At 49.1% G+C, this 132,735-nt stretch overlaps 2 protein-coding genes across 3 annotated transcripts; one reads left to right on the forward strand and one right to left on the reverse strand.

The window, feature by feature from the left end:
• The first annotated feature begins 13,255 nt into the window (after positions 1–13,255).
• MUC6 (mucin 6, oligomeric mucus/gel-forming) lies at positions 13,256–43,472 on the forward strand. The gene is made up of 33 exons (XM_084802855.1): positions 13,256–13,376; positions 17,413–17,466; positions 17,631–17,871; positions 17,942–18,068; positions 18,549–18,639; positions 18,724–18,833; positions 19,015–19,222; positions 19,351–19,473; positions 19,810–19,930; positions 20,037–20,175; positions 20,251–20,355; positions 20,456–20,528; positions 20,625–20,762; positions 21,021–21,182; positions 21,278–21,372; positions 21,463–21,595; positions 21,802–22,051; positions 22,151–22,203; positions 22,292–22,401; positions 22,831–22,982; positions 23,163–23,304; positions 23,389–23,499; positions 24,038–24,223; positions 24,332–24,571; positions 25,262–25,418; positions 25,655–25,798; positions 26,748–26,810; positions 27,236–27,271; positions 27,632–27,811; positions 28,349–28,570; positions 28,744–28,796; positions 38,674–38,810; positions 40,699–43,472. Exons 1-33 carry the CDS (start codon positions 13,307–13,309, stop codon positions 40,787–40,789), a joined length of 4,317 nt encoding a protein of 1,438 aa, XP_084658981.1. The 5' UTR covers positions 13,256–13,306; the 3' UTR covers positions 40,790–43,472.
• Positions 43,473–43,692: 220 nt separating this feature from the next.
• AP2A2 (adaptor related protein complex 2 subunit alpha 2) lies at positions 43,693–113,502 on the reverse strand. 2 transcript variants are annotated; one of them, XM_084771849.1, is made up of 22 exons: positions 113,275–113,502; positions 88,007–88,075; positions 79,272–79,414; positions 77,924–78,117; positions 74,093–74,222; positions 71,623–71,724; positions 66,284–66,392; positions 64,463–64,610; positions 62,418–62,586; positions 61,056–61,193; positions 55,546–55,728; positions 54,961–55,058; positions 54,510–54,741; positions 54,244–54,417; positions 51,629–51,792; positions 49,095–49,177; positions 47,251–47,342; positions 46,045–46,166; positions 45,189–45,305; positions 45,018–45,087; positions 44,805–44,939; positions 43,693–44,058 (listed from the first exon to the last, which is right to left on the reverse strand). In XM_084771849.1, the coding sequence occupies exons 1-22, from the start codon at positions 113,339–113,341 to the stop codon at positions 43,981–43,983; spliced, it is 2,817 nt and encodes a 938-aa protein (XP_084627975.1). In that variant the 5' UTR covers positions 113,342–113,502; the 3' UTR covers positions 43,693–43,980. The 2 variants fall into 2 exon arrangements, with proteins under 2 accessions (XP_084627975.1, XP_084627974.1); XM_084771848.1 differs by having other exon boundaries at positions 64,463–64,613.
• Between the last annotated feature and the right edge of the window lie 19,233 nt (positions 113,503–132,735).

The following is a 132,735-nucleotide window of genomic DNA, read 5'->3' on the forward strand; positions in this document are numbered from 1 at the left end:
CTCCATTATGCGCTGTCAGGGTATCTCTGGGAGAGGCACTGTGGCCTCGTCCACATGTGCTGGGCTGTTAAGGTGTAGGCACTAAACTTTAGGCAACAGCTATAATTATAATAACAGCAAGGAGTGATAAGCTAGGTGTGGTGGTGCACATCTGGACTCCCAGCACTTAAGAGAGAGAGCCCAGAGGCTTGGCTCTATAGCGAGTCTGGGGACACCCTGATCTACATGAGACCCTCACCTTTAAAAAAAAAAAAAAGCAAGCAAAGCTGGGTGGTGGTGGTGCATGCCTTTAATCCCAACACTCTGGGAGGCAGAGGCACAAAGATTTCTGAGTTTGAAGCTACCCTGGTCTACAAAGCTAGTGCTAGGACAGCCAGAAGTACGCAGAGAAACCCTGTCTTGAAAAACCAAAAGGAAGGCTGGTTTGAGGGCTCAGTGGTTAAGGACACTGGCTGCTCTTCCAAAGGTCCTGAGTTCAATTCCCAGAAACCACACTGTAGCTTCTCTATCACCTATAAAGGGATCTGGTGCCCTCTTCTGGTATGTAGGTGTATGTGCAGACAGAGCGCATTTAAAAAAAAACAAACAAACAAAAACAAGCCAGACACTCAGAGGAAGGGGAAGCAGGGTAACAGATGAGACCTGAGAGGCTGTGATCATATGGTGGGGAAGGAGGTCCCCTTCTGTCACAGGTCTAGGGGAGGGGAATAGAGTGAAAGAGGGAAGGAGGGAAGGAGAATGGGAAGACACATGTGAGGGGATAACAATCGGGATGTAATCTGAATTTTTTTTTTTTTAAATCCAAGCCAGGGAGTGTTGGTGCGCACACCTTTCTCAGAAAATTGGGAATAGTGCTACCTCAAGACCCAACTATATGGCCAGGCATGGTGGCGCACACCTTTTAATCCCAGCACTCAGGAGGCAGAGGCAGATGGATCTTTGTGAGTTCAAGGCCAGCCTGGTCTACAAAGAGTCCAGGACAGCCAAGGCTACACAGAGAGACCCTGTCTCTAAAAACCAAAAAAAAAAAAAAAAAAAAGAAAGAAAGAAAGAAAGAAAAGAAAAAAGGGGGGGGGGGACACAGCTATACCATTCCTGGGCATATACCGACATATGTTCCACCATATAGCAAGGACATTTGCTCAACCTTGTTCATAGCAGCTTTATTCATAACAGCCAGAATCTGGAAACAATCTAGATGCCCCTCAACTAAAGAATGGATAAAGAAACTATGGTACATTTACACAATGGAATACTATTAAAAACAAGGAAATCTTAATCCCAGCACTAGGGAGGCAGAGGCAGGTGGATCTTTGTGAGTTCGAGGCCAGCCTGGTCTACAAAGTGAGTCCAGGACAGCCAAGGCTACACAGAGAAACCCTGTCTCAGGAAACAAAAAATAAAACAAACGAACCTGGCCTGGCAAGAAAATCTTTTTAAAAATAGCTATTAGATAAGTGATCTGACTGAAGACCCACTCCAGGAGACGGAGCCCATGCCCCATATTGCTTGAGTTACCTAGAACCTAAAAGTAGATAGCCCAGGGACCTAGGGAAAAATCAAATAATACTGATTTAAAAAAAAAAAAAAAAGAGCCGGATGGTGGTGGTGCATGCCTTTAATCCCAGAACTTGGAAGGCACTAGGGAGGCAGAGGCAGGAGGATTGCTGTGAGTTCGAGGCCAGCCTAGTCTACAAAATGAGGCCAGGATAGACAAGGCTACGGAGAAACCCTGTCTCGAAAAAAACGAACGAACGAAAGAAAGAAAGAAAGAAAGAAAGAAAGAAAGAAAGAAAGAAAGAAAGAAAGAGATGTAGTAATTACTCGTGATTCCTGACACTCTGCTGTACTCATAGATCAGCGCCTTGTTCAGCCGTCGTCACAGAAGCTTCCTCCCGCAGGAGACGGGAACAAACGCGAAGACCCACAGCCAGAGCGTGCAGAGTAAGAGGCCTTGGAACACTCGGCCCTAAACAGATGTCTCCATCAAATCCCTCCCCTCCGAGCTCAGGGAACCTCTTGGAAGAAGAGGAGGAAAGAGTGTAAGAGCCAGAGACGATGGAGGACACCAAGGATCGGAGGCCCCCTAAATCAGCAGGAGCCAAGCTCACGGGACCGCGCAGAGACTGAAGCAGCACGCGCTGGGCCTGCAGGGGTCTGTGCCAGGTCCTCTGTGTTTGCATTGCGGCTTCCAGCTCACTGTTTGTATGGGATTCCTGAGTACGCGAACAGCTGAGTCTCCATTCTTGTGCCTTCTCCTAGGCTCTTGCCCTTCGGTTTGTCTTATCCAACTTTGGCATGACAGTTTTTGTTTTATCTTATTATATTTTATTTCATTATATTTACAAATGAACAACGAATGAATGAACGAATGAATGGATGAATGAATGAATGAATGAAAACCTAGTCCCTAGGGTGGATTAATAACTGAACTGTTGTTTTATACCTAATAAAAGAGGGAAAAACAGTTTTCTCCAATGGAACGATATTGGGTATATCAAACATTCTAGGCCAGAGCTCATGTTCAGGAGTTGACCAAGAAATAATGGACTCCACAGGTTTTTGTTGTTGTTGTTGTTTTTGTTTTTGTTTTTTGTCTTGTTTTGTTCTGTTTTTGAGTGTTAGGGGGACGGTCTTGTGCACTGTGTATTCGGATGCTGATTTCTGAGCCCCGAGATCTGGTCGCAGTCAGGACATGGGCATTGTCATTTCTGTAAAGAATCTCCTGTCTCAATGTTGTGTTAAAAAAAAAAAATGTCCTCCATCATCTCTGATTGGTTAATAAAGAGCTGATCAGCCTATAACTGCGCAAGAGAGGACAGGAGGCGGGACTTCTGATCCCAGTCGTACAGATCGTAGAGAACGTAAAGGAGAAGGGGAGGTCCCGGGAGCCATTAGGGGGTTGCAATGTGGAGTTCGTCATGAGGACAGACAGAAGGAGCAGAAGCAGCCAGGGCAAGACTAAGATGGCAAGTCACATGGAGCACTAGCTGGGAAGTCGCCAGGCTAGGACAGTATCTGCCCAGCTTAGTGCTTTAAACTTTATTCATGAATCTAAAAATATAATAATAATGCAACCAGTGTTGGTACACACCTTTGTTTTGTTTTTGCTTTTGTTTTTGTTTTTGTTTTTTTCGAGACAAGGTTTCTCTGTGTAGCCTTGGCTGTCCTGGACTCCCTTTGTAAGACCAGGCTGGCCTTGAATTCACAAATATCCGCCTGCCTCTGCCTCCCTAGTGCTGGGATTAAAGGCGTGCGCCACCACACCCAGCTTGGTACACACCTTTAATCCCAGCACTCGTGAGGCAAAAGCAGGTGGATCTCTGAGTTCAAAGGCAGTTCTGGCGTACAGAGTGAATTCCAGCACAGCCAGAGTCACACAGAGATCAGCACCTGTGAGCACTGACTGCTTTTCCAGAGGACTCAGGCTCAGTTCCCAGCATCCAAGACCCAACAGCCTCACAGACATACATGCAGACAAAATACCATTGCACATAAAAATAAAAATAAAGAGAAAAAAGAAAGAAGGAAATACACATTAGAAAAGAAGGCAGAAGAGACAAAAAGGCACAATGCCCGGACTCCAGTCCTCACTGCACACTCATATTTTTTTAAACATACATTTTATTTTAATTTTTTACATATACATTTATATTATTACACATATATAATTAACTACATACAAGAAGAACCACAAAACAATTATGAATTATATATATACATATATATGTATGTATATATATATATATTTCATAGTGTTTTAGCTATTTGTATTTGGTAGCCTTGAAGAAAACATCTTTCCTATTTTGGTAAGTCTAAAATTCTGAATGTTAATCAATATCTATCATATCTCATCTCTATTAACTTAAAACGTCTATCTAGACCTAAAAACATCTTAACCCCTAAACAACTAAGCTTAGTTGTAAAACTAAATTATCTGACCAAGAAGAGACTTGATACCCTATGGAGCATATACAGGGGGAGGAGGTCCCCCTCAGTCATGGTCATAGGGGAGGGGAGTAAGGGGAAGATGGGAGGGAGGGAGGAATGGGAGGATACAAGGGAGGGGATAACCATTGAGATGTAATATGAATAAATTAATAAAATAAAATTAAAAGAAAAAAACAAACAAACAAACAAAACACCCTAAAGTATCTGGTCTTCAACCCCATCAGAGACTCGAGAAGGAATAAAATTAATTGCCTGAGTAAGCAGGAAGTACAGGTTAGTGGCTTCCAAAGTTAAAAAAAAAAATGACAGTTTGCTGCCTGAACAGTCACCCAAAACTGTCTATAACGTTCAGCCTTCTGGCCCATTATATCTGACAGTCATATTTGTGAGGCAGGAATCATTAAGTTTAATTTTGATACATTTGGTATAAAATTAAAAATTAATATTATTCTTCACACACATTCTATATGTGTGTATTCTACTCTAACGTGGGGTACTGTACCCTCACAACTCTAGTAGAATACAAGGCTTATTCCCAGTACTCTGAAAGTGCTATTGCAGGCTGCTCTGGATAAGTAAGTTATACAAGTTAATTGTTAGTTGATCAAATCACGGTCTTGTCAATTACTAGTCCATTTATATCACAAGAATATACACCCTAGGTTTAATAGCTAGATATGATTCTATAGATAGAAAAGGTAAAATAGCTAGCTAAGGTCTTCAAAAACCTCAGAGACCTATAGAATATGGCATTTAAAGATGTTTTTATTATTTTAAGGATTCATTCACACTTGTATTTTTGCTCAGTACCACAGTGGAGGAAGGATGGGAGGGACAGAACATGAACAGCAGGTGGCAGACTTTGGCCTAGCCACATCGATAGCATGCCAGTCACCTAAGCGCACTATAGCAGCCAAGCACGATGGTGCAGGTCTGGAATCTCAGTGCCATGGAGGCTGAGACAGGAAGATGGTACGTGCAAAGCCAGACTAGGCTCTACTGCCAGACCCTCTCTCTCAAAAAAAAAAAATCATTATAAAGGACATATAAAGTATCTAAAGGATAGAAAAGGATCTGCCCTGCTGATGGGAGGGGCAGAGTTCAAGGTTATCCCAGACTCAGCCTTGGATCACCTGCCCCACCTGGGCTGCTTGAGATCCTTCCTCAAACCCACTGTTGGAACAGAAAAGCTAGTGATGCTCTTTCTTCTAGAAGAAAGTGTGCCAATATCAACATCAGACAAAACAGGCTTTTGAGCAGTGACGTAACCATGAGCCGAGAAGGCTACTTAATAATGACAGGACTGCCAAAGATGTGTGGCCCCCAGAGAATTCTTAGTTTCCAACATTGGGTGCATGGTGTTAAACCAGACTGTCTAACTGAAGGACAACTGCTCTGTGAAAGACATAGCACAGTAAAGAGACGCCGCAACCTCACTAACAAAGGGCTTGGAGGACTGGGGACATAGCTCAGGTGGCAGAGTGCTTGTCTGGGATGCATGAGGCTTGAGTCCAATGCCCAGCACACACACACACACACACACACACACACACACACACACACACACACACACCTGAAGCAACTAGTTCAGAAAAAAAAATTGAGAAAATGGTAGACAGGGGAAGCCTACTGAGAGCTGCCTTTACACAGCACTGCACACAGTGGCCACTGTGGACTGCCGTTCTGTAGCACCGCACACAGTGGCCACTGTGGACTGCCGTTCTGTAGCACCGCACACAGTGGCCACTGTGGACTGCCGTTCTGTAGCACCGCACACAGTGGCCACTGTGGACTGCTGTTCTGTAGCACCGCACACAGTGGCCACTGTGGTCTGCCATTCTGTAGCACCGCACACAGTGGCCACTGTGGACTGCTGTTCTGTAGCACCGCACACAGTGGCTACTGTGGTCTGCCACATGGTATCACTGACCACATCCCTAGGGAGATATGAAGGACCTAGAAGTCTCTCATTCCCCAATGGGACACAGTCCAAAGCCATCAGCTACGTGGCCATGGTAAACTAGATCATAGCAAAGTATAAGCATCTGAGACTCTACACACTCACGGTCCCAACAGCCCACTTAAGGTTAACTCATGCTGGAAACAGGCCACGTAACCAGCAAAGGAGGTGAGCCTGTGCCTGGCTCCAAAGGTGAGTTGGGACACAGGCACATGGATACTACATTTATTTTCTTTTTCTTTGTTTTATATTTACATTTTACTTATTATTATTATTGAATGGAAGGGCAGACAAGCTACCGCATTCATGTGGAGGTCAGAATAGGTCTTTTGGGAGTCTGTGCTTTCCTTGCACCATGCATTCTAGGACTCAGGCTCAGCTGCCAGGCTTGTAAAAGCACTTTTATCTGCTGAGTCACTTTGCTGGCCCTGGACATCATGTTTCCTTCCTTCCCTGGTGCTGAGAACTGAGCCCACGGCTTTATGCATACTAGACAGGTGATGTACCACTCCACTATATTCCCAGGCCTAGGCCTTTCATTTCTAAGGCCAGTCTCAGCCTTGCTCAATCTGACACCGGACAGAAAATCCACCTGTTCCCACAGAGCCTCTGCTTGACCCAGCCCTCCTCAAGTTATAAACCACCTACTACCAATGTCTACAGCCCTTCTGTGCCCAGACCTTCACAGGCCACACCCACCTTCCCCTTCCCACTGCCAGGGATCGTCCTTGAGTCCCTGAGGACGGCATTATTCTGACTGTGATGCCCATGCTTCTCAGGGAAGAGGCCACAACTTTCTAAAAATTCCATGTAGGATCTGTGGCCTTGGGGCTGCGGCCTCTGTGCATGTCTGTTTACCACGGTGCTGGCAGAGCCAACACATTGTCCCCAAACTCCACTGGGACACTTTACCTAGACCCCGTGTAAGCACACTCTGTCCTCTTTACTCCCGTGGCTAGTTCAAAGCCCCTCACCACGGCCAACCCTCAGGCTGAGTTACCCATTTCTCCCAGCTGATTCTATGTCCAGGACACTTGAGCACCTGCTGCTGGCCACACCTGGCCTTCATAGTCATGGCTCTGCCCCAGATGGTCTGGCACCCTCCTGTAACTCTGGGCTTCTCTTGTCCTGCTCTGAAATGTACCCGGCTTCAGAGGCCACCTGGCTTGTATTTCTGGGACCCTGCTGGGTCCCTAACATCATCCATCTATGATAGCGACTAAAGATGCCTGAGGAGAAGTGGCTCCGTGCCCCTCCAGCTCAACACTTGACCTCTAGTCTCCGAAGTCACCCACACACAGTCTAGGACCCTTCTGCACTTCCCAATTACCCCTCTACAGCTCCCAGCAGTGGGCAAGTCTGCACTACCTCTATCTATCCCACATGGGCTTGCAGGGCAGAAGGCAGCCCAGGAAATCACAGCCTGATGGGTATTGGTCCACAGTGGCACCTGGGGCAGCCCAGGGGGTTGAGCCTTGTATCCAAGCCAACCCTATCTGTTTTTTCACTCAACATCCGTTGATCAGCACTGGAGGGCATGAAGGCAGCTTGGGCAGGGCTCTCTGGCAAGCCTACATTGCTCTCTGCTTGCCAGGCTGAGGGCACCCTTACATGTGGCCTGGAAGTTGGAATTGTGTTAACATGAGCCATGGTTGGATGCAGCCCATCCTTAGGGATCCTGAACTCTCCCCAGAGTTAGGTTTGGCGGTGCCTGTGTGATTTTAGCTTATTGCTCTGAGCAGGATGGGGATCCCCATCCTGGAAGGCTTGTTGAGGCACCCAGACAATGGGAAAAGCCTCCCCATTGGCCTCTTTCTGATGGTCAGTGAGGGTCAGGGCTCCCCACCCTCCCAAGGGTGGGAGGAAGTCCAGCACAAGACTCACGGGTGCAGTGTCTCCCGTGACAGAAGGGACAGATGACGCAGAGTCCCTCCTGTCAAAAGGTGGGCACCTCAGACTGGGGGTACAGCACAGTAGGTAGAACGCTCACCTAGCATGTTCAGAACCTTGAGTTTGCTCCTCAGCACCTCATAAATTAAGTATGGTGGCTCACACTAGTAATCTTAGCCCCTGGGAGGTGGAGAACGGAGGAGCAGAAGTTCTGGTTAGCCTTAGCTACACGGCAAGTCAACACTAGTCTGGACTAAATAAGACCAGATCTCAAGAGGAAAAAAGAAAGAAGAGGGAGGAGGAAGAGGAGGAGGAGGAAGAAAAGAGAGAAAGGAGGAGGGTGCCCAGCTGCAGCCATCGTCACCCCAGGCTAAGACCTATCCAGGTCCACCTTGTACCCCTTTTCTGATGTCAGCCCTATTATCTGTGGTCCCTCTGGTAGGCACCAATACAGAACACCCAGGAACAAAAAGGAATAAGGTCCCCAGGCAGGGAGCATGGTAGTGAGCTCCCCACCCATTTCAGAACACAGCTCCACCCCACCCAGGCAGGACCTACCTCAGGCAGTCACTTCCCTGCCAAGGCTGGAGGCCAGGGCCCATGTCCAGAGGGAGGAGCTGATCACAACCAATCTCAGCCCAGGGGCCAAGGCCTGAACACGCAAGTGGTGGAATCTAGGCACTCTGCCAGGTAGAAACTGAGGAGCAGGCTCTGGAGGGGCTGTGGAGGTCACATACAGCCTCTAGCTCTGGGCCCCTGGCCATAGCACAAGATTTGCTGCCTTCATCTGAGCTCAGGGTAAATTCTCAAGAGCCAGAGAAACAAGAGTTGGCTACAGTAGCGGACTGGAGACCAGGAGTTAAGTAGGATCTTGGACATTCTGTAGAGGTAGTAAGGGCATAGCCCAGCATGGCTCCAGGTAGGGGTACCAGCCAGTAGGACTCTACTGCAGGGGTTGCAGGTCCCTGAAGAAGATGGACCAGGCATATTTTGTCTCCTATGTGCCCCCCAAAGCAACTCCTTTGTGCTCCCAAAGCCAGGGCACATGAGAATTAGAAGAGGGGTCACCAGCGGTACTTGGGGGCAGAAGGAGAGGAGGGCATAGCTCCTTCTGGGACTGCTAACGAAGTCCAGGCCCCACAGAACCACAGAGCCCAATGCTGACTGCCACCTACTACACACAGGGCATGGAAGGCATGGCTCCGGCCCCAGGGCTTGAAGCCCCTCAGCCACTTGGCTCAAGGGTCACCAGTTCTCATCCTCTCCCCGAGCAGTAGGTGGCCTTGAACCAGCCCTGACGCTCGCTGGCCACCGAAGGTACAGACAGCCCGCTCAAAGCCTTCAAGAAACATCAAGCCCAAAAGCCTCACACTTTATACCCAGTCCTTGGGAACTGAGAGCTACATCCTCCAGTGAGTCCACACTGGCTGGTCAGCCCTGGCTCACCCTGGCCACAGCTGGGTCCCCCTCCTAGAGCATGGCTGGATCACAAGGGAGAATTCCTACTTCTGGTGTGGACATCTTTCCCAAACTCTCTCTAATTTTCATCGGATGATGTGCAGCTGCCGAGCCAAAGGGTCTAGGAAGACACCAGTTCTTCCCCCTGGGAATGTCACACCTGACCCAAATGGGCCCAGCAGTCAGGGACAGGTGGTCCGGATGGGCTGACTAATATGTTCACTCCTGTTCCTCTATGAATGAGACCTAGGAAACGTGTGGCAGGAGTGAGGACCCAAACAGGAGGAAGAGCTTTGGATGCACCCGCTAAGGACAAATGCCTTCAACCCTACACGAAATCCTACTTTTAGCTGTGTAGGATCCTAGACCACCTCTCTAGGCCAATATTTCTCAACCTGTGGGCCTCAACCCCTTTAGGGGGGGTCACACAACTTTTTCACAGGGGCCACCTGTGAAGAGGCCATCAGAAAATATGTATATTTATATTACGATCTGTAAGAGCAGCAAAATTACAGTTACGAGGTAACAACGAAAAAAATGTTAGGGGTCACCACAACCTGAGGAACTGTTCTAAAGGGTTACAGCCTTGGGAAGGTTGAGAACCCCTTCTCTAGACACTGGGTTGTAGGACTAGAGATAGACTTGAGACCCACCCACCCCCCCAACTTCATAGCCAAGCCTAGGTCCAAGGAGCCCGCTGTGCAGAGCTTGGCCACACTGATGGATGTGGAGGGCAAGGGTCTGAGCTGGACGCGAGAGTGGACAATCGTACACTTGTCCAGCTGTAGGTTCCGCTTTCCTGGCCCGCCAGCGGGACCCGAAGCTTATCGCCGTGATTGCTGACGGAACAATGGCGCACACACACACACACTTATCTCCCAGTCAGAGCTATCTCAGCCCGGCAGAGCTGTTTGCTCAGTGCATTCGCTCTCCCAAGTCAGAGGACAAAAACGCTATTGAGCTGTGATTTCCCGCTAACCCAGTGTGTTGTGGAAGGTAGGCCCTGATGCCCTCCTGTGGCCCCTCCTCACCAGGATGGAGCCATCGACCCAGAAAATGGCAATGCCGCTCCCTAGAGCAACCTTTCTGGCACAGGTGCGCGCAGCCCAAAACAGCCCAGAAGGTCCTGGAAGGCAGGGCTCTGAGCCACTAATAAGTCTGCACACGCACACACCCTGAAGACTGTTAGACAAGCATAGCCAAGCAGCCAAGCAGATGGAGGGCTCCTAGCCACGCAGGGTCATAAGCCCCTTCTGCGTGACCACCCTGTGTGAGGGCCCACCCCGAGTCCCTCCTCACCTGCCCAAGCCCAGCTGGAAACTGCACTCAGAGCTAGAACAAGCTCCATTTGTGTCACTCTGGGCGACAGCATCACTCTGTTCCTCGGTTTCTCAACTGAGTGAGTGCTGGTGAGTTCTAAGAAACTGCTAAAAGGGCTGGTGAGGTGGCTCAGTGGTCAGGAGCACTTACTATTCTTCCAAAAGACGAGAGTTTGATTCCCAGCACCCACCCGCATTGAGCAGCTCAACATCGCCCATAACTTGAACTCCAGCTCCAACTCTGGTTCCTGTTGAGTTCGAGGCCAGCCTGGTCTACACAGAGAGTTCCAGGACAGCCAAAGCTACACAGAGAAACCCTGTCTTCAAAAACAAAAAAACAAAAAACAAAAAAAACACAAAAGAAAGAAAGAGAGAAAACTAAAAGAGAGAGAAAAACCACTTTCACTAAGAGAGGGTAGAGAAACAGCTTGGCCATTAAGAGCCCTTGTTGTTGTTTCAGTGGTTAAGACCACTGGATTCCAAAGAAGCAAGCTTCAGTTCCTAGTACCCACTCCAGATAATTCTAGTCCCAGAGAATTTGATACCCTCCCTGGCCTCTGCGGGTACCATGTGCACACGCATGGTACACAGACACACATGCAGGCAAAACACTCATACACATACAATAAAAATAAATAAAGCTTCTTCTAATAAAAGGAGTGCTTGTTGCTTTTGTTCATAACCCAAGTTTAGTTTCCCCGCACCCACATGACAGCCCACTGCTGCCCGTAACTCACTCAGGTTCCAACCCTTGTCTAGCCTCTGCAGACCCCTGCATGCACATGGTGTGCACGCGCATGTGTGTGTGTGCGCGCACACACACACACACACACACACACACACATTAAACAAGGTAAATAAATATATTAGAAAAAAGGAAGATGGAAGAAAGAAAGGAAGGAAGGGGGAAGGAGGCAAGGAAAAAGGGAGGGAGGAAAGGGGATGGGATGGTGGCACATTCCTTTAAACCCAGCAGAGGCGGGCAGATTGCTGTGAGTTCAAGGCCAGCCAAGGCTACACAGAGAAATCCTATCTTGAAAAAAAAAACAAAACAAAACAAAAGGAAGGAGGGAGGAAGGACGGGAGAGAGGGAGGGAGGGAGGGAGGGAGGAAGGGAGGGAGGGAGGGAGGACAAGAGCAGTAAGAAGAGGCCACCCAGAAACACACATGCATCAGAAGAGCACTCTTCCCACTGAGGCTGAACTCACAGGGTTCCTGGAAAGATCATCTTTTTTTCTATTTGGTTTGGTTTGGTTTGGTTTGGTGGAAATGGGTTGTTGGGGTTTTGGCGTGGGTGTTGCTAAGGTCAAACCTAGGGGCTCAAATATGCCAGACACATGCCATGCCACAGTGCCACAGCTTTAACAGGAAGCACAAACCATCGTGTTGAAGCTGAGGTTTATTTACAGAAATCAGCATCCGCTGCTTTGTCACAGGATCGGCTGCATTTGCTCTGAGCCGACTGAGCACAGCATCTGCGAGCTCCCAGCGTGCAAGATGGGGGACCAGAGGCGACAACCCGGGTCCAGGCTAGGGAGCTTGACGTAGCTTGGCTGTGAGACACAGGCCCATGTGAGGACCCAGAGCTAGGCAAGGCTAGAGCCAATGCCAAACCTTCAGTGAACACTGGTGTGAGGCTGGTCCTGAGCTCCCACAGGGCTTCAAGGAGCACCATTCAGCACTCACCAGCCCAGGAGTGGCCAAAACCATCACCGGGAGATCCTTGGGCCTCACTCCAGGCTCCCAGAGGGACTGGACAGATACACTGGCTCATCTCATCTCCTGGCTGAGAGACCGTCTCAAGGAAGACCCTGTCCTTTTCTGACCACAACCTAAGCCCTGACTCCTGCCTTCAGCCTGACCTTTGTCCAAGCCCTAGCATTAGCTTCTTAAGAGGCTGGCATGCATGCCACCTTTGGCCCCTGCCTCTCATATTCCCAGGAGCCCATAACCCAAGTAGGTTTAGCCAGTTGTTTAAGGGGACCCACAGCTCACTCGACCCACGGAGATGCTGCAAAAGTGAGTAAGTTCACCCACACCCACAGAACAAGAGTTCAGAGCACAGCAAATAGTGCCAGGGAACCTCCCCAGCAACTGCTTCCTAGGTGGTCTTTTACTGGAGGGAAAACTCACAATAAACTGAGTAGGCCCAGAAAATAAGTGTCTCTGCTCGGGTACCCGGATCCAGGGTGGAGCCTCGATTACCTGACAGAATCAGGAGGAGGCCCAGCCTCTTCTGATATCCCCCTGGACCAGGCCCCCCACTTCATCCCACCCCTCACCCAGGGGACCCAGGTGCATGGCCGATGGTGTCCACAGTGATCTGTCACTTAAGGCAGGCTGTGACGAGACCCACCCTGGCTGCCCAGAATAGCCAGGTGCAGGAGGTGCCTGTGGGCCCCTGGAGCGCATGTGTCAGCCCCCCACTGGGTGTGGGAAGATAATGGGGCCACAACAACCATTTCAGAATTTTCCAAAGTAGTCTGAGTCCTGATAAAGCAGAACCCCATATCCTGTTTGGCCACCGCAGTGCCCGGCAGGCGGTGGTGATCACAGGACGGGAGTATGGGGCACAAGTAGGTGCGGCCAGGGAAGGGCACACCAACCCTATAAAAGGTTTAGAGAGCTAGACACTCGAGTCGCAGCACAGGCAGCAGCAAGACTGCCTGAACGCCCAGCAGTAGAAGACCAGGGCTGGTGGCCACCTCTCTGCTCCAGGAGTGCCACCATGCTCAGGATTCAGCTGCTGCCGCTGCTGCTGCTATCGCTGTCCTTCAGGGGACCCCTAATCAATGCTGGTGAGTGGGCATCTGCCAGGCTGTGCCCCGTGGGCGGGGTGGAGTACCCAGTGCCCTCCATAGGTCCCTGTGCACGGGGGAAAGTCCTCAGGGCTTCTCGCCCTGTTGACTCTGCCTGAGGCAGGCTAGCCACATGTACGCTGATGGATGGGAGGCAGGAGGGGCCCCAGCAAACTGCTCAAACCCGTTCACCTCCTGAGAGCTGGGTGTGGTGGCTCATCTGAATTGGGGGACAGGACTCCCTCTTGCACAGTCTCAGCAGTTTTGGTGGCAGCAGAGTACAACGGCTAGCAACAGGACAGACCTGGTACTCTTTCTCTCTCCCCTTGGCTCTGGCCCTGAGAGGTCTTTGAGATGCCCAAGGCATGTAGGGACAGGGGCAAGCCCTTTGGCTCCTTTGTGGAGCCAAAATCCCAGGCAGAATTCAGGCTCCGCTACATGTCACCTCGCCCCACTCACTAACAGAACTATATTGTTGGCTCCAGGTTTCAACTTCCCTTCTGTATATGTGGGAAGACATCTTGTGCCGCCCCAGCCCACAGCTCTGTATGCCAAACACAGCTATCAGGAGCTTCCCCTTGGGGGAGGGGGGGGTTAGGTAGGCCATAGAGAGCCCACTCTCAGATTACACCCAGCCTGGGGGCAAAAGTTAGGTGGGTCTCAGACTTGAAATAATGTAATGATTTCCCACCCCCCAACAGGCTATTCCACCCCTCTCTCCAGAAATTTCCTCCCCACTAAATAGGACCAACTGTCCATACCAACAGTAGCTATGAAAGCGATAGAGCAATGCCTATAGGTCCTACAAGGTCACTTAGGGACCCTGCCTTGCCCCTTACCCAGCATGCCTGGCAGAAAGAGGAGGGGTAGCTGACTGGAACCAGGTTCCTTGGGCCCATAGCCAAAGACAGGAAAATAAGCCACAGGAGGGACTAATGGGAGAGGCATAGAGGAGGATGAAGGCCGAGGCTCTAAAGAGTGTTGGACTACAGGAGGATGAAAGGATGGAGCTGCCTCAGAGCAACAGACAGCGTGTTCAAGTATCACCTCTGTGGACACTAGTGGGAGGGCAGAGGTCAGACAGGCCAGATGGGACCTGAGGCTACGGAAGCTAGGAAGGAGATGCCTGAGGCAGTGGGATTAATTCAGGACAGGTGAGGCGCCAAACAAGCCCAGAGTCCCCATGGGCCACGGTTGAGGAGTCAGTTAACAAGAAGTGCAGGTGGTCCCAGTGGGAGGGACAATGATGCTAGCCATCTCCGGAACAGTTTCAAAGGGGTCTCCAGTTAGAGGCCAGCTCAAAGTAAAGCAAGGCAGCCAGAGAGTTAGGCTGAGACCTGGGAGAAGGGAGCCGTGGGGCAGGAGCCTCTTAGGAGCACAGTGGACAGAATAATGAGGCAACAGAGCCAGACCCAGGTCTTGGATCAAGAAGGGCAAGTCGCTGAGCCTGGGATATTCATACCTCATAGAATAGGCTGGACCCCAGAATCCCAGTGCTGTCTGGAAGACAGAGAAATCCGCGCTAAAGACGGTGTTACTCAGAGAGCCTGCCCCATTCTCCATACTCGAAGGAGTCACTGGGCAGGGGCAGGTGCTAGTGACTCTGGACTTTAGGTCTTCGCTTTGCTTGCTGGCTCCTGAGGAGGAAAAGAGTGATGTGTGGGCATGCACCGGGTTGGGGCTCGGTGTGAGTCCCACCCCTGCTTCTGCCAGGTCCTCACTGGATTGCCAGAGGGAGTTCATGAGCTAGAGCCTAAGTCCCAAGGAGCACCCGCCACCACAAGCCACATGAGCCCTCAGCTGGCCCATCTCTGCTCTTGGTGTCATTCAGAGGTGCACATACCCTGGAAGAGACTGACAGCAGTGAGGGAGAGAGAGCGTCTTGTCCAAAGCTCTTGAGATGATGTGAGGGTTATCTGTCTGTGGGCATGTATCACCCCGCTAATGGCAAAGGTGATTCCTGCCTGATCTGGCTGGCTAGGCAAGCCTCGTTGAAGCTACGCTTGGGGGGTGGGGGGTTGGAGAGACGGTTCAGTGGTTAAGAGCACTGGCTGCTCTTCCAGAGGTCCTGGGTTTAATTCCCAGCACCCACATGGCAGCTCACAATTACCTGTCACTCCAGTTCCAGGGGACCAGGCACCCCCACACAGACATACATGCAGGCAAAACATAATGCACGTGAAATAAAAATAAATAATGTTTTTAAGTTGCACTTAGTTCAGGAGGAAGGCCTTCTTCAATACAGAGGACTAGCCTTTGATCAAGGTTATGTATATGAGCAGCTGTGCTCCCCAGGCAGAAACAAACACCCCAAACTGAGGAGAGCTCAGGGTGAGGCTCAGTAGAGAACTGTATCCCAAAGGATGCAGTGTCTGGTCCAGCTTGTCAGCAGGGCAAAAGTGTGTCAGGTAAGACACTAGCAGAGGGGTCAGGACATCATAGTCCATGAGAAGTCTGGAGAAGTCCTCCCTCACACAGCTATCTTGTGGCTCCCTGGCCCTGCCTGGCGGTCACCGTGACAGATGCTATTTGGCCTACCATGGCTATCTTGGAGGTTGCCAAGGAGGAAAAGGAGAAGAAAATTGCATGCATGGCCCTAGATGGGAAAGTAGGCAGCCTCTGAGTAGGTTAAATAATAGACCCACAGGGAGACTGGGCAGCCAGATCAGGAACACAAAGGGGGTGTGGCCAGGAAGAGGGGACTGCCAAAATCTGTCTCAGCCCTCTGTCCTCTCCTAGATTGCTGCCTCTCAGCACACCCCAAGGCCGCTCTCTCACAGCCTTACTAAGAGCTTCATGAAGATGAGCCGTGCACAGAGCAGGTCCCCTAAGATCCTGTTCCTGCGTTTAGATTCTCTGTCTGCTGAGCCCTGCAGCCTGGCTCAACTGAGCAGTGACTAGGGAGCATTGCTGGCAGACAAGCATCAATGCCCAGGACACTCCTAGCCCCACATGGCACTCGCGCCCCAGGGATGCCCGGCTAGCTCTACTCCACTCCCTGCATGTCCCTCCAGCGTGCCCTAGACTAGAAGTGCCCCTAGGCCCTTTTCCAATGCTACTTCCTCAGAGAAGCTGCCCTCCCGTTCCAGCATGCACAGCAGCATCTGACTGCTCTTCCTTGCTCCATGCGCTCATCACTGGAGGTCACTCCTGCAAGCATGTGTGCCGTGTGAGTGAGTGCCACATTTGGGGCCTTGCAGGAACAAGCCCTGGGCGATGGACCTGCAGCACCGGGCATGATGACAGGCACCAAGCAGCCAGGCTAAGGCAAAGATGGAATATATGAATGAATGAATGAATGAACGAACGAACAAACGAACAAACCAGGAAGTAATGAGAATGGGAGAGGTGTCACAGCTGGGGAAAGATGAGCTGAGATGCCAGGGTTTGGGCTGGACTCCACCCTTTGTCCTCCTTCAGAACGTGCTGCCTACTACTCAGTTGAGCGTATTGCAGACAAGTGTGCGCTGCTGCAGAGCAGGGCACTGCCTACAAATGATGGGCAAATGAGGGTGTGTGTACTTGAGCAGCTTCGGGTAGAAGTCAAAGATGGCAGTGGGGTGGAACAGGTTGAGATAACAGTCCCAACAGTAAACATGGGCCCCGCCATGCAGGTTTGGACGTCACTTCCTTTGCCGGCCCAAGCCCCTGACAGCTGAAGAACATTCCAAAGACAAGCGAGAGCCATCGGAAACCACACCACTGTCGCCCAGAGTACCAGAGGCCCAGTGGTCCAGTGTGCAGGAAGGAGGAAGCCACACCTCAAAACACACACACACACACACACACACACACACACACACACACACACACACAGCATGCAGGCCCTGGGGTACTGTGGTTTGAGGTCTCCACAGGAAGGATCCAGCAATGAAAGAAAGTAACAGTTTACACTTCCACCAAGAGTTTTCATCCTAGGCACTAGCTGAGGGCTGCGTATTCGGGACCTGCGATGTCTATGCCTATTCCTGCCCTGACTAGAGGGGCTATAGGAACTGTGCTAGGGCATGCTGAGCTGAAGCTTCCTGCCTTACAGGTGCCTGGACCAGAGATGCTACAGATGATGACACCGAGGATAACCTGCAGTCCTGTAAGGCCTAGACAGAAGGCAGAGCCCAGGCTAGAGCTGGGTGGCCATGTGGGGTTGGGACTATAGTGGGCTCTCTAGGGCCACAGCTTCTGGGCCAGGCTGTCCCAGATGTGCCCTGCCTGGACATAGGAAACAAGACTGAGACTGTATCATTTTCTTTGCAGCCCCAGAAAAGGGCTGGTGCTCCACATGGGGCGTTGGCCACTTTTCCACCTTTGACGGCCATGAGTATATGTTCAAAGGGATGTGTAATTATATCTTTACGGCCACCTGCGGGGATGCCTTCCCCACCTTCAGCATCCAGCTACGGAGAGATAGCGATGGGAACATCGCCCGGATCATCATGGAACTGGGGGCCTCAGTGGTTACTGTGAACAAAGAAACCATCTCTGTCAGGGACATCGGGTAAGGTGGCCAGGGCAACCGGGGTCGGGGAGAGGCGGAAGGAGCGGCAGCTAACTTGTCTTATCCACAGGGTTGTTAGCCTGCCCTACACCAGCAATGGCCTCCAGATCACGCCATATGGCCAGAGCGTGCGCCTGGTGGCCAGGCAGCTGGAGCTGGAGTTAGTCGTCATCTGGGGTCCAGACGCCCATCTTATGGTGAGAGCCATGAGCTGACAAACAGCATCCAGGAAGGGCCCTCCTCAGACTGAGTCCCAGGAGCCCTGAATGGCAGGACAGCACTGGATGCTGGCCAGCAACCCAAGAGGACCTGTGAGCTTAGACGGCAGCTCAGTTTCCCCATTTGAAAAGGAGGAGGGAGCTAACAGTTAAGATGTAATATGAATAAATTAACAAAATATTAAAAAAAAAAAAAAGAAAGAAAAGAAAAAGAAAAAAGAAAAGGAGGAGGATCTAGCTGGGAAAGGAAACACACACAGACAGAGAGAGAGAGGGAGGGAGGGAGAGAGAAAGGAGGAGGGAGGGAAGGAGGGAGGGGGAGGGGGAGAGAGAGAGGGAGGAAGGGCCAAGGAGAGGTGGGGTCACCTGGAACCTTGAAGCAAGGGTCCGAGAGATCTCCAGCCTGCGTGGGGAGCTTCTCGGCGCATCCCCACAGTTACCAACATTGCCGCCCAACAGGTCCTGGTAGAGAAGAAGTACACGGGCAAGCTGTGTGGGCTCTGTGGGAACTTCGATGGGAAGTCAGACAATGAATTTCTGAGCGAGGATGGTAAGGCGGGTCAGGGGTGGGTGGCCAGGGCCCAAGCCGCTATGTAGTCACTTCCCCATGCTGACCTCTGTCCTGTGCCCCAAGGCAAACTTCTGGAACCCCACAAGTATGCTACACTCCAGAAGCTAGATGACCCAAATGAAATCTGTGCCCATGAGGCCATCCCCAGCCCCACCATCCTGAAGACCAGCTATGTATGTGAGGTGGCCCGGAACAAGGGCCAGAATGTGGCTGCCACACGGCGGGGGGGGGGGCTGTATAAGGGTCTTGGGGGCCAATTCGACCCCCCTACACACACACTTCTGGCCTCCCAAGCCCTGGGTATGATACAGGATATGGCTTTACCCATATGACTTTGAACGGCTCTCTATTCAGGCCGGGATCTGCAACCAGCTACTGACCCTGGTGTCCCCTGGGTGTGATGTGCCTAAGGAGGCACTGGTGCTGAGCTGCCAGGCAGACATGGCTGAGTGTGCCCAGCCAGGCCAGCAGAACTGCAGCTGCGCCACACTATCTGAGTACTCCCGTCGATGCAGCATGGCCGGCCAGCCTGTCCACAACTGGAGGACCCCCGGATTATGCCGTGAGTCCCAGGCGGGGTGAAAGGAAAAAGCCACTTCCGGAAGGGGAAAAAGGCTAAGCAGAAACAAAGTGGGAACTCAGGAAGTCAGGCAGGATCTTCTTACCAGACCCCATGTCTGCTGCCTGCAGCCATGAGCCAGTGCCCAGCCAACCAGGTGTACCAGGAGTGCGGTGAGGTCTGCGTCAAGACGTGCTCCAACCCACAACACAGCTGCTCCAGCTTCTGTACTTCCGGCTGCTTCTGCCCCCATGGTGAGGACGAATACTAGCATCCACTCTGCCCAGAACTCACTTGCACCATGCCCCCAGCCTGGCCTAGACAATCTACCTCTGAGTCCCAGGGCTAGGCCTTATATCCCCACCCCAAAACTTCCAGTCAGCGCAGGACTCCATGCAGAGTGAGGTGTAGGGAGGAGGGATCCAGAAGTACTGAGGAGAGGTGGGCTTTCAGTTGCGCAAGGCCCCTTCCCCGAGGCTGGCAGCAGGAGGGAGGGGCAGAGCCTGGGACTGACTGACTGGGGAGGAGTCCCCACGGTGATACATAGGCTGCCCAAGGGACATCCGTGCCACCTGCGCCCATGCCCTCAGGTACACTGCTTGACGACATATCCAGAAACCACTCATGTGTGCCAGTCAGCCAGTGCCCCTGCATGCTCAATGGTGTGCTCTATGGGCCTGGGGAGATCACAAGGACAGCCTGCCAAAGCTGGTGAGTGCAGAGGACAGGAAGTTCTCCTGGCATGGGACCTGGGGAAGGGTGCTATTTACCTTGGGCCTCACAACCCACCGGGGACTGCCCCAATGCCCACCTGCAGCCAGTGTACCATGGGCCGCTGGACGTGCACAAAGCAGCCGTGTCCTGGCCACTGCTCCCTAGAAGGCGGCTCCTTTATCACCACATTCGACGCCAGACCCTACCGCTTCCATGGCACCTGCACCTACACTCTTCTCCAGGTAGGAGGCGCCCTAGGGCTGGGGGAAAGGGAACAACCAGTCCGTCCATGTCTGACCTACTCCTCACTTCCCCAGAGCCCACAGCTTCCCAACGAAGGCACCCTCATGGCTGTGTATGACAAGTCAGGTTACTCACACTCAGAGACCACCCTAGTGTCCTTCATCTACCTGTCCAAGAAGGTAAGGCCACCTGCCCTGAATCAAGCCCAGGCTGTGGCCTATTTCCTGCAGGCCCAGCATGTGGCTCCTGCTTCTCTTCCTACTCCCTCTGTCCCTCCAGGACAAAATTGTCATCTCAGAGGATGAAGTGGTCACCAACAACGGGGACACCAAGTTGCTGCCCTACAAGACACGTAAGTCCTTCTGGGGCCTGGCCCCGGGAACTTAGTGTTGCCACGCCTTTGGGACACGGCAGCAGGGACGGCCTTCTTAGCCCTGGAACCTTGCAGGCAACATCACCATCTTCAGGCAGTCGTCCACCCACCTCCAGATGGTGACCACCTTTGGGCTGGAACTTGTGGTCCAGCTGCAGCCTGTCTTCCAGGTGTACATCACAGTCGGGCCCCAGTTCAAAGGCCAGACTAGAGGTGAGCCGCTGTCCCGCTGGTCACTCCCAGAGTCAGCCTGGCTGTCCTCTCTCCACTGCAGCTAAAAGGAGAGAGGACTCAGGAGTGCCTTATACTGGCTCTCCACACCAAGGGAACCTGTGGTTGTGGTCCCAGCCTCTTGAGGCCAGAAATGATTAATCAAAGGGGCACAGCTGGGGAAAGGAGAGCTCCTGGATGTGGGGAGGAACCGGATGGGAGGGGCCAGGCGTCATTGCTCACAAACCCCTGCCCACACAGGGCTCTGCGGTAATTTCAATGGGGACACGACGGATGATTTCACAACCAGCATGGGCATCGATGAAGGCACTGCCTCGCTCTTTGTGGACTCCTGGCGTGCAGGGAACTGTCCGGCTGCCCTAGAGCGGGAGACCGACCCCTGCTCCATGAGCCAGCTCAACAGTGAGTTTCCTGCATCCCTACCCTCAGCCACCTGAACCTGTTGGGGTGGGTAGGGAGGGAACGGGACAACCCACAACCCCACCTGTTGTCTCCAGAGGTGTGTGCCGAGACCCACTGTTCCATGCTGGTGAGGAAGGGCAGTGTGTTTGAGAAGTGCCACACTGCAGTGAACCCCCAGCCTTTCTACAAGGTGGGTCTAATGGGCATTGGTGGAGGAGGTGAGGGGAAATGGTAGCAGCGGAAGCAATCCCTAGACACGTGGGTCCCGCCCTTCCCACAGAGATGTGTGTACCAGGCCTGCAACTATGAGGAGACCTTCCCTCACATCTGTTCTGCACTGGGGGCCTATGCCCATGCCTGTGCCTCCCGAGGCATCCTGCTCCGGGGCTGGAGAAGCAGTGTGGACAATTGCAGTGAGTGCTGACTGTAATGACAGGGGGCGGGGTTGTGGTCATAGGTGTAATGGGAGCCTGAACAACAGCAGGGCCCCTGTGGTCGGCTAGGGGTCCTAGGTCCTTAACCTCTCTCAGCCATTCCTCTACGTACTAGTCATCCTATCCCCAAGGCCCGGGCCCTCCCCACACACAGCTTCCTGTCCTGAGGACCCCTTTCCCCACAGCTGTCCCTTGCACCGGCAACCGCACATTCAGCTATGATAGCAAAGCCTGTGACCGTACCTGCCTGTCTCTGTCGGACCGTGAGACCGAGTGCCATGCGAGTGCTGTGCCAGTGGACGGCTGCAACTGTCCTGAGGGCACCTACTTGAACCACAAGGCAGAGTGCGTGCAGAAGGCCCAGTGTCCCTGCCTGCTGGACAGCAACAAGTTTGTCCAGGCTGACCAGTCAACCATGATCAATGGAGTCATATGGTAGGAAGGGCAGGGCTGGCCAAGGCCCGGTGAGGTGTGGGGGGGTGGGGGGCGGCTGAACTCCTGTGAGCTCATGTGCCCCTGCCCCTTTTCTGACAGCTACTGCACCAACGGGCGCCTGAGCTGCCCACGGCAAGCAGAGATGTTCTTGGGTAAGCGCATACCAGGGGGTGGCCATGAGCCCCTGCGCCACCTGGGTGTCCTCCAGTCCACCTGACCTGTCCTCTTCATCCCCTGCAGCATCCTGCCCAGAACCCAAGACCCTTCAGTCCTGCAGCCAGTCATCAGAGGACAAGTTTGGAGCTGCATGTGCCCCGACATGCCAGATGCTGGCCACAGGCATTGCCTGTGTAAGGAGCATTGTAGGGCAGGGCCGCGCTGAGCCCATGGTGTCCCTCTAACTGTGTCTCTGTCTTCATAGCTAGTGCTGGGTATCGAGTCAGTAGCTGAGTGGCAGCTAGGTAGCTAGAGGACAGGATGCTCATCTGTGCAATTCTGTAAGGACACTGTCTGGCTCCCAGCTTGAGAATTATGGCCACCTGTTCCTGTTCATGTGGCAGCCATTCTGATACACACACACACACACACACACACACACACACACACACACACACACACACACACACACACACCACAAGAACATTACTGAAAGGGTAGCTCCTCTAGGAGCAAAACCCAGCTGCCTACAGAGACCTTAGAGATGGCTGGAGAAAAGGAAAAACAGGGGGAGTCTTGGGAGGGGGGGGCGGCTGGAGCTACTAACCCTGTCTCCCCACCAGGTGCCCACCAAGTGCGAACCCGGATGCGTCTGTCCTAAGGGACTCTATGAGAACAGCGACGGGCAGTGTGTGCCTGCAGAGGAATGCCCATGTGACTTTGCAGGGGTGTCCTATCCTGGTGGTGCTGAGCTCCATACTGACTGTAAGACCTGGTAAGACGTGCCTTACCCTGAACACCGAGACTCCTGGGGCCATTTGGGTAAAAGTAAGTTGTCCCAGTGTGAGGCTCCCAGAGATGGGGTGTCCTAGGGCCACAGGCCAGGTCCCCAGCCCACCTCCTTGTATGGAAAGATTGCCTCTAGCCAGCCCCTCCTTCCCTCCCATCTCCCCAGCACTTGCTCACAGGGAAGGTGGACCTGCCAGCTTAGCACACAATGCCCGTCCACCTGCGTCCTCTATGGCGAAGGCCACATCATAACTTTTGACGGACAGCGCTTTGTGTTTGACGGCAACTGCGAGTACACTCTGGCTACGGTAACCACTGGGCCCAGTGCCAAGGGCTGAAAGGGGCCAGGGTGAGGACCGTGGGAGCTTCTCTTCAACATCCTTTCCCTGCAGGATGACTGTGGTGGCAACAGCTCACAGCCTACCTTCAAGGTCCTGACAGAGAACGTCATCTGTGGGAAGTCAGGGGTCACCTGCTCCCGAGCCATCAAGATCTCCCTGGGTGTGAGTGGCTGGGCCCCACAGGGTGGGTGAAGGCTGGCTGTATTTTGATCATCAGCTCCCAGGTCTCCTCAGCTTCCACCTCCATTGAACAATCCTCCCGCCATTCCCCTCTCATTTGTATGACAGAAAGGCGTGGACAGAGATCGGTGACCAACTGGGTAGTGGCACACTCAGAGTGAGTGGCCACGTGGTCTCCTCCAAGTTTCCCAGGGCTGTTATAGTATTTCGTGGGCAGAAAGAAGGCTGCTTTCCAGGAAGATGAATCTGTTTCCCACACATCTAGAACCTTCTGTCCAGAACTGTCTCCCAGTGTTACTCCTATACCTATCTTTGACTGCTGTTTTGAGACAGTGTCTCGGTGTAGCCTGGCCTGGTCTCAAGTTTACTGTGCATGTTAGGCTGGCTTTGAACTGATCCTCACAATTATGTTAATTTACACCTCTCCCTTCCAAACAGTCAAGTCACAGGCTGACCTGGGTATTCGGGTGGGCAGGACAAAAAAAAAAAAAAGCAAGTGGTGACAGCCCTCCCCCCACAGGGGCTATCCATAACAATGGCAGACAGAAACTACACAGTCAGCGGTGAAGATCCCCTGGTGCACCTTCAGGTGAAACCCAGCCCCCTTAATCTCATCCTGGACATAGACATCCCTGGAAGGCTCAACCTGACACTCGTGTGGGACAGGCACATGAGCGTCTCTATCAAGATCCGCCGTACCACCCAGGTACTCACCACACCCCTGCCAGTGAACCACGGTCCCGGCTGGTCTCAGGGTGAGGGGGGTGGCCCACCATAAAGCCTGCATGGCTCCCCAGCAATTGTTCCCCCATAGGATGCCCTCTGTGGCTTGTGTGGCAACTCGAACGGGAACATGAAGGATGACTTCGAGACTCGCAGCAAGTACGTGGCGTCCAGTGAACTGGAGTTTGTGAACTCATGGAAAGAAAGTCCACTGTGTGGCGATGCGAGCTACGTGGTGGATCCCTGCAGCCTGAATACTTTCCGGCGCTCCTGGGCTGAGCGCAAATGCAACATTATCAACAGCCAGACCTTTGCCGCCTGCCACAGCAAGGTGGGCCCTGTCCTCCGAGATGGGGGCATCAGACACAAGTCCTCCTGCCATGGGGCTCCAGGTTGGCTGGAGGGATCAGGTGTAGAGAAGGGAGTGCCTACAGCCTGAGGCCAGGCCCATGCACAGGCAAGAGATGGCTGGCAGTGTCAGACCTCTGCCCACTAGACCATAGCAGATAAGACAGTGAGTGAGTAAAGTGCTGGCTGCTCTGAAATACATAACCCACAGATGAGCTCTTCAGTTGTAAGTGACCCAGCCATGGGCAAGGATGGCTTTTTGGACACAGAGCATTTAGTACGGCCCATGATCCTTGGTGCTCAGTAAGAATGACAGGAGGCTACCCCCGTGTGGTGCAAAGTCCCTGTAGCCAAGGGCAATCTGAGGTGTCTAGGGAGACTGGAGAAGGGAGTAGAGACTCTGAGAGGGTCGGGCATGCAAGCAAGAGACACCTAGGCTTGGTGTGCCACACCCTGGCAACAGAGACCACAGGTCAGGGTTCACTGAGCACCAACGGCACTCACCTCTGGAAGGTGGTAGTCACTGAAAGCTGCAGCTTATACTAGAAGAAGCTCTCTCAGGGTGCCAGGGCACCCCCCTCCCAGTGCCTATGCCCCAAGGCAGCAAAGTCTAAACTCCACCTTGCCACCACCGCAGCAGTCAAACGCTGACGTGGCACCCCCCGCTCCACAGGTATACCACTTGCCCTACTATGAAGCCTGCGTGCGTGACACCTGTGGGTGCGACATGGGCGGAGACTGCGAGTGTCTGTGCGATGCAGTGGCTGCCTATGCTAAGGCCTGTCTGGACAAGGGCGTGTGTGTGGACTGGAGAACCCCAGACTTCTGCCGTGAGTGTCTCACCCCATCCCAAACCTGCTCCACTCAAGGGCCTACCCCAGAAGCCTTCTCTCCAGAGAAGTGCCAGGATGTACCCCTGCAGGGCAGCCTTTGGTCACTCATTGTTCCCCAGACTCTCCCTTCCCAGACCCACCTGGAGCCTGGAGACAGGCTCCAACAGTATCCAAGCCCTTCATGCTGGCACTTTGGCCTTGATGCCACCTGATGCATATACCCTTCCTCTCAGCCGTCTACTGTGACTTCTACAACATCCACACACTGGTGGGCGAGAATGAATACCAGTATGCTCAGGAGGCCAACTGCACATGGCACTACCAGCCCTGTCTCTGCCCTGGCAGCTTGGGAAGCTTCCCGGACACAAACATTGAAGGTATCGGGCACTGGGATGCACAGATCACGCATGTGGCTTTTGTTCACTCAGTGATTCATGGGTCCATCCATCCATCCACCCATCCATCCATCCATCCATCCATCCTTTCAGGTGCACATCTATTCATAACGCATTCATCCATTGGCACACAGATCCACTCTCATGCATTCACCACCTGCACATTTACCCCTACACATACTCACTCCCTCACTCCCTCCCTCCCTCACTCCCTCCCTCACTCCCTCACTCCCTCCCTCACTCACTCCCTCCCTCACTCACTCCCTCCCTCCCTCACTCACTCACTCCCTCCCTCACTCCCTCCCTCACTCCCTCCCTCACTCCCTCACTCAGCAAATGTGTACTGAATTCCAGGCCCTGTTCTTGATTGGGGACCAGGCCTCACACGACTAGCGCTGCTCTCTGGCCTGAGAAAGATCCTTTAAAAACAAAAAACAAAATTAGGAATTAAAGAATTGTCAGATGCCACACCTGCCACACCAGCAGGTGCCATAGGAACACCACAACTAGATGGAGTGCTTCAGCTCCAGAGAGTCTCTGACAGGGTGAGGGGATCTCCACATCAAAAAGAGCAATTAAGCCAGGCGTTAGGCCTTTAGTCCCAGCACGCAGGAGCCAGATCTCTGTAAGTTCAAAGCCAGTTTGGGCTACACATCGAGTTCCAGGTCAGCTGGAGCTACATAAGTGAGATGTGTCAAAAACAAAACAAAACAAAACAAAAACAAAAACAAAAAACCATAAAAAGGCAGTTAAGACACAGGGGCCAAGAGCCAAAGCAAGGACACATGGGACAGAGTCTAGGGCCCAACAGATAACTTCAGAAGCTGGTGTGAAGTGAGAGGAAGAAGGTGGCAGCAGGAGAGGTCCCTGCAGGCACGCGGGGCTGATGGGTACGCAAAGGAGTGCTGAGCCTAACCCTTTTCTGCCCCAGGCTGTTACAACTGCTCCCAGAATGAGTACTTCGACCACAGAGAAGGGATCTGTGTACCCTGTGGTAAGTCTAGTGGGTGCCCCCGACACCATGGAGCGCAGCCCTTGTGTGGGTGACGCGTGAATCACGCCTGTCCAGCCCCCTTCCTAGATTCTCTCCCTCAGGACACTGACTCACAGGCTCGAACAGTGTCAAAGTACACAGCAGAAACAAAATTGCAGTGCTGGTCCCCTTGGCCTCTGCTCTATTCCCCAGCTCAGCCATTGCTTAGCCACAATCCCCAGGCCAGCCAGGGAACTTAGGTACACAATGGGAATTTTCCTATGAACCCAACTTTAGACACGAACTCCCCTCCATGGCACTCTGGGTGGTCCCCTACTCTCCCTGCCAAGCTGACGAGAGAGGGAGGAAAAGAGGCAGGAGATGAGTGGAACAGTTCGGGGAGAAACTTTCTAGGTAGCAGTCCTGATGTCTGTCTTCTCTTGCAGCACCGCCCGCTACCACACTACCGCCAACCACTACAGGTGATTGCTTACCCACTTGGTACCACAGGATGAAGGCTTCCTGCCTAGGGCTCACCCCAGCTCTGCATCTGCCGGGTCCTGGGAGGGTGGGTAATATACATTGCAGTCCTAGGTCACAAGGGAAACAGCACACAAAGCTTAGCTCCTAGCCAGCCATTTTCTGGACACTTGACTCACTTGATCTATGACTGAGCAGGAAGCAGGGCCTCAACAGGTAAGTTTACCCGGGAGTCTACAATGCTTTTATAGGTCCATGAGTCACCCTGTCCCTCTGCCCCTCAGCAGGCAGGCCTGTCTCTTCCCAAAGGGGCGCCCAAGCCAGATCCGGCCCATCCATGGGAGCACATATGTCTCACACAGGTTCACAGCCAACCACAGCAACCCCCATCAACACTGAGTTCCCAAGTTCCAGCTCTACAGCCACACCTGTTGGCCCCTCCTACTTGCCAGGTCTTCCGACGCCACCACCTTCAGCCCCATCCTCCACTGAGGAAGTAACAGATTGGACCACCCCCAAGAAACCCACAGTCTCCTCAGGAGGTAAAAAAGGGGGTATGCAGCCCTAGGGCTTGGAGAGGGCACTTATTGTCTTCCCACTGAGACATGCCTGAAGGCAGTGCCTCAGCCCAGAACTCCCTGTGCATGAAAGGCAGGGTGGAGATTTTTCTGAAAACCTAGCTGGTCAGTCCATGCAGCCATTCCAGGCTGTCTGAAACGTCCACTAGAATACACATGGGAATTGCTGGGTCTCCACCCTGCAGCCCGGCCACTCTCACACAGCAGCAATCCCAGAGGCTGCTGGGGACACTGAGGAGAAAGGAACTTCAGTCTAAAGAGCTGAAGTGTGAGTAGGGAAATGATTAGTGGCCCATTAGAGCCTGCCACCGCCCTTGAGGTGAGCCCACTCCAGCCAGATCGACTCTTGCAGGCTGGGGGAAGGGACAAGACTGGTGATGATCAAATTATGAAGAGGCATCAGGAAGTTATCCTAAGGTCAGGAGAAAGAGCAGGGGACTCAGATATGCATCTGGGAAAGGCAGGTGGGCAAAGAGGTGTAGCCGTGACTTTCCTCTACAGAATCTCCTCCAACCACTGGGGCTACCACACCACTGACATCATCGCCTCTGCCTCCTACATCCGTACCGAAATCAACACCCACCAGGCTCCCAGCGACACAGGCCACAACCAAGCCCACAGCATCTTCCCTCAGCTCGTCCACAAAGACCACAGCTCAGTTCACAGAGAGTACCACAGTGACACTGCTAACCTCAGCAACGCCTGGGATGTCCACCAGCCAAGGTGAGTCAAGGCCCATGGGAAGCCAAGGCACTTAAGGCACATGTTCAACTCTCTGACCCTCAGTACAGAACACCCAACTCAGAAAGAGGGTCTGTGTACTCGAGGATGAGCGAGAAGGGGAGCCGACAGGGCACAGAGGCAGCGGGAGGAGAGGGAAACCTCCCGCCTCCCAGCCGCATCTCAGGCCATAGGAGAGGCGGGTACAGGAGAAAAAGGCTACATCAAGGTAAGTGCGCAAGAAGGAAGAGAGAGCTGCAGGAAAACGCCCCAAGGAAGACAGAGTATCTCAGTAAGCTGCGAGAGTAACAGGCAATCCACGCTGGCTAGAAAGCACAGAGAAGGTCCAAGTCTAGGAACACATCACAGTATATATAGAGAGAGAGAGGACTGTGAACATTAACTGAGTTTTGTTCACTGCCACGATCCACAGTGACATCAACCCAACAGGAAAGTCACCGTCCAGCCACAACAGCAAGCCGAGCAACTGAGAGCACAGAGCCCCATCTCTCAGCAAAGACTACCCTGACCACCCACCAAACAGACCAAAGCAATAGCCTCCCACCAGCTACTACTAGTACCTGGAACACAGTATCTCAAACTAAGCCCACGCTCGTGACATGGACCACCCGCCCTCAACCCACCACCTCTCTCCACAATACAGAACACTCCACAAGAGCTCCCCCAGAAGCATCTACCCAGACGACAACCCCATTAACCAGGACACAAAGCTCCCTAGCTTCTGTCAACCCAACATTTTCTACAGCAGCTGTGACCCAAACAGTGACCCAGACGACTTCACACATGGTCCCACCACCTACCATAGCAAACCCATCTACCACCATGTTTCAAACCACCACAGTCAAGCAATCAGAAATAACAAACACCTTAACCCAAGAGACTTACACGACCAACTACATAACCCAGACCCAAAACTCATTCCCTACAGAAACAAGCTCAGCTTCCTTAACACACCGTCCCTCCACAACCGAGCACCGGTCCACATCACTTCACTTCACTACAACATCCAATAGGCCCTCCATGGGGGTAACGGGCACCCCAGTGGCCCCCACCACCTCAGCAACACTTACCACTGCCCATACTCCACACATCACACACGCTCCATCCACAGTCGCTGTCTTCACCACGACATATGCCACAAGTCCCGCTTTGGGAACATCTTTGCAGACCACAGTTGCCTTCCCCACCCCATCAGGCCCTCAGACTTCTTTGGCGACACCACGGCCAGGACTTTCAACCTCCTCCATGACACCAACCCCAGAGATCCTTATGACAGAAACAAGCCCACAAAGCATCTCAACAGCATCCACATCAAAAATATTTAGCACAATTCTCCCTAAAACCACTGTGGAAGGCACAAGGCCCCCACACACAGCACCTCTCCTCACATCCATAACTAGTGCCACCACTCAGGCTCAAAGCTCAATCTCAACAAGAAGGACCTCTACTTCCCACCTTTCACACTCTTCCTCCATGACTGCCCCTCAATCCACACCAAGGCCAACAACCACCTTAACTAAGTCCACCATGGGTGTGACTGGTACCCCTGTGGTCCACACCACCTCAGGCACACTGAGCACCCCTCAGACTCCACACACCACATACCCTTCGCCCACTGTCTCCAGCACAATACACACCACAAGTCATCCCTCAGGAGCATCCATGAAGACCACCACCAACTTCCCAACAACATCAGGTCCATACACCTCTTTGTCCACACAACTGCCAGTATTTTCAACCACATCTGTGATGCCAACTTCATCTGAGATAGTTAACACTCCAACCAGCCCACACTCGGTATCATCGGCCTCTACCTCCAGGCCACTGACTGTCCTTCCCACCACCCTGCAAGGCACAACACCTCCTCATACACCAACACCTGCCATTTACACAACCAGTGCTACCACACAAACCAAAAGCTCATTTTCCACAGACAGGACCTCTACTGCACACCTCTCAGAAACCTCCTCAGGGACACCCACTCAACCGTCATCCACATCAGTTCTAGCTACTACCAACCCTATTCAGTCCACCATGGGGGTAACTGGCACCCCAGTGCTCCACACCACCTCAGGCACAGCCAACAGTGCCAAACCTCCACACACCACACACTCTTTAAACACAGAGGTTGTCTCCAGAACAACACATGCCACAGCTACTTCAGGAATTTCCCAGCAGACCACCATCACCTTCCCAACACCATCCCATCCTCAGACATCTTTGGCCACATCACCGTCATCATTATCAGCCTCCTCTGTGGCAACAACTTCTCGGACACTTAGCACCCCTGCCAGTCAACACACAGCATCATCAGCATCCACGTCTAGGCCACTGAGCACCATTCTGCAAACCACAATAGAGGGCACAGGAACTCCACACACACCAACACCTGTCACTGACTCAACTCAGGCTCAAAGCTCATTCTCCACAGGAAGGACCTCTACTTCCCACCTTTCACACCCTTCCTCCATGACTGCCCCTCAATCCACACCAAGGCCAACAACCACCTTAACTAAGTCCACCATGGGTGTGACTGGTACCCCTGTGGTCCACACCACCTCAGGCACACCGAGCACTCCTCAGACTCCACACACCACACACCCTTCGCCCACTGTCTCCAGCACAATACACACCACAAGTCACCACTCAGGAGCATCCATGAAGACCACCACCAACTTCCCAACAACATCAGGTCCTCAGACCTCTTTGTCCACACAACTGCCAGTATTTTCAACCACATCTGAGACAGTTAACACTCCCACCAGCCCACACTCAGTATCATTGGCCTCTACCTCCAGGCCACTGACCGTCCTTCCCACCACCACAGAAGGCACAACACCTCCTCATACACCAACACCTGCCATTTACACAACAGGTGCTACCACACAAACCTTAAGCTCACTCTCCACACACAGGACATCTACGTCCCACAATTCACACACTTCCTTGTTGACTCCCTTTCACTCAACATCAGTTCCTGCTACTGCCATCTTGACAACATCCACCGTGGGTGTGACTGGTACCCCTGTGGTCCACACCACCTCAGGCACACCGGGCACCCCTCAGACTCCACACACCACACACCCTTCACCCACTGTCTCCAGCACAATACACACCACAAGTCACCACTCAGGAGCATCCATGAAGACCACCACCAACTTCCCAACACCATCAGGTCCTCAGACCTCTTTGTCCACACAACTGCCAGTATTTTCAACCTCATCTGTGATGCCAACTTCATCTGAGATAGTTAACACTCCCACCAGCCCACACTCGGTATCATCGGCCTCTACCTCCAGGCCACTGACTGTCCTTCCCACCACCCTGCAAGGCACAACACCTCCTCATACACCAACACCTGCCATTTACACAACCAGTGCTACCACACAAACCAAAAGCTCATTTTCCACAGACAGGACCTCTACTGCACACCTCTCAGAAACCTCCTCAGGGACACCCACTCAACCGTCATCCACATCAGTTCTAGCTACTACCAGCCCTATTCAGTCCACCATGGGGGTAACTGGTACCCCAGTGCTCCACACCACCTCAGGCACAGCCAACAGTGCCAAACCTCCACACACCACACTCTCTTTAAACACAGAGGTTGTCTCCAGAACAACACATGCCACAGCTACTTCAGGAATTTCCCAGCAGACCACCATCACCTTCCCAACACCATCCCATCCTCAGACATCTTTGGCCACATCACCATCATCATTATCAACCTCCTCTGTGGCAACAACCTCTCGGACACTTAGCACCCCTGCCAGTCAACACCCAGCATCATCAGCATCCACATCTAGGCCACTGAGCACCATTCTGCAAACCACAATAGAGGGCACAGGAACTCCACACACACCAACACCTGTCACTTACTCAACTCAGGCTCAAAGCTCATTCTCAACAAGAAAGACCTCTACTTCCCACCTTTCACACTCTTCCTCCATGACTGCCCCTCAATCCACACCAGGACCAACAACCACCTTAACTAAGTCCACCATGGGTGTGACTGGTACCCCTGTGGTCCACACCACCTCAGTGACACCGAGTACTCCTCAGACTCCACACACCACACACCCTTCACCCACTGTCTCCAGCACAATACACACCACAAGTCACCCCTCAGGAGCATCCATGAAGACCACCACCAACTTCCCAACACCATCAGGTCCTCAGACCTCTTTGTCCACACAACTGCCAGTATTTTCAACCTCATCTGTGATGCCAACCTCATCTGAGATAGTTAACACTCCAACCAGCCCACACTCCGTATCATTGGCCTCTACCTCCAGGCCATTGGGGACCACTCATCCAACCACCACAGAAGGCACAACACCTCCTCATACACCAACACCTGCCATTTACACAACAGGTGCTATCACACAAACCTTAAGCTCACTCTCCACACACAGGACATCTACGTCCCACAATTCACAAACTTCCTTGTTGACTCCCTTTCATTCAACATCAGTTCCTGCTACTGCCATCTTGACAACATCCACCGTGGGTGTGACTGGTACCCCTGTGGTCCACACCACCTCAGGCACACCGAGCACACCTCAGACTCCACACACCACACACCCTTCACCCACTGTCTCCAGCACAATACACACCACAAGTCACCACTCAGGAGCATCCATGAAGACCACCACCAACTTCCCAACACCATCAGGTCCTCAGACCTCTTTGTCCACACAACTGCCAGTATTTTCAACCTCATCTGTGATGCCAACTTCATCTGAGATAGTTAACACTCCAACCAGCCCACACTCGGTATCATCGGCCTCTACCTCCAGGCCACTGACTGTCCTTCCCACCACCCTGCAAGGCACAACACCTCCTCATACACCAACACCTGCCATTTACACAACCAGTGCTACCACACAAACCAAAAGCTCATTTTCTACAGACAGGACCTCTACTGCACACCTCTCAGAAACCTCCTCAGGGACACCCACTCAACCGTCATCCACATCAGTTCTAGCTACTACCAACCCTATTCAGTCCACCATGGGGGTGACTGGCACCCCAGTGCTCCACACCACCTCAGGCACAGCCAACAGTGCCAAACCTCCACACACCACACACTCTTTAAACACGGAGGTTGTCTCCAGAACAACACATGCCACAGCTACTTCAGGAATTTCCCAGCAGACCACCATCACCTTCCCAACACCATCCCATCCTCAGACATCTTTGGCCACATCACCATCATCATTATCAACCTCCTCTGTGGCAACAACCTCTCGGACACTTAGCACCCCTGCCAGTCAACACACAGCATCATCAGCATCCACGTCTAGGCCACTGAGCACCATTCTGCAAACCACAATAGAGGGCACAGGAACTCCACACACACCAACACCTGTCACTTACTCAACTCAGGCTCAAAGCTCATTCTCCACAGGAAGGACCTCTACTTCCCACCTTTCACACCCTTCCTCCATGACTGCCCCTCAATCCACACCAAGGCCAACAACCACCTTAACTAAGTCCACCATGGGTGTGACTGGTACCCCTGTGGTCCACACCACCTCAGGCACACTGGGCACTCCTCAGACTCCACACACCACACACCCTTCACCCACTGTCTCCAGCACAATACACACCACAAGTCACCCCTCAGGAGCATCCATGAAGACCACCACCAACTTCCCAACACCATCAGGTCCTCAGACCTCTTTGTCCACACAACTGCCAGTATTTTCAACCTCATCTGTGATGCCAACCTCATCTGAGATAGTTAACACTCCAACCAGGCCACACTCAGTATCATTGGCCTCTACCTCCAGGCCACTGACTGTCCTTCCCACCACCACAGAAGGCACAACACCTCCTCATACACCAACACCTGCCATTTACACAACAGGTGCTACCACACAAACCTTAAGCTCACTCTCCACACACAGGACATCTACGTCCCACAATTCACACATTTCCTTGTTGACTCCCTTTCACTCAACATCAGTTCCTGCTACTGCCATTTTAACAACATCCACCGTGGGTGTGACTGGTACCCCTGTGGTCCACACCACCTCAGGCACACCGAGCACCCCTCAGACTCCACACACCACACACCCTTCACCCACTGTCTCCAGCACAATACACACCACAAGTCACCACTCAGGAGCATCCATGAAGACGACCACCAACTTCCCAACATCAACAGGTCCTCAGACCTCTTTGTCCACACAAATGCCAGTATTTTCAACCTCATTGGTGACACCAACTTCATCTGAGATAGTTAACACTCCAACCAGCCCACACTCCGTATCATTGGCCTCTACCTCCATGCCATTGGGGACCACTCATCCAACCACCACAGAAGGCACAACACCTCCTCGTACACCAACAACCAGTGCTATCACACAAACCTTAAGCTCACTCTCCACACACAGGACATCTACGTCCCACAATTCACAAACTTCCTTGTTGACTCCCTTTCACTCAACATCAGTTCCTGCTACTGCCATTTTAACAACATCCACCGTGGGTGTGACTGGTACCCCTGTGGTCCACACCACCTCAGGCACACCGAGCACACCTCAGACTCCACACACCACACACCCTTCACCCACTGTCTCCAGCACAATACACACCACAAGTCACTCCTCAGGAGCATCCATGAAGACCACCACCAACTTCCCAACATCATCAGGTCCTCAGACCTCTTTGTCCACACAACTGCCAGTATTTTCAACCTCATTGGTGACGCCAACCTCATCTGAGATAGTTAACACTCCAACCAGCCCACACTCGGTATCATCGGCCTCTACCTCCAGGCCACTGACTGTCCTTCCCACCACCCTGCAAGGCACAACACCTCCTCATACACCAACACCTGCCATTTACACAACCAGTGCTACCACACAAACCAAAAGCTCATTTTCCACAGACAGGACCTCTACTGCACACCTCTCAGAAATCTCCTCAGGGACACCCACTCAACCGTCATCCACATCAGTTCTAGCTACTACCAACCCTATTCAGTCCACCATGGGGGTGACTGGTACCCCAGTGCTCCACACCACCTCAGGCACAGCCAACAGTGCCAAACCTCCACACACCACACACTCTTTAAACACAGAGGTTGTCTCCAGAACAACACATGCCACAGCTACTTCAGGAATTTCCCAGCAGACCACCATCACCTTCCCAACACCATCCCATCCTCAGACATCTTTGGCCACATCACCATCATCATTATCAACCTCCTCTGTGGCAACAACCTCTCGGACACTTAGCACCCCTGCCAGTCAACACACAGCATCATCAGCATCCACGTCTAGGCCACTGAGCACCATTCTGCAAACCACAATAGAGGGCACAGGAACTCCACACACACCAACACCTGTCACTTACTCAACTCAGGCTCAAAGCTCATTCTCCACAGGAAGGACCTCTACTTCCCACCTTTCACACTCTTCCTCCATGACTGTCCATCAATCTACACCAGGACCAACAACTACCTTAACTAAGTCCACCATGGGTGTGACTGGTACCCCTGTGGTCCACACCACCTCAGGCACACCGGGCACCCCTCAGACTCCACACACCACACACCCTTCGCCCACTGTCTCCAGCACAATACACACCACAAGTCACTCCTCAGGAGCATCCATGGAGACCACCACCAACTTCCCAACACCATCAGGTCCTCAGACCTCTTTGTCCACAAGACTGCCAGTATTTTCAACCTCATCTGTGATGCCAACTTCATCTGAGATAGTTAACACTCCAACCAGCCCACACTCAGTATCATCGGCCTCTACCTCCAGGCCACTGACTGTCCTTCCCACCACCACAGAAGGCACAACACCTCCTCATACACCAACACCTGCCATTTACACAACCAGTGCTACCACACAAACCAAAAGCTCATTTTCCACAGACAGGACCTCTACTGCACACCTCTCAGAAACCTCCTCACGGACACCCACTCAACCATCATCCACATCAGTTCTAGCTACTACCAACCCTATTCAGTCCACCATGGGGGTGACTGGTACCCCTGTGCTCCACACCACCTCAGGCACACCAAGCAGTGCCAGTACTTTCCATACCACACACTATCCACCCACCATGTCTTTCTCCAGCACTACACACACCACAACTGACCACTTTGGAACGTCTGAGCAGCCCTCCACCATATCCACACCACCAGGTCCTCAGACTTCTTTAGTCACAACACTCCCATCACTTCCTGCTTCCTCTGTGACACCAACTTATGAGATACAGGTCACCTCAAGTATCCCACATACAGCAACATTGCTTTCCACACCCAGGCCAATGACCACCAGCCTACAAACCACAATAGAAGAAACAAGACCCCCAATGACATCCATACCTGTCACTTACTCAACCAGTGCCACCACTCAGGCTCAAAGCTCATTCTCCACAGAAAGAACCTCTACTTCCCACCTTTCACATCCTTCCTCCATGACTGCTCATCAATCCACACCAGGGCCAACAACCATCTTAACTAAGCCCACCATGGGTGTGACTGGTACCCCTGTGGTCCACACCACATCTACCACCTCTGGTCCACCTAGCAGTCCACATTCTATGCATTCCACACCCACCCCACCCACTGCTGTTGAATCCAGCACAACAGGCACCACAAGTACCCCCTTAGCAACATCTGTGAAGACCACTATTGCCTTCCCAACACCATCAGGTTCTCAGACCTCTTTGGCCACTATATTGTCATCATTATCAACTTCTTCTGTGACACCAACTTCCAAGATACTTAACACCCTAACTAGTCCACATGTAGTCTCATCAGCTTCCACGTCTAGGCCACTGAGCACCATTCTTCCAACTACAGTCAAAGGCACAGGGACACCACAAACCTCACCACCTGTCATTTACACAACCAGTGCCACCACCCAAGCTCAGAGCACATTCTCCACAGGACAGACCTCCACTTCCCACCTTTCTCAGCCTTCCTCCACGACTGTCCATCAATCCACATCAGTGCCAACTAAGTCCACCGTGGCTGTAACTGGTACAGTGGCAGAGCGTACCTCCTCAGGCGGTCTCCATACTACACACATCACAAACCCTTCATCTACTACTGCTGTCCCCAGCACAATATATGCCACAAGTCACCCCTCAGGAGCATCCATGCAGACCACCACCAACTTCCCGACACCATCAGGTCCTCACACCTCTTTGGTTACAGCTCTGCCAGTTTTTTCAACCTCCTCTGTGACACCCACTGCTGAGGTCCTTCATACCTCCACAAGTGACCACACAACATCACCATCTCCCACATCCATGCCATTGAGTACCATTCTTCTCACTTCCCCAATGAAGAATACAAGTTCTCCCCAAACACCACCACCCGTCCCTTTCACTACATCTGCCGTTACCCAAGCGTATTCTTCATTCACAACAGCAAACACGTCTCCCTCGGAGTGGAGCCCATCATCAGTTCCCCACAGCTCCACTGTGTCCCCTTCCTTTTCATCTCAGTCAACTGCCTTCTCTCTCCCAACAAGCCCTCCATCCACTTTGGTTTCTCTCACTAATATCCCACATTCTCCATTGGTGACATCACCCACCTCCTTCCCACCTACCTCTGGTCTCACTACATCTTTTCTTCACTCTTCAACATCTTTTCCATCTTCCTCTATGACATCCCCTCTCAAACCTGCTTCAAGTTCTGTAGGTTCTACTCTACAGTATACACCTACTTCCAGCTCAGTGTCCCATTCCTCACCATTTACTAAGCCCACCGTAGCACCATATCCTCCATCTGGTTCCACCTTTGTGTCTCCAACTTCTGCCTCTACACCTGTTCATTCCTCCACTTTGCCTCTTGTCACCTTATCTTTTTCTTCCTCTGCTCTCCCCACCATCCACATGACGCCCACTCCATCTAGTAGGCCAACCTCCAGTACTGGCCCTCTATCCACCTCCAAGACTACATCTCATGTGCCCACATTTTCTCCACTCTCCTCAAAGTCTACCACCTCCCATTTTACCTCCCTTACTACCCAAGCCTCTACGTCAGGGCTGTCGTCAACCATGGGCATGACAGCCTTCCCAAGTACTCCACACACCAACCACACCACTAGGCCTCCTGGTACCAGCCCGCTGCCCACATCTGTGTTCCTGAGCAGCCCTGCTACGGCCACTGGAAGCTCTTCACCTTCTACCCCAGTATCACCCTCCAGTCCAGATTCCTTCATCTCCTCGCCACCCACTCAAGCCGGTAAGTAGTATCAGTAGCTGGGTCCTTGGTCCCTAGGGTAGTTAGGTTCTATTTGTTTACTCCAGTCTGCTGTACAGTATTTTCCTCCCATTGCCTCATAGTGCCTCTAAGTAGGCCTGATCCTGGAGCTTCTTTTGGGTGTTTCTAGACCTAACTGCAACCTCCTTTCTCTTCAGTACTTCTCAGACGCCCTGTGTTCATTCAGACTGGCTGAATTAGGGACTTGATCCCCATACGTTTCAGGCCCATTTGACTTCTCTGGCCCTCTACTGTCTCCTGCAAGGGGCTCACTTGTGCCCCATGTGCCTCCTATAGCTTTGACTTACCTTGGTTCTAGTACGTCTAAGCCGCACTTGGAAAGCTAGCATGTGAGGTCTGGGTGGGCCCTCAAGTTTAGACATGCAACCTACCTCAGAGCTGTCCAGGCATGCAGCTCATCCCAGGTGACATGCAGGAGGCAAGGGCTGTGGGTTCAGATGGACCAGGCCTTATTATTACACTTCCTGCTGCCCATGGTTTCCACTAGATCTCCTACCCAACTATGACCAGGGCTTGCCACAGGACAGTAATTCCCTACAGTGTCAGCCTGTATAGCAGCATGATTCAACATATATTCTGAGGACACCCTTGATCAGAGTGTTCCTCTCAAGGTGCCCAACTTGGGGTCAGGCTCCCCACACATGCTCTAGGCCTCCCTCATGTAGAAAGTCCTCTCAGAGCCAGCAATCAGTTATCTGTGGTTATAGCTTGTCACTCTAAATTCAGGCTGTTTCTCGAGAAAATGGCCGCAGGAAGGAGAAAAAGCAGTAGTGTTGTAGGACAGGAACAGACCACCACCAGACCGTTCCCCAAACCTCTTGGAGAAGCAGGGCAGGAACAAACTTGGGCACAGGAGAGATGATATATGGGAATATCTGCCAATTATTATTATTATTATTATTATTATTATTATTATTATTATTATTATTATTATTATTATTATTATTATTAAAGACAAGGTTTCTCTGTGTAGCCTTGGCTGTCCTGGACTCACTCTGTAGGCCAGGCTGGCCTCGAACTCACAGCGATCCACCTGCCTCTGCTTCCCGAGTGCTGGGATTAAAGGCGTGCTCCACCATGCCCAGCTGTGCCCACAAATCCTTTTGTTTTTAAAGACAGGGTTTCTCTGTGTAGCCCTGGAACTCACTTTGTAGACCAGTTTGGCCTTGAACCCAGAGATCCACCTGCCTCTGCCTCCCAAGTGCTGGGATTATACAACTCACAGGAGCCAGTTCTTTCCATCATGTGGGTTCTAGGTACCAAAGGGTCATGAGGCTTGGCAGCTGGCTGCCTTTACCTGATGAGCCATCTTAACCTGCCCCAACTCTTAACTTTAACCCAAGTTGCATGTGGGCAGTATCTAACCCAGGCTCTTCTTGACTCAGGTTTTCCTACATACGCTTCCTGAGTGCTGAGTTTACAGGCGCGCACCATCACTCACTGCCCACTCTGGCGGTTCAGAGGTGCTACCTGCCTCCTGAGGCATCACTACCACCATTTGTCATGGCTTCTGAAACCTTTCCATAAGCCCAGAGGAAGAGGCTTTCTCTGCTGTCCCCCTTAACCCAAGTGGCACAATGCTTATTCTCAGATACTCTATGTCCTTTTGTGAGGGATATGGACATTCTCCTTTGACATCCTCCTTACCCCTAACATGCCCTACATCTAACAGACCTAAGACACCTTTACTGGGGACTACAGGTGACTGACTCAGATCTACCAGGGCGTGTCTCAATACCAGCTCCTTTAAGAAATTCTTGAATACTGGACAGATAAAGAGATAATAAAGGGATGAGCCAGGTGGGGATTGGGAAGTAACTGAGACCTGCTCTTGGGCCTCCATCCGCAGAGGCTTGCAGCGTGCAGGAAGAGCAGCAACAGATTATCTACCAGGGCTGCGTTGCAAATGTGACTCTAACTCGTTGCCAGGGTTTCTGTGACTCCTCTGTCAGGTGAGTTACTGGCAAATATCCTTTCCACTGGGGCCAGAACCCTCAGAGAAGCTGGGCTCTCAATGTCTCCCAAGCCTGCTCTGACCAGCAGAGGTCTAGGCAGGTCACTCTGGTCACACTTGCCTTGCCAATGAGCAGGTACTGGCTCCAGAGGCCCTGGCCTACAAATCGGCTAGTGTTTTTACCTAGGGGCAGGGTAGGTGGGTGGAGCAGCAGGGCAATCCTGAATCTGCTTGTCTCTTGCTTCTTGGCAGTTTCAATAAGGATACCCTGCAGTTGGAGACCCGCTGTGGCTGCTGCCAGCCCCTTAGTACCTACAAGAAGCAACTGTCACTGCCCTGCCCAGACCCCAACACACCAGGTCAGCAGCTCACGCTCACCGTCCAAGTGTTCAGCAGCTGCAAATGCAGCCCCCTGCAATGCAAGAACTGAAGAGCGGCAACTGGTTTCTGGGCACAAGGGGTCGTAGACAAAAAATGCCATTCCTGATACGCCGCCCCACCCCCAACAATCCCTTTACTAGCCACGGGCATGGCCTCAAAGAGATCTTGGATATGTCTCATCCTGAGGCAGCTGCAGAACAGCTGTCAATACAGGGTCTCCCACCACCTACCTCCTACAGACCTTAACCAAGGAAAAAAGGCCTTTAGTGGAAATGACATCCCTTTAACCTTGCAGCATTTGGAACTCCCTGTCCACCTGCATACCACCTCCCAGCCTCCAGCTGTATTAGCCCAAGAGATCAGAGAGCACCAGAAGCAGATGCAGAGAAGGATGGGCAGGGCATCTGGGGAGACATGGGGAGAAACAGGAGGAAGATGCAGGGGCATGAGCCTTAGTGAGGGCAAGCAGCAAGGTAAGCACCAGAGACACAAAACAAGGAGGTCTCCCTAGAGGCAGGGAGGAACAAAAGGCATTGGCACCCACTGGGCTGGCAGCCATCACCCAGCAGTGAGCAGATTCTAAATAAACTGGTCCTTTTCAAGGCAGATCCTGGTGTATACATGTTGCTGCTGTCTCCCAGAATCCTGAGCATGAAATTACTAATACCTTGCACAGGCCAGGCCACCAGGACCTGGAACTGTGGAGGCCCATGTGCTAGGTGGGGCTAGGACAGAAGACTACCAGTCTTGGTCTTGAGCCACTCAAACCCAGAATTTTGCCAAGTCTGTGGTGAAACCTACATCTTCCAGGCTCCCCAGGCAAGGCCCATCTCTCATGTGCAGCCCCAGCCTGGGCAGAGAAGAAAGTGCTGACCCATGGACCCTATGTGTTCAGACTGAAGCTTCCAGATACAGGACTTCAGATACAGGCAGCGTGTGGACCCAGGCTAGGTTCAATACACCCAGTATCACACAAAGCTAGGACAATCATTCCCTGAGGTACCCCTCAATTGAGAGGCAGAGAGCACTCCTGGGTCCTTGGCTGAGTTGTACTCAATTTCACAAGGCAGGCTAAGGCCTGTCCACAACACTCCCCACAAAGACCACACATATCCAGTTTCCTAGCATTTATTATTTTTTTTCTCTGAGAACAAGCACACTGTACTGATGGAGGCCCAGGAGTCACAGAGGGCAGGCCTGTGCCCCGGCAGCTTCCGTGTACTGGGGCATTACTGATCCAGACACCAACACTGGGCAGCACATGGTACATGAGCCACAACCACACAGGTTGAGCTATCCACATGGTCCATGCAATAGTGCATGGACTGCACGTAATGGACAGCCACACTGTCCAGCTACTAGAGCAAGGGAACTTGGGAGGCTCACTGTGGCCACAGCTAGATCATCCATCTGCAGGGCAAGCCTGTGCCTTGGCAGGTATGGGTCACAACACACAACAGGCAGACCAGGGGCTTCATGGAACATGAGGATCAGCTCAGCAGATGTTGCTTGTTCTGAAACTAACTGCCCGGGCTGTACAGTGTGGGGCTGCAGGAACTTGAGGAGGACAGAAGCCCTGCTGTAGTCCTCAAACCCACCATGGCAGGCTGGTAGCCTGAGGCTGAGGCAAAAAACCCTCGTGCATATGTGAGCATGCCTAGTTGCTCCAGTGAGCACGGGCACCGACACTGCTGTGTAAGTACAGATAAGCCTGTACAGCTGAGTGCACAGCAAATCTGGGCACCATCTCAAGACAGAGTGCAGGGTCCCAGCCCGGGATCCCAAGGCTTGTGATGTGGCCTACGTCTTCCCGATGGGCTGCATATACAGTCCAATGCCCACAAAAGGTTAACTAACCCATGAACCGCCAGTGCTCAAGAGAGGAAGTCCAAGGCATCCATCCTTTGCGCAGCACTGAACTACCATCCTCACCCTAGCCTCTCACTCCACTGCTGCACTTAGATTTCCCTTTTCCACCCAACCACGAGGGCTTCATGGCGGTGAAGATGCAACACTAGGGCACCAACCAAGACCCTCTGGAGAGAAGTACATCTTATGATTACTTCACCACCCACCCACTTAATCTTCAAGTCCCCAGAATGTACCATAGGGACAGTACATTTATTAAAGATGAAAGATGGACGATGTCCATGTCTTCAAAGTCAAGAGGAACCCCTCTGCCCACTGTGCTGCAAACCTAAGATCTCAAGTAAGTGGGAGAATGTTGAAACTGTCCCTTCAAGAACACTGGTATGCTAGGCACAAGATCCTGCCATGAGTGGGGCATAGAGTTTGCCAAAAGTCATACAGGAAGCACTTCGGCACCATCAGGCAGTGCTACAGCAAACTCGATAGACACTACCCAGCCCATGAGGTCACACACCTCTAAGCCAACATGGTCACACAGGCCTGTGTTAACCCTGTAAGCACATAGTGCTGTTTCTATATTACCCAAAAATCTGAGATTAAGCCAGTGGCATTTTAATAAAAGTTGAACAAAATTTCCACTTTCGTTCAAACTTCTAATTTCCCTTTAATTTGTAGGTTGACCCATAGGGCTGCCTTGATTTTCCAGGCCCAGGCACCCTTCTTTGATGGGGCAGGCCTGCTGCAGCCCTTCTCAAACTGTGTCCTGCATTTCCTCCACACCCAAGGGGCTGGCTGTAGGTGTAGGACTGGAAGTGCCTTGAGTGGCAGTTTTCAGACAAGGGGTGTTTATCTGCAGTGTGGTACAAAGACAAACAGTACAGACGAGAGAGACGCACAAACAAAAAGCCTGATCTTCTGGTCTGTGGATTAGAACTGTTCCGACAGCAATTCACATAGCCTCTGAGAGACGGTGTCTTTGCTGGTCCGCAGGGTGAGTCGGTACATCTGAAACAGACAGCAAGAGGGTGAGTGGGCACGAGCCCCTGGCTAATTTTAGCAGGTACATTTGTGACCCAGGCCTCACCATTCACAGCAGTCCCTTCCCAAAGTGCCACTGTCTCATCAGTAAAAATAGAAAAATCTAATAAAAGCCAATGTTTGGAGCATGGGGAGTGGCTGTTAATGGAGGCTGGAGTCAGTCAACCACTCTAGAAAGCTCTTTTGTTTTGTGTTTTGAGACAGTTTTACTGTGTAGTCCAGGCTGGCCTTGAACTGTTGTTCCTCCCACCTTCTCTTCCTGACTACTGAGATTACAGGCATGCACCAGCACACACAACCAACTTGGCAGCATCTCATCAAGTTCACTGTGTACCACCCTATGAGCTCCCCAACTGCCCAAGCCTTGTGAAAACAAGTATCCATACACAGACTGCAGTCTCTAGAGGAACACTGCTGAAGCAAGCAGCAACATGCATGTAGCACATTCAGAGAGGGATGCAGAACAAGACAACACCAGGAGAGCTGCTTCAAAACAGTTCAGGGGTAGGCTGCTGCACAGGCACTGCAGTGGCATGCCAGGCCTTCTGCGAGGAGACAGAACTACTATGTGCTCTGTTGGCCAGTCACTGTCTTAGTGTCTGCACTGTCACCATAACCAACAGCACTTAAGAGTCTGAGAATCTCTGTAAGAAAACTGCAATGAAATAAAAAAACAACACAACATATCCACTCTCCTGCTGTGGCAATCTCACCTGCGCTTGCAGATTTGGCTCCAGGCGCAGCAAGCAGCCGATCTGGGTGGTTTTGGTATGTATTATGCCAGCACCCACAAAATTTGCAGGGTTTGGATCAACCTCCTCAAGAAGTGCAGAACCAAATCCAATAATCTACAGAGAATGAAGAGGCAAGTCAGGACTCACTGGTCACAGCACCTACCTCAGGGACATCACCATACAACCCTTTACCTTTGCTTTAGTGATCTCTGTATCCATCGGATGCTTTGCTTTGAAGATATTCTGCACTTCTTGCTGTGGACTACAAAAAACCTGCATGTTAGTTCTAAAACCCATGCTGAGACCCATAAAGCATCCTGCCCAGGGAGAGGCCCCTCTCCCACTCCCCTCTGCACAGCTCACTTGCTCAACTGCTTCCAACGCTGAAAGAAATCCTGAGAAGCCATTTCTGTGGGCTGGAAAAATTTGTTGAGAGTAATGGGAAGCTTAACAGACACATTCTGGAAGGTTCCACCATACCTGTAATAATAGAGTCATGTTATGGAGAATGAACACCTGGCCAAAATGCTCTAGTTAGTGGGTTTTGGGGCCTTAGAAGGGCCATGTGGCTACCTACCATAATAATAGTCACAAAGACTGCATACCAGCAGTATTCCTTGAGGGGCTAAGCCACATCTTTCCTCCATTCCTCCATTCAGAGGTGAGCAAGGGACTAAGCCACTGCTTTGTGCCAAGTGTCAGAGGACCAGTTCCTTTCAGTCCTACTCCTTTGGCAAATGAAGACCCAGGACAGGCTCAAGTGGAACGCCTATCAAATCAATTAGCCTTGTAGCTCCCCAACAAGGGACCACTGATCCCATCCACTCTATACCGTTGTCATTAAAAAAGGAAAGAAGGCTACATGTTATGGTCCAGAAGTCTAGCTCCAAACCAGCTACCATCACTTCTCCGTAAACTGTCCTTTTTATCCAGCCTCATCAGGCAGCACAGAAAGCCTGGCTCTCTTCCTACTAGGGGGTAGGCCCTTCCATTTCTCACCACAAAATCTTCAGGGTCAGAAATAGCCCAGCCCACAGTCCACACAGAAGACTCAAACCCTGTGGGTACCATTTCATAATGACAGAAACCAGCTCCCTCTTCACTTGTTCCAATACTCTGGAACTCCAGGCCTGGCAGGACTGTGCACACAGCCACAGTGGTACAGGACTAACTAGTAGGCTCCCTTGAAGGAAGAACACAGGAAGCACATAGCACTCACCTGAACTGGATGTTGAGGACAGGAGCCTCTGTGAAATCAGATATACACTCAATGTTGACCACTTGTTGCACCTGAGCGCCCCCATCCACCGTTGGGTCCACAGGCTTGGTCTGCAGGTTCAGATGTGCGTGCATTAAGGAGTCCAGGCTGGCAAAGAGAGTGGGCCTGGCCCAGCCAGCCAACCACGGAAAGCAGCAGTGGCCCCCACACAGCACAGCACCTTGCCAACATCGTAAATCAAGGCCCAGAACTGTTGCCAGCCTGCCCTTCCACCATTCAGCATGTCCCACTGGCCCAGGCCACCCACAGCCATATGTACCTGGCTAGTCCCTTTCGCTAAAAGACCTTGGAATCTGTACACTAGCTATAGACTGGCCTTAGCACTGCAGAACTGAGCTCTGGGTCTATGTGATGACTCTCACTGTGCTCAGCAGAGGCCATGCCTGCTAACTCAAAGGCTTTACACCTTACAGCTTTACACCTCAGTGCAGCTCTGTACTATGCAACGCAGAGACTGCAACATTGCTAGAGATGGAACTAGGTTCTTGCTTATGCTGCAAATGTGTGTATTCTATCACTGAGCCACATCCCTGAACACCACACCAGGACTTCTGACTTGTTTCCAAATGGTTCTATGTTTAAACAGATCATGGCCAAATGAACACAGATCTATTACAAAGATGACACTCATCGCCCCACACACTGTGACCTGGGCCCAGGGCATGCATCCCTGGCTGTTGTGGATCTCCTCTGCATGATGCAGCAGACCCCAGGTGTCTCTCTTTCACAGCCCCTCAACTGAAGTAATCCAGCCTTCCTCACCATCCCTGGTGGGCCACACGGCTCCATCCTCTACCTGAGCAAAGGGCTGCTATCGCACACATCAGTGCAGAAGCCATAAGATGCTCTATACCAGCTATTCCCACAGGATCACTCTGCCTTTGTCCATAGCTCCTTTTGGGGGATTTCCTAGGGTAAAGGACTGATAGTAAAACAAGCAAAGAGAGTGGGTGACTCACAGAACCAGATGAAAGGGACCACGTGTGGGTGGTGTCTGATGCACTCTATCAGATCAACTCAGAGGGAAGGTCCCAGCTTTTACCTAGCCACTGGAAAACACTGCCAATATGAACAAAAGCATCACTCCTGGAAACTTCCTGTAACCCCACTGTTGGTCTTTCTGAAAGCCTGTAGACAAGCAAGGATATTAGCCTGAAGGTCGTCAGCACAGATTAGTGTTGGAGTGAAGTTTAGGAACTGTGTAGAGGTCTTGTTACCGTAAAATATGAACATCCGGCCTAGGAGGAAACAGAGGTAGTTTATTTTATACACTATGTCACAACTATCACGAACAGTCCATCAACAGCGGTGCCTGCAATTCCCAGCTGAATGTACTGACTGTGAGCTATGACTATTACAAAAATTAAAAACTTTTTTCTAAATTTTTGTTTAACCAAACAGCTGTTTGGTTTCACTATGTAGCTTACTCTGGCCTAGAACTCCCTATGTAGCCCTGAACTCGTGCCAATCCTCCCATCTCAGCCTTCCAAATGCTAGGATTACTCACATGAGCCATCAGACCAAGTTTCTAGTTTCAAAGTAGTGTGGTTGGCGGGCGCTGTACCAGCCACCTGTAATCCCAGCACATGAGAGCTAGGAGCAGGAAGATCAGGAGTTCAAGACCAGTCTCAGTTACACAGTACATTTGGGCTACATGAAAACTTGTTTCAAACACATACAAGTAAAAAATAGCATGGCAAGATTAGAAATGGGGATATGGGGCTATAGTCTCTTCTGCCTCTCAACCTGACCTAGAGCCTCCTTCTTATGTAGTTACTGAAGGGTGAAAGCAACACTTCTGCAAACCAGAACCAGAACCACAGACAACAGGTCAGCAGGTTCAGTGGCACGAACAGGTCATGAGGGACCAGAAGACCAGCCTGCCCTCTGCTGAAGCACCCAGACACATTCCCGCATCTCCATCTGTGTCAGCAGACTCATTAGCTGATACCAACAGCTGGGACTGTCTATCCTTCAAATGTGCCATGTCCCTATAGTGACCAGCCAGACCCTATACCAGCTGGCCAGATCCTATAGACACTTAAACATCCTTAAGGTTCAGAAAGGAAACCACATACCAAAAGCTCTGGAAAAAATAGAAGTTTAGCTTCCCTCCTCAACCAAACCTGGTGAAGTCACTATGGCAAGGGGTAAAAGACCAGGCACAGAGGGTCATATCAGCCCTGCCTCTCTCAGAGAAACACTACTGGTCCTCAGCATCCCCCAGCTCCTGCGTGGCAGGCATGCTGTTCTTAGTTTTCCACACTCCCACTCCTTTTTCATAGACTTAGAGGCCACCTGAGTAGCAACCCCAGCAGTTTGGTGGGCAAAATGTTTTGACACTCAAGAAAATGTTTTCCTTTTTTAATTGCGGTAAAGTACATATAACCTAAAATACATCAATTTAGCCATGCTAGGTGCACAAAGTAGTACACAGCCATCCCCACCACCTAACGTTCCATGGTACTTGTCAGTGTATGGATTACAAACATTTCTTATTACAAAATATCCCCCAATTCCTTTGGGGGTTTTTCTTTTCACGGTTATTTTTTGAGATAGGATCTTCCACTATTGCCAAGGCTGGCTAGGCTTTGTACAGAAGCACCACAGCTCGCTTTGTCTGTTTGTTTGTTTGTTTGTTTGTTTGTTTGTTGAGACAAGGCCTCTCTGTGTAACAGTTCTGGCTGTCCTGAAACTTACTATGTAGGCCAGGCTGGCCTCAAACTTACAGAGATCTGCCTGCCTCTGCTTCCTGGGGCCATAGCTGGCTTTAAAAAAAAGTTTTGTTTGTTTTGGGATTTTTCTTTTGGTTGGGGGAGGTCTCACTATGTTACTTAGGCTTGCCTGGAATGTGCTATTTAGCCCAGAGTGCCCTCAAAGTCCCAATTCTCCTGTCTCTGCCTCTACATGCTGGGATTACAAATGTGTGTCACCATGCCTAGCTATTTCCAATAATTTCTAAAGAAATTTTTATCAAATAAAACACATACCTAAATTTTGCCGAAATTCTGACTTAAGTCCAATTTGAAGCAGCTGGTTTTCAAACAATACACCATTGTTTTTACAAACAAACCTAGGAGAAAAGGAGAGGTGACTATCACTCAGAGCCGCCAACAGGAGGTGGAAGATTTGGTTTGTTTTTGTTTTTTTGAAGATTTGTTTTTAAAAGGGCTTAAAAAGTGTTCTGGGGCTAAAATACTTCAGTGGAGACAGAAAAGACAAAGTGGAAAAGGTTCAAGGGCTTTATCATGGTTTACTCTGTCTGGGCCTGCGGCAAGCCTCAGGTAGCCCTCAGAAGCAGACAGTGTCCTGTGACTGTCACCCTTGGAGGTCGGGGTTGAGGCTAGGAATGGGTGGAATGCAGACAGTACAGTTGACCTCCTCTGTGCCTGAGACAGCTGCACGCGGTAGCACACCTAAAAGCCGCAAAGGCTACCTGAGTAGACTCACGAGTCAAGATGAATAACCTTTGCCCTAGATCATACATCAATTAATTCAGTGAACTTTCTCACAGTTGTCACCGTAGGACATGTAAGAGCTGTATCCTTGCGGTGAAGCCACCATGCTGTCCCTGGCACTCAGGGCCCACTCTGCACAATCCCCACAGAGACCCCTGTGAACACACCAGAGGCCTAAGTGCCACCAGTTCTTCCAACAATCCAGGTCACAACCCAACATCTATCTGCCCAGCTCTGGCAAAGGTGAGACCTCCCAAAATTAAAGTCTATTCAGTGTACCAGACCATTTTCCCAACACTTCTGAGAACATGTAACAACACACGTGTAAGTGACTGCTACCTCATAGGATGTGGCTAGGCATTAGAGCCTGGCCTAAGGCTCCGAACACTAGCACAGGGTCCCCTCACCCCAGGCCAGCACTCGACGCAGGCAGAGCTTGGGTGCTACTTGACGAGCCTGAGCAGAGGCTATGGGGCTCACACACTTGTATCTGCTCATCAATCTATTACCCACATGTCAGAGAAGCCCCTGACATCTACGCGTGGCTGGCTAGCCGTTTCCAAAAGGTCACTTCCACTACATCTTAACCCAAGGGAACTCCTGGGAAACAGAGTTATGTTAGGCTTATGGAGGATGCAACCTCTCTCGTGCCTGCTGCACACTGCCCAAAGTAACAGGTCCTTCCACAGTGCACCAAGTAAACATCATGTGGTAGCCCTACTTGGCCACATCAAACCAAGACAGGGAAATCCCTGCACAAGCTAGTGTCCTGAAGAACGACCCTAGAACCCTAAGAGATTGTGTCAAGGAAGAGGCCAGCACGCCAGGATAAGGACAAAGTAAAGGCGTATGACCTCCTGGAGCTGGGGAGCATACACCGAAAGCTTACACCAACAGGGGAAGACTCAAGCCTGCAAAAATGACTACCACCACGTTCCCCACTCCCTTCTTTACCAGACGCCAGGGAGTAGCTGACCCAGGGTCTATGGCTGTCATGGAGAAATGACAACAGAGCAAGGCTAAGGTATTCCTGGATGCAGCCCCTGTCAAACTAGGTTACAAGGCTGGACCCCCACATTGCCTCTGCAATAAGAGCCTGGGAAGCCGGTTTGTTTGTTTGATTGGTTGGTTTTGTTTTCGAGACACAGGGGCTTCTCTGTGTAACAGCTCTAGCTGTCCTGGAACTCATTCTGTAGACCAGGCTGGCCTCGAACTCACAGAGATCCTCCTGCCTCTGCTTCCCAAGTGCTGGGATTAAAGGCGCGAATCACCACTACCACCTGGCTTGGGAAGCTGGGTTTTTCACAGCTCTTATATACCAAGCTTAGCAATTCTCAAGCCACCAGAGGTCTGCTCACAGCCCAGAGGCAGCCTACTCCAAACACACATTTCCTAACAGGAAGGAAGGATCACGTGCAAAATGAATACAAGGAAATGAAAACTCTAAAACCACAAGAACCCTGGTATCTCCAGGCAGGAACAAAGGCCATCCTACGATGCACTCTAATCTCCCCGGGACAGAATTCACTGCCACTGGAGGCACACAAGTAAGGAGCTTCCACACCACCTATGAACCATAACAAAAGCAGGGTAATGAGCAGCAAGGAAGCTGGCAAAGACAGCCAGCAAGAAGGAAGGAAAGTGATCCCAAGCCTTTATAAATAGAAAGCTAAACAAGGGGCATGTAAGCGGAAGACACCTATGGAGTCAGCAAGAAAGCCAGGCAAGCGCCTGGGACTGCGGTAGGAACAGAGCTGAAGGGGATTTCCTTAAAAAGGGTATATGCCAGAAGCAGACAAAACACCCTGACAGAGCTGAAAGCACAAGGAAGGTGAGGTGTGGGTGTGAAGGTAAATGGGAAAGAAGAAACAAGCTCAGAGTATTTATCAAATGCCCCAAGGAAAAGAACAGTAGAGGTACCATCAGACTCCAAAGCAAAGCCAGCCACCCACATGCCCTCTGTTTGTAGGAACACCAGACCCTCTCTAACAGTGTCCATTAAGTGCAAAGCCACCAATAAGGTGCAGCTCCCACATCTCCCAGGAAGCACCCCAAAACTGGGCTACCTGGCAAAGTTGTCTTCAGAGCCGGGCGCAAGAGGTGCAACTGCCGAAGCTGAGTCTGAGAACACGTCCACCAGTAGCCCACCGCCAGAGGAGGAGGGAGGGCCTGTGGAAGCAGGGGGAACGGCCCCCAGACCCAGCAGGTCTGCTGACGGAGAAGGCGTAGACTGGAAGAGAAAAAAAAAAAGGGAGCATCATCGTGGAGATACTTGGATGCTTAAGACCCTCACAGTCCTGTGTCCACTCACGGGGAGGGGTCAGTGAGAAGTCCAGAGACCGCAGACGAGCTAGAAAGGGCTGCTGGTCCCCAACAAAGCAAGCCTACCCTTGAGTCCAGATGAAGACATTCACCTCATACCATCATAATTTCACACAACTAAAAAATTGTCTGCATTTTCTCCACAAATGCCTGTTTGAACAAAAATAACAAAGTTCTTTAAAAAAAAGTTTTGCCATCTAAAAGTTTGAAATGCATAGCTTAAGAAATAAGTCCATGCACATGACCGTCAACTAGTAAAAAGATAAAGTTTGCACATGATGGAAGCAGGAGTTCGAGGTCATCCTCTGGTACATAGAAAGTTCTAGGCCTGCCTGGGCTACACAGTGAATCAGGCTACAATATGAATATTTGGTTTCAAACAAAAAACAGAAAAGTTTTAGTATGCGATCTACTGAATTTAACAAGGGCTGTCCGTTTATCCACGGTTTTGGAGCTATCTATTGGAGCCTGGTGGGTCCAGCAATGGATGCACAAAGGAAGACAGTGACTGCCTCTCCCAGAAGCTATCAACGCCTGAAAGTTCATCATTAAGGGTTAGAGTCCTGTCAGTCCTTCCCTCATCCACAAATGATTGTTGACAGGAATGAAAGAAAAACTGTGTAGGAAGCAAAGTAGGTAAAGGGGGTGGAAGGGAAGTAAGAGGGCGGGAAGAGCGTGGTTAGTGTGCATTATACACATGTATAAATTATCAAGGAAAAGGCTGGGCGTGGTGGCACACGCCTTTAATCCCAGCATTCGGGAGGCAGAGGCACGTGGATCGCTGTAAATTTGATGCCAGCCTGCTCTACAAAGTGAGTCCAGAACAGCCAAGGCTACACAGGGAAACCCTGTCTCGAAAACCAAAAACAAACAAACAAAAAATTATCAAGGAAAAAGGCCTTGAAGCCAGGCAGTGGTAGCGCAGGCCTTTAAGACCAGCACTTAGGAGGCAGAAGCCAGGCAATCTCTAGTTCAAGACTGGCCTGGTCTACAGAATAAGTTCCAGGACTGCCAGGGCTACACAGAGAAACCCTGTCTCAAAACAACAAGCAAGTGAAAGCCCTTGAAGTCACTACATCACACAGAACAAGGACACAGCTTGTCACCCCACATTCATTCCCCAGACCTAACTTACCCAAAGGTACCACTGCCACATCACAGTTGGTTCACACCCTTGTGTGTGCAGCCCACAGTACTCCCAGGCTACTCTATAATGTGGGCTGCTCCTGGCAGGAATGAGACCCTGCCTTCAGGAATCACTTTGAATGACTTTTGAACATCCTACTGGTCACTCACAGAGGCAAACATCATGAAACTAGATCCTGAATCCCTTCTAATACCGCATATCCTGTGCAGAGCAGGTGCTCAGTGGCTACACGCACCCTGCACACAGATAGCAATGGTCTGCCCCATCCACAGGAACTCCTTCAAACAGGACCAGGCCTCAAACTAAGCCTCAGCAAAGAATGCTGAGAGGGTGTGGAAATGTATTAGCAGGGAAGTCTAAATGTTTATCCTTTGAAATAGCTGTAATATGCTGTTTTTTGTAAATTCATGTGTAGGCATGTGACCATATGTATGAATATTACTTCAAATAAATGAGATGCTGAAAGTTTTCGTCATGCAAGGGGCACAGGTATGAGAGACAGCTACTCAGGTCAGGAGCAGGTCTAATTGTTGCTGCTGGCCAGCACAAAGAAAGGAATGGGATGCTGGGGACAGAGTGAGCTCCTAGGCCCCTTCATGTGGTTGCATAACTCTTTCAGAAGGGCCACCAAAGGCAGCAACACAGATGTCCTGTCACAGGTAGTCCCCCCAAATGGGACAAGGCCACAGAGGCTGGCCAGAGAAGAACCAGAAAAGGCCTAGGAGGACATCTGATGCTCCACTCTCCCAGGCCTGCTCTAGTTGGAGAAAGGCAGTAACGAAGCCCTCCAAAAGACATTTCCTACAATGAGTGTACTTCCATCCACAGGAATATTCTCATTCTGCCACATAGAGGGGAAGTTTGTCCTACTTCAGTCACTACAGGAAACCTCCAAGAGACAAAAAGGCAAGCCGTTCTAATTGATGGAGAACACACCAGCTTCCTACAGAACTGTGTCTCAGGTCTAAAAACAAATCACTACAGAGAACCACAGGTACTGGGCTGGTCCCAAGAAGCCATAACCTGGCTTCATAGAAAAGGCTGTCCCGGAGATCCTAGGCTCAGGTGCACACACAACCACATGTCCAGGGCTGGACCCTAGCAGACTCTCAGTACTTAAACATAGCTTTTCCATAGACACAAGCCTGTCTCATCCCAGCCCTGGGGCTATGGGACGCCATGGGCTCCAGGTACACAGTAGCAGGGACCCACCGCAGCACTGGTGCTGGCTGGAACAGGCTCAGGGCCCCCGTTCACATCGATGCTTCGCTCCCGCTTGGTCTCCTCCAGGTCAGTCACTGTGCTCGGGCCCTTCTTCTTCTTCAGCTTGGCCAAGATAGAGGACTCTCGCTCAGGGAAGGGTGGCATTTCTTCCAGGACAGTTGCCTGTTGAAGTACTAGAGGTTAGTGTGGCTATCCCAGCACCCAGCACCAGCCCAGTGGTCCCAGCACCAAACAGCCCAGCCAGGAGCCCGCACCAGGATGTCAGTGCTGGCAACAGTGCTCAGCCGCAGGTACTCCACAGCCCGCTGCTGCAGCTCCACGTCTGCGTTCTTCAGCTGGCTGTCACTGCGCAGCACGTCCTGAATGGTAGCCTTTACCTCTGGAAAGAGGTTCACGAACTTGATGTAGGTGGACAGCAGGAGTGCCCGGGTGGGGACGCTGCACAAGTGGAACTTGGAGTGGAGCAGGTTGAACTGGATCAGAGGGCTTGAGAGGGGCAGAGAGCACAGATGGGGAGTCACACTGTCTCACCTGTCCCATGTGCTGCCTTGTGCTCAGCCTGTACCTCTAGTGGGGATCCTATGCTAAAGCAGTGCCTCCTTGAGGGGGACACACTGCCAGCTCCCAGGGTAGGGGAATCCTCCTCCCTCAGGCTGTCAAAGCAGTGTAGGGAGTGGGGCAGTCCAGTTCCCTGGGGTCTTTTACCTGGATCGTGGGTCCCCAGCTATCAAGTTTCCAAACTCCCCCAGGATGTAGCCGCCCACTTTGACCAAGTTCTCATGACACGCTGGAGCCTGCAATGCCTGTGAAACGGGAACAGCAGGAGCTAGGCCACAGGAAAGGCAGCTGACATGAAGTGAAGCCACAGCTAAGACAGCTGGGACCTTTATCACAAGGCGTGTTTTTTATATCAAGGAAAGCCTCCCCTAAAGCCTTGGCAGACCCTGGCTGGCTTCCTACAGCTGGCTGTAGTGTCAGCAACAAAGAGGCCTACTAGCAGGGTACAAGGCCATCCCTAGAAACTCCCAAGATAAAGCAGACATATGATGCCCCTCATGCACAGAATAGCTAGTAGGCCACTCAACAACCCAAGTGGCTGAGCCCTACTATGATTATGGAGATTAAGGTGAGAGGACACTGGGGGGGGGGGGGGAGGCATCAGTGCAAGAAGGGCAGAACTGTAGATGGGAGCAGGACAGAAGAGAAGCAATACCCCTGAGACCCATCTCTGTTTCCTCAAGCTTAGGCACCACTGCCCCCAGTAAGGGTACCCACCCTTCCCCACCATACCTCAAACACCGTTTTGGCAGCATAGCCCTGTACATCGTCACGGTTGATGACAATCTGGATGACCCGGTACCACACCTCTTCGCTCACATAGTCCCCTGCAATGCGGATGAGGTTGAGGATGGTGTCCACATACCAAGTGTAGTCCACTGCATACTTCTCAGCCAGGATGGCCACCTTCAGCACCTGCAGAGAAGACAGGGCCCGCAGGCAGATGCTACCCAGGACACAAAGAATTGGCTGGCACACAAGCCCATCCCAGGATGCAGAAGGACCTAAAGCTTGGGGTGACCAGGCAGCTTTCGGATCAAAGGCCATAGCCCCTAGAGTGTAGAGAAGCTGGCTCAGGTGAGAAAAGCTCCAGGGACACAACAGTGCAACTGGGCACAAGAGCTACACTTGGAACAAGATACTAATACTCAAGATAATCTGCTGAGGTCAGCCATACTCCAACCCTGCATCAGTTTACCTCCCTGACTCCATAACACTTCCAGAGTGTAGTGGTCCGAATGAGCCTATATATGGTCTTTATGGTCTTAATGTTTGAATGCCTCATCTCCAGTTAGTAGAACTGTTTGGGGTGGGTGTGGCCTTGTTAGAAAAGGCGTACCACTGGGGGTGAGCTATGAGGTTGTAAAAGCCCATGCCAGGCCCAGTCTGCTTACAACTTGCAGGTCATATGAACTCTCAGTTACTGCTCCCCTGCCATGTCTTCCTGCCTGCCACCACAATCTCCACCATGGTGTTCATGGACTAACCCTCTGAAACTGTAGGTAAGCCCCCAATTAAAGGCATGGGGACTAAAACCAACAATTAATAAAAAGGCACCCCCCCCAAGCTTAAAAGCTTCTGTATGGCAAAGACACCACCATTCCTGCAAAGTAGCAGCCTATAGACTATAGAATGGGGAAAAGTCTTTGCCAATTACACATCTGATAGTATGTATGGAAACCAGATGAAGAACAAAGACAGGAGGCTAAAGAGATGGCTCAGTGGTTAAGAACACTGCTCTTCCAAAGGACCCAGGTTCAATTCCCAGCACCCACATGGCAGCTCACAACTGCCTGTAACTCCAAGATCTGACACCCTCATACCAACACACATAAATTAAAACTAAATATACTTTTTAAAAAAAGAACAAAGATAGAACCTTAGAAAAAACAAATAATCCAATTTAAAAATGAGATACAGAATGAAAGAGTTCTCAAAAGATGAAACATAAATGGTTGAAGAATCCTTGAATATTCAGCATCCTTAGCCATCTAGGAAGCGCAAACTAAAACTACCCCAGTCAGAATGTCCAAGATCAATAAAACAAATGACAGCTCACACTGGCAAAAGTTCAGGGAATGGAGAGTATTATTCACTGCTGGTAGGGGTACAAACTTATACTCCTACTAAGGAAATCAATGTAGCAGTTCCTCAGAACCTCAGGAAACTGGAAATAAATAGATCTACCTCCAGCTACGCAAGGCAGGCCTGGTGGTGCAAACCTTTGATCCCAGTACTTGGGAGGCACACAGGCTGATGTGTGAGTTAAAGGCTAGCCTGGTTTACACAGAGTTTCAGGACAGCCAGGGCTATGCAGAGAAGGCAGATCTCAAAAAACCAAAGAGAGCTAGCTATACACTCTTGGGTATATTCCCACAAGACTCTGCATCCGACTACTAGAGATACTTGTTCTTTCATGTTCACTGGGGCTCTATTCATAATAGCCAGAAACTGGAAACAGCCTAGATGTCTATCAATTGGTAAATGGATAATGAAAATGTACATTTACACAATGAAATATTATTCAGCTGTTAAAATGAAATTATGAAATTCACAGGGGAAGCTAGGGAAAAAAAAATAGTTCTGAGTGAGGTAACCTAGACCCCAAAAGACACATATGCTTTTACTTATATCCTGATGTTACAGTTTTTAGGCCTTCAATATGGAATCTATATTGCTACAATCTGATTAACACAGAAGTCAGGTCCTAGTAAGGTACTAGGCGTAGGATAGGACTTCCCAAGGAAGGGAAATAGAATATATGAAGAGATAAAGAAGAAATGAAAATAGTACAGTTAAATAGGGAGGAGGAAGTTGGGCCTGGTGGTGCGTGTCTGTAATCCCAGCGCTCGGGAGGCAGAGGCAGGTGGGTCTCTGTGAGTTCAAAGCCAGCCTGGTCTACAAAGTGAGTCCAGAACAGCCAAGGCTACACAGAAAAATCCTGTCTCAAAAAAACCAAAAGAAAAAAAAAAGGGAGGAAGGTGGAAGGAAGGGTAGAGAAGGGAACATGGGGACAACTGACACTAAAGGCCATCTGAAAAAGCATACTGAAACTTCCTGCTGTAAAAACTACCTAAAATACATGCATATAAAAGATATCTAAACGAAGCACCAAAGCAGCAGGGAACACAGTGTCCTAACTATACTTCTAAGCCACCAATGGGCTCCATCTTGCTGAGTTGTTAGCCAAAGGGGCCTGTGGGAAGGACTGTAAGCTTTATCACGGGTGAAAGCAGTCTTGGCGGGCTTTGTCCTTGGACACGCCACAGATACTCCCTGAGATTAACCTTGAGATAGACTGGGTGGAGCCATCCGGGGCCTGGAATTCAGGAAGCAAACCGAGGGACTGCACCTGGACTATTATTGTGTTTCTAATCAATCCTCGATGGGAGGCGGAGACCACCCCTTGCACGTGAGAGACAGGCAGGCGGAGAAGGGAGAGGAGCAGCAGGTTCAGACCAGGCTTGAGCACACATGGATGGGTAAATAGATCAGCGAACAGGCCGGACCAGCGCGCAGCCAGAGACATATAGGGACCCGTCCCATGGAACAGATACCGGAAGGTTCACTTTTGTTTCCCTTTAACCTTTTTCCCCTCTTGTGTAAGATAGTTGGGTTGTATAATAACGTTTAATTGTTAGGAAACAGAGCCAACAGGGGCCCCATGGAAGGCCTCAGACATCTACTGGTTGCTCTCCACAAACTGATGGTAAGGCCCCATTGCTGAAGACAGCACTCACATATCTCTTCAAACAGAGAAATCAAGCCGACGCCTAACTAGAAGCTTCACCCCTGCTGACCTGAAGAACACTACAGAAGAGGAAAAATCCTAAGAACCAGAAGATTGGGGGATTTTCTGTGAGACTGTGTTCGTAGTAACGTCAGAAGCTACATCCATAAAGTCTCACCAACACGACTGCTTAAATGTGCGCTGAACAAGGAGGACATCAATAGACCTGCCAAAGTGGACAAGGAAAAGCCCAGAAGGCCTCAACCCTACAGAAACAACTACAGGCAACTGAGGAAAACTGGAAGAGGGAGAGGTAGTATTCCCCAGGGAAAAGCACACTAATTGGCTGTCCAGTGCCAAAGGGCCAGCCCTGCAAACATACAAGTAGTATTATACGTACTTACAGGTCATATGTAGGAATAGACATGTATTTGCATACACATATACATGCAATAGCAATTAATGAAAAGAGGCCATGAATTTGAAGGACAGAGAAGAGTACATGGGCAGGTTGAAAAGGAAAAAGGGAAAATGTAATTATAATCTCAAAAATAAATAAATTAGCCAGCACTTGAGAGGCAGAGGCAGGTGGATCACTGTGAGCTCAAGGCCAGCCTGGTCTACAAAGCGAGTCCAGGACAAGACAAGGCTAACATGGAGAAAAACATAAATAAATAATAAATAAGTTAAGGAGAGAGAAAATAGAACATAAGGCTGGGTAGTTGAGAGGTGGGAAGGGTCCGGGAGGAATTAGAGGAAGAAAATATGAACAAAATACATTATATATAAAAAATATTGTTTTCAATAGAAAACAAAAAAGGGGGTAGAGGGCAAACCGACACAACTACACTGACGGATTCCACTGCCACCTCGCTGGAAACACCAAGAGCAATCTAATGAAGTGACTGAGAGCCTGGCCCACACAGACTATACCACTCAGGCCTGGCCAAAGCTAAAAGCCACATGTCCAGCCATATCCTGCCTAAGGCCAGCCCTTCTGCCCTTCTGCCCACCCACACTGCCTGCCACAGGAGGACCCTGAATGTCCTCCAATGTTCAAGTGTTAGAGGCTTGAACTCCAGGGCAGCACAGGAGGTGCTGGTGAGACTTTTAAGGATATCAGTGGAGAGCCTGCTGTTACCAGGAACTGGACCCTGGAGGGGGACTGTGGACTGCAGTCTGGTTTTGACTCTGCCTCCTGGCCACAGAGTGAGCCGTGTGCTCACCATTAGTTCCCAGCTACTGTCACATGCAGCGTGTTGAAGCATGTAGCTTGCCTACTGAGACCCAATGCTTTGAGTCTACCCAATCTTGGGCCAGAAACTCCAAAATTGGAATAGAAAATAAACATTTCTTTTACAATCATCTCAGGGAAACCAGCAAGATGGTTCAGCAGTGGACAGTGTTTACTGCCTCATCTTATGACCTGAGTTTAATCCCTGAAACCCACATAGACGAAGGAAAGAACCAACTCAACTCGTGACCTGCACACACATGCCAGAAGACATGCATGTGCACACAGATAAAACAGAAAACAAAACGACAACAACAAAAACCCTCCAGAGTTTCATTATAGTGGCAAAAACCAAGCCACAGACCCCAGACCCCAGCACCTCCTGCCTGGTGTGAGACAGTGGCTTCCAAGCCCACGTGGACCCTTCCCCTGTAGCACCTTGTTTCCTAGGCAACAGCTCAGCTAGAGGTGCTGCCTCCAAGAAGCCTTCTTGACCTCTACTCTCTCGAGCCCTTCCCGGGATCATGGCACAGTCAAGAAACAACTCAGTGTGAGCACCTAGCCCGCCTAGCCCTTCCTCGTCAGACTCTTGCTGCAGGGCCCTATGAGGCAATCCAGCTAGTGTCCACGTTGCCCCATCTCTCTACTGGTCCTCAAGGAAGTCTCACATTGCACTCTGCTTCCAGGAATGACACATGAGAAAATACTTTCCACAAGACAGAGCAGTAGAGAGGCTGTGCTCACAGCAATAGCTGCGGCCCCACTCTCACCCCGTGTGCTGTCACTATGGTACAGAGCAGCCATGGAGAGATAAGTGAGCGAGCCAGAGCCTCTCCTCTGTGGTCACACGTGCCTGTTTCTTCCCTAAGACACAGTGGTTTTTAAGTAAGCAGTCTGCTGGACTGTAACAATGGTCACATGTGCATGACCCTCTGGCTGACCACAGCTTAAACGTTAACCTCTAATATGCCAGGAGACACCAGGAAAACGAAAGCTGCAGTAACTCTATGTTCAAAGTATAAGAATATCTTGGAGAAATTTTCCCTTAAGAATCAGCTGGTGCTTGGCTGGCCCAGGCGACTACAACCTGTACTGTCAGATGTGTGCATTGAAAGGCTAGAGAAACACAAAGGCTGATATCAAGGAATCTTTTATCTAGTTTCTCACAGACACTCATGCAAGCCTGCCAGCCAATGGAAACCACACAGAAACCATCCACTGGAGCGCATGTCCACAGTAGGGAGCAGTTTTGGCAGCCCCTCAGGCTACAGGACTCACAATTTCCTCTCGGATGGAATAGTCAGCTGTCTCTAGGTAGCTCAGCATCTCAGCCACAATCTGCTGGGCATTGCTGCGGTCACACATGGCGTAGAGCAGATCCACCGCCCGCTGCCGCACACTCACGTCTCGTTCCGTCTGGGAGAAACAAGGCAAAATGAAAGCCCCTCCTACAAAGCTGCTGATCGTCAGTAGCTAACCACTGCTCTGTGTGAGTTCATGATAAGTCATGGCGACCCAGTTCTAGTTCTGTTCACTCTCTCACCACTTTGACCAGCTCTTCTGAGGACCACACTCAGGCCTAATGAACAAGTCACTAAGACCTCTCCATTGTGTAGGCACAGACCAAGACCTTCCGTGTTGCCTGGGAGCTGGTTCCGAGGCAGGTTCTTAAGCTCCTCTCCAGGTGGCACGAGAAAGAGACTCCAGAACCTTCCACACACGTGCTTGAGAAGCACAGTGCAGGTGTCGTAGCCCCCTCCCTGCAGTGCTGGAGAACAGTGTAGGGTGCCTGGTGCAGGACAGAGGGCACCTAACAAGTGTGAGAGAAGCCTGAGATGAGAAATGTCTTTATGACCCAAGGGCTTAACTAGAATAGACACTGAACCAGGACTAGACTAAATCTAAAATGCAACCTCATGGTCAAGAGAGACACCAAAATGCCTCTTGATTTATACAAAACTATAGACCAGGGTAAGATCTGCTTCACTATAGCTAAAGACCCATAAAGATGAAAGGTCTACATCTATGGTTCCCTAATGAACTAATCTGACACGCGGGTACAGTAGATAGCAAGTGCCATGCCAGAGCCAGAGGAGCACACTAATAATATCACCCTCACACTCAGAGACATGAGAGCAGGTAACCTCAGTCAGGTTCTTTAAATTCTGGGATTCTAGTCCTTAAAAAAATAAAATAAATACAAATTTAAAATCCTTGACAAGAAATTTTGGTTTGTAAAATGTGAACCTTGCTAGAAAGAAAAACAAAATATTTCATCTTTCTGTCAAAGAAAACTGTTTTTGTTTACTGAACTGTACTGTCTTGGACCCCAAGCAAGTGTCACATGAAATCCTACCATGGAACAGGACTGCTACAAGAGATACAAACTCCACTAACGGTCCTTGGCTAGAGCTCTGTTCCCAGGTGCTATGTCCTTGGGAATAGCAGGGCTTCACTGCAGGAAGATGGACAGCTTTCTTACCCAGGTGCCACATTCACCCCACAAGTCAGCAAGTGACAGGAGGCAGCAAGCACTCTAGGATCCAAACTAAACAGTTTGAAGGGGCTCCCACAGGAGGTACCTCCTAGTCTTCCGGCCTGCACATAAAGGCAGCTACACATGACCAACAAGAAGCACACCTTCAAGGCATTGATGACAGTCTCAATGTGAGTCTTGACAGCCTCATGAGAGAACTCAGAGCTGGCCAGCGTGCACATGCTCTCCAGAGCCAGGTAGCGCAGGTTTGTCTCTCGGTGCTGCAGGAACTGGCCCAGCTGGTTGCAGGCACGGACAAGCAAGTTTGGCTCACTGCAAGGAGCAGGGGACACAGTAATGAGGGGAAATACAGTCAGGGAGGACTGTGAGCTACAGACGAGTATAGAAAGGAAGGGATGCAGCCGGGCGTGGTGGCACACCCTTAATCCCAGCACTCGGGAGGCAGAGGCAGGAGGATCCCTGTGAGTTCAAGGCCAGCCTGGTCTACAAAGAGAGTCCAGGACAGCCAGGGCTATACAGAGAAACCCTGCCTCGAAAAACCAAAAAAGAAAAAGGAAAAAAAGAAAAAAAGGAGGGGATGTAGTGAGGAGGGCACAGTGAGGAGGCAGTGCAGGGAAGGAGGAGGAGAACGGGCACTAGATACAGCAGGGCTGGGGAGGATGCTGGAGCAGACAGTACAGTAAGGAGGGATACAGTAAGGACGAGGTGCAGTAAAGAATGGGCACAGTGAGACGGGGCTCAGTAAGGAGGCAGCAGAGTAAGAAGTGCAGTGAGAGGTGGCAGAGGAAGGAGTACAGTAAAAGAGAGGGGGTACAGTCAGTGAGGAGGAGCTGCAATGGAGAAGCGGTGACTTTCTTTTCTTTTTTGATTTTTTGAAACAGGGTTAATAGCCCTGGCTGTCCTGGAACTCTCTTTGTAGACCAGGCTAGCCTCAAACTCACAGAGATCCACCTGCCTCTGCCTCCCAAGTGCTGAGAGTAAAGGCGTGCACCACCATGCCTGGCTTTCTAATGAATCTCCCCTATTCCAGAATGGACTCTGGAAAGCTCTGGTAGGCCAAGGTTTCACTTTCTTCAAGTTGTGTCTAAAAAAGTGACTTGGACAGCAGCCAGCCTTGAGCAGGGCTGTGCAGGAAACCGGACTAGGTTAAGTAAGTGGTAAGGGCTATAAATGCAGAACACAGGCTAACCCATTTAAAAAAAAAAAAACTACTCTACTTAAGTTTCTTCAGGACCTTTTGTTTGGTTTGGTTTTTCAAGACAGGGTCTCTCTGTGTAGCCTTGGCTGTCCTGGACTCACTTTGTAGACCAGGCTGGTCTCTAACTCAGATCCGCCTGCCTCTGGCTCCCTGAGTGCTGAGATTACAGGCATGCACCGGCATATCTATCTGGCTTGCAAGTTTTGTTTATAATAGTTCATTCTCAACCCTGCTCCAGATTGACAGACTGTTTTTGTCACAGCAACATTTTTGTTTGTTGGTTGGTTGGTTGGTTTTTTGAGGCAAGGTTTCTCTATATTGGCTGTCCTGGAACTCTCTTTGTAGACCAGGCTAGCCTTGAACTCAGCGATCTGCCTGCCTCTGCCTCCTGAGCACTGGGATTAAAGGCATGCGTCATCCCCGCCCAGCCTGTCACAGCAACATTTATCTAAGTGACGTATCAAAAGCAGCTGGTTCAAAGCAGGCCAGAGCTCTGTCTGCTATGCCCGGCTCCTGAGCCGCATGCTTCTGGCAGTGCCACAGGCACACACAAAGACACACCACCACAGCTGAGCATAAAAGACCAGAATCAAGCTTGTACTGTGTAAAACAACCACCCTGTGGCCCACCCATGACCCTCTATGACAGCTGGGGGTTGTCACTATCATTGCCCCAGGAGACCCCACAATACTGGAGTATGCCTCCCTGAGCAGCAAAGCTAACAGCACACAGATGTCCCTTCCTTTCAGGGAAGCCACTTGGAATACTCAGAAGCAAGATGCAGCTCTAGAGATGATGACACAGGCAGAAACTTATCTAGCAGGGATGCCCTGGGGCCAGAAAGGGCACATGAGCTGGAGAAGAGGAGTAAGTGGTCTTATCCCACAGAGACTAAGACTAGAGGAGAGGTCACCTGTCAACATCTGCACAAACAACAGACCCTGAGCACCTGCTGTCTCCGAAAAGGATGTGCTGCTGATAATGGCTCACCTGTCATGGTGGATGATCAGGCTGATGGCCTCAAACAGCACAGCGTTCTTGGCATTTGAATGCTGGACCTTCTTGGACTTGGGTGGCTCCTGGGCCTTGTTCAGGATGGTCTCCAAGCACTCAGTCAGGCGGCCACGCACCGCAGGGTCTTCTGGGCAAGACAAAACTGTCAGCTGGGCTCCTGGGCACCCATCCTACTAGCCTAACCCACACTTAGGCAAGAGGCCTCCGATAGCTCTGCTGGTCCTGTGGGTGCCTTTGGTAGTTATTCCCAGCTGCAAATATGACTGGGAGCATTTGTAAATTGCTGTGGACAGCTCCCTGTTCCAGTGTCATAAACATGAGCCGCACCTGCTCCTAACTCAGATGGCACAAAGTACTTCCATGTAGACAGAGTGTGTTAGTCATAAAACCAAAGAATTATGGGCAAACACCTGAGGAGCTTCACAGACAAGGAGTTCCCCCCCTCTTTATCACCTCAGAAACAGACAAGGAGCCCCCCTCTTTATCACCTCAGAAACAGAGAAAATATGCAGCAACATTTTTTTAATGTTTTAATTTGGTTTGAAGCTTAACAAATAGACAATGAGCAACAACAACAAAACAAAACAAAACAAAACCTTAAAGCCAGTCACTGTAGTACATACCTGTTTCAAAGCACTTAGAAGGCAGTCCATCAAGATTATATAGTAAACTCAAGGCCAGACTGACTTACATAAGACCCTGTCTCATTAAGAACAAAACAAGGGGGGCTGGAGAGATGGCTCAGAGGTTACAAGCACCAACTGCTCTTCCAGAGGACCCAAGTTCAAATCCCAGCACCCACATGCCAGCTCACAAATGTCTATAACTCCAGTTGTAGGGGATATGACACCCTTCCATAGACATACATGTAGGCAAAACACCAATGTACATAAAATAAAAATAAATTATTTTGAGAAAAAAAAAAAAGAAGAATACAAGGGGCTAGAAAGATGGGCTAGCAGTTAAGCGCACTGGCTGTTTTCCCCAAAGGACCCAATTTCCCAGCAGCTCACAACTGTCTGTAACTCAGCTCTAGGAAATCTAACACCCTAACATAAACATACATGCAGGTTCACATAAAATAAATACTCATAGCCAGGCATAGTGGTGCACGTCTATAATCCCAGCACTCAGGGAGGCAGAGACAGGCAGATTTCTGTGAGTTAGAGGCCAGCCTGGTCTACAAAGTAAGTCTAGGACAGCCAGGGCTACACAGAGAAACCCTATGTCGAAAAATAAAATGAAACAAAACAAAATAAATAATCATTTTTTAAAAAGAAGAAAAAGAACAAAACAAGGGGCAGTGAGATTGCTCAGTGGATAAAGGCGTTTGCCATCCAGCCTAACACCCTGAGTTTAATCCTCAAACACTGTATGTGGAAGGAGAGAACCGATTCCCGTAAGTTACCCTCTGGTCTCCACATGCATGTTGTGGTACATGCACTCACAATACACACACAGAGTAAATAGGGTCTCAGTGGAACATGAGACTTGCCAGTAGCTTTCACTAGACACCCCCCACCCCCACATGTCTGGCTTTCCGTGTCAGTGCTTTAGACTGAACTCAGGTCCTTGTGGCTATCACGCCAACACTTCTCTCTGAAACACCTCCTAATCTCCTTTATACCTAGTAAACAACTAAGAAACTAAATTCTCCCTTGTGAAGAGTCTGGGGTGAACTGAGTCTATGGCCATGGAGTAGGGGGCTGTAAGGAGCATCACGGAAGAGGGTATAGAGGAACACCACGTGGTAGAAGTGCTGCAAGAAACACCTAGAAGGGCTTCAGGGAACATTACCTGGGGGTGGGTAGCACTGCAGCAGTCTCAGAAGTTTGACTGACAGCCAAGGAGCTGGGACAAAGTAGTAAGTGTAGTCCTGAAGATCTGTTGATGCAGATGTCACAATCTGTAAGACAGGTGAATGGTAAGAGGCTGTCCTCAGGAGCCTCCACAGGGTCCCATAGAAAAGCCGCCTTGGCTCCCTGGGCCATGCCTTCTGAGAAGTTTGCAGTATTCAGTATATTCAATACTGTTTCCTGTCTCCCCTCAAAGAGAAGCTGGCACGGCCACATCAGCTCACACTGAAAGGGACTATGCATCCCTTTCAGGGGGCATATCCAAATGCTGTTACCACAAAGGCTCTGGTACCCTTGAGCACAGGTGACCAAGCACTAGGCAAGCAGCAACCATCCCTCAACACCTGGGGAAGGAATCGGTCTTTCTTCTGTGGTCTGGAAAATAAACACTAAAGAAAGTACCTCAAGGTCACTCAGAAGGAAAGGGACAGCCCAAGAAGCTAACATTCTGACCCACACCCCACAGGCCCCAAGCTTGAGCCAAGTAGCACTTGCTCTAACTACAATCTCCACCTCCTAATCCAATATGGCCCCTGGCCTAGCTGTGACCACAGCTGCCACTGCTGTCTCCATCAACACACAGCCCTGGGTCCTCTCCACCTCTTGTTACCTCTGTTTTGCTTTCATTTTTGAGACAGGATTTCTATGTGCAATGGCCCTGGCTGTCCTGGAACTCAAAACTTTGTAGACGAGGCTAGCCTTGAACTCACAGAGATCCATCCACCTCTATTTCTTAAGTACTGGGATTGTACCACCATGCCTAGCTACTTGTTACCTCTTGTTTTAAGGACTCAAGGTTGCTCCCTCCCTAAAAGTGTACCTGTGTGACCCTTTAGCCATAAGTGAACACATTCTAGAAAGCTCATCCTTATGATACCATTCAAGACTCAGGTTGTGGACACCCCTGCCACAGGCAGCAGAGTCAGGAAAGGACTAAACAGGCAAGGAAGGCACAGCAGGCAGCCAAGCCAGATAAAAACAAGCCCCGCACCACCTCTGAGAAATGCAGGGACAGGCCCAATAGGATTCATCTTTCCAATGTTTATTTTCGAACTATTTCATGCTCAGAGAGAAACCTGCAGCTTTAAATGAATTTATTTATACCAAAGAGACAAGGAAAACTCTAAATGTTTAGCAAGAAAGAAGACAACACAGACATAAACAGGAACCAAGTAGGAGAAGGCACTAGAGAAGACCAAGCGGACACTTTGCAGAGGACTTAGTGAGGTCAGTGGAGCACACCAGGTGCGGTCTCTAAAGCTGCAATAGAGAAGGGACTAGAGGCGCAGCTCAGGGATGGAAAACCACCTACACTCTGGCCACAGGTTCAATCCCAACACTGACTCCCAGTGGGGAGAGAAAGCAACAACAACAACAAAAAAGTGGGACTTGTCATTTCTGCAGAGGAGACGAGCACATGGTCAATGAGTAATGGAAAAATGGCCAACTTCATCATTAGAAAATGCAAATCAAGATCACAAGAAACACCTCACACCACCACCACCAACAACAACAACAACAAAAAGCATGCCTGCATAGTAGCATGGTGGTGCACACCTAGTCCCAGCACTTGGGAAGGGGAAGAGGACCGCCAGTTCAAATCCAGCCTAGACTACAGAGCAAGACCTTGTCTCAAAACCAGGGAGATTGGGGGTGGTGGGCAAAAATGCCTCACAAGCCTGACAACCTGAGACCAATGCCTGGAACTCATATAAAGAAGGAAGGAGAAAGATAGAGAGATGGCAGGAGTCTGGAAAGGACTAAGCAGGGAAAGTAGACAGCAAGCAGCCAAGCTGGGCAAGAGCAAGCCCCACACCACCTCTGGGAAGTGCAGGGTCAGGCCCAGTAGGCTTCCTCTTTCTGATGTGTATTTAAGAGCACTTGCTGCCTTTCTAGAGGCCCCAAATTCAGTTCCCAGAATCCTTATCAGGCAGCCAACAACTATCTACACTCCACCTCCAGGGGATCTGATGCCTCTGCACTCACATGTGCATACACACATGCAGACACACACACCTACACATAATTCAAATAACAAATCCTTTTTGAAAATGAAGAGAACCAACTTGTAAAAGCTGTCCTCTGGCCTCTATGAGCCATGATGTGCACACATATACACACTAAAAGACACACACACACAAACACACACACACACACACACACACACACACACACACACACACACACACACACACACACACACGAGGACGTGGGAAACTTAAAGCCCTTGTGTACTGCTGATGAAAATGTAAAGTACTGCAGGTGCTGTGCAAACAGTATGTCAGTTCCTTTACAAAAACAAAATTAGCATCTAATCCAGCAATTCTACTTCCCAAAGAGAAAGTAGCACCTAGAGGAGACATTCACCAAGCCACTAACAATAGCACTCTCCACAGCAACCAAAATATGCAAAACACCCATGAGACACAATGCTGCCCACCCTTCCGAGCTGAGGACATAATGCTATTCCAGAGCCTGAGTTCAGTTCCCAACTCCCAAGTTTGGTGGCTCCTAACTGTTTGTAATTCCAGCTGCTAAGGATCTCTCTCTCTCTCTCTCTCTCTCTCTCTCTCTCTCTCTCTCTCTCTCTGGCCTCTATGAGCACATGCATATGCACACACAGAGAGACAAATAAGAAATAAATCTTAGACTGGGGGTGGTGGCGCACGCCTTTAATCCTAGCACTTGGGAGGCAGAGGCAGGTGATTCTCTAAGTTCAAGACCAGCCTGGTCTACAAAGAGAGTCCAGGACAGCCAGGGCTCTGCTACACAAAGAAACCTTGTCTCAAAAAACAAAACAACAACAACAAACAAAAAAGAAAGAAAGAAAGAAAGAAAGAAAGAAAGAAAGAAAGAAAGAAAGAAATCTTAGTAAATCCAGCCCTAGGAAGGAAAGAAATACTGAGAAGTCTATCAATACAGGTGGACCCTAAGGGCATTATGTTAAATAAAACAATATTATGTGATGCTATTTGCATAAGCTAGTCAGTGTTGTCAAAGTCAGAGAAAGTCATGTAGAAGGTGCCAGGGATGGTATGGGACAGGTGGGGTACCAGTGATAAGCTTCAGGTTTACAGGGTGAAGAAATATAGAGGGCCAGTGAAATGGCTCAAGGGGTAACTGTGCCTACAGATCAGCCTAAAACTCAGGTTTGATCCCTGAAACCCACATGAAAGGGGAGAACTGACATCCACAAGCTGACCTCTGACTTCATATACATGCCACAGCATACATGCTCACATGTGTGCATGCCTAATAAATACATATTAAAAAACAAAATTGTAGCAACCAGCACGGCTTATGGATCTATGTAACACCAATGAATTATACATTTTAAAAGTCAAAATGATAGATTCTTACATTATGTATATTCTACAACATTATGTAGCTTAGGCTGGCCTTGAACTCACAGAGCTCCACCTTGCTCTGTCTCCCAAGTGCTAGGATTAAAGGCAGGTACCACCAAACCTGGCAAAAATAAATATTTTTATTCAGTTGCATAAAATAACTACATAAACCGGGCGTGGTGGCGCACTCATGTAATCCCAGCACTCCGGGAGAGTTCTGGGACAACCAGGGCTACACAGAGAAACCCTGTCTCAAAATAAATAAGTAAATAAATATCAAAAAAATGATAACTATATAATAGTTAAAGTACAAATTCTGGACTGGTGATATAGCTCAGCAGGAGTGCTTACTGAACACACGCAGGTACTAGAGTCAATCCTCTACATCTCAAGAAAAAGGATATATATTTGTTGTTTTGTTTTTTTTTTTTAAGACTGGGTTCCTCTGTGTAGCCTTGACTGTCCTGGACTCACTTTGTAGACCAGGCTGGCCTCGAACTCACCGAGATCCGCCTGCCTCTGCCTCCCAAGTGCTGGGATTAAAGGCATGTGCCACCATGCCTGACTAAGAAAAAGTAAAAAATTTAAGCAATCACTGAAAATAGTATTTTAAACATAAAACAGAACTGTCGGTTTAATGACAATCTTTAAAATTGGTACTGAATCTTTAAAATGTTAAATTTTAAAAAGCTACAAAAGGTTACAGGGATACCTTGTTTGCAACTGGACTTTGGGGGTAGAGACCAGGTCCACAGCCACAAGACCAGCAAAGTGCCAGAGAACAGTGTGGGGAGAGCAGGAAGCAGGAGCAGCAAAGTAACCAGCTCTCCAGTGCAATCCAGTATATCCAAACAGTGCCAGCTGTGCCACCTAGAGTGGCCTCAGAGGTGGCTTCACAAGCAGGATTTAGCATGCTGATCAAAGGAGGCTCAGCAATTTAAAAGTCTATGACCAGAGAACTCCTCAAAACAGTGACATGGCAAGCACTGGTAATATACTTGGCCTTGGAGGAAGGGCTGTCAGTGCAAGGCCAGTCTGGACTACACAGGGAAAGCCTGTCTCAAAGCAACAAGAAAGCCAAAAGGCATGTCACACCAACTTCTACACAGATCAGGAAGGCCATATACACCCACTACCTTTGAAGAACAGCAAAAGGTAAGTGCTGGCAAGTTGCATGTTCCAATCCAACACAGCCAGCAGTGCCAATCCATATAAACCTCAGCCTCAATGATGACCAGGTCACACCACAAGACCCAACTCCAAGAGGCCAGCATGAGCAGCCTCAGGCAGGACCAGTGCAGGAGCATTGCTGCGGTGAACAGCACCTACTGTGGAAGCCACTAAACAGCCTTACAGCCTGAGCCATGCATCCCACTGCTACCAACATTGCACACACATGTAGACCATGAGACACCCTGGGCTGCTCACAGCTGGCCGTTGATGATTGTCTCCAAGCAGAAAGGAACAAAAGGCTTGTCAGAACAGAGATGACTACACTTTGTTGCATCCAACAGCCACTTCTCTAGAGGCCCAGAATAGCAGCAACAGCTACTCCAAACAAAAGTGAAGGGTTCACACACAAGGCTGCCAGACAGACACGCACAAAGTAAAAACAGGCCACACAGACCTGTGACAAAATCAGATACAAAGCCAGGGCAGGGAAGGTGGGTGGGGAATATATCAGCTAAGAGGCTCTCCCTCTTAGGAGAGCAGACAGGAGAATGCTTGGCACTGGCAACTGCCCCTCAATGAGCACTCTGGATAGGGCAGAGTGCTTTTGAATGAAAAGAGAAAGAAATGTGGCAGGGACAAACTTTTTATTCTGGAATTTACAATGTGGGCCAAATATCATGCATTCTAAAATGTTACATAATAACTCATCAAGCAACAAAGATCAAATCCACCCTGCTGTCCCTCTCTACCACAGACTTACTCTGCTCAGTCGGGAGACGGCTAGGGAGACAGAGGTCTTGAACTCCTCAGGATTCTTCTGGGCCAGTGTGGTGATGAGGCTAGTTGCGGCGGTCACTACCCCCTGAAAGACAGAGACTCCAATCAGAAGGCCTACAGGCACCATAAGTCACAGTTAGGTACACGCATCCTATGGTATACAGCCACCTGGTCCCCAGGCCTGCCCTGACTGGCATGAGGTCTGCAAAACTGAGGCAGGACGTACTGTCTGCCCTGGGCCCTCTTTCTCTCTGGAAACTGGGCATCTCGTCCAGCTTGGCCTAGGTACTTGCAGGTGAAGGCAGCAACTAGAAAGCTTGAGGCGTATTCTGTTTGTCGCCTGTGCACCTTTGCCCCCATGCACTCCAGTTGCCTTTAATTACTGTGCCCAGTGTAGCGGGAGACAGACCCTTCCACCGTACTGAATCTTCACAACGCTGCTGTGTCTTGTCTTAGTTGCAGACTGCTCCTCTGTAGAGTCCCCACACACTGCTGGCTCAAATGGGAGCAGCTCGAACCCCATGCAGCACGGCAGTCCCCTACGAGACCGTAGGTCTACCCCTGCCCCCGGAAGACAAACAGCCGCCCCAGTACGTATCTTTTGAAAGATCTTGGTTAAGTAAAGGAATCTCTAGCCTGCCCGTGTGGCACATCTGTAATCACAGTACTTCAGAGGAAGAGGCAGAAACGTTACTTCAAGGCCAGCCTGAGCTATTCGGCAAGATACTGGCTCAAAACCAAAAGTAAATTCCATCAGCTTGGGAGTCAGGCGTTGGTGGGTTCCTAACATTTGGAATAGGCCAAATCCAAGAAAGATAACTACTCAAGCTATGTGCAAATACAAAACTGCTGGCCACTGACTTGGCCTCTCTCCACAGCATGGTTTGTTCTCCCATCGTCTGTGGCCTCACAGGAAGCTAAAAACCAGAAGCACAGTGCAATATGCGAGCACCTGGTCCTCAAGTGTCTCCTGGCCTCAGGTGGATATAGGGCAACCCTGGCCTTTTGCTCCATCTCCAGATCTCTTCCCCAAACAGCAGCTCAGTCCTCAAGGCTCTAGGTCATCTGCTCAACCTCACCCCCACTTAACGGCCACCATGGCTGATGGCTTCTGAGCATTCCTGATCTCCTGCAGGTCCTTGGCCTTGTGAGTAAACACTGTTCTCAGAAGAGGCATCAAGCCCACTATAAGCAGGCATCTGACACCTTAGAGCCCCTAAGCGTAAGAGTGGGAGAGCAGCATTTCAGGTCTTCTACAGGAGCAAAGCTGGACAAGGGTTGGAACAGCTAAAGAGCATGCTGGGTAACTAAGGAGGGCCTGTGGGTCTAGATATGATGCCCTGACCTTTCCTACTTTGAACTGAGTTTCTGTCACTAGCCATGATGCTAGCAAAATAACATGCATACATGTGAAAAACCAAAAGCAACCAAGAAACCGGGGTCACAGAATCAGTATCCAGAGAGGCAGTGTCCTGGCACCAAAGACCCAGCCTTGCTATCTGGAAATGACTTGATATCACAGCCAGAATTCTGAACTAGCGCAAACACTGCTCAACACTCCTCACACTGGTTCATCTGCACATTTGTAGGACACCTGACTTTCACAGCCTCTGAAAACCTGGTTTAAGTCTGGCACATTATGGCTATAAGAAGGTCAATCTTTCTGAGTCTTGGTTTCCTCAGCTATAAAACCAGCAAAGTCTAACTGTTTACAATTTACAAAGTTTGTCTGATGCATCTGACGGCCTCTGGCAACATCTTCTGACCCCGAGAAGGTACTCACACTTCAAAGTCTAAGTGCTTGGGGCACACTCAGAGCAGCCTGGCCCCTCTCTAGGACCCGCTACCCTCCCTGCACTCCCTTCAAGATCTACTCCAACTCCTTTCTCAGCACAAGAAGGCACAACACGGGGACAGCGTGAATGGCTGTCATCCTAAGCGTCCAATGCAAGCCCCATGTACTGTTCTCTCAATGTGCATCTAACAATCTTTAACTTTCACAACAGATTATCGGCCAGGGGGTGGGGGTGGGGGTGGGAATGGGAGGGATGGGGGGGGGGACTGAGATGGACTAGATAACACACTTGCCTGACCCCAGCCATGTCTCCAGAACTTGCTCAACAGTCTAAGCAGCAGAGGCCATGGCCCACAGCTGTTTCCCACCCAGCTGAGCAACCTTAGTCATAAAATCACAGACTTTCAGTCCTCTTCTAAGAGTGGCACACTGGCGCTTAGCTAAGAAGTGGAATACACCCAACACAGCCACACACCCACAGCTACTGAGTGGGAATCACCCTGCATAGATGCTCCCTGGGGAACTGGCTTGCGCAGCAGGGTGCTGGCGGCCTGTGTGCCTAGCTGCAAAGGATCCCAGGTCTCAAAGGGCCGCTCTACACCACTCTTCTGAAAAGGTTACTGGGTGGTTGAGAGTGGAATGAAACTCAGACACTCACCAAGTGCTGGTCATTGAGGAGGTGTACCACTCGAGACGTCCAGTCGCCCATGGGAACTAGGTCAGGTGATGTCCTGTACAGGCGTAACAAGCAAAGAGCTGCGCTCTGCTTCACACTATCCATGGTATCTCTGGAAAAGACAACTCCAGTCACTCAGAAAACTGGTGACCTCTTAGGCTAAGCCGAGCAGGTATGGAGCTACATGGAGAGCACCTGTGGGCCAGGAAGTCCCACACAGCTCAACATGCCAGCCCTGCACAGGTCACTCTGAAGGACACAGTTCAAGCAGGACAACTAGCTACAGGCAAAAGCCTACACTGTTTGCTCTCTGGCTCCTGGACACTGAATACAAGATGGACTGTAGAGGCCAGCCATGATAATGGTGCTCCTCTCTGAACCACAAGACTACATCCTCTTCCCTGTGCTCCGCCCCTCCAACCCCATTACAGCAGGAACAGGTTGGAGGCCTGAAATACAAGAGGCTTCTTCACTTTGCCTACAAAATGTGTCCTGCTCCCCTCACTTTCCCTGCTCCACGAGGCTGAGGCAGCAGGCTCAGGGTGTCTTGTCCTGGTCAAGAAGTGGTATCTCTTTTTCTTTGGCTTTTCATTGTGGTTTGATACAGGATGACATCATGTATCGTACACTTACCAAACTCAAAATCTCCTGTCTCAGCCTCCTGAATGCTAAGATTACCAGTTTATGTCACCATGTCCAAATCTAACTGAAAAGTCTTAAGAGAAAGCACATCTACGTCCTGGCCCAGCCTGCAGCCTCACATCAGCACCTACATGCAACTGCTGTGCTCCCTGCCTTGCCTTACACCCACTGCACACAGCTGCTGCCTTCCAGCCACACTGTGCATGAGAGGGCCTGAGGCTGCCTCCAGTGTCAGGGAGTGCTGTACTCTCTCTCTTCCCCTTCCAAGGCCACTCAGACGCCAAAAGAAGGTTGTGAGTGGGTGTAGACACCCAGCAGGGAGGCAGCTGTTTTCTGCTCTGCTGAAGGCACAGGAGCTCTGGGGGCTCCCCTTCACCCTACCAGAGCCTGCCAAGAAGCAGGAAAGAGGCCAGGTGTGACAAAACATGTCTTTAATCCTAGCACTCAGGAGGTAGAGGAAGAAGAACCTCTTGAGTGCTAGGCAGAATGGGACTACATACTGAGTCCCTGTCTCAAAAACAGTCAAACAGTACAGAAAAACAGGCTGACCAAGAGATGTTAGCTGGAAGAGGCTGTCATAACATCCCTGTAAGAACCAGGTGGAGGTAGCTGGAGAACTGGCTCAGCAGTTAAGAGCACTGTCTGCTCTTCCAGAGGTCCTGAGTTCAATTCCCAGCAACCACATGGTGGCTCATAACCCATCTATAATGTAATCTGATGTCCTCTTTCTGGCCTGCAGGTGTACATAAGACAGAGCACTGTATACATAATAAATAAATAAATCTTAAAAAAAAAAAAAAAAGAACCAGCTGAAAAGCCAGGCATAAAAGTGGTACACACTTTTAATCCCAGAACTCAGGAAACAGAGGCAGGCAGATCTCTGTGAGTGTGAGGCTAGCCTGGTCTTCATAGTGGGTTATAGGACATGTAAGACCCTGTCTCAGGAGGTAGGGGTGGAGAGCCAGCTAGAGTCCTTAGGGCACGAGGTGGGATCTGTGGCGGTGGTAAGAAGAAAGAGAAGGGTCTGTGGATTTAGCTCAGCTAACTCTTGGACACTGGAATCTTATTCCCAAATGAAGCAGAATCAATAGGGAAACCTTCTAAATCTGCCACAGGACTATTCCAAAGGGAAAAATTAAAACTCTGAATAATTCTGGCTTATGTTAGTGCTGGAGAGGGAAACCAGGGTTTCACACATACTAGATAAACCTCACCACTAAGCTGCAGCCTGAAAGTCCTTCTACATACTTATCCCATGGGGAGAAGAGCGGGCCCATGCCCCCTTCTGGCCTATTTCAACCCCACAGGAGTCACTGCCAGGTGCCCTCACTGAGGACTGCAGGGTCCATGCAACACAACCATGTTTCTTTCTACATGTACAACCATGCTGCTGAACCAGGAGGCCATCTCCTCTTGTTCCCAGGCTGAAGTTAACATACAGCTCAGAAAAAAGTGCTTGCCGGACCAGAGGTAAGGACACAAGAGCACCCTCACCCAGCCTGCAATGGGCCCAGAGCAGCTCCCAGCTGTCAAAGGTGTTCTTTCTGATCCTCTATTGTGTCTGAGGCAGCACTGTCACCTCCCTCCCCAGCTGCACATCCTATTGCTGACAGGACCACTCCATCATCTACACTCACGGGCCTCCTGTCTCCAAGAGCCACACTAACCAGCACCTACAACCACAGTGCTAGAACACTAGTCACAGAGTCGGCTAGGGCTCGGTGGGGTTTCCCCACTTACTTACAGGGTACTGTGGTACGCTTTACCCAACAACTGTCTCTACAGTCCAGCATGTTCTAACTGGGAGGTACCACGCAGCACTGCGCCTTGTGGTCACTCCGTGTACTCTTTCTTGTGTCTTTCCAAAGATTACCCTGTCTGCACATCCTCCATTAGGTCTGCCCTGTGGCAGTGCCAGGAGGCAGAAACATAACTAAGCCATCTGAGCCAGGTATCTGATGGAGCACAGCAGGCACCCCTCAGGCACCCTGTCCACAGGACTTCACAGTGACTACAAGGGAAGAAGGCCAGGGAGGCCCTGCTAGCAGCTCACACTTGCATCCTGCCCAACTTCCTTCCTCTGGTCTGAACTCTAGCCCTTCCTCTACCCCAACACCCACTGTGATCTCCTGCCTCAGTGTTCTCTGATTCCTGCTTATAGTCTACAGTAATAAGCCTTTGAGTTTCCGGCTGCAGCTCAGCTCTGTAATGCTTCTCTTCGTCATCAGTCCCCTGTGGTCCACACCTACATTTCTGAACCTGTTTCCACAGGATGGGTCTCTCAAGCCTGGTTCCTCTACCTGCCTGTGCTTCACATTGCTCAGAGTTGAGGTGCCAGGGCTTAAAGCTCTTGCCCCACAGCACAGTGACAGAGGCCTGCACTGCCCTCTGTTTTCCGTTTGCGTCACGCACAGGACACTTGTACCATCTTTGGCCTCTGCCTAGTTGAGGACAGAAGGAGACCCTCCACTATGAATATGGCAAATTCTCCAAGTCTTTACTCCGTGCCAGTCCCACCCAATTCCCCCAGAAAGCTGACTAGGTAGAGCAAGTAGGAAGCTCTGGCCTCTGGGACCCCCTACCTATATGCCAGCGTCACAGTAGCAGAAGACTGTAGACACTGCTCTCAAGGCCTGTTCAGTTCATTAACAGTTGTCCTGTCCTGTCTCCTGGACCATGATGAATGTAACTACTATGCCTGTATCTGACTACACAAGAACATAAAGCACATGACCAGGCAACAGCTGGCCTTGCCTCTGCCAACCCTGAGGCATGAAACAGCCCAGGGCTGCTTCAGACTCTTCCAGAGCGACCTCTTAGAACCACCTGACCGCTCTCCAAGTGGACTAAGGGAGAGATGATGCACAATTCTCAGGACACAAGGGCTCAGCCTTTGCTCCAATGCTTCTGGGGAGGGATTAGACTCAGGGCTACGGCAAACAACTGTGTTTCTTTCTTTCTCTGTGGAGTCCATGCAAGGCTGGAGTCCTTCCTAGACTGGCAGGCTAAGAAGGGCTTTCTTCCATGATCTGCTTTAAGTCTCGGTGATATCAGGGAGAGAAACTGGGCCTCTGAGCTCTGCACTAGGGTTTCCTGACATTCCACACTACACACAGAGGAGTGTGTTTAGAAGGAGCACATGCGGCCCATCAACAGCACCCAGATACATACCCTGCCACAAGGATCTTGGGGATCTCTCCAGCGAAGGCCTCCGCCATCTCACGGCTCCCCACATTGGCGATGCAGTGCAGGGCCAGGCCCATAAACGTGGGGTTGCGGCTGGCAAGATCATTCTTGATGGCGTTGTTAATCAAGCGGATCAGTTCGCTATTCGAGTTCACCAATACAGAGATGAAAAGGTAGCCCTGCATTCCCAGAAGGCAGGGACAAAAAGCTCATGACAAGACGCCTAACACACAACACACACATAAGCAAGCCTGAAAAACCTCTAGTGCCATCCCAATGGGTGCCACAAAGACTTGTCCCTGAACGCAGCCCACTTTTGGACAATGTACCGGCAAACAACACTTTTGTACCATTCAGCCCTAATGTGAGGCTCCTACTGAAAATGTGTGCATGGTCAGAAGCACAGGGAAACCAGACCACTCAGTCCTTCCCTGGGCTTCACTTCCTTCTCAGTAATTCACATCTGTGTTTAGATGCCACACCATCCTCAGGTCAGGATGGGAGGGGGCTGTTACTGCAAGAACCAAGCCTAGTACCATTCACTAATAAATATACATGTCAGTCCAAAAACCTAGTTTACTGCTATCCACTTCTCTCTCAGGCTTAGCCCCACTGTCAACTCACTACCTATTCAACCTGAATCTCACATCACCATTCTGTCACTTACAAATCAAGGATGTGGAGCCTGAAAATAGAAAAGGCTAGTTTTCTTAATGAGACTCCTAAGATACTTGGCTTATTTTTTAATTTCTGTAAATTAAATTTTTAACAACAAGAGAAGTTGTCGTTTAAACACAAACAGCCTTACTATAAAAGAACGCAGAGCTGAAACTCCAAGCCTAAGCAAGTCTGAGCAGCCTGCAGATTGGGCACCCTCATACTCTGGCACAGCAGAGGACAAGGAATGGACAGCACCTGTGGCTTTATTTCTTGCCTCTATGGGCACAGAGCCTGTTTCAGGCTGTCATGCAAAAGGCCACGGAGCAAAGTCTCTGCCGGCACTGTAATCACTAACAAGGCCCTGCAAAAAGAAGGCACTGAGGCTGTGGGCAGCAGACACAGGGGTGTGGGCACAAAGGATCTACCAGCCTAAGCCAACAGAGAAGAGCAGTGGGGAAGACAGCCACCCCATCAAAGTCCATCCTTGGCACCACTGCTCCACAGAAGCAAAGAACTAGGCTGGGATGGGGATGGGCATGGCTGCAAGGAACCAGCACAGGCAGTAGCACAGGCCAGATGCTCAGGTGGCTGGTACCCAATGTAAGACAGAGTGGAAGGTGGAGTCTGCAAACTGTACAGAGGGCACATGGCCCTGCCCCTCAGCCATACTCACAATCTGCTTTTCCGTGTATCTGTTTGAGCTCAGAAGATTCACAGCTTCCATGTGTCCAAAGTCAATGTCATGACCAAGGAGAAAGATGAAGAGCAACTTGCAGACATACTTCTTTTTACTGTAGCCATCAAGAGCCTTGTCACCTACAGAAAAGGTGAATGAAAAGTTTATAACTAGTTGGCAAGGTGAGGAAGACAGAACTGTGTAGCAGAGTAGCAGATTGCAGTAAAGACCTCAAAGAGGGTATAGGCCTCCAGCCAGACATGCAGTACAGACACAGGTAGAACAGCTATTGCACTTGATAAATGTGGTGCACACCACAACCCAGAATACTCAGCAGTCAGTGTTCTGTACCCAAAAGACCTGCAAGTGCCTTCTGGTGGGGCCATGACCTCTCTCTCAACCTGCCTTGGCCCCAAAAGCCCTGAAACACTAAATCTGCAAGCCCTGCACAAGCCATCAAGCTAATCCTTTAAACAAGCTTATTGCCTTAGGCAGATACACTTATTATAAATTATCTTCCATTACACAACAGTTATGCAGCAAATCACCTAGCCATGAAACCACACACACACACACAGTCAAGAAACTGTGGCATGGCTAAATTCCCTCCTGTTCAGAGCAAAGCAGGTTCAACATAGACTGGTGACAGCACAAAGTTCCCTGTGTAACCAGGAGCCATCAGCACTGTCGCTCACTTCACTTGAAGCACAGGAATATTCCTGGGCTGACCCGCAGCAGGAGGGAACGCTGGCGTATACTCTCCTAGTAGGCTGGGTCTTCTGGCGATAGTCAGTATGAGGTCTATATGGTCTAAATTGTCAGAGAGGCTTCACCCAGCAACTGATGCAAACAGATGCAGAAACCCATGGCCAAGCATTAGGCGGGGCTTGGGGAATCCCTTGGAAGAGGAGGATGAATGATTGTAGGAGCCAGAGGGATTGAGGACACCACAAGAGAACACACAGAATCAACTAACCTGAGCCCACAGAGGTTCACAGAGACTGAACCACCAGGGAACCTGCATGGGACTGACCTAGGCCCTCTGTCAACACGTTATAGCTTGATTTTCTTGTGGGAGTCCTATCAGTGGGAGCAGGGGCTGTCTCTGACTCTGAATCCCTTTCCCCTACCTGGGCTGCCCTGTCCAGTCTTAACAGAAGAGGAGGTGCCAAGGCAGGCTGATACCCATGGAGGCCAGCCTTTTTCTGAGGAGAAAAGGATAAGGAGTGGATAGGGGGGTAGAGGGAGCTGCAGTCAGGACGTAAAATAAATAAAATTAAGATAAAAAATGTGTGCATTATCAGAATAAGATTCAGGCTTCTGTGATTACAAATACACAGCTTTATGAAAGGGAAAAAAAATAAAAGGAATGAGTTAGGCGTGGTGGCGCATGCCTTTAATCCCAGCACCCAGGAGGCAGATGCAGGTGGATCTCTGTGAGTTCGAGGCCAGCCTGGTCTACAAAAGTGAGTTTTGGACAGGCAGGGCTGCACACAGAAATCCTGTCTCAAAAAACCAAATGTATGTATGTATGTATGTATGTATGTATGTATGTATGTATGTTTGGTCCAAGGGTATGTGACTGGTCAAGCTTATCACAAAAACACTGTCCTGCTTGTCAATGGCTGGGCAGTGGCATCCCTATGCACAGACCTGCTGACCTCACAGGGATGTCCGGAACACGCATTGAGTGCACACGTTGGGTGAAAACCAATTCACGGAGGCCTAACAGAGCCCAGTTACAAGTACCACAGTGTTACCAGAAAAAAATCCCAGCCAAACACTGTGGTGCACTCCTTTAATCCCAACCCTCAGGATGGCAGAAGCAGGTGGGTCTCTGCAGGTTCTAAGCCATCCTGACTCCTCATCCAGACTTTTCAAATGTCCCTATTCCTTTTTTGTTTACGAGGAACAGTATTAATAGCTGTGTGCAGTGGGAGGCTACAATAAGTACTTATTTTCAGAATGATGTTTTAATGATTTCACAATTTCTCTAACTCACTCCAAGGCATCTACAGCTGTAAACTCCTGCTGTGAATCCCTGGCTTGTTCATGCACAGGTCTGGTCTGCAGCATCAGATAGGCAGTTTGGTATTTTTGCCTGTTTGTGAAAGTTTCATATGTGCAACTTTGGGGTGGGGAGGGACGAATGAGACAAAGCCTTGCTTTATATCCCAGGCTGGCCTGGAATTTACTATGTTGCCCAAACTGGCCTTGAACTTACAGCAATTTTCCTGTGGAACACACCTGTAATTCCAGCACTTGGCAAAAGGCAAAAGGATCGAAAGTTCAAAGCCAGCCTTGGCCACAGAGAAGTTTGAGGCTATCCCAGAGTGTATGAGAAAATGTTTCATTTTTTAAAATTATTAGAATATTTTAAAGTTTGTGTGTTGTAGCTGGGCGTGGTGGTGCACACCTTTAATACCAGCACTTGGGAGGCAGAGGCAGGCAGATCATTGTATGTTTGAGGCCAGCCTCGTCTGCAAAGCAAGTCCAGAACAGCCAAACCTAACACAGAAAAACCCAGTCTCCAAAAAAAAAAGATTGAATGTTGTTCCTTTCTGCTAGGTGCTGGCTGCTTGCTGTCAAAATGAACAAATTCATGAAACCAGGGAAAGTGGTGCTGCTTCTGGCTGGACACTACTCCCAATTATTAGAGCCATGCCCTAGTGACTAGAATTGACAGCTGCTATGGGCAAAAAGAAAATCATAAAGAGATCAAAACTCAAATCCTTTGTGAAAGTTTGTAACTACAATCACCTCATGCCCAAAAGGTGCTCTGTGAATATTGCCTTGGGCAAAACTTGTCAACAAGGATGTCTTTAGAGACCCAGCTCTTAACTCAAGGCCATGCAGGAGGCCAAAGTCAAGTTTGAGGAAGAGCAAATAGTTTTTCCAGAAGCTTTGCTTTTGGGTATATTTTTGTTTCCATCACTTTAAAAAAAAAAAAGATTGTCTATCCAACAAGGAGCCACTGTATTTAAGGCGGCCAACTCAATGTTATAACTGTTTTGAGATGACCAAGCATAAACAAAGAGACTGGAAACAGTTCATTGGTAAATGTTTGCCCTACACACAGGGAGACCTGGGCAAATACCACCTGTAATCTCAGAACTAGGAAGGTAGGTAGGAGGATCAGAAGTTCAAAGTCAACCTCCATGACATCACACATTCTAGGCCACCTGATCCATGGACAAGACTAAGTCTTGACTAAAGTAATGCTCTTTTGTATAACTCAGTATCACTCACTCAGTAAGTTTAGACTGCCATAAAAATAAACAGAGACAGATTCAACTCTCCAACGTTCACTTGTGTTTTATCATGTTTTATCTGCTTGCTATCAAGGACTTAATTTCCACATAGACTTTAAACTCTACAAGACATCATTACCACATAAAAATCACCATTTCAATTTACCCAGCATCCTCTGCTTTATCATTATTGCTGTGTAACTGACCTTGTACCTGGAATCCTGTGTCTGTAAAAGTTCCTCTATCCGAGAGGCATGCTTTAGGAATTCTTCCATTTTTGTTTTTAAAACATCTTTTTAGGTGTATTAGTACTATTATTATTTTGGGGGGGAGTTGGGAGGGCTTGTTTTTGAGATGGGGTCTCACAATGTGTTAATGGCTGGCCTAGAACTTGCTTCCATGTAGACCAGACTGGCCACGAGCTCACAGAAATCCACTTGCCTATGCCTCCCAAGTGCCAGGATCAAAGGTATGTGCCAGGCAGGTGGTAGTGGCGCACAACTTGAACCCCAGCACTGGGAGGCAGAGGCAGGAGGATCTCTGTGATTTTGAGGCAAGCCTAGTCTACAGAGCTAGTTCTAGGAAAGTCAGAACTACACAGAGAAAGTCTGTCTCAAAAAAGCAAAAACAAGTAAACAAACAAGAAAAAAAGGTTACATGTCACCATGCCTAGACTTATTATTTGGCTTATTTTATTTTATAAGCATGAGTATTTTGCCTGCATGTATCAAATGTGCATTCAGTGCCAGAAGAGGATATTAGATTTCCCTAAAACTAGAGTTGCAGACAACTGTGAGCAACCATGTGGGTCTTGGGAATCAAATTAAACCCAGGGCCTCTGGAAGAGAAGGCAGTGCCTTTAACCACTGAGCCATCTTGCCAGCCCTTACTTAAGTTTTTTGAGATAAGGTCTCACTATAACACCCAGACTGACTTTGAACTGGCTGGCAATCGTCCTGCCTCAACCTTCTGAGTTTTGCAAGCTTTTGTACGTAAGAGATCACACTCACGCTCACCCTCCCTCCCTGTCCCTTCCCCATGGTTGTTTAATTCTCTTTTTTCCTTGAGCCTTATTCCATGTTTTTTAATAAGACATTTCCCCAAGAGTCACCCCTAGAGCAGACTTCCTCAGTATCTGGACTTTGTATCCTTCTTCCTGCTCCCTGCTGTTCCTGTTCACAAGCCTTGGGCAGCTGCTGTGGAGACTGGCCCTCTGCCCCTCACTGCTCAGAGCACCTATCTTTGTAACTACACACAGGATACTAACATCGTACTCTGCCTTTGTTCCAGATTCTTAGTTCTCCAGAGCCCACCTATACACACGCCCCATCTTTCCTCCAGGCCTCAACTCTAGTCTCTGCCCTCTCACTATCTATCCACCTTCTTTCCCTCCCTCTGAGCTAGTTTTCATCTGGCCAACGTTTCAGAAAAGCAAAGTTCTCTTCAATTACTCCTAATCACCTCAGCCATCTACTGTAGTTTCATTTAAGTTCCCCCAACTGGTCTTATTTTAAAGTCTGTTCTCACTTCAGACACTTTCTAACTTTCCTACTTTTACACCTGTAGATGCTGTAAACCCAGTTCACTGTAACATGAGCCTGGCTTAAAAGTGCTCAGGATTCTATCTCCTGGGCCTCTGTGGGCTCCGGTTCACAGGATCTTGTTTCTCTGCACCCTTGATCTGACCACGCACTATAACACTATTTAAACCAACTGCAGTCAAGGTTAGGGAGATAGTACTTTCCTGACAGAAGGACTGTTGCTCTTCACCTCAACCCAGGTCTAAGAGTGAGGTTGTTGGCAATGTCATGTACCAAGAAAGCGCAGCTACAGTGTGGAAGCCCAGTCCTCAGAGCTGTAGGGTGATTTTGGTGTGATGTAGAAGAGGGGCTCCAATCCAGTGACCCCCGGACTTTGGCTTTTATCCTTCTTCACAGGGGTTCCTGACATTCTGAACCAGGTATTTCCTGGTATGAAGGAGCCATGTCCTACGGGTCCCTCTGCCTACCAGATGTCTGCATAGCCTGCCCACCCTCAGCTGACAAGCCAAAGTGCTTTTCTTGGAAGGCAACATTCCAAGTAATGGTCATGGCTCTATGGTCCTTAGGGCCACCAACACAGCTCCATCTAGATTGCCTTTCTCAGAACAGTAAAGGTAAAGGCACAGACAGTGTTGCTCTGGGCCTCACAAGCCAAAGCCTTCTCCTGGGTAGCTTGGGAATGTTTCTTTTTTTCATGGCACTCTGATGCTCTTGGGGGGTCTTGAACATTGTCTACTCTCCATGTGACACCAGTGGCAGAGCTGGTCTTGGACTCTGGAGGTACCTTCTACTTCAGTCTTCCAGGCAGTGCAGACCTGAGCCAACTGGACTCTCTAACCAGAGCAGGCACCTGAGCCACAAGTTCACCAAGAACAGATGACAGACTTCCTGTTACTGTTGCACTCCTTGGAGATGGCCCTGGCCAGGGCACAGGGGGGCTTCCTTCCTGCACAGAACAGCTCAGCTTCACAAGACTTCCTAGTTCGGCAACCTTCAGAGAGATGTTTGTAGAGTATCTAATTTAACACATCCCTTGATTCGGGGGTGGGGGGCAGGAGGTGCTGAGAATCAAATCTAGGGCTCTGTATTTGTCAGGGGTATACTTTAGCAGTAAGCTACATCCCCAGGCAGAGTATGAACCTTTTTCTTTGTGTAACATTTGTTAATTTTGTGTTTATGTACACATGAGGAGAGCGTACATGCCAGGGTGCACAGGCGGAGGTCAGAGGTCATGTTTCAGAAATCAGTTCTCTCCCCTACAATGTTGTTTCTAAGGATGGTTATCAGGCTAGGGAAGAGCCCTTAACCAATAAGACATCTCTAGAGCCCCACAGTTCTTAATTTTTAACTTATACATTTTTTTTTTTAATCAACAATTAGGACTGAAAAGATGTCTCCAAGAGCTGAGTGGTGGTGGCCCAAGCCTTTAATCCCAGCACTCGGGAGACAGATACAGGCAGATCTTTGTGAGTTTGAGGTCAGCCTGGTCTATAAAGAGAGTCCAGGACAGTCAAGGCTACACAGAGAAACCCCATGTTGGGGAAGAAAAAAAAAAAAGATATCTCAGTGGTTAAGAGAACCTCCTCTTTTCTACCAGAGGACCAAAGTTTAACTCCCAGCACCCACACGGCAGCTCACAACCATCTGTAACTAGAGTTCCAGGGGGCCTGATGCCCTCTGCAGCCATCAGGCATACATATGGTACACAAGCATACATGCAGGCAAAACACCCATATACAGAGGATAAAATAATAATTTTTCTTATTTCAACATTCAAATTTAATCCTTCTTTGAAATGCTGTATTAATCATATGGATTAAAATATATTAGGTGCTTACCTTTTATCAAATGATCAGTATGGGTTTCCTCATATAACACAGTTACAATAGCAGACATGGGCCCTTCACAGTGAGGGCCCAAAGCTCCCAGCATGTGAGAGCTGGAAAGGTGGCTGTGTCCAACTCTGCTCAGCTCTGCCTACGCCTGAGCAGGGGTGGCATAAGGCCCCACAGCAGGCCTGAATCTCCCAATGGGTTACAAGTGACTATTGTTTCTCTACGCACGGCCTCCTCTGTCCTAGTGCACTGGTATCCTCTGTAAGTCGTTGGCACTGCAACCCCATAATGGGGTCAGCCTCTGGAGAACAAACTATTAGCACTCCCAGCCTTCGGAGAAGGAAGCAGTGAGTGCTTACTTACTCACAAAGCACTGAGTGACAGACTCCCAAAATACTCACTGGACAGATATATACAGTGCCAGGGCTTTCAGGGGCCTTTTTTTTTTTTTTGAGAGGGGTGCGAGACAGGGTTTCTCTGTGTAGCCCTGGTTGTGTAGACAGGCTGGCCTCAAACTCACAGAGATCCACCTACCTCTGCCTCCCAAGTGCTGGGATAAAGGCATGAGCAGCCACTGCCCAACTTTTTCAGAGGCCTGTTTAAAATACCCTAATTTAACTTTCTGCCAACTCAACAGCAAATACTCTGACAAGTAATAATTTAAATTCCACTAGTTTTCAAACTGCCTGACCATCCAGGAAATCTACTTTCAAGGCACCTGAGTTACCCATCCTGAAACCCCAGAAGACCACAAGGCTAACTCTTAATGGCTGTGCGCCTCTTTGGGGTGCAATCCCAGCTTCTCTCCTTGTCATTTCCAGGAAATCCCAGCTGTTCTCACAGTTCCTGCAGCATACAGGACACTAAGCCTTCGCTACGCAATGTTTCAAGATACGGGTGCTTTGCGAAGCACATGCCTTTATAGCCGAAGCAGCCCAGTCTTCAACTGACAGGGCAGATATACTGGGTTGCTCATTTAAAAAAAAAAAAAAAGACAAACAACCAGCAAAGGCGTTCTGTTTATTTAACAGACATCAGCACCCAGGAGTCCCTGGCCTGTCAAGGCAGCTCCACCTCAACATAGTGATGGGCAGCATTTTCCAGACAAGACACCAGGTCAAGCCAGGAGTGGTGGCGGACACCTGTGATCCCAGCACTTGGGAGGTAGAGGCAGGTGGATCTGTGAGTTCAAGGCCAACCTGATCTACAGAGTGAGTCCAGGACAGCCAAGGCCACACAGAGAGACCCTTCTCAAAAACTACACACACACACACACACAGAGAGAGAGAGAGAGAGAGAGAGAGAGAGAGAGAGAGAGAGAGAGAGAGAGAGAGACACCAGGTCGGTGTTATTTTAACCCCTAGGAAAAGATCGCAGACAAAGCTAGGAAAGGGCTGACCAACAAATTCAACACCGTCTGTGCTCACTAGCTGGATCCCTCCTTGGCTGTATTTGGGGGGAGGGTTTCCAGACAGGGATTACAGACGTGCGCCACTGTGCCTGGCTCGATGACTGGATTTACTATACTAAGAACTTGATGTGTTTTAGGAGTTTAAAAAAAAATCTTTAAAGACTGTTTTTTTTGGTTTTGGAGCTTAAAAAATGTTAAAGACTGTTTCTGCATTCATTACTTTTCTGGTAGTTGTGGCAGAAGCACCTAACAAAAGCAGCTGAAGGGAGGGCTAATTCTGGCTCACAGGTCAAGGGTGCCCATCACAGTGAAGAAGTCAGCTGTAGGAACTTGGGGTGGCTGGTCACACTGCATCCAGTCAAAAACCAGCAACAACAAAAAGATGAAGCCACAGACAGGCCTAAGTGGCGCTCATCTGTGCGCAGTTGCTAATGAGCACAGCTCACTATGGCTGAGTTGGGAGCATCCCTGGGCTGGAGTGGTACACTCAGCTCACTTCCTCCCTTTAATTCAGTCCTGGACCACCACACCCACCCGCAGCCCCCGGGATGGTGCTGCACACATTTAGGGAGCCTTCCTACTTCAACGAACCTAGTCTAGACAATTCCTCCCACAGAGATGGCATTAGGTTGAAACTGAAGATTAAAGATCACCACAAGGCCCTTACTATGTTGTAGAGAAGGGTACCACTTACCTTTAAATTTTGATCTAATATTTGCCAGTTCCTTGTTTATCCTCTTTATCTCGGCTTCTTTACTTTTACCTAGGAAGAAAGAACATAAACACGCTGTTTTATTGCCTCTAAAGAAGCCCTCACTGCTGCTGAGACCCACACTGAAAACTAATGCCAGACTCAGGGTTTTCAGTGCTCTTGGCAGGGAGGGAGCTATGAGCCACCTGGATGTCAAACTACATGGGACACAAGCACAGATGAAGCCCTGGGGTCTTCACTCAGCCTCACAACCTGAAGACAGGAGGCAAAACCAACGAAAGAAGTAAACCGCCCAGCAGTAGAAGGCAAAACCCTAGTTGACTGGCCTAGGGTAGTCACATCCAGTGTTCACAAGGCTGAGGCAGGATTGCTGTGAGCTGGAGGTCAGCAAGGGCTACAACATAAGCAGAAAGAAAGAAAGAAAGAAAGAAAGAAAGAAAGAAAGAAAGAAAGAAAGAAAGAAAGAAAGAAAGAAAGAATGAATTAACAAGAGTTAAGAATAAAAGGCCAGGGACGTGGTAGTGCACACCTTTAATCCCAGCACTTGGGAAGCAGAGCCAGGTGAATCTCTGTGAGTTCGAGGCCAGCCTGGTCTACAGAGTGAGTCCAAGACAGCCAAGGCTACAGAGAGAAACCCTGTCTGGAGGGGAGATGGGGAGGGAATAACAGGCGAGGCTTGGCAGGACATGGCCATCTCAACCCTAGCAGGGACCTCATCTCCACATCTCCTTCAAGCACCAGGCTCTGCCACATCCTGCTCTAAAGAGATATCAGGGTGTTCCCAGCAGAGGCCCAGCCTTAGGAGGGAGGCTCTAGAAACACACGGCTGTCACTTGAGGCTATGGCTGTCAGTTCCTGTGGTGACGGATACAGGCCCACCTGTGCGGAATGGCTGGCGCAGTGGGCATTCAGGCAGCTCCTCCTCCAGGGCTGTAAACTGCATCTTATAGTTTCACTTCAGCAGAGAAGTTTAAAGCAAGAAGGGTAAAGAATATGAAGTGCATTTGTGAACCTACTTTTTACCCAGAAGCAATTCGCCTGCTACATAGCTTGGAGAGGAGCATGAGAGGCTTTGGTTTTTTTGGAAGAGAATTAAATTTTTGTCCATGAATAAAAAGTGAAAAACAATTTTCTTTAAAAAATGAAAGGATCTGCTTAAATTATTTTGTGTTTTGCATATGTAAAGTAAACCAGTTTTTACTTGCAAAGTATTTCTTTCATATATTGGTTTTTTGTTTTGTTTTGTTTTTTGGGTTTGTTTTGTTTTTTTGTTTTTTGCTTTTGGTGCCCTGCCCACACCCCACTTTTGAGACAAGGTCTGACAAAGAATGTGGCCTCGACCAGCCTGGAACCCCATGACAAGCCTCTTCTTAGCCTTATCCGACAGCCACCACACCTGGCTCTCATTTTTTTTATAATAAAGGAAAGGGTACTTCTATCAGAATACATATAAATTTCTTTCTAATGGGGTGTAGTGGCACATGACTTTAATCCCAGCACTTGGGAGGCAGAGTCAGGTGGATCTCTGTGAATTCGAGGCCAGCCTGGTCTACAAAGTGAGTCCAAGACAGCCAAGGCTACACAGAGAAGCCCTCTCTCAAAAAACCTTTTTAAAAAATTCTTTCTGATATTATCTATAATTGATCGTTCTGTGTAAGCCTGCTTTTCAGTAATGTAATATAATCATCCTTTAAGTTAGATGTACAATTAGAGATTCTAAATGTGTTATTTAAATTTTTTTTTTAAACTACTCCTTCAAAAAAAAAAAACTTAAAATCTCAAGATAGTGGCTAACAAAAAATCAGACAGTAAGGAACAATCTTAAGAAAAACAACAGGGCTGAGGAGGTATAGATTGTCTGCCTGGAGTTGACAAGGCCTGGGGTTCAATTCTAAGCACCACACACACAAAAAGTAAGACAAGATGGCTGTTATAGGTTCAAGGGCAGCCTGGAGGACCAACCGTGGCTGGTCAGATAATGCCGTGAGTAAAGGCGTCCCTACCAAATCCGATCAACTCAGCCCAGAACCCAATTAATCCCATAGTTGTCCTCTAGCATCCACAAGTACAGTGTTATTTGTAAATAAATAAATAAATACAACGTAATTTTTAAAAATTAATTTAGAACAAAACCCAGTGTATGGCGCATACCTATAATCCCAGCACTAGGAAGGCTGAAGTACAAAGACCACAAAGGTCTAAGGCCGACCTGGTCTACATGGTGAGTTCCACAGCAGCCTGTATGTACTATGCAACAAGACTGCTCCAAGAAAGACAGCCAGACAGAAAGAGTGGGAAGGCTAGGGTGGCAATGGCCATCTATTACCTCAGCACTCAGGAGACTGAGGCAGGAAGATGAGTAAGAGGGAGAGATTTGCCTGGCATGGTGAGATCCTGAGTTCCATCTCTAGCACCACAAATATGAAAAGGGGGCTGGAGAGATGTTTAAGGGCACTGACTGCTTTTTCCAGAGGACCTAGGTTCAACTCCCAGCACCCCATGACAGCTCACAAACAGCTGTCACTCCAGTTCCAGGGCATCTAACACCCTCTTCTGGCCTCTGCGAGCCCTGCATGTACATGGTGCACAGCTATGCATTCAAGCTGAACACCTATAAACATGAAAGATAAAATGAAAAAAAAATTTTAAATAGAGTGCCAGTAGCCAGGCGTGGTGGCACATGCCTGTAATCCCAGCACTCGGGAGGCAGAGGCAGGCAGATCATTGTGAGTTCGAGGCCAGCCTGGTCTACAAAGCGAATCCAGGACAGCCTAGATAGCACAGAGAAAGCCTGTCTCGAAAAACTAAATTTAAAAAAAAAAGAGTGCCAATAAATTTAAAAGGGCACAACACAAAAACAAAAAACCGACCTGCTACTGCCTGGGGAGGTGACTCAGTAGGTAAAGTGTGAGCATAAAGACCTGCGCTCCATCCACAGAAGCTACAGGAAAAAGCCAGGTGTGGTGGCACAGGCTTGTCATCCCAGATCTGGGAAAAGGAGAGATTCCTAAGGATGAGCAGCCAACCAGTCTAGCTTACTCAGCCAACTCCAGGGTAGCGAACAGTCCCTGTCACAAATAAAATAAAATAATTAAAAAGGGGCTGGAGAGATGGCTCAGAGGTTAAGAGCACTGACTGCTTTTCCAGAGGTCCTGAGCTCAATTCCCAGCAAGCACATGGTGGCTCACAATCAGCTATCATGTGGTCTGATGCCTTCTTCTCTGAGGGTCATGAACCTCAGACGTCCAGAGTCACGTGAAGAGCCACAGAAAACATCAACACATGAACATGAGGCACATGCATGAGTGTGCAGAAGAGCAGGAATGATTGCAAAAGTGGGCCTGAGCATTCCAGGGACAGTCTTAAGTGTACAGGAGGGTGAGTGTGCAAGAGGAGGGCATGAAGAAGCACAGAAATGTTGTGTTTAGGCAATGTAAACAATGTGCACCTGTCAGACACACCTTCCACAGGAGCACAGCAGGACAAGGAGGAGGCAGTGGCTTGGCCTTCACCAGAGTAGTGGCACCTAGCTGTAGGGGAGTGATCACTCAGAAAGCCTAACAGTCTCCTGACACAGTGGTGGTGCCCAGTGGAAAGGCAGACCTGTCGACCCACAGCCCAGAAGCAGTGCCAGCCTGAAAGAAGAGGTCAGTGGAGTTGGTCCCTGAGCAGAGAAGCACTGGAGCCTAGGTGGAGGTCTCAGGCACACCCTTAGTGGACCTGGCCTCTCCTGTGTTTCTGACCTACCCTGCCTCTGCTCTATGAGGCCCTGGCCAGGCCATTTCAGCTTCACCATCATAGCATTGCCCTCAGTCCTCCAGTCACCCGGGTCTGCTCAAGGCACTCCCCATGGTAGACGTGAGGACAGCCCTGCCTTCATCTGGGTCCTTCAATCCATCTGACCATGGCTTCCCCACAGAAAAGGAATGACCCTATTCCTTGAGAGGAATACTGCCAACACACCCCTGGGGCAGCTCAGATAAGCCCCCAGTATCCTCCTGTCCTCAGGCACCCATCCCTGTCTGGCTGCAGCCACACTGCCTCGTCCACCAGAAAGTGAGGCCATGTCTGTGTTCCCTGATAAAAAGTGTAGGCAATGTCTGCTGCACCCCGGCACTGGCAGACTGGGGGGCAGCAGGAGATGGAGAGGAGGCCTTCAGTGAGAGCAGAGCTGGTCTACCTGTTGAATGGCTCCCACATGAGCAACCATGAGCTGAGCAGGTACACACGGCCCCTGACACTGCTGCTCCAAATGGGCTCATGTCCCTCGGCTGTAATGGCTCTAAGCCTGATAGAGAAGACAGCACCACAGACGCTAAGACACTGTGAGGGCTAGGCAGCATGAGGACGGAACACTGCCCTCCACACGCTGTTACTTTCACTCACTTCTCAGGGGTCACCAAATGTCGAACTCTGGGAACGTCATAGGAGAAATCCCACCAGATGAACTGATACACAGGATGTGGAGGGCAGATGTTTTACAGGAGGCATCTGTATCATATATAACAATAGCACCGGGCCCGTGCTCCTTACTAATGCCACACTTCTAACACTTAGGCAGAGGGCCTGCTAAGAACAGGTCTAGAAAAAACAAAACAGACCAACAAACAAACAAAAATCTCTTATAACAAAGAATTAGCTTTGGGGCTAGATGTGGTGACTTATGCCTTTAATTCCAGAACTCGGAAGGCAGAGACAGGCAGGCAGATGCCTCTGAGTTTGAAGTCATTGAAGTCAGCCTGATCTACATAGAGAGCTCCAGACCAGTCAGGGGGGAATTTTTTTTTTTTAATTAGCTATAGGCAAGAAAAGGGATTACTGACCTATTCTAACTTTAGAAATCAATTTTGAAAGGCTAACCACCAACTTGAGTAACTAACTGGCCTGTGTAAACAAGCCTGCCAGACAGTCTAAGCTGTGGGATTCTGCTCTTAGCTACCTTTACTCTCTCTGAAATACAGCAGCAATTTCAGCATGGACTTCAGAATGTCACTGGCTAATAAGTGACCCAGACTAGCTGCAGACACTAGCCAGAGGCAAGCTATAATTTGCCTCAGTGGGTCTCAAAGAATGCACAGAACAGGGACAGGCTGGGGTTGAGTGCCTGGGAGGAAGCTCATTCCTCAGCAGACTAGCTAATCATTTCTTCTCCATGGACCAAACTCACCCCTGATGGCAGGGAACAGCCTAGATTACAAAACACCTGCCTAGGCTGGACGTGTTGGTAGGCACCTCTAATCCTAGCATTCCAGAGGCTAGAGTAGGAGGATCACAAGTTCATGGCCAACCTGTAGAACGCAGTGAGACCTTACAGAAAGAGAGACAGAGACAGAGAGAGATCAAAACTGTGAGCTTTGACATGTACAATAAAACTCTGTCTTTATACTGTCCACATTGATGAAGTCTCTTAAGATTGAGAGTGAGCCGGGGGGTGGTGGCGCACGCCTTTGATCCCAGTGCTTGGGAGACAGTCAGGCGGATCTCTTGAGTTTGAGGCCAGCCTGGTCTACAAAGCGAGTCCAGGACAGCTAAGATAACATAGAGAAACCCTGTCTCGAAAAACCAAAATAATAAAAAATAAAAATAAAAATAAATAAATAAAAACTTGGCCAGAAAAATTTAGCCTGGTGGTGATGGCACGTGCCTTTAATCCCAGCACTCAGAAGGTAGAGGCAGGAGGATCTCTGGGAGTTAGAGGCCAGCCTGATCTACAAAGTGAGTCCAGAACTGCCAAGGCCACACAGGGAAACCCTGTCTGAAAAAATTTAAACTTAATAAACTAACATTCCACAGGCCAGCCTAGGCTACACAGTGAGACCCTGTCTGTGTGAAAACAAATGAAGGAACAAACCAACAGAACATCACTAGGAACAGTCACATGCAAGTTTCTGTGTGTATATTTCCTTTCTTAGACACATACCTCCCAGAGAAGTCCTGGTCATGTGGTGACCATACTTAACACTAAGACACCATCCTCACTGTATTTCCCCACCCTAGACTAACAGCCAGTCAAGGAGACAACGTGAGCCCATTCACAGGAGCCACACTCAGCTCATAGCTTGGGAAGTAAGAGAATTTACCCCAGATCCACTCAGGTAAGTTGTGAGCCATAGTGACTAGGGTCTGCTCTTTTGTTCTCTTTCATGTCTGTATATGTGTACAGATCTCTATGGGAAAGCACCTGCCTGTGTGTGCTGCAGAAGCTAAGGATCATTCCTCAGGCACCACCCACCTTGCCTTACATGCAAGGCTTCTCTGTGTAGCCTAGACTGTTCTAGAACCCTGTGGTGGTTTGAATAGGAATGGCCCCAACAGACCATGAAATGCCTCGCCCATGGGGAGTGACACTGACAGGAGGCATGATCTTGTTGGAGCAGGTGTGACATTGTTGGAAGAAGTATGTCACTGTGGGGCGGGCTCTGAGGTCTCATACGCTCAAGCTAAGCCCAGTGTGACTCAGGCTCCTGCTGTCTACAGATCAAGATGCAGAGCCCTCAGCTCCTATGTCTTCCTCCATGGCAACGACGGACTAAACCTCTGAATTGTAAGCCGCCTCAACTAATGTTTTCCTTTGTAAGAGTGGCCTAAGTGTCTCTTCACAGCAATAAAACCCTAACTAAGACAGACTCCCTCTGTAGAGATCCACTTGCCTCTCCCTCCCATGCTGGGATTAAAGGCACGAGCCACCATCTCCTGCCTCACCTTGTTTGTTTTGTTTGTTTTATGGGAGAGTTGCTTGTTTTGTTTTGTCACCAAACCTAGAATTCACCAAGTAGATGAGACTAGTTAGTTAGCCAGTCCCAGAAATTCTGCATCATCCCAGTGTTGGTTTTAAAAGTGTGCGCCACAACCAGGCATGGTTGATGCACGCCTTTAATTCCAGAACTCAGAAAGCTGAGGTAAACATTTCTATACATTTGAGGATAACCTGTTCTACATATTGAGACCTTGCCTGCCCCCCAAAAGAGAACAACACCATGTGCAATTTTTAGTTTGGTTGGTTGTGGGGAGAGGTTTGTTTTTTAGTTCGTGTCCATTGGTGTTTTGCCTGCACATATGTCTGTGTGAGGGTGTTGGATGCCCTGGAACAGGAGTTACAGACAGTTGTGAGCTACCATGTGGGTGCTGAGAATTGAACCTAGGTCCTCTGGAAAAGAAGTCAGTGCTCTTAACTGCTAGAGCTATCTCTCCAACACAAGGGGGCTGTTTTGAAACACAGTCTCCCTACGTAGCCCTGGCTGGCCTAGAACTCACTATGTAGACTCAGTTGCCTGGAACTCAGAGATCTGCTTACCTTTGCTTCTCTAGCGCTGGGAAGCTCTACACAGCTTTTTATGTGAGTGCTGGAGTTGAACTAAGGCTTTCACTTCACACTTGTGTGACAAGCTCTTTACTAAGTGGTGTTTGAGTGTGCTATGGTTGGTTGTAAGTGGACCTGTCATGAAATGACAGGAAGCCAACCCATCTCATACCTCTGCAGTCACCACCCATCCTTGTTGCTCCTTAGGAGTAAAACCCTTGGAGGGGTTAAGCCAACTGTTCTCATCCCTTGAGCCACCCCACCAGAGCATCTTTCCTCCTTGGTCTATGATTCTCTAGGACAGCCTCAAAAGAGGGTGTGCGCTGCAGTCTGTAGCTTGCTCTGAATCTGGGCCACAGCACCTGCCTCAGTTGCTCAACCAAGTAGGAAAACACACAGTCAGCTGTAAACTAGGGTGGCCAGAGGGATGTGTCCATCTCTCCTCCTCAGCCTGACTTTCATGGCCTCACTCAGCAAGCTCCCTGCTCTAGCTTTAAGTGTCACCTGTAACAGTATCCTGTGTTCTTACCTCCAGCCCAGCCCTCTTCTCTAAACACCTCTCTCTTTTGTAACAAATACCTCCCCAAACGTACTGGCCATAAGCAGGGCCCAGACTTAAAGATCTAAGACCATGGAGCCTTTAAGCTCCGTCTCCTTCCTGCCAAGGACAGGGACTCTATGGGAAGATCGTTGACTTGACAGGCATAGACCTAGTTAATAGGAAACCTCTCGGCTGCAAGAAGCCCAATGTGGCCTGCTGCTGGAGAAGGACCCTGCCTCGAAGGAGGGATGCAGGCCAGGCACTGTGGCACACGTGTGTAAATCCAGCACTCAGTAAGTGGAGGCAGGGAGACCACAAACTCAAGTCTGGCTTCCACTACACAGTAAGCATACAGTTTAAGTTGGAGGTCAGCCTGGCCTACAAGACTCTTAAAAGAAAAAGAATGAAATTAGCCCCAGGCCTGGGGCTACTCTGGTCCTTCCTTGCCAGACCAAACTGTCCCCAAAAGACATGGATGGCTTCAGCCCAGAACAAAGCTCTGTGGTATTTATAGACAAGAGGACCATTCAAAACCAAGGTAGGACTCCCAATGTCTAAATCCCAGGAAAATGTCGCCCCGTGGCAAAATAATAATAATAGAAACCACCTTATAAGGAGCAAGAAACTCAACTAGCAGGCACAGGCTATGAATGGCAGATGGTAACACTGGGAAAGAGGGTCAAGCACCACACGTGGTGCCCAGCATGTCAGCAGGACCTAGCACTGCAGATCAGCAGCTAGGAGGACAGTCCCAGCGACTGGGAGCAGAGCAAACAGAAAGAAAGACCATCTATGAGGGCTGAGGAGCCTCATGGGGCCTGACAAGCAGGTGACTAGTGTGGCTGAGAGTGCAGACACAAGCTTCAAAATTGATGAAAACTACAGTTGTTGTTTGAATCTGGGATGTCCCCCAAACACCAATGTATTAAAGGGTTGTTCCCCAGCTTGGAGGTATCGGGAGGTCCCGGAAGCAACCTATAAGAAGTGAGCCACGGGGCAGGACTCTGAGTCATGGGGGCTTGCTCTCCTAAAGGACTGTGGCCCATTCTCTTCTACCTCTTTCACGTCCTGGTGCTTAGCTGCTCCATGGGTTCCCTCCATGAAGTCTTGCCATGCCACAGGCCCACAAACAATAGAACCAACCACTCAGACTGAACACTCCAAAAAATGAGACAAAAACCAGCCTTTTCTCTTTCTTCGTAGATTATCTAATCTGTCTTGCAGATTTCAGAACTATAAAGTCACTGGTCTAAAAAAACTCAAATCCCAAGCTAGGTGTGGTGCCGCATGCCTTTGATCACAGCACTCCAAAGGCAGATGCAGGCGGATCTCTGTGAGTTCAAGGCCAGCTTAGTCTACAAAATGAGTCCAGGACAGCCAGGGCTACACAGAGAAACCCTGTCTCAAAAACCAAACAAACTCAAATCCCAATGATAAGAAACATTAACATCATAAATCAAATTGCCTAAAACCAATAACTCAGAAACATTACCAGTGGTGCTACAAAGATGACAGCAGGTCCCTCTGGGGTACCAGAGACAGAATGTGCCAGCCCAGCAGGGGACCCACCAGCAGAACAAGTCTACTATTTCATACAGTGTGTGTGAGAGAAGGAGGGGAAAGAGAAGGAATGTGCACACGTGTGGGAAGGGGAGTGCCTGCGGAGGCCGGAGAGGATGTGTGATTCCCTGGAGCTGAAATTAAAGGCCAAGGAAGCTACCCAATGTGAGTACTAGGAACTGAACTCTCTCTGGTCCTCCGCAAAAGCAGCAAGCACTGTGTCCACTGATCAATCTCTCCAGTCTCTATTTCAAACCATTTTAAAAGCTGAGGCTGTGGAGACACAGCCCCAGAGCCCATGGAGACAGAGGCCCAGCAGAGGCAGAGGCAGGCGGGTCTCTGAGTTGAAGGCCAACCTGGTCTACAGAGTGAGTTCCAAGACAGCCAGGGCTACACTAGAAACCCTATCTAAGGGAAGAAAGAAAAAGGCAGGGGCATCCATAGTCAAGAGATCAAACATCTGACAAGAGCCTGGCTCCCTGATGTATCATTCAGGATGGAAAGTGACAAGGGAGAATAGTGTCATGGTAGATCCAGGCCAGGTATGGGCCCATGCCTTTAATCCAAGCACTAAGGAGGTAGAACAAGCAATCTCTGTGTAAGGCTAACCTGGTCTATATAGAGTGTTCCAGGCCAGTAGAGGCTACGCGTAGTGTGACCCATGTCAAAAAAGTAATCTTAGATGGTTGCGGTGGCACATGGCTTTAATCCCAGCACTCAAGAGTGAGGGGCAGACAGATCTCTGTAAGTTTCAGGCCAGCCTGGTCTACAGACCTAGTTCCAGGACAGCCAGGATTATACAGAGAAACTGTCTTGAAAAACCAAAACAGTAATAATAATAATTTTATATATTTATTTAGTGTTGATATTAGGTGTGTCACCATCCCTGACTAATTTTAAAAACTGTACCCTCCAGTGCCCATGCACACACATGACCTAGAAAAAAAATAAAGGAAATTTGAAATATACAACCTCAGAATACCCTTCAAGGTTGGAGTTGTACCAAACTCACAGCAAAAGAAGCTTTATTCCAGCACTCAGGAGGCAGAAACAGGTGGATCTCTGAGTTCAGGGCTGGCAGCCTGATCTGTATAGTGAGACCTTGTCTAAAAAAACCATTACAACACAATTCAGATGTGGTAGCAGCTGGAATCCGGGCTAGAGAGATGGCTCAGAGGTTAAGAGCGCTGTCTGCTCTTCTAAAGGTCCTGAGTTCAATTCCCAGAAACCTCATGATGTCTCAAAACTATCTACAATGAAATCTGGTGCCCTCTTCTGGCCTGCAGGTGTTACATGCAGGCACAACACTGTATACGTAATAAATAAATGAATAAATTAATTATTTTTTTTAAAAAGACAGTGGGATCAAAATTCAAGGCCAATCTGGGCTACATAAGATCTTGTTTTGAAAGAAAAATCACCTGGAATTTACTATACAATAGTAAAGAGCATTTGCCTAGGGATTCCACAGCCCCAGCTTCCACCCCTAAACAAGCTAAAAAAGAAAAAAGAAAAAAACAAAACAAAACAAAAAAAGAATGAAAGTATAGCATTGGAACAAGAACATAACACACAATATGTGGTTTCTATTTTTTGTGAGTCTCACTATGCCTCACCTCAAACCCACTATCCTCCTGCCTCCGCCTCCAGAGTGCAGTGACTCTTATGGTGCACCTCCATATTCTGCTCGTTTTCTAGGTTACTTATTTACCAAAACAAAAAACTTTTAAATTAGGTCTGCAGTAAATGTCACATCAGAGAATAGCAAGGAAACAGCACTCAGAAGTGGACCCACACCGTCTCACCAGAAGGAAAGCAATGATAGCAAGGAAACAGCACTCAGAAGTGGACCCACACCGTCTCACCAGAAGGAAAGCAATGAAAGAATGTCAGCTTCAAAAGCCAGGCAGGGTAGCGTGCGCCTTTCATTCCAGCCCAGGCCAGCCTGGGCTACATAGTGAGTTGCAGGGCGTCCAGAGCTACCTAGTGAGACCAGATCTCAAAACAGAAAACAAAATTAATGCCAGCTTCAGAGACGAGCCAGGCGCAGGGGTGGGGGGCAGAAAGACCTGGTGCTCCTGGCAGGGATATTTACCCTGCAGCTCCCTCCAGCTGCGCTCTCTCACCTCCTAGGAGAAAGGGATTCGCTATTCCACAGGGACAATTCAGGATGCAGTTAAATATGGCAAGGAAAGCTTAGCATGGAAAACTGATGAATACAGTCAACAGGGTGGAGCACACCTGTCTTCCCAGCTATTCCTGAGGCTGAGGCAGGAGAATGACTGAACCTAGGAAATGGAGACCAGCCTAGCTGATGCAGGCATCACCATGGGTGGATGGGTGTGTGGGTGGATGGGTGTGTGGGTGTGTTAAGAGTGGTGAGGAGTCTACCAGAGAACTTACTTTAAATAGACTCACATCAGTCTACAGCACCAATAAACTTAGAACTTGTCAAAGACTTTCACACTTCTATAGGCGCAAGGCTCTGATCTACTGGTACTGTGGCCAGCAGCAACTACCTCCACCAAAAATAAAAATAAAAAAGTTTTGTGAGGATTTTAATGTTTTATTATGATTAATTTGTTTGTTTGTTTCAGAAAGGTTCACAAGTGATCTAAGGCTAGCCTCAAACTTGCTGGGAAGCAAAGGATAGCCTGGTCTTGCCTGTTTCCCAAGTACTGGGGTTACATGCATGCACTATAATGCTGGGTTCCAGACATGTTTTTTCTTGCTTGCTTGCTTTTTGGTTTTGGGTTTGGGGTTTTTTTTCTTTCTTTCTTTCTTTTTTGAGACAGGGTCTATTATTATGTAGCCCTGGCTGTCGTGGAACTGTGTAGACCAGGCTAGCCTCAAACTCATAGATCCACCTGCCTCTGCCTCCCAAGTCTTGGGATTAAAAATGTGCACTATCACATTCAGCCCCAGAACTATATTTTTAATTATAAAAAATGCAAACCAGGGGCTGGAGAGATGGCTCAGCCATTAAGAGCACTGCCTGCTCTTCCAGAGGTCCTGAGTTCAATTCCCAGCAACCACATGGCAATTCACAAATGTCAGAAACTTCAGTTCCAGAGGATCTGACACATTCTCACATACATACATGCAAGCGAAAGACCAATGCAAATAAAATAAATAAAAATAAATATTTAAAAATGCAAACCAGAAATACTCAAAAATACTCACATTTTCATCATTTTGAGAGTTTCACTACACAGAGAAGCCCTGTCTTGGGAGAAAAAGGAAGAAAGGAAGAAAAAAATCTAGCCAGGTGCAGCGGTGCATGCTTGTGATCCAAGCACTCGGGTAGGCAGAAACAGGCAGATCTCTCTGAGTTCGAGGCCAGCCTGGTCTACAAAGCTCATCCACAACAGCCAAGGCTACACAGAGAAAACCTGACTCAAAAAAAAAACAAAAAAGCTTTCACCACCAATCTAGTGCTTTTTAAACTACAACTCTACAACTAGAACCCAGACTAGCTCTCCACCACTTCACAGAAGGAAGCAAAGCCTGCCCTGAGGAAGCAGCCTCGGAGCCAAGAGAGCCAGCAGCCCGAGCCCCAGGGCTACCTGAAGGTTCATCCCGCCCGCCTTGCCAACAAGACACTTCATCTTCATCAAACACAATCCAATGTAAATCCGGCCTGCCTGCCTGCCTTTCAGCCATCCTGTAGACAGACACACAACCACGGTGCCAAGGAAGGTAAATGAGAGACGGGTAAATGCAGTGCCAACACGGTTTTCACCGATTTGTCGTTTCAAGCTCCACACATGCACAGGGGACACAGGGGAGAGGAGCCACACTGACAAGAAGCCACGGTGACAGGTCTTCCCATGGAAGTATACCATGCAGGAAGATAGCCACTGGCCCAAAGCTTTGGTGGCATGTGAGCTACATGACTGCACACCTGACAACACAGAATAGGACCTGCAGAGGACGACTCCTAGTCCACTGGGGCACCAGGCAAGTCGGGACACGCCCCTGCCCAGCCCTCTCTGAAAACTTCCACAGTGCCTACCACCAGCCCAGCTCTGTGCCCTGTGCTCCAGCCACAGAAGCCCCTCTGAACTAACCTACCCTCGTTCCCACCTGCGAGCCTCTAGCCCTTCCTCTCCAACAGTACTGAAGGGAAGGGTGAAGCTGTCAAGGAATTCATGGCTGCCAGGTCCTCCACCCAGTTCCCTGGATGGTTCCAGCAACAGTGACTTTGTGACCTCAGGCCCCACTGTCTCTTGGTCTTGAGCAGTTCTGTGTACAGGGAAATTTCTCAGAGAAACTTCTGTCTACTCACAAGCTATCTATTTTCTGCATCTTGGCCAAGCCTACCAACGCCACATCCACACCAGGGCTAATTATGAAACTCTGCCACTACCCGATCTCAGCACAGGAACACCCAATTAATCCTAGACACCCTGAAATTCTCCCAGAATAAAACTGCACACGTGGCACTGTTCTGAGGACTTGTCAGCCTTGCTGGCCTCCCCTTATATGTTTTTGTAATCTGGGTGGAAGGCAGCGTAAGACCCCTATCCACTTTCTTTTGTTCTTTGGTTTGGTTTGGGTTTGTTCTTATTGCTGCTGTTTTGCAACAGGGTCTCCCCCTGAAGTTCCCGAGCCTCCTGCTTCGTCTCTGCAGGACTGAGATTGCAGATTGCAGGCGTGCAGATCGCAGGCGTGCTAGTGGTTAGGTGAATGCCATTCAATCTGCATGTTTCTAACTGAGATTTTTATTTAGCCTCTACATACTGATGCTGAGAAGCCATCCAACTTTGTAGTTCCCACAGTGTCCACATCAGGCCTTATATCAGGCCATATGCCACTCACTTCTGACCAAATGGGAGGAGGCGGGCATTACAGGATCTTAGTAATCTGCAGGCAGGCAGGCAGGATCTGCACATACACTTCTACCTGAAAAGAATGCTTGTTGGGCAAGGCTACATGCAGGCACACAGGCTTCCGAAGCTACCTTGGAATTGCTGATTTATAACGCTGCTCTGTTTCCTGTAAGACCACCCAACTCTAATCATAGAAGTCCATCAAGCAAGATGTTGGTCCCAGATCTGAGAAATCTATCAGGCAAAGGCCCATCTTATCCATCCCAATGGCCGTGTTGGTCCACTGTTTTTCTGTTTTATTTTGTTTTCGGATGTAGAAGGGGTTTTTTTTTCCCCTTTGATGGTGATAGTTTTGGTTTGGTTTGGTTTGGTTTGGTTTGGTTTGGTTTGGTTTTTGGAGACAGGGTTTCTCTGTGTAGCCTTGGCTGTCCTAGAGTCACTTTGTAGACTAGGCTGGCCTTGAACTCACAGCGATCCACTTGCCTTTGCCTCCTGAGTGCTGGGCCACCATGCTCGGGCCTTTGTTGGTGATGGCACTTCCCTGTGAAATCAAAGGCACGGTCCCCCTGCCTGTGGAGGGCTTACACTACCATGCATAGTTTCAGCATCATGAGGCAAGGGGAGTTGTCTTTTCCTTCTTTTTAAGTTACATTTACTTATTTATTTGTGTATGTGTGTACGTAGTATGTACACTTGTGCCGTCATATATGTGTAAAGGTCAGAGAACAACTTGAGGGAAATGGATCTTTCTTTCTATCATGTGGATCCCGGGGAGCAAACTCTGGTTATAACAGTTGAACTATCTTTGATAACAAGAGTAGATGGTGAAAAATGCTTTAAAAAAAACAAAGCAAAACAAAAAGGGGCTAGAGAGATGGCTTAGCGGTTAAGAGCACTGCCTGCTCTTCCAGAGGACCTGGTTTCAATTCCCAGCACCCACATGGCAGCTCACAACTGTCTGTAACTCCAAGATATGACACCCTTACACAGACTTACATGCAGGCAAAACACCAATGCACTAAAAATAAAGAAATTAGTTTTTTTAAAAAAACCTGTGGTTATCAGTCTTGGCAGCAAGAACCTTAACCTTGAGTTGCCTTGGCAGTTCTAGGCCCAAACAACATTTCTGACTAGTTTGCCAAATTAACAAACATACTTTGGCTTTTGTAACCTTATAAACTCTAAAGTTGCCTAGCGTGGTGGCGCACACCTTTAATGCCAGCACATGGGAGGCAGAGGCAGGTGGATCTTTATGAGTTCAAGGAGGCCAGCCTGGTCTACAAAGAGAGTCTAGGACAGCCAGGGCTGTTACACAGAGAAACCCTGTCTCAAAAAAAAAAAAAAAAAAAAAAAAAAAAAAAAAAAAATCCTAAAGTTTCAGCTCATGGGAGCCTCATGCTCAAGAACCAGTCACAGAGGCAGGCACAGAGACGCACGCCTGTAATCCCAGCACTCAAGAGAGACAGAAGCAGGCAGACCTCTGAGTTTGAAGCTAAGCTGGTCTACAAAGTGAGTCCAGGACAGTCACAGCTACACAGAGACACCTGTCTTGAAAAAAAGAAAGAAAGAAAGAAAGAAAGAAAGAAAGAAAGAAAGAAAGAAAGAAAGAAAGAAAAAAGAAAGAAAGAAAAAGAAATGAAAGAAAAGGAAGCATCAGCCACAGGAGAGATGCACCAGAGCACAGCCCCTTCTGCTCAGTTCAGACCATATATTTCAGCTCTTCTCATACTAGTGTAAGCTCTGCAAAATACCATTTGCAGGAACGGGAAGATGGTCCAATGGTTAAGAATATTCATCCAGGGCCGGAGAGATGGCTCAGAGGTTAAGAGTACTGGCTGAGGCCGGGTGGTGGTGGCACACGCCTTTAATCCAGCACTCAGGAGGCAGAGGCAGGTAGATCTTTGTGAGTTCGAGGCCAGCCTGGTCTACAAAGCGAGTCCAGGACAGTCAAGGTTACACAGAGAAACCCTGTCTCGAAAAACCAAAAAAACAAAACAAAACAAAGAGTACTGGCTGTTCTTCCAAAGGTCCTGAGTTCAATTCCCAGCAACCACATGGTGGTTCACAACCACTAGTGAGATCTAGTGCCCTCTTCTGGTGCACAGGCACACATGTAGGCAGAAGGCTGTATAAAAGATATAGATAGATAGATAGATAGATAGATAGATAGATAGATAGATAAAATTTAAAAAAAAAAGAATATTCGTCCAGGTGGTGGTGGCCCACACCTTTAATCCTAGCATTTGGGAAGCAGAGGCAGGCGGATCTCTGTGAGTTCTAAGCCAGACTGGTCTACAGAGTGAGTTCTAGAACAGCCAAGGCTACACAGAGAAACCCTGTCTTGAAAAAAAAAATGAATTTTTGCTTTTCTTGTAAAGGTCCAGGGTGCAATTCCCAGCTTTCACATAGCACTCACAGCCATCCAGAACTCCAGCTGCAGGGAATCCAACATCTGACCTCAGGCACCAAGCATGCATTCAGTACACAGACATGCACGCAAACAATACACTCATACACATAAAACTGTTTCTTTTGTTTTGTTTTGTTTTTTTTCAGACAGGGTTTCTCTGTGTAGTCTTGGCTGTTCTGGACTTGCTTTGTAGACCAGGCTGGCTCGAACTCACAGCAATCCACCTGCCTCTGCCTCCCAAGGTCTAGGATTAAAAGCGTGCACCACCACTCCCAGTGATAAAACTACTTCTTAAAAAAATATATATAGTATGTCCTCCCCTCTGTCCCACTTTCCTGGTGAGTGAAGACTTTCATGGGACATGGCCCTTGGGCTAGTGTCCAGATATATGTGAGTATATGCCGTTTGACTCTTTCTGCTTCTGGGTGGCACTCAGAGGAAGGATAGCAGGTTACCAAGAAGAGACTTGATATTCTATGAGCATATACAGGGGGAGGAGGTCCCCCTCAGTCACAGTCATAGGGGAGGGGAGTAAGGGGAGAATGGGAGGGAGGGATAAATGGGAGGATACAAGGGAGGGGATAACAATTTAGATGTAATATGAATAAATTAAAATATATTTTAAAAGAAAAAAATATATATATAACAGCAGCTTGGCAGATGTGGTGCACACCTTTAACCCCACTACTTGGGAGTCAGAGACAGGATGATCTCTGTGAGTTCAAGGCCAGCCTGGTCTACAGAGAGAGTTCAGAACAGCCAAGGCTACACAGAGAAACCCTGTCTCAAAAAAACAAAAACAAAAAAAACCATATATCTGTATAACCATTTTCTACAGCAGATGCTCATCTGCCTTTCTAGTCTGACTCATCTGCTTTTTAAAAACCAAGGAAATGCCATTTAATCCCACAGAGACAGCCTTTCTAAGAACCCTGCTGCAAGCAGTTGCCAAAGCAGCAGAAAGAATCATTCTCAGAGGTAAGAGAGGTACTAAGCACAGTAACCTGCAATCCCAACACTCCAAAGGCTAATCTGGACTACACATGAATTCAAGGCAAGCCTCGGATACATAGCAGAATGGTCTCAACTTGAGGGGCAGAGAGAAGGGAGGTAAGATTACTGGTAGGGCCGGGTGTGGTGGCACACACCTTTAGTCTCAGCAAGTGGAAGGCAGAAGCAGATGGATCTCTGTGAGTTCAAGGCCAACCTGCTCTACAAAGTGAGCCCAGGACAGCCAGGGCTACACAGAAAAACCGTCTCCAAAAAAAAAAAAAAAAAAAAAAAAGGAAAAAAGAAAAAGAAAAACAAATTACTGCTACGTACTGGCATGGGAAGATGCTACCAATGGGACAGCCAACTCGTCACAAAAGAAGCCATTCACAAGAGGAGGGTGGGAAAGTGCTATGAAGATCATGTGGGCATTTCCTGGAAGCCCAACCAGCAGTGCAGCGTAGAGCCCTGCTTGTATCGGAGACTTCCTTCCTCATCCCTCACCATACTGTCACAAGTTTTCAAAATGTGTTTCTAAGGAATATGAATTATGCAGAAGATTGCAAAAGAAAATGTGCAAAACAAGCATTCTTCTCAAAAAGTCAGCACCTTCTAATGGGACAGTCGGGAAAGAAGCAGTGAACTTTACGGACTTAACTCTGAAGGTTCTTTTTAAAAGGCAGCAAAAAGTTAGGCATTAGGCATGAGTCAGGCGTGGATGTGCACACCGTTAATCCCAGCACTCGGGAGGCAAAGACAGGTGGATCGCTGTGAGTTTGAGGCCAGCCTGTTTTAGAGAGTGAGTCCAGGACAGCCAGGGCTACACAGAGAAACCCTGGAGAGAGACAGACAGAGACAGAGACAGAGATAGAGACAGACCATCTCAAAAGAAAAAAAAGAAAAGAAAAAGTAAAGCAAGGGCTAGACGGATGGCTCAGCAGTTAAGACTTTACTGCTCTTACAGAGGACTTGAGTTCAGTCCCCAGCACCCAAATCAAGCAGCTCACAACCACCTTGAATTCCAGCTCCAGAGCATCTGATGCCCCATGGGCACCTACAATCATGTGCACATAACCACACACACAAACACACAATTATAGAGTAAGTCACTGGGTGTGGTGACACACACCTTTAATACCAGCACTCAGGAGGCAGAGGCAGGTAGATATCTGAGTTACTAGGCCACCTTGGTCTACAGAGTAAGTTCCAGGACAGCCAGGGCTACAGAGAAATCTTGTCTTGAAAATAATGGAGTCAGGGGCTGGAGAGATGGCTCAGAGGTTAAGAGCACTGGCTACTCTTCCAAAGGTCCTGAGTTCAAATCCCAGCACCCACGTGGTGGCTCACAGCCATCTACAGTGAGGCCTGGTGCCTTCTTCTGACATGCAGGTTTTCTTGCAGACAGAGCACTGTATACATAAAAACAAAACAAACAAAAAGATCGCTGTGAGTTCTAGGCCGGCCTGGTCTACAAAGCGAGTCCAGAATAGCCAAGGCTAATACAGAGAGACCCTGTCTCAGAAAAAAAAAAGAAAAAGAAAAAGAAAGAAAGAAAAAGAAAAGAAATGGAGTCAGTCAAGCAAAGAAAATAAAAGACAGGAGGATCGCTGTGAGTTCAAGGCCAGCCTGGTCTACAAAGTTAGCCCAGGATAGCCAAAGCTACACAGAGAAAACCTCTCTCAGAAAAAACAAAAACAAAAAAACAAAACAAAAGACAGCCCAGGGCAGTGGCATCCGCATGTAATCCCAGCACTCTGGGGGGCAAAAGCAGGTGGATCACTGTGAGTTCTAGGCCAGGCTGGTCTACAAAGTGAGTCCAGGATAGCTAAGGCTACACAGAGAAACCCTGTCTTGAAAAACCAAAAACAGGGGGTTGGAGAGATGGCTCAGTGGTTAAAAGCATTGGCTGCTCCTCCAAAGGTCATGAGTTCAATTCCCAGCAACCACATGGTAGCTCACAACCATCTATAATGAGATCTGGTGCCCTCTTCTGGCACGCAGGCACAAATGTAGGCAAAACACTGTATAATAAATAATTAAATAAATAAACAAACAAACAAATAAAAGATTTAAGCCTAAGCAGATTTTGAACTGTTATGCTCCATTTCTCCGTGTCCAACTTATGGCTAATAACTGAGTGTCTACGAGCAAATAAATGTCTGAGACTTCAGTAATGCTCAAGTACAACTGAAAGGGGCATCCGCCATAGCGACCCTGCCAGCTGAGCACAGCAAGCCGACCTGCTCTTAGGAACACACAAGGCATCAGTTGCCTACCCTCCTATCTTCCGTCCCTGGAGCTCCTACAATGATCACGTATGAGGCATCCAATCATAAGAAATGCACCCACATCACCTCTAAGCCCCACAGACAGGGATACATAGGAATTTTTGCAATTTTCTGTCCATGGCAATATGACTAGTCTCACAAGGTCTTTCTACTGTAGTCCTGCCTACTCTACAGTCAATCTCAGCTTGCCATGCTCGTTCAGTCAGCAGCGTTAGAAAAAGATGCTCTTCAGCATGCGATGAAGCTGTGCTCCAGTAAAGCAGCAGTAAGGGGAAAATACTGTAGCAGAAAAGGCACTGAATACCCTTAACCCAGAGCCTCAGGCCCAGGAGTACAGCGCACTGCAGAATCACACGTGTCTACACTGGTGGCCAGGGACTGAGGGGATGCTGCATTTACAGTTACTGCTCAGTACTGCGGAAAGATCATATACCACAAGCAGCCCAGGAAAAGACCAAAATTCAAAGCTAGAGTTTCACGGACTGTGCATTGCTTTTATGCATATTATTAAGAAGAAAAATGATGTCAGGCCAAACCATCTTAGCTGAGGAAAACTGGTCTTCCCAAGCATATGGAATTGGTAGCGTCTCAGTAGCAGTACAAACAGACCAGGCTCAGTGGCAGTGCTCTAACAGGAGTGAGGCCTAGGTTGCATCCTCAGCAGTGCAAACACTAATGAGGAAGACAAGAAATAAGTTCTATATGGTTCTCCTTCGTGGAGATCATTTAAGGAAAAGCAAACAAAATCCCAAACTCCAAATCTCAGAAGGGTTTTTAGTTTGTTTTTTGAGACAAGGTTTCTCTAAGTTATGTTGGCCATCCTGGACTCACTTTGTAGACTAGGCTGGCCTTGAACTCACAGCAATCCGCCTGCCTCAGCCTCCCGAGTGCTGGGATTAAAGGTGTGCGCCACCACTGCCCCTGGCTAGAAGGGTTTTAGTTTCCTTGGAACACATCAACACAACAGCCTATATGTTTGTCAAGGACCACACTGAGTGAAAAAGCCAATTTCCAAAGGTCACACACTGTACAGTTCCATTTGTGTGACATCCTTAAGATCACCAAATTACAGAGCTGGAGAGCAGATTAGCAGCAGTTGTCATGGTGGGAGGCGGTGGGTGTGGCTATGAGCTAATGCCAGGGAGCTTCATGGTAACAGAACAGAGCAGTCCCTCACAGAGGCGGAAGTCACTCGAAGCTACTCAAAGTATAACCACACAGCATCTCACAAGCTCAGATACACATGAGGACAAGTAAAACTACTGGCAACTAGGGGCTGAAATACTCAAGGCCTTGGGTTCAATCCCCAGCATCAATAAACAATCAACATAATGATATCTAATTAGCCCAATGGTTTGTACTAATGTCAGTTTTCCCATGTTGGAAATACCCTAATTACAAAAGATGTCCACATCAGGAAAGGTGGTGTGAAGGATGCCAAAGACCTTCCCACCAACTTCTTCACAACTTCCTATGAATCTATAATTATTTCAAAGTAAGAAATTTTTTAAAGATTTATTTATTGTATTTATTGTATATGAGTGCTTTATCTGCAGAAGAGGGTATCAGATAACATTGTAGATGGTTGTGAGCCACCATGTGCTTGCTGGGAATTGAACTCAGGACCTCTGGAGGAGCAGGCGGTGCTCTTAACCACTGAGCCATTTCTCCAGCCCAAGAAACTATTTCAACTTGGACAAAAAAAAAACAAAAACCTTCAATTTCCCTTTAGCAGCATGGGCCACAGCTAACATGCCTCCATGGGATGTAAAGGCTAAAGAACAATTTGTCTGTGGCAGTTCTCTCCTTCCACCACGTGGGCTCCAGGCACGGAGCTCAGGTCATCAGGTTTGGCAGTTAGCACCTTACCAGTAGAGCTATCTTACCAGCCCAAAATGTTTTTCATGACAACTTAAGAAGAGAGAAATGGGCCGAGTGGTGGTGGCGCATGCCTTTAATCCCAGCACTTAGGAAGCAGAGGCTGGTGGATCACTGTGAGTTCGAGGCCAGCCTGGTCTACAAAGTGAGTCCAGGACAGCCAAGGCTACACAGAGAGACCTTGTGTCGAGAAGGGAAGAAAAAAAAAAAAGAATACTGGCTGCTCCTGCAGGATACAGGTTCAATTCTTAGCACCCGTATGACTGCTAAAAACTACCTATAACTCCAGGTCCAAGGGATCTGATGTCCTCTTCTGACTTCCATGGGCACCAGGCACACATGTGGCATGCAGACAGACATGATAGATAGACAGACAGACAGACAGACAGACGTTATTTAAATAAGAAATAAGATGTTATTTAAATAAGAACACTTGCTGCTCTTGGGAAGGACACAGGTTCTGTTCCCAGGAACCACCAACCACACCTCTCAGTCCTCTTTCAGGGAATACAAGACCTTCTGACCTCTTCCGACACGTTCATGCACGTGATACACATATAAACAAGCAGACACATATACACATAAAACAAATAAATAAATAAATAAATGCAAGAGAAACAGAAGCAATTTACAGGACTCTAACACACTGAAATCACTTTTCTAAATTCACAGGCTCTAGCTAAAGCAGACCAGGAAAGAGCAAGTTATTTTTATGAGACTAAATTCTGTTACCTGAGCTGCAAAGCTACAGGTCTAAGCCACAGGGAGCAGGTTGGTGGCTACCGTGCTAAAAGAGTAAGCTAGTAACTGAAGCCAGAGCCTCCCAGCTCACACATCCCTTTGCTCCCCTTGACCCTTCCCTTCCTCTCAGTGCTCATTCAACACAGGCCTTCAAAGAGAGAAACGCCAGATTAAAACACACACACACACACACACACACACACACACACACACACACACACACGCTGCTGAAACAGACATGAAGCAGGCTTTGAAGACACTTCAGCTTATAACTAACCCTTTGAGAACCAAGGCTCACTGAATGGCAACTTCCAGCTACAGGGCTGGTAGCAAAGCCAGGATCCAGCACAGCGCCTTGAAGGCTGACCTGGGACCCTCTCTCCACGGAGCTACCCCTCACTCTCATCATGAGAAAACAGTAAACACAAAATCAGGAAAAGGAGAAGCAGTGATACCCCCCCATGCCCCCTCAGGGTCTAGGGATCAAGTTCACCCAGCTCTGGTTCTCCACTCCCAAGTGAGAACTTCTGGGCCTTGCTTGGAGCTGACTCACTCACAGAGCACATATTGTGTGCCAGACACTGAGGGGCACGAAAAGGGTGAAGTGAAGAGCAAGGCACAGAGAGCCCTTACTTTGGCACTTCCTGTACAGCAGGACATAAGACTCCACTGGCACTGGAAAAGACAGCATTACAACAGAGGACACTGCTCCAGAGAGCAGGGCCACAGTGTTGAGAGAGACCTGACAGCAAGGCAGGAAGGCACTTCTGAGACAACGCTGGATCACACAGAGACCTGGCACTCAGAGAGGCAGGCCCAGGTACCAGGTACTCCCTCTTCCAATGGCTCCTCTGGGATGGTCTTGCACATTCCATACACCTCTGGGGAACAATTTACCACTGTTACAACTGAGGCTCCTAGTGCTGCCAAACATCCTCTGAAACAAAGAACTGTCCCCCCCCCCCCAGCAAAAATGCCAATCATCCCCCAAAGATCAGCTGTGCCAAGGGAGGGAAGGCTTGCTCTCCAGTCAGCCAATAAGTTATTTACCAAGTTCTCACTATGTGCTGCCTCTGATCAAACTCAGGACACCCATCCAACAAGTGGTAACTAGCTGGAGGAGAAACTGGCTCTCACCCTGAACGTCCTGTACAGTGTAATCCTCTTCAGAAAACAGAAGGATGGAGCTGGGGAGATGGGGGGGGTGGGTAAAGATACTTGCTACCACCCTAAAAATGAAAGGGGGAAAGGGACTTCTGAGAGACAATTGTCCTCTGATCACCACAAAGGCATCATGGGTGAATACACCTACACAGACAGACAGGCAGACAGACAGACAGACAGACACACACACACACAAACACACACACACTTAAGGTTTTTTTTACAAAAACTTAAAGAAAATAAAAAATGCAGCATGACTATGAATGTTACTGTCTAAATTTTTGTTAAGCTCTGATCCAAGGATACCTGTATCTTTGCAGAGCAGAGAGGGACAGAAATCTATTCTTTCAGAGTCCTACAGACCCTGCAGGCAAGCTGGGGTCCTGCACCCGGGTCTTAGAGAACACAGTGTAAAATGAAGTGTTAACATGACGACAGCAATAATCAAAATTCCTCAGGACACATACTAATCTCTAAAGTAACAAAAATCATGGAGTCAGCTATTTGCTGGACACCAAGAAAAAAATAAAAATAAACAACTGACAGGAAAATGGTTTTCTTCTCCCCAGTAAGGGGGTGTCTGATAGCTCTCAGAAGTTTCTGTAAGCCAAAGTCCTGGGCACCCGCCCTACCTGACCTTTAACCTTCCGACCCATTTCACTTTGAGCGGACTTTTTTTTTTTTCCACCCAGGGGACACTGGCTACAGAACTGCTCAGCAGAAAAGCAAGCGCAGCTTCCAGCATCCACACCCGACTGCTGCCGGTTCCCTGGGGGAATGAGTCACTTTAATCGCAGTGGGTGAGATCTAATCATCGTCCAACATGCCGCCTGAATTGGGTCCTAGACTTACGGTGTCCCGATCCCCGTCCAAAGAGAAAAATCCACGCTATTTTGGAAAAGGCTGGGTTAAAGGCTCCATTACTAGAAAGACCAAGATGACATCATGCTGGGGAGGGGCGTCTTGGGCCGGAAGCCCCTCGACCGTGCCACAAACCCCACAGACACCCCGCCCCGCACTCCCGTCGCTACCCCTAGATTTCAAGACACCTAAACCCCGCACCTCAGTCTTAACACCCACAGGCAGTCCCTAGCCGCCCAAACCCATACATACTTGTACCCACTCCACCAAGGGTCCGCAACCCGAGATCTCTACCTAACACCTCTGCTCTTATCTCAACCCTACTGCCAGATTTACATCTCCAGGACCCTGCCCCGCACGCTGGCATGAATCACCATTCCAAACCCCACGGTGAGGTCAGGACCAGGAACACCAACACCAACACCCAAGTCTGGGCCCCCGCAGCAGGCAACTAACTCCCGCCAGATGTGCACCCTGGACGCGCGCTCTGCACCCTAAGCGCCCACGCGGGACCCCCGCCCCACCGCGCGATCTGCACCCCGCAGCCCTCCTTCCCAGGCCTGCGCCCACCCGCGCGCCCACCCACAAGCCCCTCCCTGTCGGGGCTGAACCCCCAGGCCCCCGGCCGCACCTGCGGACCCCCGGCCGCGCCCCCGCTCAGGCCCGCCCGGCGTCTGGCACTTACAGTTGCGGATGTCGGAGATGAAGACCGCTAGGCCTCGCATCCCCTCGCCCTTGGATACGGCCGGCATCTTTGCGTCCGGGAGCGGCCTCGGAGGCTGGCTGGAAGAAAGCGGGCGCGGCCGTCACGCCGAGGAGCCCAGGAGCGCGGACCCGCCTAGCCACAGCCGCCTTGGGCCCCCGAGCGCCGCTCGCTGGGTCGCGCGCGCGAGCACGCACGACGCACGCGCCGGCGCGCACGCTGAGCCTCGCGCCCGGCGACGGGCGGTGCGAGAGAGGGCGTGCGCATTCTCGCGGTGCTGGGATAGAGCAGGGGGGTGGGGGGGCGTGGCGCGGTATGGGACTGGATCACCGCCAGGAGAACCCGAGATGTTCGGAGCGCGCAGGCGCCGCGCCTCCTGTTATCAAAAATCGTTCCAATGTATACCTGCGTAGCCCCGGATCTGGCTTTCTCGCGTTAGCCCGGCTTTACATAGACAGGGACACTGACACCAGTGCGGGAACTGCCCTGTGTCACACATGAACGGGGTTGGGAGCCTGCACTAGCACCTGCAAACCAGCCCCAGCGCCCTGGCGGTAGGACTGACCCATTTCCCCAAGCCACCGACGTGAAGCTCTTGCAAGCCTCAAAGCCAGGACCTAAGGAAACGCCGCTTAGGTCACCACTTTCCTTACAAATGGGGAAACTGAGGCCTGAAGACAGACTAGCCACCCTTGCTGAGATGGCTGCTCTCCGGGGTACAACTCTCAGCGCCTACCCAGGCCCTTTTGCCTTTTGCTTTTGCTCCCTTCTTCCGCTCTCTAGAGAGATGAGCCCGTTGGATCCTTCCTATGGCCCCATTTTGCAAAGGGCACGGCCGGGCCCAACAGTACGAGAAATGAAAAGCAGGGTGGCCCTTCCCCAGCTCTCTTCTGTAAGCCAGATGTCTGTGAAATAGAAGCACCTCATCTCAGGTGGCTATCGTGGCCTAGGCAGGACTTTGTCCTTTCTCATTCACTGTTACACAGTCGGGGTGGAGCGCAGCCAGGAGAGGTCAGGCCCTCCCGTGAATCAGGCGCCCCACTAAGGCCCCAGGACTAGTGGAAGAAACTGAGAACATAATAAGCCAAAACTCTGGCAAGGCTACTGAGTTGCCTGACGAAATTCTAAGAGACAAAGGACCAGCAGCAGGGAATAAACTTCCCACAGCCACCTTCTGGCAGAGGTGTTTAGTCTCCAGTTTGTCCGCCCCATGAAAAGGATGCTTACGAGCTACATGAGGAGTGCTGGGCAGGCAGCAATAGGAACCCGATGCCTGTGTCCAGACAGGAAAGAGGCTGCAGGCAGGTCTCAGACTCCTCCATGGCACTAACTGTGAGATTCACCACAGTCACCCTATCTGTGATTATTAATATTTTAAAATACAGCCGGGCGTAGTGGCGCACGCCTTTAATCCCAGCACTCGGGAGGCAGAGGCAGGCGGATCGCTGTGAGTTCGAGGCCAGCCTGGTCTACAAAGTGAGTCCAGGACGGGCAAGGCTACACAGAGAAATCCTGTCTCAAAAAACAAACAAAAAAAAATTAATACATTTTATTGTAATTTTATCATAATGTATTTATTGAGGGGTATGCAATGTGAAACTCAGAGGACACCATCCATCTTGTGAGTCCCAGGAAGCACCTTTACCTGCTGAGCCATCATCTCAGAAGATGGTTAATTTTGGTTGTAAGTTTGAGGGCATTTACAATCATCGTGAAAACAAACATCTGGGCAGGTCTGTTAAGAAGTTTCTAGATTAGCTTGACTGAGATCAATTAAAAAAGAAAAGGAACTGAGCAGCACCATTCATCTGTTTTCTGGCTGTAGTGACAATGTGACCAGATGCCTAAGCTCTTACAAACCATGACATCCCACCAGGAGACTATATCCCCCAACTGTGAGCTTCGACAAAACCTCCTTTTCTTGTTTTGTTTTGTTTTGGTTGGTTGGTTGATTTGGGTTTGGTATTTTGGGGTTTTTTGTTTTGTTTTGTTTTTGTTTTTTGAGACAGAGTCCCGCTGTGTTAGCCTTGGCTGTCCTGGACTCGCTTTGTAGACCATGCTGGCCTCGAACTCACAACGATCCACCTGCCTCTGCCTCCTAAGTGCTGGGATTAAAGGTGTGTGCCACCATGCCCGGCCAAAAACCTCCTCTTCTTAACTTGCTTTTGTCACATCAAAAAAAAAAAAAAAAAAACCCAAAAACAACAAAACAGTAACTAATATGGTCTCACACAAGTGTGGCACATCAGGCCTGACAAGTGGCCTTAGGAAAGCCTCCACCCCCAGCCAGCACATTTGCCCTCCCAGATGCACAGGCCCCCTGAGCACTTTCCCCACCCAAGCCTCCATCCTGAGCACATGACCCTTCCAAACAACTGGCTGACAGAGAGGCTGCCTTTGGTAACAGTCAGCCCTTGGGGACAATTCCATTTAAGTTATCTGGACTAGAGACTTGTCACATCAGCCTCATCACTGTTTCCCCCAAGGGGCAGAAGGCACTGAGAGCCCTGTCTTCCTCCATAACCACTAGGACGGAAGGGTTCTGCGAGCTCCAGCTGCAGGTGTATAAGGAGCGAAGCCCAGCATCCCAGACCGACAGCTTCTGAGGCACTGGCTGGCCTTGTCTGTCTCTGTGCTCACCTGGATCTGCTCTCACCTGCCAGGTTTGCAAATGGCCCAGTTTCCTTTCTAGAGTTTCTTCAGTAGGTGACGGATAGCGAACCTTACAGAATGTTGGGGTTCTTTGCCTAGTATAGGTGTGGCTAGGTCCTGAGTATATTGAAGGGCAGGGAAGCAGAAGTCCTCAGACCCAGTGGCTATCTCTGCAATTAGATAATTACCTGTGGTCGTCAGAAATGACAAGGAGAGCCAGGCGTGGTGGCCCACGCCTGGAATCCCAGCACTCGGGAGGCAGAGGCAGGTGGATCTCTGTGAGTTCGAGGCCAGCCTGGTCTACAAAGTGAGTCCAGGACAGCCAAGGCTGCACCAAGAAACCCTGTCTCGAAAAACCAAAAAAAAGAAAGAAAGAAAGAAAGAAAGAAAGTGACAAGGAGCCAGGTATGGTGGTGGCTCATGCCTTTAATCCCAGCACTCTGGAGGTAGAGGCAGGTGGATCTCTATAAATTCAAGGCCAGCCTGGTCAACAGAGCTAGTTCTAGGACAGCCAGGGCTACACAAAGAAACCCTATCTTGAAAAAGAGAAAAGTGACAAGGACTCAGGGAAGGCTAGGTCCTGAAAGCACGCTAACCCCTGTCACAAATGATATGCAGACATGGAGGCATTCAAAACCTCTGACGTGGCTAGTAGTAAAACAAGACATCATGCACATGATTCTCCATGACAACAGAGAAATAAAACAAACGTCATTAAGCATGGTGGTTCATACCTCATAATCCCAGCTACTTAGGATGCTAAGGAAAGAGGATTGGAGGTATAAGACCAGACAGGCAAGTTAATGAGACTGTCTCAAAATTAATTTTGGTGTAGACAGGGTCTCGTGGGACTCAGGCTGGCCTCAAACTTGCTATGTAGATGACAATGGCCTTGAAAAGAGTCTTTTTAACAGCTGATGCTGTAGCTTAGTGGCAAGGTACTCACTTCATGTAGAGATGAGGCCGTGCCCTGCTCTAAGTTACTACATATTATGTGGAGCCATGGCTTTGAGGCTGAGCCTTGCCTTGGGTGACTCCATTTTACAAGCAGCGTTTGGCGCTATTCTGAATGCAGATAGCGAGGCGGGGAGACTCTGTATCTCGTTCATGCACGGGGGCACCACCACCTTTCCAGCACCACCCACGAGGCACAGCCTGATAATGACATTCCTAACAAGTTGCAAGGTCACCACCTACGAGCTTGTTGAAGTACGTTGGAACACTGGGACACATGAGAGCAATAAAACGGTCTCAGAAAAGCCATGCCTTGCTGGTTGGTGGTGTTGTATACCTTTAATCCCAACACTCAGGAAGCAGAGGTAGGTGAATCTCTTGGTTGGAGACTAGTCTGGTCCAGGGCTACACAGAGAAACCTTGCCTGGGGGGGGAGGGGTAGAAAAGCCAGGCAGGTCTTTTTTGTTGGTTTCTTTGTTTGTTTGTTTGTTTGTTTGTTTGTTTTTTCAAAGCATGGTTTCTCTGTGTAGCCCTGGCTGTCCTAGACCTTGCTCTGTGAAACAGACTACGCTTAATCTAAGAGATTTGCCTGCCCCTGCCCCTGCCCCTGCCCCTGCCCCTGCCCCTGCCCCTGCCCCTGCCCCTGCCCCTGCCCCTGCCCCTGCCCCTGCCCCTGCCCCTGCCCCTGCTCCTGCCCCTGCCCCTGCCCCTGCCCCTGCCCCTGCCCCTGCCCCTGCCCCTGCCCCTGCCCCTGCCCCTGCCCCTGCCCCTGCCCCTGCCCCTGCTCCTGCCCCTGCCCCTGCCCCTGCCCCTGGCCAGCATGCCAAGGCTTTTGCATGTATTGAATTCACCAGACCAAAAAGGATGCAATTCCTTACCTCCTTACCCTGGATCGCTTAAAAGAAGAGACACCTAACACTATCATAGTAGTGGTGCTAGAGATATGACCCAATAAACTGTCACCTGACCATCCCATGCAGAATGTGCCTCAAGGGATGGATAAGCCAAAAAAAAAAAAATTCTTATTGTCCCCTGGGGCTTTGGCTTAGCATGACATCTACTTGTCACTGTCCACTCCAACTTCAGTCTGTCCATCAGTCCTTCTGGAGTCATTTTTCCATCTGGGCCCAGGCCTGCTCTTTACCTCCATGGCCCTGCACATGGCCAGCGGCTCTCCCTTTGGGTTTGTTCATTTCCTATCTGACTGCATGCATAGAAGCGCTTGCCTCTGTCTTCAGTAAGACTTCTTTGAATATAGAGGCCTCTTCACCTCTGTAAAGCGGTAAATAATAGAAACCTTCTATAGGGTTACTCTTACTGTAATGGAACACCATGGCCAAAAGCAGCGATTTGGGGAAGGCAGGAAAATCAAACCTGGCTTGCTCCTCATAGCTTATTCAGCGCTTTCTCTCGCGCTCGCGCTCTCTCTCTCTCTCTCTCTCTCTCTCTCTCTCTCTCTCTCTCTCTCTCTCTCTCTCAGAGACAGTGTTTCTCTAGGTAGCCCTGGCTATTCTGGAACTTGATCTGTAGACCAGGCTGGCCTTCAACTCAGACATCTACCAGTCTCTGCCTGCTGAGTGCTTGGATTAAAGGAAGCAACACTAAACTCACATCAACCTGCTTTCTTATAGAACCTAGGACCACCAGCCCAGTGCCAGAGGTGCCCCCACCCACAATGTGCTGGGCCTTCCTATATCAATCACTAATTTAAAAAATGCCCTTAGCCTGTAGTGGTGGCACAAGCCTTTAATCCCAGGGTTTCTCTGTGTAGCCCTGGCTGTCCTGGACTCACTTTGTAGACCAGGCTGGCCTCGATCTCACATCGATCCCCCAGCCTCTGCCTCCCGAGTGCTGGGATTAAAGGCGTGTGCCACCACGCCAGCCAGCAACCAGTTCTTTTAACCACTGGGCCAAGTCTCCAACTCCCTTATTTCTTTTATGTATGTTTGGTTTTGCTCCTGTTTTCAGTTTTGGGATGAAGGAGGGGGTGTTTGTTGTTGTTTTGGTTTAGTTAGTTTTTTTAAAGATTTATTTATTTATTATTATGTATACAGAGTTCTGCCTGCATGTACATCTGCAGGCCAGACGAGGCCATCAGATCATATTATAGATGGTTGTGAGCCACCATGTGGTTGCTGGGAATTGAACTCATGACCTCTGGAAAAACAGTCAGCGCTCTCAACCGCTGAGCCATCCCTCCAGCCCTAGTTTGTTTTGTTTTATTTTGTTTTAAGACCTTCTCCTGTAGTCCAGGCAGGCCTCAAACTCACTATGGGGCCAAGAATGAGCTTCAACTCCTAATTTTCCTACCTTTACTTCCCAAATGCCACCACATCCAGCTCCCTTTAACTCTGTTTTTTTGGGGGTGCGGGGGTTGGTTTTGAGATGATCTTTCTGTGTTAGCCTTCTAGACCAGGCAGACCTTGAACTCACAACAGTGCACCTGCCTCTGCCTCCCAAGTGCTAAGATTAAAGGTGTGTACCACCACGCCTGAGTGCTCCCTTTAACTCTATTAGCCTAGATCCTGTGACCTACATTCTGACATTATGGAAAGACACACACACACACACACACACACACACACACACACACACACATGAGTTCGTCACTGGGGATAAAGCTCAGTTGGTAGAGTATTTGCCTAACATGCCCAAAGCCCTGGGTTTGATACATAAAACTGGGCGTGATGATGCTTACCTGTAAGAAGAGCACTGGAAAAATGAAGACAGGAGGATCAGGAAGTTTAAAGTCATATTCTCCTTGGCAAGTTCAAACACAGCCTGGGCTATGTGATACCTTGTTGCCAAAAGTAAAAGATTGGTGTGAAAGAAACTGTAGGGACAAGAGAGACGGTCCAGTGGGTAAGAGCACTTGTTGCTCTTGGAGAGGACCTGGGAAGCAGAAGTCCTCAGACCCAGTGGCTATCTCTGCAATTAGATAATCACCTGTGGTCGTCAGAAACAACAAGGAGAGCCAGGCGTGGTGTCCCATGCCTGTAATCCCAGCACTCGGGAGGCAGAGGCAAGTGGATCACTGTGAGTTCGAGGTCAGCCTGGTCTACAAAGTGAGTCCAGGACAGCCAAGGCTACACAGAGAAACTCTGTCTTGGGGGGGAAATATCTAACACAATGGAAAGGCATAAACACATCCAGTTTGGGCAGTCCAGCACCCCTCTCTTTACTGCTGTTATCAAATACAATTAAGATGCCAGAAATTCCCAGAATTAATGCAAAGAAAGGAATTTGCAGATTTCAATGCTTGAACCTGTCTGGCCACTCCTTTGACTTTGGGAGTGTATAAGACACTGAAAGGGGGTGACTGGAGAGATGGCTCAGTGGTTAAGAGCATTGCCTGCTCTTCCAGAGGACCTGGGTTCAGTTCCCAGCACCCACATGGCAGCTCACAACTGTCTGTAACTCCAAGATCTGACACCCTCACACCAATGCACATAAATTAAAAAAAAAAAAAAAGACACTGAAAGGATCTTCTCAGGCTCCTGAAGATCATCCCCTGAAGCTGCTGGAAATGGCGGCAAAGGCGGGATTCCTGCTTTCAGTTCTAGTTGGGTTTTGTTTTTTGTTTTTTTGTTTGGTTTGGTTTGGTTTTGGTTTTTCGAGACAGGGTTTCTCTCTGTGTAGCCTTGGCTGTCCTGAACTCACTTTGTAAGCCAGGCTGGCCTCAAACTCACATCAATCCGCCTACCTCTGCCTCCCGAGTGCTGGGATTGCAGGCGTGCGTCACTGTGTTTGTGAGGCAGGAACTACGGAGGACTTGCTTACAGGTCAGTGTACTTACAGCCATGAATAATCAACCGGAGATACCATTTCCATTACAGCTGTAGACCTGCCGATCTGTTAACACTTTCTGTTTTTTGTTTTTTTGTTTTGTTTTGTTTTGTTTTTTGGTTTTTCGAGACAGGGTCTCTCTGTGTAGCATTGGCTGTCCTGGACTCACTTTGTAGACCAGGCTGGCCTCGAACTCACAGCGATCCACCCGCCTCTGCCTCCCGAGTGCTGGGATTAAAGGCATGCACCACCACGCCCGGCTCTGTTAACACTTTCTGAATCTCACTCCTTTAAGCTGCTGGGCAGAGCAGTTAAAGAAGTCTGTGTTGGGGCAGGGCATGGTGTCTCAAAAAAGACCAAAAACAACAACAACAACAACAAAAACAAAAACAAAAAACAAAAAAAGAGCAGCAAGTGCCCTCCTCAGCACCTGAGCCATCTCTCTCCAGCGCCTCTGTCCTTGCTTGCTTCCTTCCTTCCTTTCTTTCTTTTAAAAAAAAAATTTATTTTACATGTATGGGTATTTTACCTCTGTGTAATGTCTGCACACCGTATGTGTGCTTAGTGTCCATAGAGGTTTGTAGAAGCATTGGGTTCCCTGGAACTAGGGGGTAATAAGCCACATTGTGAGTGCTGAGAACTGATCCTAGGTCCTTAGAAGAGCAGCAAGTACTCTTAAGTGCTGAGCCATTTCTCCAGCTTTCTTGTTCTGCTTAGAGAAGATCTCAAGGTAGCCAGTCTAGTTTTGAACTAGTGACTTAAGCTTTTGACTGCTGGAATTGCACCACGTAAACCACCATCCCCAGCGCACTGTTCTGTGTCTAAGGATCAACCTAGAGCCTTGTGCACACTATGCAAACCCCCAGCGCTACGTCTCCTTTTCTCCTGTCTGAGAACAACAGGTGAAACATCTGTTCAGAAGCCAGAGACAAGTGATGTGTGTTGGCGAACACAGAACCCTCTGCGAGCCCTGCAGTATGGACCAGTGGACATTCCATAAGAGAACAATAGAAGTCTCCTTAGTTAAGTCACTATATATCTGAAGTTCCCCTGTTAATCAGCTTGGCCTCTGTCCACATGCACTTTGAGAAAACAAAGAGCTTTTAGCCAGGTCAGCAGCTATGGGTGTGGGCTTGAGCTGATGGGATTCGTTGCAGGAGGAGGAGAAACTGTTTCCCTTGGAGTTTCTAGCAAGGAAACTCATGCTGATTCAGAGAGAATTTTAACAGTGCGACCTAACATCCCTGCTGATAGTGGGGCAGCCTGGGACATGACCACAGGAAGAGCTGCCCTTCCCCAGGAAAACACATTGATTCGTGTCATGGCTGAATTTACACACTTCCGTTTGTTTCATCTTTTCTGCAAACTGTAAGGCTGAGGGACTAGGGGTACAGCTCAGTCAGTAAAGTGCTTGCCTTGAGGACCTGAACCTGACGCAGGTACCTAAGTAACACACTGGCCGTGCTGGCGTGCCTGGAAACTCAGGACGAGGTAGAGGCAGGAGGATGGCGGAGGGCTTACTAGCCTGCCTGGCTAGCCTAGTTAATAGCTTCAGGCCATTGCCAGACCCTGGCTGGAAGAAAGAAGATGGCATTTCTGAGGATGATGGCCAAGGTTTTCCTTTGTCTTCCACATGCATGCACACACACACACACACACACACACACACACACTATGGACACAGGCAAACAGGCATACACACATATACATAATAAAAACTTGTAAGTACTATAGGAAAGGTGAAGAGAGATTAAGGTTTTGGTTTCTTCTAGTTCGGGTTTGGCTAACCTGTAATCAATCTCATGCTCTTTATCAAGTTTTGGTCTCTTGTTTTTGTTTGTTTTTTCAAGACAGAGTTTCTCTGTGTAGCCTTGGCTGTCCTGGACTCGCTTTGTAGACCAGGCTGGCATTAAACTCACAGCAATCCGCCTGCCTCTGCCTCCCGAGTGCTGGGATTAAAGGCATGAGCCACCACGCCCAGCTTCCTATCTCCACTTCTAGCCTGGCTAGCTTTATGTCAATTAGACGCAAGAGGGAGGAACTTCAATTGAGAAACTGCCTCTACAAGATTGGGCTGTGGGCATGGTGGCCTTTAATCTCAGCACTCCGGACGCAGAGGCAGGCGGATCTTCCGTGACCAGGCCACCAGACTGGTCTACAAAATGAGTCCAGGCAGTCAGGGCTACTACCCAGAAAAGTGCTGTCTCAAAAAAAAAAAAAAAAAAAAGGAAAGAAAAGAAAAGAAAGAAGAAAGCTCTGGGGCGTGGTGGCGCAGGCCTTTAATCCTAGCACTCGGGAGGCAGAGGCAGGTGGATCACTGTGAGTTTGAGGCCAGCCTGGTCTACAATGCGAGTCTAGGACAGCCAAGGCTACACAGGGAAACCCTCTGTGTGTGGAGGGGGGGGTAAAAACAAAAAAAGAAAGAAAGAAGGAAGCAGGTGATAAGTAGCCTCCATAGCCTCTGCATCAACTCCTGCCTCCAGGTTCCTCTTCTGCCTGAGTGCCTGCCATGACCTCCTTCTGTGAGGAACTGTGATGTGGAAATTAACCTTTCCTCCTCACATAGCGTTTGGTCATGGTGTTTCATCACAGCAATAGAAACTGTAAGACAACCCCTTCAGTACTGGGATAAGGGATGTCACTGTGCCCAGCTTCTTCTTCACTTGGTTTCTAGAGACTGAAATCAGGTGCTCGCACAACAAACATTCCCAACAGAGCAAGGCTTACTGCAGCTCCTTGTTTGTTTCCTCTGACGGGGTGTGTGTGTGGGGGTTTGAGGTAAGTCAGTCTGGCTGTGAACTTCCTATTTAACTGACGCTGACCCTGAAGTCCTGATCTTCCTGCCTCCATCTCCCAAGTGCTGGCCTCACAGATGCTTGGCACCACGCCTGGTGAACGTTGACTTTATTCTCTCCGATGCTGGAAATTGAACTCAAGGCCTCATACACATCAGGCAGTGTTCTATTTTCATTCTCTTGCTATGATAAAACACCAACCATGCAGGGCAGTGGTGGCGCATGCCTTTAATCCCAGCACTCAGGAGGCAGAGGCAGGCGGATCTCTGTGAGTTTGAGGCCAGCCTGGTCTACAAAGCAAGTCCAGGACAGCCAAGGCTAACATAGAGAGACCCTGTCTCAAAAAACCAAACCAAAAACACCAACCAAAGCAATGTGAGGCGGCAAAGGGTTTATTTGCCTTCTATGTCCAGGCCACAGCCCATCACTGAGGGAAGGTATGGCAAGAACTCGAGGCACAAACCTGGAGGCAGGAACCATGAAGGAGAGCTGTTTACTGGCTTGTTCTCTGGCTTATTCACAGCCTTCTGCTTAACTAACTTTCTTATTCAGCCCTAGACCTCTTGCCTAAGGATAGTGCCACCCACAGTGGGCTAAGCATTATCTAGACGAGGATGACTCTGAAGTTCTGGTCCTCCTGTCTCTGTGTCCCAAGTGCTGAGATTACAAGCAGATTATTCCTATGGATGTGTATGTATGTATGTCTTTTCCTGTTTTGAGGCAGGGCTACTCATCCAGAGGTCCTGAGTTCAATTCCCAGCAACCAGATAATCATCTATAATGAGTTCTCGTGCCCTCTTCAGGTGGGGAAGCACACATGCAGGCAGAACATTGTACACATAATAAATAAATCATTTTAGAAAATAGAAAAAAAATTTTGTAAAACAAACAAAAAACACAACGGTGTACAGTGCCACAGAAGCTCTACATCTGAGTCCTCTCTGCAGAGTTGAATTTCTGAGGTCTTTGTTCATTGCATCATCCCAGAGCCATTACACAAACAGGACCTGCTGAGCAGGAAGGAACACCAGAGTCCTGAGGAGACTTGCGTGTCAATGGTGGAAATTACAGCTGATTTCTCACACTGAATCTTCCTTCTTTCGCAATAAGTGAACTCCTGAGCCTAACCCTAAGTGGGTGCCACTACCCAGAAGAAAGACTACATTTCCCAGCCTTCTCTGCATCTAAGCATTGCCAGGTAATAAGAGATCATGAAGGATGGGATTAATTTCTTGCGCTTTCTATAACTAGTGTTACAGTGGGCTGGCAAGCACTGGCTCTTCTACAGTCCCAGAGTTCTCTTACACTGTTAAAAGTCCAGGATCAAGACCGGTTCATCCCAAAGCCTCCCTCATCTTTTCTGTGTGCCCTCTAGCTTGTGTCAAGATCACATATCTAAAAAATAATAATAACAGCAAAAACACTGGAAATGGTGCTTTGGGCCTTTCAACACGATTGAATGATTTTCCTGTTGAGATACTGACACCAAATTGGATGTGTGGTGGATAGAGTGCAGATGGCCCCCCGCCTTTGGGAAGGCTTTGTCACAGGGGATGTGTAACTGGGAGTGAGCTCTGAGGTCTGAAAAGACTTGTGAGATTCTCAGTGCAAGAGCCTTGCAGTTGTGCATCCAGATGTGACCTCACAGCTGTTCCTTCACTCCACCATCCGGGACTATGACCCTCTAGAACTGTGAACCATATCAAAAACATCTTTTTATAAGCTGCGGTGGTCATGGTGTTTCATCACTGAAGTACAAAAGTAACTAAGACTGAAGTTGGGGTGCGGGAGAGATGGCTCAGCGGTTAAGAGCACTGACTGCTCTTCCAGAGGTCTTGAGTTCAATTCCCAGCAACCACATAGCAACCACATGGTGGCTGACAACCATCTATAATGTGATCTAATGTGCACTGTATACATAATAATTAAATCTTAAAAATAAATAAATAATAAAAAATTCTTAAAAAAAAAAAAAAAGACTGAAGTTGGAAGCCGGGGGAGGTGGCGCACTCTGGGAGGCAGAGGCAGGGGGATCTCTGTGGCTTTCAGGCCAGCCTGTGAGTCTAGGACAGCCAAGTCTACACAGAGAAACCTATCTGAAAAAGCAAAAAAAAAAAAAAAAACCAGAAGTTGGTACTAGGAGTAGGGTATTGCTGTGACAGACCTGACCATGTGTGGGGGTTTTGTTTTGTTTTGTTTAGGAATTTGGAAGACTTTTGGACTTTCGAATAGAAAAGCAGATAAAAGCCAGTTGATGGTGGCTCATGCCTTTAATCCCAGCACTTGAGAGGCAGAGGTAGGCAGATCTCTGTGAGTTTGAGGCCAGCCTGGTCTACAGAGTGAACTCTAGGACAGTCAAGGCTACACAGAGAAACCCTGTCTCAAAAACTAAAAAAACAAAAATAGAAAAGAAAAGCAGTTAAGTCAGGTAGTGTTTGTACACACCTTTAGTGCCAGCACTTGGTAGGCAGAGGCAGGTGGACCTCTGTGAGTTCGAGGTCAGCTTGGTCTACAGAGTGAACTCTAGGACAGTCAAGGCTACACAGAGAAACCCTGTCTGGTTAAAAAAAAAAGCAGCTAAATACTGTAAGCAGTAAATGTAAGCAATTGCTGGAGAGCTGGCTCAGAGGTTAAGAGCACTGGCTGCTCTTCCAGAGGTCCTGAATTTAATTCCCAGCAACCACATGATGGCTCATAACCATTTGTTTGTTTGTTTGTTTATTAAGATATTAAGATTTATCTGTTTTATGTATATGAATGCTCTGTCTTCATGTACACCAGAAGAGGGATTCAGATTCTATTACAGATGGTTATGAGTCACGGTGTGGCAGCTGGGAATTGAACTCAGGACCTCTGGGAGAGCAGCTAGTGTTCTTAACCTTCAAGCCATCACTCTTGCCCTCTGACAACCATTTTTAATGAAATCTGGTGTCCTCTTGTGTGGGCAGGCACACATGCAGCCAGAACATAATAAATAAATAAGATTTTTTTTAAATACTGTAAGCAGATGTGTGTGTGTGTGTGTTTTCTTTTTCTTCCAAGACAGGGTCTCTTTGTGTAGCCTTGGCTGTCCTGTGGTCCAGGCTGGCTTAGAACTCACAAAGATCCACCTGCCTCTGCCTCCCCAAGTGCTAAGATTACAGGTGTGCGCCATGTAGCCTGGCTGTAAGAAGATCTTAATGGGCCATGCTTTACATCTTGGAAGACAGCAGTGTTGACAGCTATAAACTGTGAAAGCTCAGTTGAAGAGGTTTCAGAGGAAAAAGTATTAGCAACTGGGCTAGAGAAATTGTTGTGATAGTTTGGCCAAACAATGTGACTGCCTTTTGCCATTGTCCTACTAATTTGCCTAAAGCTAAACTAAAAAGTAATGGGCTTATTTCTTTGGAGGAGAGTTCAAGACAACATAATATCAATCTTGACTCTGTTACATAGTTACTAGGAATCCCTCTTATGCAGGTCAACCATGAAAACAAAGCAATGAGGGTAAAAAGAAACACAAAATGCCCTGTCTCAAAAAACAAAACAAAACAAAACAAAACAAAAATATAAAACATAGTGAGAATTCTGAAGTTTTGGTTTCTTTAAAATTATAGAGCCGGAAAAGCCGGGAGTGGTGGCGCACGCCTTTAATCCCAGAACTGGGGAGGCAGAGGCAGGTGGATCACTGTGAGTTCGAGGCCAGCCTGGTCTACAAAGTGAGTCCAGGACAGCCAAGGCTACACAGAGAAACCCTGTCTCAAAAAACAAAACAAAAAAAAATATAGAGCCGGGTGATGGTGGTGCACGCCTATAATTCCAGCACTGGGGAGGCAGAGGCAGGTGGATCGCTGAGAGTTCTAGGCCAGACAGCGAGTCCAGGACAGCCAAGGCTAAATAGAGAAACCCTGTCTTGGAAAAAAGAAAAAAGAAGAAAAAAGAAACATACAAATAAGCCAGGTGGTGGGTGGTGCATGCCTTTAATCCCAGCACTTGGGAGGCAGAAGCAGGAGGATCTCTGTGAGTTCAAGGCCAGCCTGGTCTACAGAGTGAGTTCTAGGACAGCCAGAGCTGTTACACAGGGAAACTCTGCCTCCAAAAACAAAAAACAAAAACATAGAAATATTATAAAAATGAGTTTTCCTTTTAACAGCATGTGTCGGGATACAGGGATGCTTCTGGACTGTTCGCAGCAGCTGAATATGATTTGCCTCGTGCTCTGGCAGATGCGTGCTTTTGCCACCTCCAGATAGTTTCTGCAGTTGTGTGATGTTTGGAATTCTGGGAACTTCTCAGAGGTTCTATAAATGCTAGAGCCCCTTAGAGTCAGAGTTGGTGGTTGGTAGTCATTCGGTGGGTTGCTTGTCAAACTTGGCAGTGTCTTCTAAGTGCTTCAAGCTTTACAGTCTTGAAAGATACATGAGCAAAGGGGTTTTGGAGTCCTCTTTCACAGTTAAGGAGAGCCACTGAGGACAGAGGGACAGCAGAGGAGTCTCCCTGAGAAGCCATTGTGTGAAGCTATTAAATGAAAGCTGGATTGTGTTGGAAATCCAAGGTGTTAGACGTTCCAGAGCTGTGAGGTATCTGCCAAGAAGAGCTGCACACAAAAGTAAAACCAGTTAGAAATAAAGATCTCTCTTGCAGAGAGCAAAGCTAGGAAAGTGGAGCCGTCTAACAAGCCCTTTGGTATTGAACGTGGAAGTAGAGTAACAGAGTTTGCCTTGCTAGGTTTTGGTCTTATGTTGGTTCAGTACTTTCCCATTAGGCCTCAGTCCCTCCCTTTTGGAACTGTAATGTATATTCTGTGCCATTGTAAGTTGGAAGCGCATAGTTTGCTTTTTGGTTTTGCGCAGGGTTACAACTAAGAGATTTCCTTCAGCCTCAGAAGAGGCTTGGACTTTGGACATTAAAATGGTGCTGAGAGTGTGAAGACCTTGGAGTTGGACTAACTGCACTTTGCATTATGGTACATATGGCTATGAGCTTATGGGGTGGTTTGAATGAGAATGTTCCTCTTAGGCTGATGTGTCTGAATACTTGGTCCCCAGTTGGTAGAACTGTTTGAAAAGGATTAGAAGGAGTGCTCTCATTGGAGGAGACATATCACTGTAGGAAGGCTCTAAGGTTTCAAATAACTTGTGTGAGTCCCAGTGCTGGTTCTCACTCTGCCTGGTGGTTGTGGATCAAGATGTGATCTCTGAGCTGTTCCTTTACTCTGCCACTATGGACTTAAACCATCTGAAACTGTAATCCAAAGTAAACACTTGCTTTTATAATTTGTCTTGGTCATGATGTTTATCACAGCAGTAGAAATGTAACTAAGGCAGGATGCTTACAAACAACAGGAGCTTATTTCTTCACAGAAGTCCAAAATAAAGGCGGCATCCGTGCGGGGTTCCTCTGGAGGCTTTGAGGCAGCTGCAGGTGGCTGCTCGGCATGCCTGGCCTTGGATCTGCGTTACTCCCTTCTGTCCTCTCCTTCACACAGCTTTCTACCCTGTGTCGGTCGGTCCCAAATCTCCTTCTCATCCTCTTATAAGGACGCCCTCCCCTCACATCACTGGATTTAGGGTCTACCCTAATCCTTAGTCTAAGATTCTTAATTTAATTATATGTGCATAGTTCCTATTGACAAGTAAGGTCACACTAAAAAGCAGTAGAAGTTAGGACTTGCACAGTATTTCAACATAATTATCCAATAAGTATTGCCTCTTTGTCTATCGTTGCCACCCAGCCAGCCACTTCCCTTTAGTTTTGGGTTTTAGGCTAGTTTCAGAATACTAAGAAGCATTTAAAAAAAAAAAATCGGGAGGCAGAGGCAGGCAGATCGCAGTAAATTCGAGGCCAGCCTGGTCTACAGAGTGAGTTCCAGGACAGCCAAGGGTACACAGAGAAACCCTCAAAACAAAACAAAACAAATAAAGAAACAAACAAAAATCCACTGCAGGTATCTTGAGGTGCTAGCTCTTTGCAAAGCCCAAATGCTGTAGATATAGGACCACATGCCATCCCAGATGGCTGCCCAGCTGCTGACCAGACATCTATGCACCACAGTCATCATGGCCAAGATCAGCCAGCCCAGCCTGCGGGACACAAGCAATTTGCTATGCAGGCCCTGGAGCTCTTTCCAGAAGCTTCCTTCTTCCTTTTTTCCTGGAATTGCTTATTCCAGCCCTGAGAGAGGACGTCTCTGTCCATAAAAGGGGGAGGGATCTGCAGCAGGGACTGCTAGGATGCATCCATCCTTTGGGACTTCTATCCTTTGCACAGGGATGCCTCCAGATCCAGGAGTGGCGTGAAACAGATACCCTCCTCCAGGTGACTCAGGCCAAGGCCTTTGGTTAAAACAGCAGAAACAGCTGGGCAGTGGTGATACACTCCTTCAAACCCAGCACTGGGGAGGCAGAGGCAGGTGGATCGCTGTGAGTTTGAGGCCAGCCTGGTCTACAGAGCGAGTTCCAGGACGGGCAAGGCTACCGCAGAGAGACCCTGTCTTGAAAAACAAAAACAAAACCAGTAGAACATGAGTCTTCATTGTCAGGCAGGGCCTTATGGTGCTGACTTGGCATATGAGGACTGGCACAGAGCCACTGTCAAGACTAGGATTCCTCCATTACCCAACCTAGGATCACTGATGGGGACACACTTAGGTTGTCCCCATAAATCAGGCTTAGGTTGAAGATCCTTAAATGGCCATGGACAGGAGGGTGGTGTCCTCCCAGAACTAGAACAGAAAGGCCACTGGAAGAGGAACAGCAGCTGCCCCTGGTCTTGTCTACTTTCCGGTGCCAACTTCAGACAGATGGTGGTTCAAGCCAAACAGCCTCAGAACATCAGCCTTGGGTCCCACGGCTCAGAGTCAGAGCTTGGTCCTTGCCTGGTACATCCCACATTGCTGTGGTGGCAAATACTGAGAATCTGCCTGAGGTCTGGTTTAGTGCTCTGGCCAGGGGAGTTATACTCAGGTTTACATTAAAGTTAAGTAATTAGGATTTGGTTTGCTTGTTTACTTATAGGCAAGGTCTCATTTAGCCCAGGCTGGCTTTGTTTTTAATAATTTATTTATTTTTATTTTATGTGCACTGAATGTCTGTGGGAGTCAGATTTTGGAGTTACAGACAGTTGTGAGCTGCCATGTGGGTGCTGGGAATTGAACCTGGGTCCTCTGGAAGAACAGTCAGTGCTTCCAACCTCTGAGTCATTTCTCCAGCCCCCTAGGCTGGCTTTGAACTCATTGAATATTAGATTTCAGTTATGAGCCACCATACTTGCCTTTTTAAAAAAGATTTATTATTACGTATACAGAGCTCTGCCTGCATGTACATCTGCAGGCCAGAGGAGGGTATCAGATCACATTATAGATGGTTGTGAGCCACCATGTGGTTGCTGGGAATTGAACTCATGAGCTCTGGAAGAACAGTCAGTGCTCTTAACCGCTGAGCCATCTCTCCAGCCCCATACTTGCCTTTTTACAGTCACTTCCAAAATGCTTTGCATACTCTTTTATTCCACTTCAAACACAGTTAAATAAGCTTATGCACACACTGCTATATAACCCAGGCTTGCCTTGCACTTGTGGTTATCTTCCTCGTATTCATATTATGGAGGCATTCACCACCACATCTGGGCTAAATTTCTAAAATAAAAACCTTTTTTTTTTTTTTTAGTACTTTGTTTAAATGAGCAACAAGATCTCAAGAATCTCAAGAATTTGAATGAAAAAAAAAAAAAAAAGGAACTCCTTGGGCCAAGGAACTGGCTCAGTGGGTAAAGGCACATGATTAGAAACGAGACAACTGTGCTGGGCGTAGTGGTACACGCCTTTAATCCCAGCTGTGAGTTAGAGACCAGTCTGGTCTACAAAGTGAGTCCAGGACAGCCGAGGCTACACAGAGAAAGCCTGTCTCGAAAAACAAACAAAAAAAAAAAAAAAGAAAAGAAAAGAAAAAGAAAAAAGAAAAACAAACAAACAAAACAAAACAAAGAAAAAGAAAAAGAAAGGCAACAACCTGAGCTTGACCCCCAGAGACTATATGAGGGATGTTCTTTGACTTCCACACACCTCCTGCTTTTGCTTGCTACACACACACACACACACACACACACACACACACACACACACCGAATAATAAGTAAATAAGGCATCTTTTCAAATAAATAAATACAGTAAATCTAAAGCTACCTTAAAAATTCCAGAAATATAAAAAGTGGAATGAGGGGGGGCTGGAGAGATGGCTCAGAGGTTAAGAGCACTGTCTGCTCTTCCAGAGGTCCTGAGTTCAATTCCCAGCAACCACATGGTGGCTCACAACCACCTGTAATGTGATATGATGCCCTCTTCTGGCCTGCAGTTGTACACATATACATAGTAATAAATAAATAAATAAATAAATAAATGTTTTTTAAAAGTGGAATGAAGCCAAGCATGGTGGCATATGCCTTTAATCCTAGCACTCAGGAGGCAGAGGCAGGCGGATCACTGTGAGTTCAAAGCTAGCCTGGTCTACAAAGTGAATCCAGGACAGCCAAGGCTACACAGAGAAACCCTGTCTCGAAAAAAGAAAACAAAACAAAAAAATGGATTGAATTCATTAATACAGGCGTGCTAATGCTTTGATTCTGATTCTCTTAGACTTTTCTATCCATCTTTATTTTCTGTGTGACTAAAAGTCACTTGAAATCAGTTTTGGGCTGGGGGTGGAGCTCAGCGGTAGAGTGCTTGCCATGTAAATGTTTGGTCCTGGGTTCAATCTCAACACCATAGAGGGAAAAAGAGCCAGTGTTCACCTCAGCACCCACCAGGGATCTGGGGCACCTTGGTCCAGTGTGTAGCTGTGGGTAGGGACAGATTATTTTATACTGGCAGCTCAAAAGGCTCCTGAGCCCAGCCCAGAAGAGGGGCTGGTCTTCAGCTCTTTGTTTCTCTCTCTTTTCTGATTGAATCCTTAGCGGACTGTATAAGTCTTTAGCTCAGAGACTTCTGATATCAATTGGGTCCAAATGCCTTCATAGGTTTAAAAGAAGGTTGGTCCCTTTAGTATCGCTGGGACTGTACGGTTTTCAAGACATCCACCTCCCCAGAGCTCTGCCCCACTTGGAGTCACTATTCTGGGCATTTGTTCATAGTAGGGTGCTGAGCTGGATGCCAGGAAAGCAGATGGTGATGCACACACGCCTTAGCATATACACCCCGCCCCGCCCCTGCAGAAAGACTTGGGGGACAGCTGGCAGAAAATATGGGGAAGAGAAAGGAGGAAACGTGATTAGGAAGGAAGAA

Source organism: Acomys minous, assembly GCF_964271855.1.
Source record: "Acomys minous genome assembly, chromosome: 2".
Lineage (NCBI taxonomy): Eukaryota > Metazoa > Chordata > Mammalia > Rodentia > Muridae > Acomys > Acomys minous.

What these genes read in the sequence shown, in the direction of transcription:
- AP2A2 (XM_084771848.1), bottom strand. Translation starts at nt 113,341, where the DNA reads ATGCCGGCCGTATCCAAGGGCGAGGGGATGCGAGGCCTAGCGGTCTTC. An exon ending in CTGTCATCAATGCCTTGAAG is followed by an intron (nt 61,194 to 62,417) that starts GTGTGCTTCTTG and finishes TGTTTCTCCCAG; the next exon opens with ACGGAACGAGACGTGAGTGT. An exon ending in TTGCCAGCACTGACATCCTG is followed by an intron (nt 54,418 to 54,509) that starts GTGCGGGCTCCT and finishes GTACTTCAACAG; the next exon opens with GCAACTGTCCTGGAAGAAAT.
- MUC6 (XM_084802855.1), top strand. Translation starts at nt 13,307, where the DNA reads ATGCTCAGGATTCAGCTGCTGCCGCTGCTGCTGCTATCGCTGTCCTTC. An exon ending in TGAATTTCTGAGCGAGGATG is followed by an intron (nt 18,640 to 18,723) that starts GTAAGGCGGGTC and finishes CTGTGCCCCAAG; the next exon opens with GCAAACTTCTGGAACCCCAC. An exon ending in CATACTGACTGTAAGACCTG is followed by an intron (nt 22,983 to 23,162) that starts GTAAGACGTGCC and finishes CCATCTCCCCAG; the next exon opens with CACTTGCTCACAGGGAAGGT.